Source organism: Pezoporus flaviventris, unplaced genomic scaffold (genome assembly GCF_033815535.1).
Source record: "Pezoporus flaviventris isolate CSIRO_AGI_PZ_B2104156 unplaced genomic scaffold, CSIRO_AGI_Pfla_v1 ptg000044l, whole genome shotgun sequence".
NCBI lineage: Eukaryota > Metazoa > Chordata > Aves > Psittaciformes > Psittacidae > Pezoporus > Pezoporus flaviventris.
Genome location: NW_026892592.1, coordinates 305,032 through 449,210, shown reverse-complemented (window position 1 = coordinate 449,210; position 144,179 = coordinate 305,032). Strand labels below are relative to the sequence as shown.

At 47.1% G+C, this 144,179-nt stretch overlaps 1 long non-coding RNA gene across 1 annotated transcript; it reads right to left on the bottom strand.

The window, feature by feature from the left end:
• Positions 1-47,003: 47,003 nt before the first annotated feature.
• Positions 47,004-140,691, bottom strand: LOC133276342 (uncharacterized). Its single transcript, XR_009745831.1, has 2 exons — positions 140,648-140,691; positions 47,004-47,301 (listed from the first exon to the last, which is right to left on the bottom strand). It is a non-coding gene; the product is annotated as an uncharacterized LOC133276342 (long non-coding RNA).
• Positions 140,692-144,179: the final 3,488 nt, after the last annotated feature.

The window sequence follows — 144,179 nt, the reverse complement described above, 5'->3', positions numbered from 1 at the left end:
ACTAGCACAGTAATCTTTTGTCCCAAGGTGAATTTGCGAGCCTCTTCAATATTCATGACGACTGCTGCCACAGCCCTTAGGCATCTGGGCCATCCTTTACTCGCTTCATCCAGCTGCTTTGAAAAATACACCACTGCCCTTCTGTATGGTCCTAGTTTCTGAGCAAGGACCCCCAAGGCTATTCCTTGTTTTTCATGGGAATATAGCCAAAACGGTTTAGTCACATCCGGAAGTCCCAGAGCTGGAGCGCTCATAAATTCTATCTTTAAATTTCTAAAAGTCTCCTCTGCTTTATCAGTCCAGTCCAAAGAGGGAGGGTTTCCCTTCAATAGTTCGTATAGTGGTCTTAGCAGAACACCATAATCATGGATCCAAAGTCTGCACCATCCTGTCCTTCCCAGGAATGTCCAGAGCTCCTTGACGGTCGATGATCGTGGAGTCTGGCAAATAGCTTCTTTTCTGGCAGTTCCAAGTTCTCTCTGTCCTCCTGTTATTTCATATCCTAGGTAGAAAACTCAGGTTTGGATTAATCGGGCCTTTTGTCTGGATACCTGATAACCATTCAGTCCCAGAAATTCAATAATCCCACCTTTCACTGGACACAGTCTTGCTTTGTTTCTGTAGCATTTAACAGGTCATCCACATATTGTAACAGAGTCCCCGTCTGAGCAGGTGGCTTTCATAATTCTAAGTCTCGTGCTAACTGATTTCCAAAAATCGCTGAACTGTTTTTAAACCCCTGCGGTAATACTGTCCAAGTTAATTGAGTTTTTCTTCCTGCGTCAGGGTTTTCTCATTCGAAAGCAAATAATTTTGGCTTTCTTTGGCCAATGGTAAGCAAAAGAAAGTGTTCTTTAAATCCAGGACGGCAAACCATTTCTGATTATTATTCAATTTGGTCAATAAATCATACGAATTAGCTACTACTGGACAAATATCCTCTGCAATTTTGTTGATTACCCTGAGATTGTAAACCAATCTGCAACTTTTCCCACCATAGTTCTTTACTGTCCAGATACAAGTATTATATTCCAATTCACATTCAATTAATAATCTATATTTTAAAATTTATCAATTTTTTTTTCATTCCCTTTGATCTTCTAATTTTAAGGGATATTGTTTTATTCCAATTGGTCAGTCCCCCCTTTTTTTATTTCCACTTTAACAGGCAAAGCATTTTTTTGCCTTACCTGGAACTTCAGATGCCCCTACTCCCACATATACCTGATTAAGGTTTTCTTCTATTTCAGGGAGGTCCTTCTTTTTGCTTTTCTGTTGAATTACAGATAAACTCGAAACTGCAATTAATTGACTGTTTTTAACTCTAAATTCACATCTGCTCACCCTGCTGTGCAGGGGCTGCAGATGCCTGCCTCTGCAATAGCACTTCTGGTTTAACCCCTTACGTAACTCTGAATGTGAATGTGCCACTTGTTTCCTGTGACAGCAATCTCTTCCTCCTTATCAATATCAAATAGGACGGATACAGAGGCTGCTTCTCTCGGAGTACCTGTAGAGTACGAATTCTCGGCCTCTGCTCAAACACCTGAAGAGCCAGGAGGGAAAGCTGGTTCTTGGCATCTTCAGCACACAGTGAGGTTTGTAACATTGCCAGCTGCATTGCTGCTGCTCCTCTCTTTCCCCCCTAAAAGTCTATTGGAATCCAACCTCTCCAGTGGTCACTCCCGGCAGAGCAGCAGCAGAGTGAGTAGAGCATGAACATTTGGCCTCTGCTCCTCGAGCTGAAGACCCATGAGGCAAAGCTGGTGCTTGGTATCTTCAACACCCAGTGAGCTTTGCAATGGTGCCTCCCGCATTGCAGTCGCTCCATGTTTTCCCACCTAAAAGTCTATTTGAATCCAACCTCTCCGGTTGTCACTCTCAAATGAGCAGCAGCAGAGTTAGTAGACCACGAACATATGGCCTCTAGTCCCAGAGGCGAAGAACCAGGCCAGAAAGTTGATGCTGGGCATCTTCATCAAACAGTGAGCTTTGCAACGGTGCCACTCTCATTGCTGTCGCTCCTTGCTTTCACAACTAAAAGTCTATTTGACTGCAAAGTCTCTGGAGCCGGCTCTCGGTTGCCTAGCCGCAGAGTGAGTAGAGTACAAATTTTCGCTGTCTGCTCACACACCTGAAGAGCCAGGAGGGAAAGCTGGTTCTTGGTATCTGCAGCACACACTGAGCTTTTCAATGGTGCCACCCGCATTGCTGTCTCTCCTCGCTTTCCCACATAAAAGTCTATTTGAATCCAACCTCTCTGGTGGTCACTCTCAGCTGAGTAGCAGAAGATTTAGCAGAGCACAAATGATTGCCCTCTGCTCCCACAGCAAAAGGTCCAGGATAGAAAGCTGGTGCTGGGCTTCTTCAGCTCACAGTGAGCTTTGCAACAGTGAGGCCCGCATTGCTGTCGCTCCTCGCTTTCACAACTAAAAGTCCCTTTGAATCCAGCCTCTCAGGAGCCCGCTTTTGGTTGCCAAGCAAGAGTTAGTAGAGCACAAACGTTTGGCTTCTAGTCCCACAGCGGTAGAACCCGTCCAGAAAGCTGGAGCTGGGCATTTTTAGAACACAGTGAGCTTTGTAAAGGTAATGTTTTGGGTTAGGGTTAGGGTTAGGGTTTAGGGGTTAGGTTTGGGTTGGGGTTAGGGTAAGGAGTTATGCTTAGGGTTAGGGGTTATGGTTAGGGTTAGGGGTTACGGTGAGGGTTAGGGTAAGGAGTTAGGCTTAGGGTTAGGGTTAGGGGATAGGGTTAGGCTTAGGGTTTGGGTTAGTGTTATGGGTTAGGGTTAGGGCTAATTTTAAGGTTAGGGTTTAGGGTTAGGACTTAGTTTAGGGTTAGGGGTAAGGGTTAGGGTTAGAGCGGGTTAGGGTAACGGGTTAGTGATAGGGTAAGGGTTAGTATGAGAGTTACGGTTAGTGGTTAGGATTTGGGATTGGGCTATAGCTAGGTTTTAGGTCTTAGGGTTAGTGTTAGGGTTGGGGTAAGAGTTAGGGTTAGGGCTAGGGCTGGTTTTGGGGTTAGGGTTTAGGGTTAGGGTTTATGCTAGGGTTAAATGGAAGGGTTAGCGTTAGAGCGAGTTAGGGTTAGGGTTTAGGGGTAGGGTAAGGGTTAGTTTGAGAGTTACGGTCAGGAGTTAGGATTTGGCTTTGGGTTACAGCTAGGGTTTAGGTTTGGTTTTTACGGTTAGGGGTTAGAGTTATGGTTCGTTTTAGAGAAGGGTTAGGAGTAGGTTTAGGACTTAGGGTAGGGGATAGGGTATATGTTCTGAGTAATGGTTGTCGTTAGGGATAGAGGGGACATTAGGATTGGTGGTTAGGTTTAGGATTGGATTGGAGTTAGAGAGTTAGGTGCTAATGTTAGGGTTTAGGGTTAGGGTTGGGGTTGGGGCTAGGGTTAGTGTTAAGGTTAGGGTTAGGTATTAAGGTTAGCGTTAGGGTTATGGTTAGTGGATGGTTAGGGTTAGGGTCAGGGTTGAGAACCTATCTGAGTCATTAGAATTCTCTAGATCATGCTTCATTTTGCTCACTTTGTTTTGTATACAGTGTTTTCCTATCTATATATGTACAGTATTACACTCACGTTTTTACAGTTACAGGGGGAGATACGGCTTAGGGTTATTGTTGAGGATTTATCTGGGTCGTTAGAATGCTCTTGAACATGCTTCATTTTGCACTCTTTGTTACATTTACAGTGTTTTCATTTATATGTATATAGTATTACACTCAGTGTGTCAAAGTTACAGTGAAAGATATGTGTTGGGGTTGGGGTTAGGGTTACGGTTATTGTTAGTGTTGAGAACCTATCTGGGTCGTTAGAATGCTCTTGAGCATGCTTCATTTTGCTCACATTTTTCTGTTAACTGTGTTTTCCTATATGTAGATATATATAGTATTACATGCACTTTGTTACAATTACAGTGGGAGAAATGGGTTAGGGTTAGGGATGTTAGAATGCGCTTGAACATGCTTCATTATGCTGCCTTCTGTACGTTTACTGTGCTTTCCTACATATATATGGATTGTATTACACTGACTTTGTTACACTAACATTGGGAGAAATCTGTTGGCTTAGGGTTATGATTAGTGTTGAGAACCTATCTGGGTCGTTAGAATGCTCTTGAACATGCTTCACTTTGCTCAATTTGTTACATTTACTGTGTTTTCCTATGTGTATATATAGTATTACACTCACTTTACTGTGTTTACTGTGTTTTCCGATATATATATATAGTATTGCACTGAATTTGTTACAGTTACTGTTGGAGAAATGGGTTAGGGTTAGGGTTGAGAACCTCTGTGGGTCGTTAGAATGATCTTGAACATGCTTCATTTTGCTCACTTTGTTCCGTTTTTTGTGTCTTCCTATATATATATAAAGCAGTGCCTAAGTTTTTTGCAGTTAGAGTGGAAGAAATGGGTTAGGGTTAGAGTTGAGCACCTATCTGTGCCGTTAGAATGCTCTTGAACATGCTTTATTTTGCTCACTTTGTTACGTTTACTGTGTTTTCCTATATATATATATATATATATGTAGTTTTACACTCACTTGGATACAGTTACAGTGGGAGAAATGGGATAGGTTAAGGGTTAGGGTTAGGGTTAGGGTTAGGGTTAGGGTTAGGGTTAGGGTTGAGAATTTAGTTGGGTCCTTAGAACGCTCTTGAACATGCTTCATTTTGCTCACTTTGTTACATTGACTCTATTTTCCTTCATATATATATAGTATTGCACTAACTTTGTTACAGTTATTGTGGGAGAAATGGATTAGGGCTACAGTTAGGGTTGTGAACCTATCTAGGTCATCAGAATGCCCTTGAACACACTTTATTTACTGACTTTGTTACGTTTACTGTGTTTTCCTATTTAGAGTTATGGAATCATAGAATAGTTAGTGTTGGGAAGGAACTTATGATCATCTAGTTCCAGGATTACACTCAATTTGTTACAGTTAGAGTGGGAGAAATGGGTTACGGTTAGGTTTAGGGTTCGGGTTCGGGTTTGAGTTTGGGTTAGGGTTGATAACCTATCTGGGTCGTTAGAATGCACTAGAACATGCGTCATTTTACTCACTTTGTTATATTTATTTGTTTACCTATATATATATATAGTATTACACTCACTTTGTTACAGGTACCGTTGGAGAAATGTGTTACGGTTAGGGTTAGGGTTTGGTTTGAAAACTTACCTGGGTCATTAGAATGCTCTTGAATATGCTTTATTTTGCTCACTTTGTTACATTTACTGTGTTTTCCCATATATATATAGTATTCACAGTATCACAGTATCACAGTATGCTAGAGATTGGAAGGGACCTCGAAAGATCATCTAGTCCAATCCCCCTGCCGGAGCAGGAACACCTAAATAATGTTACGCAGGAATGTGTCCAGGCGGGTTTTGAATGTCTCCAGGGAAGGAGACTCCACAACCTCCCTGGGCAGCCTGTTCCAGTGTTCCGTCACCCTCACTGAGAAGAAGTTTCTTCTCAAGTTTAAGTGGAACCTCTTGTGTTCCAGTTTGTACCCATTACCCCTTGTCCTATCATTACACTCACTTTGTTACAGTTACAGGGGAAAAATGGGTTAGGGTAAGGCTTAGGGTTGAGAACCTCTGTGGGTCATCAGAATGCTCTTGAACATGCTTTATTTTGCTCACTTTGTTACGTTTTCTGTGTTTTCCTATATATATCTATATATATATTATTACACTCACTTTGTTTCAGTTACAGGGGGAGAAATGAGTTAGGGTTAGGGTTAGGGTTCGGGTTACGGTTAGGGTTGAGAACCTCTGTGGGTTATTAGAATGCTCTTGAACATGCTTTAGTTTGCTCACTTTGTTACGTTTACTGTGTTTTCCTATCTATATATATAGTATTACACTTGCTTTGCTACAGTTACAGGGGTAGAAATGGGTTACGATTAGGGTGAGGGTTAGGGTTAGGGTTCGGTTTGAGAACCTCATTGGGTCATTAGAAAGCTCTTGAACAAGCTTTATTTTGCTCAATTTTTTACGTTTACTGTGTTTGCCTATATATATATATATATATATATAGTATTACACTCACTTTGTGACAGGTACAGTTGGAGAAATGTGTTGCGGTTAGTGTTAGGGTTAGGGTAAGGGTTGAGAACCTCTATCGGTTATTAGAATGCTCTTGAAGATGCTTTATTTTGCTCACTTCGTTACTTTTACTGTGTTTTCCTAAATATATATATATAGTGTTACACTCACTTTGTTACAGTTACAGGCGGAGAAATGGGTTAGGGTTAGGGTGAGGGTTAGGTTTAGGGTTAAGAACCTCTGTAGGTGATTAGAATGCTTTTGAACATGCTTTATTTTGCTCACTTTGTTACGTTTACTGTCTTTTCCTATATATGTATATATGTAGTACTGCACTCTCTTTGTTACAGTTACAGGGGGAGAAATAGGTAAGGGTTAGGGTTAGGGTTTGGGTTGCGAACCTTTGTGCGTCACTCGAATGCTCTTGAACATGCTTACTTTGCTCACATTGTTGGGCTTACTGTGTTTTCCTATATATACATATATATGTATTATTACACTCACTTTGTTACAGTTACAGGGGGAGAAATGGGTTAGGGTTAGGGCTAGGGTTAGGGTTAGGGTTAGGGTTAGGGTTAGGGTTAGTGTTGAGAACCTCTGTTGGTCATTAGAATTCTCTTGAACATGCTTTTTTTTGTTCCCTTTGTTACGTATACTCTGTTTTCCTATATATATATTTATATATAAAATTACACTCACTTTGTTACAGTTACAGGGGGAGAAACAGGTTGGGGTTGAGAACCTCTGTGGGTCATTAGAATGCTCATGATCATACTTTATTTTGCTCACTTCGTAACGTTTATTGTGTTTTCCTACATATATATATATATATGTAGTATTGAACTCACCTTTTTACAGTTACAGTGGGAGAAATGGGTTAGGGTTAGGGTTAGGGTTAGGGTTAGGGTTAGGGTTAGGGTTAGGGTTAAGGTTAGGGTTAGGGTTGAGAGCCTCTGTGGGTCATTAGAATGCTCGTGAACATGCTTTATTTTGCTCACTTTGTTACGTTTATTGTGTTTTCCTACATATATATATACATATGTAGTATTGAACTCACTTTGTTACAGTTACAGGGGGAGGAAAGGGTTAGAATTAAGGTTAGGGCTATGGTTAGGGTTGAGAACCTCTGTGGGTCATTAGAATGCTCTAGAACACGCTTTATTTTGCTAACTTGTTACCTTTACTTTGTTTTCCTGTAAATACATATATATATGGTATTACACTCACTTTGTTACATTTACAGGGGGAGAAATGGGTTAGGGTTAGGGTTAGGGTTAGGGTTAGGGTTAGGGTTGAGAACCTCTGTGCGTCATTAGAATGCTCTTGAACATGCTTTATTTTGCCCAATTTGTTACGTTTATTGTGTTTTCCTATATATATATAGTATTACACTCACTTTGCTACAGTTGCAGGGGGAGAAATGGGTTAGGGTTAGGGTTAGCGTCGTGAATCTCTGTGGGTCTTTACAATGCTCTAGAATATGCTTTATTTTGCTCACTTTGCTACTTTTACTTTGTTTTCCTATATATATATATATAGTATTACACTCGCATTGTTACAGATACAGGGGGAGAAATATGTTAGGGTTTTGAGTTGAGAACCTTTTTGCATCACTCGAATGCTCTTGAACATGCTTTATTTTGCTCACTTTTTTATCTTTACTGTGTTTTCCTATATATATATATATATAGATATAGTATTACACTCACTTTGTTACATTTACAGGGGGAGAAATGGGTTAGGGTTAGGGTTAGGGTTAGGGTTAGGGTTAGGGTTGAGAACTTCTGTGGGTCTTTAGAATGCTCTTGAACATCCTTTATTTTGCTCAATTTGTTACGTTTATTGTGTTTTCCTATATATATATAGTATTACACTCACTTTGTTCTAGTTACGGGGTGAGAAATGGGTTAGGGTCAGCGTTAGGCTTAGGGTTAGGGTTGATAACTTATGTGGGTCATTAGAATGCTCTTGAACATGCTTTATTTTGCTCACTTTATTACGTTTACTGTGTTTTCCTCTATATATATTGCATTACCCTCGGTTTGTTGCAGTTACAGGAGGATAAATGGGTTAGGGTTAGGGTTAGGGTTGAGAACCTCTTTGGGTCATTAGAATGCTCTTGAACATACTTTATTTTGCTCACTTTGTTACGTTTACTGTGTTTTCATATATATATAGTATTATAGTCACTTTGTTACATTTTCTGTGGGAGAAATGGGTTAGGGTTCAGTTTAGGGTTCGGGTTAGGGTTAGGGTTGTGCTTAGGGTTAGGGGTTAGGGTTAGGATTAGGGTTCGGGTTAGGGTTAGGATTGTGGTTAGGGTTAGGGGTTAGGGTTAGTGTTGATGTTGGGGTTGGGGTTAGGGTTAGGGTTAGGGTTAGGGTTGAGAACCTCTGTGGGTCATTAGAATGCTCTTGAACATTCTTTATTTTGCTCACTTTGTTATGTTTACTGTGTTTTACTATATGTATATATATTGTGTTACATTCTGTTACAGTTACCGGAAGAGAAATGGGTTAGGGTTAGCGTTATGTTTAGGGTTTGTGTTAGGGTTGGTGTTGGGGTTAGGGTTAGGGTTGAGAACCTCTGTGGGTCATTAGATTGCTCTTGAAAATGCTTTTTTTTGCTCATTTTGTTACATTTACTGTGTTTTCCTCAATGTATATATATACTATTAATCTCTGTTACAGTTACTGGGGCAGAAATGGGTAGGGTTAGGTTTAGGGTTAGGGTTAGGATTGGGGTTTGGGTTAGGGTTGTGAACCTCTGCGGGTCATTAGAATGCTCTTGAGAATGCTTTATTTTGCTCTCTTTGTTACATTTGCTGTGTTTTCCTATATGTATATATATACTATTAAACTTTTTTACAGTTACAGTGGGAGAAATGCAGCACTGCAACAGCTACCACAAAGGAAAAACATGACTGTTACTGCTGAACCCAGGACATTATCCACCCCTTATTCCGTGCCATTCACGTCGCTCTCAGATCCCACATTTTCAATACACCATCGCTCTCCCACATATATGCATCCATATACATACAGACCAAGAGGAAAAGATCATTTTCTTAGTCCATGAACCAATCCCTATAATGATGCCGAGTCCATTCGGTCCATGATGTTCAAAGTTCATTCTCTGTTGGGATGATGGCTGGAGGGAAGTCAGGGTCAGTCACTGGTGACCTGAAGACATCTAGTTGATGGGCTATAAAAGCATTACACAGCAGGCAACAGCATACAATTGAGTTCACTGGCTGTTTTCCCCTGAAATCAAATCCCCTTGAGGTATACATCGGACTTCCCCATCTTCCCGCATTACCCACCAAGTATATCCAGGTCCCTGAGCAGAAGCAATCCCACGAGTGGGTTTGCCTTTACCTGAAGCAGGAATAATCCAGACTGTCTTCCCCAGCAAATTCTTCATATGCACCACGGGAACTTTGTCCCCCTCTACAATATGTAAAAGTTCTGACTGGGCTGGGCCAGCCCTGTTGGCAGATCCTCTGGTGTTGACCAACCAGGTGGCCTTTGGTAAGTGTGTATCCCAATGCTTGAAAGTTCCCCCACCCATTGCTCTCAGTGTAGTTTTTAACAGCCCATTGTACCATTCGATTTTCCCAGAGGCTGGTGCATGGTAGGGGATGTGATATACCCACTCAATGCCATGCTCTTTGGCCCAAATATCTATAAGGTTATTCCGAAAATGAGTCCCATTGTCCGACTCAATTCTCTCTGGGGTGCCGTGTCGCCACAAAATCTGCTTCTCAAGGCCCAGGATAGTGTTCCGGGCAGTGGCATGGGGCACAGCGTATGTTTCCAGCCACCCGGTGGTTGCTTCCACCATGGTAAGCACATGGCGCTTGCCTTGGCGGGTTGGTGGCAGTGTGATATAGTCAATCTGCCAGGCCTCCCCATATTTATACTTCAACCATCGTCCTCCATACCAAAGAGGCTTTAACCGCTTGGCTTGTTTAATTGCAGCACATGTTTCACACTCATGAATAACCTGGGCAATAGTGTCCATTGTTAAGTCCACCCCTCGGTCACGGGCCCATCTATATGTTGCATCTCTGCCCTGATGGCCTGAAGTGCCATGGGCTCACCGGGCCAAAAATAATTCACCTTTATGCTGCCAATCTAAGTCCATCTGAGCCACTTCAATCTTAGCCGCTTCATCCACTTATTGGTTGTCCTGGTGTTCCTCAGTGGCCCGACCCTTGGGTACATGGGCATCTACATGACGTACCTTCACCACCAGGTTCTGCACCCTGGCAGCAATATCTTTCCACAGTGCAGCAGCCCAGATGGGTTTACCTCTGCGTTGCTAGTTGCTCTGCTTCCATTGCTTCAACCACCCCCACAGGGCATTTGCCACCATCCATGAGTCAGTATAGAGGTAAAGTACTGGCCACTTTTCTCGTTCAGCAATGTCCAGGGCCAGCTGGATGGCTTTCACCTCAGCAAACTGACTCGATTCACCCTCTCCTTCAGCAGTTTCTGCAACTTGTCGTCCAGGACTCCATACAGCTGCCTTCCATCTCCGATGCTTTCCCACAATACGGCAAGGGCCATCAGAAAACCAGGCATCCTGCTTTTCACTTTCTGACAGTTTATTATATGGTGGGGCCTCTTCAGCGCGCATCACCTCCTCCTTTGGTGACATTCCAAAATCTTTGCCCCCTGGCCAGTCCATGATGACTTCTAGAATGCCTGGACGACTGAGATTTCCTATTCGAGTTCGTTGTGTAATTAGTGCAGCCCATTTACTCCATGTAGCATCAGTTGCATGATGCGTAGAGGAGACCCTGCCTTTGAACATCCAGCCCAGCACGGGCAACCAGGGTGCCAGGAGGAGCTGTGCTTCAGTGCCAGTCACTTCCGAAGCAGCTCGAACCCCTTCATAGGCTGCCAGTATCTCTTTCTCAGTTGGGGTATAGCTGGCCTCAGATCCTTTATATCCCCGACTCCAAAAGCCGAGGGGTCGACCTCGAGTCTCCCCTGGAGCTTTCTGCCAGAGGCTCCAGGTAGGACCATTCTCCACGGCTGCAGAGTACAGTACATTTTTTACATCTGGCACGGTCCAGACTGGCCCAAGGGCTACTGCATGAACTATCTCGTGTTTAATTTGCTCAAAAGCTTGTTGTTGCTCAGGGCCCCATTTAAATTCATTCTTCTTCTGGGTCACATGTTAGAGAGGGCTTACAATCGAACTGTAATTTGGGATGTGCATTCTCCAGAACCCCACAGCACCCAAGAAAGCTTGCGTTTCTTTCTTATTAGTTGGTGGAGACATTGCTGTTATCTTGTTGATCACATCTGTGGGGATCTGTCTACGTCCATCTTGCCATTTTATTCCCAAAAATTGAATCTCCTGTGCAGGTCCCTTGACCTTACTCCGTTTTATGGCAAAACCGGCTTTCCGCAGGATTTGGATTATTTTCCTCCCTTTCTCAAAGACTTCTTCCGCTGCATCGCCCCACACAATAATGTCATCAATGGATTGCAGGTGTTCTGGAGCTTGCCCCTGTTCCAGTGCAGTCTGGATCAGTCCATGGCAAATGGCAGGGCTGTGTTTCCACCCCTGGGGCAGTCGGTTCCAAGTAAACTGGACACCTCTCCAAGTAAAAGCAAACTGTGGCCTGCACTCTGCTGCCAAAGGAATTGAGAAAAATGCATTGGCAAAATCAGTCGTGGCATACCACTTGGCTGCCTTTGACTCTATTTCATACTGAAGTTCTAGCATGTCCGGTACGGCAGCCCTCAATGGTGGTGTGACTTCATTCAGGCCACGATAGTCTACTGTTAGTCTCCATTCTCCATTAGACTTTCGCACTGGCCATATGGGGCTATTAAAGGGTGAGCGGGTCCTGCTGATCACCCCCTGACTCTCCAGTCTACGGATCAGCTGATGGATGGGAATCAGGGAGTCTCGGTTGGTGCGATATTGCCGCCGTTGCACTGTTGTGGTCGCAATTGGCACTTGTTGTTCTTCAACTTTCAGCAACCCCACAGCAGAGGGATCTTCTGAGAGACCAGGCAAGGTGGACAGCTGCTCAATTTCCTCAGTCTCCAAAGCAGCAATACCAAAAGCCCATCGGCACCCTTTTGGGTCTTTGAAGTACCGTCTCTTGAGGTAGTCTATGCCGAGGATGCATGGAGCCTCTGGACCAGTCACAATAGGGTGCTTTCGTCATTCCCTCCCAGTCAGGCTGATTTCAGCCTCCAGCACAGTCAACTCTTGGGATCCTCCTGTTACTCCAGAAATATAGATGGGTTCTACCCCTTGACAGCTTGATGTCATCTGGGTACACTGTGCACCGGTATCTACTAGAGCCTTATACTTCTGTGGGACTGATGTGCCAGGCAATCTGATAAACACAGTCCACCTGGCTGGAGGCAGGGCCCCTCTAATGGTCATCACAGCATTGGACACTTAAGTCGTGGTGAAAGGGATTATTCTTCATTATCACAGGAGCTGGAGTAAAATCAGCTCTTCCATTCCATCTGGGAAACTGCTAACCAGAGACTGAAGCTGTAGCTCTCATGGGATGATGAGTCTTGGCCCTTGCTCCCCTCTTCAGTTCACTCACCCCTTCCTCCAAAGCTGAAGTAGGTTTTCCATCCCACTTTGTCATGTCTTCTCCGTGATCCCGCAGTTAAAACCATAGGGTACCCCGTGGCGTATACCTCCTGTATCTCCTCTCTCGAACAATAGGACGCCTTTTGTTAATAGCTGGGACGTGTGTTGGTACACGTGAGGAGCTGGATAAATCAGATTGATCGTCCCTCAATTGTTCGAGGTCCTGGGACAGTTTTTTCACTGCTGAGATGATGGAAGGGGTGAGATTGTCTTCGAACTCTCGGAGTTTATGAACCATTTCATCCACTGTTAGTGGTACTATGTCATTCCAGGTTACTGTTGCCAATGAATGGGCATATGATGACGGTGCATTCCGTGTAAGTTTTCGTCACATGGGTCGTGTACATTCAACTTCATCTGGATCTATAGGGGTATCCCCGTTATTCGGCTTGATGTGATAGATCATCTCTACGATGGCCGATTCCCTCAGAGACTGGATGCCTTTGTCTATAGTAGTCCACTTGGCCGAACGACTCGTAACATCGTCCTTGTACGGAAACCTTTCTTTCACAGCTGCCAAGAGCCGCCTCCAAAGGCTGAGGGACTTTTTCTCTCTTGCAATTGCTTTGTCAATTCCCCCTTCTCTAGCAAGTGATCCCAGCTGCTTGGCTTCTGTACCTTCTAGTTCGTGACCATCGGCCCCATTGTCCCAGCATCGGAGTAACCAGGTGATGATGTGCTCCCCTGGTTGACGGGTAAAATCTTTTCGCATATTCCGCAGCTCGGTTGAGGTCCGAGGTCGAGAAGTTACCTCTTCTTCTTCTTCTTCGCCATGTGATGATGACTCCTGATCAGATTCTGGACCGGGAGGTGAATTCATTGGTTCTTCATCTCGCTTCACCCTTTTTGCCTCCTTTTTGCTTGTTCTCTTGCGTACAGGGGCAACTGATATTGGTACGAATTGGTCCTCTGGTTTGGCTGCAGTGATTATCACTGTGGTTTGAGTAGCAACTGTACTTGTTGCTGGGGGTGGTGCAGCTGCTGTACTTGGAGCTGGGGTAACCGCGCTGTCTGTTGCAGTTGAAGTTTGAGCAGCTGCTGTACTTGCCGCTGGGGTAGCTGTGCTGTTCATTGCAGCCAAAGTTTGCGTAGCGACTGTTGCTTTGCCCTCAGATCCGCCGACATTCTTTTCCTTTTGAAGGTGCTTGATAGTGTTGAACAAGGCCCTGTAAGCATAGGCCATGCCCCAGCACGTTGCCATGATTTGTCCATCTCTGGTATGGCCAGAATGACCACACACCTCATTTAAGTGTTTTACTAATTCTTCTGGATTTTGCAGTTGTTTGGTAGTGAAATTCCAAAGTACTGGAGGGGCCCACTGACCTAGATACTTGCCCATACTATCCCACACACCCTGCCACTCATGGCTGTCCAGCCTCAGGGAAAATCTCTGGGTCCTCCTGCATTGCCGTTTGACCCCAGACAAGACCCAAACCTGACTCTGCTTAACTCTTGAAATCAGTCGTGGGCAAAACACACTCTGCATGCGTGTTAGCATGGTGATTCCCATCACCATCAGCAAACAAGTCACAACAGCATTAAAATGCCATTCAAAAACTTCAAAACTCTCGAATGTAAATGGTCTGGGGGGAACACTGGGAGGGTAAAAGGATGTCTCCTTCACAGGTTGAGCACCTGAGAAGGAGAAAAAAGATGTGTAATTGCTAAGCACACCCATCATATACCTCCCAAAGTATAAAGGTGGTGACCACACTGGGAACATAAGCCAGATCAGTTTCATGATCAATGATTCTATTGTATTACAAGTCATTACCATAAAGTACAATGGGACAAAAACCTTAGCCCAAGCCCCACACTTGAAAAACACTAATACAGCAAATACCGGATGGAAGTAAGATATGATATACTGAAACTGTGAGATCAAGAGGAAAAACCTTGAGAGCCACTAAATCAGCATTGTGACGAATGACTATTAATCCAGTTAGATCTGTCGTTATCTCAACCCCTCATGCCTCACGTTGGGCGCCAAAAAGAACTGTCGTGGCTTAAACCCATTCAGGCAACGTGCTCACTCAATCCCAGTGAGTGGTGCCGAGCTGACAACAATCCAGGACCGCCCCCCCCCCCCCCCAACGGGGCTCTCCCCTTCCCTGCTCCCGGAGGAACGGGGAGGAGGATCGAAAGAGTGCAACTCCCACGGGTTGAGACAAGAACAGTCCAGCAACCAATGTACAGCACAAATCACCACCGCTACTATCAACTACAACAATGACAAGGGAAAATAACAAGGGAAGAGAATATGATACCACTGGCCAAGAAACGAGTCCCACCCGGAAGCCCGTGTCCTTCCCGGTAACTCCCAGTTACCCCCCACCCCTGGCATGACATGCTGTGGTATGGAATACCTCCCTGGCTAGGCCGGGTCAGGCGCCCCATCTCTGCTTCCTCACAGCTTCCTCTCCTCCCTGGCATAGCATGAGCCTCACAAAGTCCTTGGTCAGGGTAAACATCACTTAAGAACAACTGAAAACATCGGCTTCACCAACACTGTTCCGGGGCTGGAAGTCAAAACACAGCACTGCACCAGCTACCACAAAGGAAAAACATGACTGCTACTGCTGAATCCAGGACACCTATGCATATATATATAGTATTACACTCACTTTGTTACTGTTACAGGGGGAGAAATGGGTTAGGGTTAGGGTTAGGGTTAGGGTTAGGGTTAGGGTTAGGGTTAGTGTTGCAAACCTCTGTGGGCCATTAGAATGCTCTTGAACATGCTTTATTTTGCTCACTTTGTTATGTTTACTGTGTTTGCCTATATAAATATATCATATTACACTCACTTTGTTCCAGTTATAGGGTGAGAAATGTTTTAGGGTTATGGTTAGGGTTAGGGTTAGGGTTGAGAAGCTCTGTGGGTCATTAGAATGCTCTTGAACAGGATTTGTTTTGCTCACTTTGTTACGTTTACTGTGTTTTCCTATATATATACCTATGTAGTATTACACTCACTTTGTTACAGTTACAGGGGGAGAAATGGGTTAGGGCTAGGTTTAGGGGTTAGGGGTTAGGGTTAGGGGTTAGGGTTAGGGGTTAGGGTTAGGGTTACAGTTAGGGTTAGGGGTTAGTGTTAGGGGTTAGGGTTAGGGTTTGGGTTAGGGTTTAGGGTTAGGGTTAGGGTTAGGGGTTAGGTTTAGGGTTAGGGGTTAGGGTTAGGGTTAGGGTTAGGGGTTAGGGTTAGGGTTAGGGTTAGGGTAGGGTTAGGGTTAGTGTTATGGGTTAGGGTTAGGGTTAGGGTTAGGGTTAGGGTTAGGGTTGAGAACGTCTGTGGGTCATTAGAATGGCCTTGAACATGCTTTTTTTTGCTCACTTTGTTACGTTTTCTGTGTTTTCCTATATATATCTATATATATAATATTACACTCACTTTGTTACAGTTACAGAAGGAGAAATGTGTTAGGGTTAGGGTTAGGGTTAGGGTTAGGGTTGAGAACCTGTGTGCGTCATTACAATGGTCTTGAACATGCTTTGTTTTGCTCACTTTGTTACGTTTATTGTGTTTTCCAATTATATATATATATCGTATTACACTCACTTTGTTACAGTTACAGGGGGAGAAATGGGTTAGGGTTAGGTCTAGGGTTAGGGTTATGGCTAGGCTTAGGGTTAGGGTTAGGGTCGAGAACCTCTGTGGGTCATTAGAATGCTCTTGAACATGCTTTATTTTGCTCTCTTTGTTACATTTACTGTGCTTTCCTATATATATATATAGTATTGCACTAACTTAGTATTACACTAACTTCTATATTTATATATATGTTGTATTACACTCACGTTTTTACAGTTACAGTGGGGGAAATGGGTTAGGGTTAGGGTTAGGGTTAGGCTTGAGTACCTCTGTGGGTCATTAGAATGCTCTTGAACGTGTTGCAGTATGGCTCTAAGACCAGGTCCATGGAGCCCTGGAGGCCTGTGCGAGCAAGGCAGGGGGTGGCCCCCAGATTTAACCGGAAACCGGGCATTGGAGGAGAATGTGGAAGAAGCTGTGTGGGTCTAACCAATACTGTTGTGTGTAGGAGGAGTGGCTGAATACCACTCCTATAAAGGTGAACTGCATCACAAATAAAGTAGAAGTTTGCTTATCACCCATATTGGGTTGGCGTGTCTTCTTCTCCTCGCCGCTTACAAATGGGTCTTGAACAGGGACGCGGACTACAGGGCCCCGGTTACTGGGGACCCGGAATACAGGGACCCGACTAGCGGGGACCTGGAATACAGGGCCCCGGTTGGCAGGGACCCGGATTACAGGGCCACGGTTGACGGGGACCCGGAATGGCGAGTGAGCGGCGCCGGCGGCAGCGGCCGGGGAGCGCGGGCAATGCTGGTGCTTGGTCTAACCGAAAGGAGTCCGCCGCTGGGGCGAATCAGACAGTGCTGCGTCGGGAGGCCGATCCGGAGACCGAGGTTACAAGCGAAGACGATCCGGAAATGGACCGAGAGGTAGCCCTGGACTTATTACAGTTCTTTTTATAAAAGTGGGGTGTCCTGGGTTCAGCAGTAGCAGTCATGTTTTTTTCCTTTGTGTTAACTGGTGCAGTGCTGTGTTTTGACTTCTAGTTTTGAGAACAGCGTTGGTGAAGCCGATGTTGTCGGTTGTTGCTAAGTGATGTTTACCCTGACCAAGGACTCTGTGAGGCTCATGCTCTGCCAGGGAAGAGGGGAGGCTGTGAGGAAGCAGAGGCGGGGCGCCTGACCCGGGCTAGCCGGGGAGGTATTCCATACCACAGCACGTCATGCCCGGGGTGGGGGGTAACTGGGAGTTACCCGGAAGGACAGGAGCTTCCGGGTGGAACTCGTTTTCTTGGCCGGTGGTATCGTATTCTCTTCCATTGTTATTTTCCCTTATCATTGTTTTAGCTGATAGTAGCGGTGGTGATTTGTTGCTGGACTGTTCTTGTCTCAACCCGTAGGAGTTGCACTCTCTCGATCCTCCTCCCCGTTCCTCCGGGAGCGGGGAAGGGAAGAGCCCCGGTGCAGGGAGGGGGGGGGAGACGAACACGGACCTCGATTGTTGTCAGCTCGGCACCACTCACTGGGAGTGAGTGAACAAGTTACCTGACTGGGTTTAAACCACGACAGTTCTTTTTTGGCGCCCAACGTGGGGCACGAGGGGTTGAGATAAGAACAGATCTGACTGGATTGATAGTCATTCGTCACAATGCTGATTTATTGGCTCTCAAGGTTTTTCCTCTTGATCTCACAGTTTCAGTATACCATATCTTACTTCCATCCGGTATTGGCTGTATTAGTGTTTTTCAATTGTGGGGCTTGGGCTAAGGTTTTTGTCCCATTGTACTTTATGGTAATGACTTGTAATACAATAGAATCATTGATCATGAAACTGATCTGGCTTATGTTCCCAGTGTGGTCACCACCTTTATACTTTGGGAGGTATATGATGGAGGTGCTTAGCAATTACACATCTTTTTTCTCCTTCTCAGGTGCTCAACCTGTGAAGGAGACATCCTTTTACCCTCCTAGTCGTCCCCCCAGACCATTTACATTTGAGAGTTTTGAATTTTTTAAATGGCCTTTTAATGCTCTTGAGACTTGTTTGCTGATGGTGATGGGAATCACCATGCTAACACGCATACAGTGTGTGTTTTGCCCACTACTGATTTCAAGAGTTAAGCAGATTCAGGTTTGGGTCTTGTCTGGGGTCAAACGACGATGTAGGAGGACCGAGAGATTTTCCATGAGGCTGGACAGCCATGAGTGGCAGGGTGTGTGGGATAGTATGGGCAAGTATCTAGGTCAGTGGGCCCCTCCAGTATTTTGGAATTTCACTACCGAACAACTGCAAAATCCAGAAGAATTAGTAAAACACTTAAATGAGGTGTGTGGTCATTCTGGCCATACCAGAGATGGACAAATCACGGCAACGTGCTGGGGCTTGGCCTATGCTTACAGGGCCTTGTTCAACACTATCCAGCACCTTCAAAAGGAAAAGAATGTCGGCGGATTTGAGGGCAAAGTGACAGTCGCTACTCAAACTTTGGCTGCAATGAACTGCGCAGCTACCCCAGTGGCAAGTACAGCAGCTGCTCAAACTTCAACTGCAACAGACAGCGCGGTTACCCCAGCTCCAAGCACGGTAGCTACACCACCCCCAGCAACAAGTACAGTCGCTACTCAAACCACAGTGATAATCACTGCAGCCAAACCAGAGGACCAATTCGTACCAATATCAGTTGCCCCTGTACGCAAGAGAACAAGCAAAAAGGAGGCAAAAAGGGTGAAGCGAGATGAAGAACCAATGAATTCACCACCCGGTCCAGAATCTGATCAGGAGTCATCCTCACATGACGAAGAAGAAGAAGAAGAGGTAACTTCTCGACCTCGGACCTCAACCGAGCTGCGGAATATGCGAAAAGATTTTACCCGTCAACCAGGGGAGCACATCATCACCTGGTTACTCCGATGCTGGGACAATGGGGCCGATGGTCACGAACTAGAAGGTACAGAAGCCAAGCAGCTGGGATCACTTGCTAGAGAAGGGGGAATTGACAAAGGAATCGTAAGAGAGAAAACCTCCCTCAGCCTTTGGAGGCGGCTCTTGGCAGCTGTGAAAGAAAGGTTTCCGTACAAGGACGATGTTACGAGTCGTTCGGCCAAGTGGACTACTATAGACAAAGGCATCCAGTCTCTGAGGGAATCGGCCATCGTAGAGATGATCTATCACATCAAGCCGAATAACGGGGATACACCTATAGATCCAGATGAAGTTGAATGTACACGACCCATGTGGCGAAAACTTACACGGAATGCACCGTCATCATATGCCCATTCATCGGCAACAGTGACCTGGAATGACATAGTACCACTAGCAGTGGATGAAATGGTTCATAAACTCCGAGAGTTCGAAGACAATCTCACTCCTTCCATCATCTCAGCTGTGAAAAAACTGTCCCAGGACCTCGACAAATTGAGGGACGATGTATCTGATTTATCCAGCTCCTCACGTGTACCAACACGCGTCTCAGCTATTAACAAAAGACGTCCTATTGTTCAAGAGAGGAGATACAGAAGGTATACGCCACGGGGTACCCTATGGTTTTACCTGCTGGATCACGGAGAAGACATGACAAAGTGGGATGGAAAACCTACTTCAGCTTTGGAGGAACGGGTGAGTGAACTGAAGAGGGGAGCAAGGGCCAAGACTGATCGTCCCATGAGAGCTACGGCTTCAGTCTCTGGTGAGCAGTTTCCCAGATGGAGTGGAAGAGCTGATTTTACTCCAGCTCCTCTGATAACGAAGAATAATCCCTTTCAACACGACTTAAGTGTCCAATGCTGTGACGACCATTAGAGGGGCCCTGCCTCCAGCCAGGTGGAGGTAGGGGACAATCGGATTTACTGGACTGTGTGGATCAGATGGCCTGGCACATCAGTCCCACAGAAGTATAAGGCTCTAGTAGATACCGGTGCACAGTGTACCCTGATGCCATCAAGCTGTCAAGGGGTGGAACCCATCTATATTTCTGGAGTGACAGGAGGATCCCAAGAGTTGACTGTGCTGGAGGCTGAAATCAGCCTGACTGGGAGGGAGTGGCAAAAGCACCCTATTGTGACTGGTCCAGAGGCTCCATGCATCCTCGGCATAGACTACCTCAAGAGAGGGTACTTCAAAGACCCAAAAGGGTACCGGTGGGCTTTTGGTATTGCTGCTTTGGAGACTGAGGAAATTGAGCAGCTGTCCACCTTGCCTGGTCTCTCAGAAGATCCCTCTGCTGTGGGGTTGCTGAAAGTTGAAGAACAACAAGTGCCAATTGCGACCACAACAGTGCAACGGCGGCAATACCGCACCAACCGAGACTCCCTGATTCCCATCCATCAGCTGATCCGTAGACTGGAGAGTCAGGGGGTGATCAGCAGGACCCGCTCACCCTTCAATAGCCCCATATGGCCAGTGCGAAAGTCTAATGGAGAATGGAGACTAACAGTAGACTATCGTGGCCTGAATGAAGTCACACCACCATTGAGTGCTGCCGTACCGGACATGCTAGAACTTCAGTATGAACTAGAGTCAAAAGCAGCCAAGTGGTATGCCACGATTGATATTGCCAATGCATTTTTCTCCATTCCTTTGGCAGCAGAGTGCAGGCCACAGTTTGCTTTTACTTGGAGAGGTGTCCAGTTCACTTGGAACCGACTGCCCCAGGGGTGGAAACACAGCCCTACCATTTGCCATGGACTGATCCAGACTGCACTGGAACAAGGGCAAGCTCCAGAACACCTGCAATACATTGATGACATTATTGTGTGGGGCGATACAGCGGAAGAAGTCTTTGAGAAAGGGAGGAAAATAATCCAAATCCTGCTGAAAGCCGGTTTTGCCATAAAACGGAGTAAGGTCAAGGGACCTGCACAGGAGATTCAATTTTGGGGAATAAAATGGCAAGATGGACGTAGACAGATCCCCACAGATGTGATCAACAAGATAACAGCAATGTCTCCACCAACTAATAAGAAAGAAACGCAAGCTTTCTTGGGTGCAGTGGGGTTCTGGAGAATGCACATCCCAAATTACAGTTCGATTGTAAGCCCTCTCTATCATGTGACCCGGAAGAAGAATGATTTTAAATGGGGCCCTGAGCAGCAACAAGCCTTTGAGCAAATTAAACGCGAGATAGTTCATGCAGTAGCCCTTGGACCTGTCCGGACCGGGCCAGATGTAAAAAATGTGCTGTACACTGCAGCTGGGGAGAACGGTCCTACCTGGAGCCTCTGGCAGAAAGCTCCAGGGGAGACTCGAGGTCGACCCCTCGGCTTTTGGAGTCGGGGATACAAAGGATCTGAGGCCAGCTATACCCCGACTGAGAAAGAGATACTGGCAGCCTATGAAGGGGTTCGAGCTGCTTCGGAAGTGATTGGCACTGAAGCACAGCTCCTCCTGGCACCCCGGCTGCCCGTGCTGGGCTGGATGTTCAAAGGCAGGGTCTCCTCTACACATCATGCAACTGATGCTACATGGAGTAAATGGGCTGCACTAATTACACAACGAACTCGAATAGGAAATCCCAGTCGTCCAGGCATTCTAGAAGTCATCATGGACTCGGCAGCATTATAGGGATTGGACCATGCACTAAGAAAATGATTTTTTTTCCTCTTGGTCTGTATGTATATGGATGTATATATGTGGGAGAGCGATGGTGTATTGAAAATGTGGGATCTGAGCACGACGTGAATGGTATGGAATAAGGGGTGGATAATGTCCTGGGTTCAGCAGTAGCAGTCATGTTTTTTCCTTTGTGTTAACTGGTGCAGTGCTGTGTTTTGACTTCTAGTTTTGAGAACAGCGTTGGTGAAGCCGATGTTGTCGGTTGTTGCTAAGTGATGTTTACCCTGACCAAGGACTCTGTGAGGCTCATGCTCTGCCAGGGAAGAGGGGAGGCTGTGAGGAAGCAGAGGCGGGGCGCCTGACCCGGGCTAGCTGGGGAGGTATTCCATACCACAGCACGTCATGCCCGGGGTGGGGGGTAACTGGGAGTTACCCGGAAGGACAGGAGCTTCCGGGTGGAACTCGTTTTCTTGGCCGGTGGTATCGTATTCTCTTCCCTTGTTATTTTCCCTTATCATTGTTTTAGCTGATAGTAGCGGTGGTGATTTGTTGCTGGACTGTTCTTGTCTCAACCCGTAGGAGTTGCACTCTCTCGATCCTCCTCCCCGTTCCTCCGGGAGCGGGGAAGGGGAGAGCCCCGGTGCAGGGAGGGGGGGGGAGACGAACACGGACCTCGATTGTTGTCAGCTCGGCACCACTCACTGGGAGTGAGTGAACAAGTTACCTGACTGGGTTTAAACCACGACATGGGGAATTAAGCCTGAAACTCTAAAGCAGCTAGCGGGTCTAGTGGCTCTAGGGGAGGCTACGGGATTTTTTGCAGATCCTAATACAATATTTGAGGAGAGTGAGTGGAGAAAGTTTGGTGATGAGTTATTTGACTCTTTACTTGATGATGATAAAACGGCAAGGAAATTTTGTAAACCTTGGAGAGAAGTAATAAACTGCATAAAAAAATACAAGGCGGAAAAGAAAATTGCCGCTGTAGCAACAGAGAAACTAGGAACAGACGTCCCCGGTCGGTTAAGGCCGGGGGAAGATTATAACTCGTTTCCCCCAATTTGCATGGTGCTCCCTGTGCTCCGAGCGCAGGGTTTTTCCCCCTCCCTTTCTCCCCCTCCCTCCTCATCAGAAGGTGCAGCGGAGGATGCTCAACTCCCTGCCCCCCCACCCCCCCAGTCGAGCTCTGAAAAGCAGAGGGATTCCGACCACAGGGACTTTGAAAAGGACAGAGAGAGTGTGTTAGAAGGCATACGCATGATAAATGTCGAGGAATCCAAAAGAAAGAGGGTGGTGCCTCGGTGCCAGATCTACTGGGGCGCCATTTTGAAACACGCAGTAGAAAATAAAGACTACGCCCTAACGAGAGATCTGGAAGACCTGCGAGCCTTCCCAGTCTGGTACGAACCAGATGGACTGGGAGGAACACAGGGAACCCATTATGCCCTAGACTGGAAATTTTTAACTCAGTTCCGAAGTACGGTGAACAAATCAGGATTGCACGGTGAGCCCACTAAACAGATGTTAAGTTATATTTGGAGCGGTACAGTTCTATGCCCTGAAGACATTAAGGGAATAATTAGAATGATCATGACACAGGCCAGCAGCTATTGTGGCAGGGGCATTGGCAACAGCTCTGTGACAGATCATCAAACCTGCCCAGAGGCCAAAACGACCCGTTGTTTGGTGTTACAACACAATTGATGGGAACTGGGCGATTTGCTAGCACAGACATTCAAGTGCAAATGGGACCAGAAGTCTGTCTGGAATCCATGTGTACTGCCCAGGAAGCCATGCAGAGAGTGCGCACGGCACCCCCCACCGCCTCGTACATGTCCATTAAACAGGGAAAAGATGAAACATTTGCTGATTTCGTGGATAGACTAACCACAGCCATCGCCTTAGCAGATACTCCGGATTATATGAGGGGTCCGCTGCTGCGCCAGTGTGTCATGGAAAATAGCAACGCTTATACAAAGGGCATTTTAGTCACCCTACCCACAGATGCCACCATAGAACTTATGTTAGAACGCATGAGCAGGGTGCCAGTAGGAGCTCAGGCACTACTTGTAGAAACTGTTAGAGAAATGGGAAAAGAGATAGCTCAGGCACAGAGGGAGGCAGCGCAGGCTCAGGTACAGGCTTTTGCAGCGCTGGGTCCTCTCCGGTCCAACAACGTAGTGCCGGCACAACCAAGAAGTGAAGGCAAGCCGCAGATTCGTTGCTACAGATGTGACGGAAGACACTTGAAACGAAACTGCAGAAGGGCTGTTTGGTGTTCTAATTGTCACCGAAATAGCCATAGCACAGAAGCCTGCAGCTGTTCGGGAAACGGACAGATGAGCGCGAATGGCCGCCACGCGCAGATAACAATTGCGGCCCCTGCTCAGGCCGCCACCCAGTGGTCAGCGCCAAGTGCGACACCGTCGGCTGCCGCCCAGTGGCCAGCACCAAGCGCGACACCAGCAGCCGGGAGCTGCTGCCCGCAGCCGACCTGCAGCCCGCCACTAGAGGGAGCCTCGGCCTGGACCTGGCAACCGCAGTAGATGCGACCCTCATTGATCAACGGCCGTGTAAGATCCCCACAGCAGTCCGGGGACCACTAATGATCAATGGACAGGCCCATGGAGCATTGCTGCTTGGGCGACCCTCCAGTGGACTGAAGGGTCTGTTCATATTACCTGGACTGATCGATGCAGACTTTACTGGAGAAATTTGCATTGTAGCTCAAACATCATTTCCCCCGATTCATATCCCTGTAGGGAGCAAGATTGCCCAGCTAGTCCCCTTGCCGCAATTAACTGCTGCAATGCAAGATACTGGTTCCTCGGCCAAGCGTGGGTCCCAAGGATTTGGCTCCACGGGAGACCCTGTAATACTAACTGTCCCGAAGACTACCAGACCCGTAGTGGACTCCACATGGTCTCGAGGGAAAGAGCGTCTAAATTTACCGGCATTACTGGACACTGGAGCAGATATCACCATAATAAACACTGACAAGTGGCCACACTGGTGGCCGTGCCACCCCACCATGGGCGGAGTTGAAGGCGTTGGTGGCACTGCTTCTGTGCAACACAGCTCTGATTTAATACAGGTGGCCGTTGAAGGTCAGGTTGCTTCTATCTATGCAACCATTATGCCGCTGCCCACTGGGGTGAATGCCCTAATCGTCCGAGATGTGCTAGACCAGCTGGGACTGGTGCTGACTAACCGGGACTTTCCCGATCCAGCTCACATGGACTACTAACACTCCGGTGTGGGTCGAGCAGTGGCCGCTGAAAAAGGAAAGTCTGGAGCAAGCGCAGCTTTTAGTACAGGAACAATTACAACAGGGACACCTACGACCTTCCATGAGCCCCTGGAATACGCCAATTTTTGTTATAAAAAAGAAATCAGGGAAATATAGACTGCTACAGGACTTGAGAGCTGTGAATGAACAGATACAAGCGATGGGTGCCTTGCAGCCAGGTTTGCCCAACCCTGCTATGCTCCCAGAGGGTTGGCACCTGCTGGTTATTGATCTTAAAGACTGTTTTTTCACATTTTAAGCTGCATCCACTAGATACTGCATGATTCACTTTTACCTTGCCAATGCCAAATAAAGCAGCACCTTTTCGCCATTTTGAATGGACTGTACTGCCACAGGGCATGAAAAATAGCCCTGCCCTGTGTCAGCTATTTGTGGCCAATGCGCTCCAGCCCCTTCACCGGACATGGCCGGGAACATTAATTTATCATTATATGGACGATATTCTATTTGCCCAAAATCAGCCCTTCACCACGGACCAAGAGACACTACTGGAGCAGCAACTGAGCAAACAAGGACACGTTATAGCGGCTGAAAAAATTCAGCACGGCCCTGCTTGGAAATATTTAAGTTGGCATATTACAGAAGGCCAGGTGCGACCGCAGAAACTGCAACTTCACATACAAATTTTGACCCTACATGACGCACAGCGCTTACTTGGAGATATACAATGGCTGCGTCCTGTCGTGGGCATTTCAAACGATGATATTGACACTTTGAGACCCCTGTTGCAGGGCACCGACCCAGCACGACCGGTGCGACCCACGTCGGAACAGCGGCTAACCATCCAGCGCATCAGCACACAAATCGTACAGAGATGGGTTGACCGTAGAGACCCAGACCTTCCCGTAGACCTTACAATACTACAAGGCCCTAAGCAACTCTTGGGTGCACTGACACAGTGCAAAAAGAAAAGGGGGGAGGAGGTGAAGATATTGGAGTGGCTTTTTACTGCTGTCCAGCCCAAAACTACTATTCAACAGAAAATAGAAAATTTAGCAGAAGTGGTCCAAAAGGGCCGAATGAGGGTGTTGCAATTAACGGCCCAGGAACCCGGAACTATTTACCTGCCAATAAAACGGCAGGATCTTGAGTGGTATCTCCAGCACTCACAGGCATTACAAGTCAGCCTGCTGTCTCAGGCTGTGGAGCTTAAGGTAGAGCAACTGCAATCCACTACTTTGCGCTGGATCAGCCAGCAAGAATGTATCAAGATACCAAAAAGGAGTGAGCGCCCGCTGGCCAATGCAGTAACGGTTTTACAGACGCTGGAAAGAAGTCTCGGCGCGCTGCCGCAACTTGGATGCAGGGTGAGACATTTACCAGCATAAATTCTAATCCTTTAGATTACAGGAACGTCAGCGTGTGGTTCAGGTAAGCTTCTCGCAATACTTCCCGCTCTACAGATCATCCCTTGAGGCCACTCAGCGGAATGTTTGGATCTGTGGCGATCCAGCCAGGCCTAGCAATCCCTCAAAAAGGAAAAGGGGACTTTGTTACTGGAAGACTGACCCTGCCGACCCTTAACACTTCAGTGACAGCACCGTTCAAGGTGCTTAAAATGCTTTATATTTAGCCTCACTGTTAACTGTAGTTCTTATGTACGTTTTGCTCACCTGACACTATTATAACAGTTTCTTTCCTCGTGCCAGGTACGGCGCTGGCCGGGGCCTTGGCACAGCTAAACAGACTGGGTTGCTGAGTTGCTAAGCAGACAATTTCTGATTTGTTGTTTAAATGTTGACTCTCTAAGACATGCAACACTGCAGAACCTTTTGTTGTTGGAACAGGGACATGGATGTGAAGAGTTTGATGGAATGTGTTGTATGAGTCTCTCTGATTATGCTAATTCGATGCATGCACAGCTGAGAACCCTGGCTCAGCTTACCCAGCAATAGTAAATGAGCAATATCCTAGGAATAACTAGATGGTTGTCTTCACGGGGCATTACAGGTTGAGTTAAACACTGTTGTTTGAAGTACTGCACTTATGTAAAATTCTTAGGTTAATCATCGTAGCTATTAGACTTGTTTATAGTTGTGTGATAAAACAGGTGAACAGAATAACCCACAATGCCTTGCTCGCACAAAGAAAAAGGGGGGAATTGTTGTAGAATGGCTCTAAGAGCAGGACCATAGAGCCCTGGAGGCCTGTGCGAGCAAGGCAGGGGGTGGCCCCCACAGGTAACCGGAAACCAGACATGGGAGGAGAATGTGGAGGAAGCTGTGTGGGGCTAACCAATACTGTTGTGCCTAGGAGGATTGGCTGAATACCACTCCTACATAAGTGAACTGCGTCACAAATAAAGTAGAAGTTTGCTTACCACCCATATTGGGTTGGCCTGTCTGCTTCTCCTCGCCGCTTACATGAACATGCTTTCTTTTGCTCACTTTGTTACGTTTACTGTGTTTTCCTATCAATATATATATATTTTTACACTCACATTGTTACAATTACAGGGGGAGAAATGGGTTAGAGTTCGAGTTAGGGTTAGGGTTGAGAACCTCTGTGGGTCATTAGAATGCTCTTGAACATGCTTTATTTTGCTCACTTTGTTACATTTACTTTTTTTTCCTATATATATATATATATAGTATTACACTCGCTTTGTTACAGTTAAAGGGGGAGAAATGGGTTAGGGTTAAAGTTAGGGTTAGCGTTAGGGTTATGGTTAGGGTTAGCGTTAGGGTTGAGAACCTCTGTGGATCATTAGAATGTTTTTGAACATGCTTTATTTTGCTCACTTTGTTACGTTTACTGTGTTTTCCTATATATCTATATATATAGTATTTCACTCACTTTGTTACATTTACAGGGGGAGAAATGGGTTAGGGTAAGGGTTAGGGTTAGGGTTGAGAAACTCTGAGGGTCATTAGAATGCTCTTGCACATGCTTTATTTTGCTCAATTTGTTACATTTACTGTGTTTTCATATATATATATTACTGCACTCACTTTGTTACATTTACAGGGGGAGAAATAGGTAAGAGTTAGGGTTAGGCTTAGGGTTAGGGTTAGGGTTGAGAACTTCTGTGGGTCATTAAAATGCTCTTGAACATTCTTTGTTTTGCTCACTTTGTTACATTTACTGTGTTTTCCTCTCTCTATATATATATATATAGTATCACACTCACGATGTTACCGTTACAGGGGGAGAAATGGGTTAGGGTTAAAGTTAGGGTTAGTGTTAGGGTTATGGTTAGAGCTGTGAACCTTTGTAAGTCATTAGAATGCTCTTGAACATGCTTTATTTTACTCACTTTGTTACATTTACTGTCTTTTCCTATATATATATCGAGTACTACACTCACTTTGTTACATGCACAGGGAGAGAAGTGGGTAAGTGTTAGGGTTAGGGTTAGGGGTTATGATTAGGGTTAGGGGTTAGGATTAGGGTTACGGCTAGGGTTAGGGTTAGGGATAGGTTAGGGTTAGGGTTAGGGTTAGGGATAGGTTAGGGTTAGGGTTAGGGTTGAGAACCTCTGTGGGTCATTAGAATGCTCTTGAACATGCTTTATTTTGCTCACTTTGTTATATTTACTGTGTTTTCCTATATATCTATATATATAGTATTACCCTCACTTTGTTACAGTTACAGGGGGAGAAATGTGTTAGGGTGAGGGTTAGGGTTAGGTTTAGGGTTAGGGTTGAGAACCTCTGTGGGTCATTAGAATGCTCTTGAACATGCTTTATTTCTGAATTTGTTACGTTTTCTGTGTTTTCCTATATATATATATATATGTAGTATTACACTCACTTTGTTACAGTTACAGAGGGAGAAATGGGTTAGGGTTTGGGTTAGGGCTAGGGTTAGGGTTAGTGTTAGGGTTGAGAACCTCTGTGGGTCATTAGAATACTCTTGAAAATGTTTTATTTTGCTCACTTTGTTACGTTTACTGTGTTTGCCTATATATATATAATATTACACTCACTTTGTTCCAGTTATAGGGTGATAAATGGGTTAGGGTTATGGTTAGGGTTAGGGTTAGGGTTGAGAACCTCTGTGGGTCATTAGAATTCTCTTTAACCTTCTTTATTTTGCTCACTTTGTTACGTTTACTGTTTTTTCCTATATATATCTATATATATAATATTACACTCACTTTGTTACAGTTGCAGGGGGAGAAATGGGTTAGGGTTAGGTTTATGGTTAGGGTTAGAGTTGAGAACCTGTTTGTGTCATTTGAATGCTCTTGATTATGCTTTATTTTGCTCACTTTGTCACCGAGTTTATGAGAACTGTGGACTGTTGGCAAGCTTTCAAGGTCAAGTTCCCACACCTGTGCTTAACCAATTATATGCTAGTTGCAAAGGGTCTTCAAGACATGTATCCAATCATAATATGCCAAATCACTGTAAGTGCGTGTAAGAAATAGTATTTAAGGGGTTAAGGCTTTGTAATAAACGGCTTTTGTCTGATCATATTGATCTCTGACTGAGGCCATGTATATTCTGCGGCAATTGGCGCCCGAACAGGGACCCCCCTATATTTTTCATATTGAAACTGAAGGAATTAAAGCGCGTGGCACCGAAGAAAGTGGAAAACGTGGAGCCTCAGGGACGTCGGCTGGGTTCGATCCGGCAGGACGAGGATCGGGAGGTAGTTGTCTCGGAACGGAGCCTAATGAGCCCGGAAGACACTGCGCAGTGGAAATAAGGTAACAGCCGACGGGGTCTGGAAGAGGGTTAGGTTGGGGAATCAATTAAGTAAAGAAAAAATGGTCATCCTTAAGCTCTTCCAGCATATCCTCTCAGTGAGAGGGATAGAATATGACAATAAACTGTTAAAAAGATTGTTGCTCTGGAGTAAAGGAAAAGAGCTGATCCAGGGGGTTAATGAAGCTTTTGATCTCGGGACTTGGAAAAAAATTGGGGCACGCCTGTGGGATCAAGTTACTTGTGGGTTTAAGGAGGCTGCCCCCTGGTTACTACAAAAAGGGACTCTAGCCGCAATGAAGGCTGAGAAACAGGCGGCAAAATCTGTTTTTACAGCTCCCTCTGACTCGCCTTCACAACAGCAGGGCTCGGCACCTACATTAGATTCAGCACCCGGTGCTACAGCCATGGTAGTGTCTTCTGTTTCGGGCATAAAACAATCTGGTCAAAAACCGGCGCGCAGTACAGTACGAGAGTTTGAGGACCCTGCGCCTTTCCCCCATCCTGTGTCGACAACGCCTTTACCGGCGGTAGCTCCAGCTGATACTCGGGAGCCGGTAGCGGCTACTGAGCAACCGAAACAAACTGATGTTAACCCTTTTCATGCTGCTACTGCCCCTAAACTTAATCTCCAAGAATTTTTGCCGGGGTGGGAATCTCCTGAGGAGGAGAGTGTAACTCCAAATAAATACCCACCTACACCACCGCTTGCATCGCTCGCACTGGAGCTGCAAAATGAGTGGAACTGGGGACAATGGACAAAATCCTTAGATAAGCAATTGCAGGACTTGCGGGACCGTCTGGACAAGTTGGGGGAGGAGAGGGAGCAAGCCCCAGAAAAACCGGAAAAACCGGAGAGCCCAGCTAAGATCAGTCTGTGTGATGTGCCGTTACCACCGACTCCTACATCTACTAAAGCTAATGTGTGCCATGAGATGGCGAGGCTGCATACAGGATACAATTATAGACGGTACTATTTTACCGATAGATGTTCCCGCTGCATTCCCTGTTATTATAAATCCTCAGGGACAGTCTGTCTGGACTCCTATGGACTGGAAAGCTATGAAAGAAATTAAGGCAGCAATTACTCAGTATGGGTTGTCTTCCTCATATACACAGCAAATGTTATCTGCTTTCTTTTCTAGTAATGTTCTAAATCCAAATGATTGTCTCAGTTTTTATTAACTCCTTCCCAGCTCCTGCATTTTAAAAGTGGGTTTGAGGAGCTTGCTGCAAGAGCTGCAGATGAGAATTCAGAGTGTAATCCTCAGCACCCTTTGCAGGGTGTCTCATCTGAAATGTTATTGGGAAAGGGGCAATTTAACCCTGGTGGAGTACAAGCTCGTATGAAAATTGAAGTTTTACAGCAAACACAGCAATTGGCTTTAGCTGCTCTGAAAGCTGTGCCGGAAGCGGGAAAACCTAATCCTTCATATACATCAGTAAAGCAGGGACCTACTGAGCCCTGTATGCAATTTATTGACAGATTGACAGAGGCTATCGAAAATAATATTGATGTGGCATCTAATGCTAAAGAATCGATGCTTATGTCTCTGGCTATGGAAAATGCTAACCCAGCTTGTAAGCGTATTTTGCAGGTTTTGCCAAAATCTGCTGGTCTTCAAGAAATGATGGATGCATGTTCTAAAGTGGGCACAGCAGAGGAAAAGGCTGGATACAAGGCTACTGCCTTCGCCGCTGCTGTTAAACCCCTTCTACAACAAGGTCAGGGTGATCGTGGGGGTACTAAAGGACAAACTATTATTGAACGAACACATCCAACTTTGAAACAACTGTTGGAAAAACAAAAAAACGGGGGAAGAAGGACTTACACCGGTAGCAAGGATACAGAAAGCTGTATATGTTATGAATTTTGTGCAATTGACAGGAGATTTTAATGACCCCCCCCTGCTACAATACATGGTCAGGCATTAGGTTCAGGTTATATGACTAAAAATCCGGGTATTTTGGCCCAGTACAAGGATTTGGAAACCAGCATTTGGAAAGGTCCTGTGATAGTAAAACTAACTGTTCAAGGTTATATGTGTATAATTACAGATTCCGGTCTGTGGTGGGTGCCGGCTCGATGGGTGAAACACTGGAAAGAGCCAGCACCACTCCAGGACAACCCCCCTTGTCAGTGATTGAATTAATTGAAATATCAGCTTAGGACTTCCGTTTTATGGATGTTTTTCAGTCCTTCTTATAGTGAAGAGAACAAACAATTTTATGTTAAAGTAAAAAAGAAACAAAACAAAACAAACAAACAAAAACAAAAACAAACAAACAAACAAAAACAACAACAAGAAAAAAACACCATCCACCACCCCCCACCCACCCACCTGAACCTACAGCGAGACAAACATGGGATACAGGGGTATTGTGTGCGTTTTCGGTGCTGGAAAGGTCTTTCATACGTTCTTATCAGGAGTATTGGGCATATTATGACTCATTTAATACAGTCTCCCTGTGATACTTATGAACTAGAAGTTGGTATAAGTATGTCCAGGTTTCTATCAACCTTTGGAGACCTTTGTAGATACTGCTGGCCACTTCTTCCAGCACAGGCTGGCCACCTGTGTCGGAATGAGTGTGCATTTTGGTCAGTATAAAAGCCCAAGCCTCATGCGCTGTGGGGGAGGCAGAGCCTCTGTGGGGACGCCCGCTAAGAATGAGCCTGCCACCTCATACTGCAATGATGCTTCTCGGAGCTGGTTTGCTGTTAGTCTCCACAGGGTCCTTGTGCCACGTTCCGTACATGGCACAGTAGTGGGAGTAATGATTGTCTGGATTTTGTGCTTCAAATATTGTAGTTGTGTGGAGTGTGCTTGTGGGATCCCACACGTGTGAGTGTGTGTTGAGGGCAATCGGTGTTTTGTGTATTGTTGGGTTCATGTAAAAGCTTTTAACGGGTAGCTCTTTAACATTTCGGGCATGAAAGAGTTAAGGTAAAAGTGCGGCTGCCGGCGGGTATTTATAGTTGCTGCTGAAGCAGGCAGGCGGATGTAGCGGCTGCCGAGCAGGCAGGCTTTTGCAGGGATAAAAGAAAAAAAAAGGAGAAAAGAGCAATGATGCAACAAACTTCTCAACAGTTAACAATGTGCAGTTTAACCTGTCTACTTCTGAAGAACTGATAACCTGGGGGAGGGGGTATATTTGTGTCCTCCTGCCTACAGGTCCATGGCGACTGCCTGCAAAGTTTGTGAAGCCTTGCCATGAGCTTGACAGACGAATGGAAAACCTGATGCCTCAGCTACAGCAGCTAACCGTGAATACCCCAAGCAGAATGAGATAGAGGAAGAGAAAAATGAATGGTTGCAAAACATCACTTGGGGACAACTGAAAAGTAACATCCTGAATATGTGTGCTTGTAAAGTAGCTAAAAGTAGCTTGTAAAGTGAGCAAAATAAACCATGTTCAAGAGCATTCTAATGACACACAGAGGTTCTCAACCCTAACTCTAACCCTAACCCTAACCTTAATCGTAACGCATTTCGCCCCCCGTAACTGTAACAAAGTGAGTGTAATACTATATATATAGATATATAGGAAAACACAGAAAACGTAACAAAGTGAGAAAAATAAAGCATGTGCAAGAGCATTCAAATGACCCACAGAAGTTCTCAACGGTAAGCCTAACCCTAACCCTAACATTAACCCTAACCCTAACTTTAACCCTGACCCATTTCTCCCCCTGTAACTGTAACCAAGTGCGTGCAATCCTATATATATATATAGGAAAACACAGCAAACGCAACAAAGAGAGCAAAGTAAAGCATGTTCAAGAGCATTCTAATGGCCCACAGAGGATTTCAACGCTGACCCTAACCCGAACCCTAACCCCTTTCTCCCCCTGTAACTGTAACTGAGTGTAAAAATATATATATATTTATAGGAAAACACAGAAAATGTAAAAAATTGAGCAAAATAAAGCATGTTCAAGAGCATTCTAATGACCCAGAGAGGTTCTCAACCCTAACCCTAACCGTAACCCTAAACCTAACCTAACCCTATCCCTAACCCATTTCTCCCCCTGTAACTGTAACAAAGTGAGTGTAATACTCTCTCTATATATATATAGGGAAACACATTAAACGTAACAAAGTAAGCAAAATAAAGCATGTTCAAGAGCATTCTAAATGACCCACCTAGGTTCTCAACCCTAACCCTAACCTTAACCCTAACCCTAACCTTAACTCTAACCCATTTCTCCCCGGCAACTGTAACAAAGTGAGTGTAATACCATATATATATATAGCAAAACACAGTAAACGTAAAAAAGTTAGCAAAATAAAGCATGTTCAAAGAGCATTCTATTGACCCACAGAGGTTTCACTTACCCTAACCCTAACCATAACCCTAAAATATTTCTCCCCCTGTAACTGTAACAAAGTGAGTGTAAAACCATATATATATAGGAAAACACAGAAAACGTAACAAAGCGAGCAAAATACAGCATGTTCAAGAGCATTCTAATGACCCACAGAGGTTCTCAACCCTAACCCTAACCCTAACCCTAACCCTAACTCATTTCTCCGCCTGTAACTTAACGAAGTGAGTGTAAAAATATATATATATTTATAGGAAACACAGTAATGTAACAAAGTGAGCAAAATCAAGCATGTTCAAGAGCATTCTAGAGACCCAGAGAGGCTCTCAACCCTAACCCTAACCCTAAACCATTTCTCCCCTCTAACTGTAACTGTGAGTGTAATATTATATATATATATAGGAAAACACAGTAAACTTATACAAAGTGAGCAAAATAAAGCATGTTCGAGAGCATTCTAATGACCCACAGAGGTTTCTCAACCCTAACCCTAACCCTCACCCTAACCCATTTCTCCCCCTGTGAGTGTAAAAAAGTGAGTGTAATACTATGCATATATATATGGGAAACATATATATGTGTGTATATATTATATGTTTATATGTATATGTGTGGCGTGTGCTTGTGGGATCCCATACGTGTGTGTGTGTGTTGAGGGCAATCGGTGTTTTGTGTATTGTTGGGTTCATGTAAAAGTTTTTAACGGGTAGCTCTTTAACATTTCGGGCATGAAAGGGTTAATGTAAAAGTGCGGCTGCCGGCAGGGATTTATAGTTGCTGCTGAAGCGGGCAGGCCGCTATAGCTGCTGCCCAGCAGGCAGGCTTTTGCAGGGGTAAAACAAATAAAAAAAAAAAGTAAACAAAGGGGGGGAACAGCAATGATGCTGCACATACGCAGTTTAACCTGTCTACTTCTCAAGAACTGATAACCTGGTGTCGTGGTTTAAACCCAGTCAGGTAACTTGTTCACTCACTCCCAGTGAGTGGTGCCGGGCTGACACAATCCGAGGTCCGTGTCCCGTCCCCCCCCCGCACCGGGGCTCTCCCCTTCCCCGCTCCCGGAGGAACGGGGAGGAGGATCGAGAGAGTGCAACTCCTACGGGTTGAGACAAGAACAGTCCAGCAACCAATGTACACAAATCACCACCGCTATTATCAACTACAACAATGATAAGGGAAAATAACAAGGGAAGAGAATGCGATACCACCGGCCAAGAAAACGAGTTCCACCCGCAAGCCCCTGTCTTTCCGGGTAACTCCCAGTTACCCCTCACCCCAGGCATGACGTGCTGTGGTATGGAATACCTCCCTGGCTAGCCCGGGTCAGGCGCCACGTCCCTGCTTCCTCACAGCTTCCCCTCCTCCTGGCAGAGCATGAGGCTCAGAAAGTCCTTGGTCAGGGTAAACATCACTTAGCAACAACCGAAAACATCGGCTTCACCAACACTGTTCTCAAGCTGGAAGTCAAAACACAGCACTGCAACAGCTACCACAAAGGAAAAAAACATGACTGCTACTGCTGAACCCAGGACATTATCCACCCCTTATTCCATACCATTCACGTCGTGCTCAGATCCCACATTTCAATACACCATCGCTCTCCCACATATATACATCTCATATACATACAGACCAAGAGGAAAAAATCATTTTCTTAGTGCATGGACCAATCCCTATAATGCTGCCGAGTCCATTCGGTCCATGATGTTCAAAGTTCATTCTCTGTTGGGATGATGGCTGGAGGGAAGTCAGGGGCCAGTCGCTGGTGACCTGGAGACATCTAGTTGATGGGCTATAAAAGTATTACACAGCAGGCAACAGCATACAATTAAGTTCACTGGCTGTTTTCCCCTAAAATCAAATCCCCTTGAGGTATACATCGGACTTCCCCATCTTCCCGCATTACCCACCAAGTATATCCAGAGTCCCTGAGCAAAAGCAATCCCACGAGTGGGTTTGCCTTTACCTGAAGCAGGAATAACCCAGACTGTCTTCCCCAGCAAATTCTTCATATGCACCACGGGAACTTTGTCCCCCTCTACAATATGTAAAAGTTCTGACTGGGCTGGGCCAGCCCTGTTGGCAGATCCTCTGGTGTTGACCAACCAGGTGGCCTTTGGTAAGTGTGTATCCCAATGCTTGAAAGTTCCCCCACCCATTGCTCTCAGTGTAGCTTTTAACAGCCCATTGTACCGTTCGATTTTCCCAGAGGCTGGTGCATGATACGGGATGTGATATACCCACTCAATGCCATGCTCTTTGGCCCAAATAATCTGTAAGGTTATTCTGGAAATGAGTCCCATTGTCTGACTCAATTCTCTCTGGGGTGCCGTGTCGCCACAAAATCTGCTTCTCAAGGCCCAGGATAGTGTTCCGGGCAGTGGCATGGGGCACAGCGTATGTTTCCAGCCACCCGGTGGTTGCTTCCACCATGGTAAGCACATGGCGCTTGCCTTGGCGGGTTGGTGGCAGTGTGATATAGTCAATATGCCAGGCCTCCCATTTATTTATACTTCAACCATCGTCCTCCATGCCAAAGAGGCTTTAACCGCTTGGCTTGTTTAATTGCAGCACATGTTTCACACTCATGAATAACCTGGGCAATAGTGTCCATTGTTAAGTCCACCCCTCGATCACGGGCCCACCTGTATGTTGCATCTCTGCCCTGATGGCCTGAAGTGTCATGGGCCTGAAGTGCATTCCGTGTAAGTTTTCGCCACATGGGTCGTGTACATTCAACTTCATCTGGATCTATAGGTGTATCCCCATTATTCAGCCTGATGTGATAGAGCATCTCTACGATGGCTGATTCCCTCAGAGACTGGATGCCTTTGTCTATAGTAGTCCACTTGGCCGAACGACTCGTAACATCGTCCTTGTACGGAAACCTTTCTTCACAGCTGCCAAGAGCCGCCTCCAAAGGCTGAGGGAGGTTTTCTCTCTTACGATTCCTTTGTCAATTCCCCCTTCTCTAGCAAGTGATCCAGCTGCTTGGCTTCTGTACCTTCTAGTTCGTGACCATCGGCCCCATTGTCCCAGCATCGGAGTAACCAGGTGGATGATGTGCCTCCCCTGGTTGACGGGTAAAATCTTTTTCGCACATTCCGCAGCTCGGTTGAAGGTCGAGGTTGAGAAGTTACCTCTTCTTCTTGTTCTTCATCATGTGATGATGACTCCTGATCAGATTCTGGACCGGGTGGTGAATACATTGGTTCTTCATCTCGCTTCACCCTTCTTGCCTCTTTTTTGCTTGTTCTCTTGCGTACAGGGGCAACCGATATTGGTGTGAATTGGTCCTCTGGTTTGGCTGCAGTGATTATCACTGTGGTTTGAGTAGCGACTGTACTTGTTGCTGGGGGTGGTGCAGCTGCTGTGCTTGGAGCTGGGGTAACCGCGCTGTCTGTTGCAGTTGAAGTTTGAGCAGATGCTGTACTTGCCGCTGGGTGCTGCGCAGTTCATTGAGGCCAAATTTTGAGTAGCGACTGTGCTTGTCGCTGGGTTGGCGCAGCTGCTGTGCTTGGAGCTGGAGTAACTGCGCTGTCTGTTGCAGTTGAAGTTTGAGCAGCGACTGTTGCTTTGCCCTCAGATCCGCTGACATTCTTTTCCTTTTGAAGGTGCTGGATAGTGTTGAACAAGGCCCTGTAAGCATAGGCCAAGCCCCAGCACGTTGCTGTGATTTGTCCATCTCTGGTATGGCCAGAATGACCACACACCTCATTTAAGTGTTTTTACTAATTCTTCTGGATTTTGCAGTTGTTCGGTAGTGAAATTCCAAAGTACTGGAGGGGCCCACTGACTTAGATACTTGCCCATACTATCCCACACACCCTGCCACTCATGGCTGTCCAGCCTCAGGAAAATCTCTCTGGTTCTCCTACATCGTCGTTTGACCCCAGACAAGACCCAAACCTGACTCTGCTTAACTCTTGAAATCTGTAGTGGGCAAACACACTCTGTATGCGTGTTAGCATGGTGATTCCCATCACCATCAGCAAACAAGTCACAACAGCATTAAAAGGCCATTCAAAAACTTCAAAACTCTCGAATGTAAATGGTCTGGGGGACGACTGGGAGGGTAAAAGGTATGTCTCCTTCACAGGTTGAGCACCTGAGAAGGAGAAAAAAGATGTGTAATTGCTAAGCACCTCCATCATATACCTCCCAAAGTATAAAGGTGGTGACCACACTGGGAACATAAGCCAGATCAGTTTCATGATCAAAGATTCTATTGTATTACAAGTCATTACCATAAAGTACAATGGGACAAAAACCTTAACCCAAGCCCCACACTTGAAAAACACTGTCCTGGGTTCAGCAGTAGCAGTCATGTTTCTCCTTCTTGGTAGCTGGTGCAGTGCAGTGTTTCGACTTTCGGCCTGGGAACAGAGCTGATAGCGATGTTTTGGTTTGGCCAAGGACTTTGTGAGCCTCATGCTCTGCCAGGGAGGAGGGAAGCAGGAGGAAGCAGAGACAGGACACCTGACCCAAACTGACCAAAGAGGTATTCCATACCACAGCACGTCATGCCCAGGATATAACTGGGAGTTAGCTGGAAGGGCTGGGAGACTGCAGGGTTGGAGGAGGTATCGGTCGGTGCTTGGTCGGGCTGAGGGGGGCTAGTTATCGGTCGGCTGGTTGCTGAGGTGTTGTATTCTCTTCCCTTGTTATTTCCTTAATCATTATTATAATTGGTGGTAGCAGTAGTGATTTGTGTTATACCTTAGTTACTAAACTGTTCTCATCTTCAACCCGTGGGAGTTGCATTCTTTTCGATTCTCCTCTTTGTCCCTCTGGGGAGCAGGGGAGGGCAAGAAAGGGGGGGAAGTGAGCGAACGAATTACCTGACTGGGTTTAAACCACAACAAACACTAATACAGCAAATACCGGATGGACGTAAGATACGATATACTGAAACTGTGAGATCAACAGGAACAACCTTGAGAGCCAATAAATCAGCACTGTGACGAATGACTATTAATCCAGTCAGATCTGTCGTTATCTCAACCCCTCGTGCCCCACGTTGGGCGCCAAAAATAACTGTCGTGGTGTAAACCCCAGTCAGGTAACTTGTTCACTCACTCCCAGTGAGTGGTGCCGAGCTGACAACAATCGAGGTCCGTGTCCGTCCCCCCCCCGCACCAGGGCTCTCCCCTTCCCCGCTCCCGGAGGAACGGGAGGAGGATCGAGAGAGCGCAACTTCTATGGGTTGAGACAAGTAACAGTCCAGCAACAAATCACCACAAATCACCACCGCTACTATCAGCTAAAACAATGATAAGGGAAAATAACAAGGGAAGAGAATACAATACCACCGGCCAAGAAACGAGTTCCACCCGCAAGCCCCTGTCCTTCCGGGTAACTCCCAGTTACCCCTCACCCCGGGCATGACGTGCTGTGGCATGGAATACCTCCCTGGCTAGCCCGGGTCAGGCGCCCCATCTCTGCTTCCTCACAGCTTCCCCTCCTCCCTGGCAGAGCATGAGCCTCACACAGTCCTTGGTCAGAGTAAACATCGCTTAGCAACAACTGAAAACATCGGCTTCACCAACACTGTCCTCCAGCTGGAAGTCAAAACACAGCACTGCAACAGCTACCACAAAGGAAAAAACATGACTGCTACTGCTGAACCCAGGACACCTGGACTGCCTACAAAGTTTGTCAAGCCGTGCCCTGAGCTGGACAGACGAATGGAAAAACCTGATGCCTCAGCTACAGGAGCTGACCGTGATTACCCCAAGCAGAATGAGATAGAGGAAGAGAAAAAACGAATAACTGCAAAACATCACTTGGGGACAACTGAAAAGTAACATCCTGAATACGTGTGCTTGTAAAGTAGCTATTATTAGAGTTTGTGATTTTGGGTATAAAACCACCTGTATTTACTAGCTAGTTGCTTATTAGCAATTAGAAATTACACCTTGTATTGTATAAATTTGTCACTTGTAAAAGAGATGTTAGAGTATGGAAATTTTCAGTAGCTGCTAGAAAATGCTAAGGCAAAAGCTAGAAGGATTTTAATACAAGGGTAGTGTTATAAAGCAGGTGATGGAACAAATTAAGAGTGTGGGAGAATGTAAGCGGCGAGGAGAAGCAGACAGGCCAACCCAATATGGGTGATAAGCAACTTCTACTTTATTTGTGACGCAGCTCACACATATATAGGAGTGGTATTCAGCCACTCCTCCTTGGCATAACAGTATTGGTTAGCCCCCACAGCTTCCTCCACATTCTCCTCCCAGGTCCGGTCTCCGGCCACCTGTGGGGGCCACCCCCTGCCTTGCTTGCACAGTCCTCAGGAACTCTACGGTTCTGCTCTTAGAGTCATTCTGCAACAATTCCCCCCTTTTTCTTTGTGCAAGCAAGGCATTATGGGTTATTCTGTTCACCTGTTTTATCACACAACTATAAACAAGTCTAATAGCTACGATGATTAATCTAACAATGATACATAAGTGCAATACTTCAAACAACAGTGTTTGACTCAACCTGTAATGCCCCGTGAAGACAACCATCTAGTTATTAGGATATTGCTCATTTACTACTGCTGGGTAAGCTGAGCCAGGGTTCTCAGCTGTGCGTGCATCGAATTAGCATAATCAGAGAGACTCATACAACACATTCCATCAAACTCTTCACATCCATGTCCCTGTTCCAACAACAAAAGGTTCTGCAGTGTTGCATGTCTTAGAGAGTCAACATTAAAAACAAATCAGAAATTGCCTTCGATGTAGAATTGTCTGCTTAGCAACTCAGCAACCCAGTCTGCTTAGTTGAGCCAAGGCCCCGGCTGAAGCACTGACAGTGATTTGGCATATTATGATTGGATACATGTTTTGAAGACACTTAGTGACTAACATATAATTGGTTAAACACAGGTGTGAGAACTCAACCTTGAAAGCTTGCCAACAGTCCACAGTTCTCATTAACTTGGTGAATTCCAGCCTCTTATCTTGCTTGCTTATGCTTCTTCAGGCCTCTCATGGCCTTGCTGTATCTTTCAGGACTATTCAAAGTTTATGTACCAATTATGCATTCCCCTGTGAGAACACTGTCTCCACATCTTCCCCCTTTTGTTTTATCCAGTAACAAGTCGCTACTACAGCAAGGCACACACAAATTTACATTAGCAGAGTAACTATTACAGGGTGCAGCAGCATGTTGAAGATGCTGATGGCAGTGAAGGACTAGCCAAAGAAATTTCTTACCAGTGGAATTCTCCCACCCTCTTAATTTGTTCCATCACCTGCTTTATAACACTACCATTGTATTAAAATTTTTCTAGCTTTTGCCTTAGCATTTTCTAGCAGCTACTGCAAATTTCCATACTCTAACATCTCTTTTACAAGTGACAAATCTATACAATACAAGGTGCAGTTTCTTATTAGCAACTAGCTAGTAAATACAGGTGGTTTTATACACAAAATCACAACCTCTAATAATAGCTATTTTACAAGCACACATATTCAGGATGTTACTTTTCAGTTGCCCCCAAGTGATGTTTTGTAGTTATTTGTGCTTTCTCTTCCTCTATCTCATTCTGCTTGGGGTAATCACGGTCAACTCCTGTAGCTGAGGCATCAGGTTTATCCATTCGTCTGTCCAGCTCATGGGAAGGCTTGACAAACTTTGCAGGCAGTCACCATGGACCTGTAGGCAGGAGGACACAAATATACCCCCTCCCCCAGGTTATCAGTTCTTCAGAAGTAGACAGGTTAAAGTTAAATGTAACATCATTACTCTCTCTCTCCCCCCCTCCTTTTTTTTTTTTTTTTGTCCCTGCAAAAGCCATCATTACTCCCACTACAGTCCCATGTACAGAACGTGGCAGAAGGACCCTGTGGAGACTAACAGCAAACCAGCTCTGAGAAGCATCATTGCAGTGCGAGGTGGCAGGCTCAACCTTAGCGGGCATCCCTGCAGAGGCTCTGCCTCCCCCACATCGTATGAGGCTTGGGCTTTTATACTGACCAAAATGCACACTCATTCCAACACAGGTGGCCAGCCTGTGCTGGAAGAAGTGGCCAGCAGTATCTACAGAGGTCGCCAAGGGTTGATAGAAACCTGGACATACTTATATTTACCAACTTCTAATACATGAGTATCACAGAGAAACTGTATGGGCTACCCCTGTCAATTGCAAGAAAAAATCATAACATATACAGCTTGAGTATAAGAGGATTTTAACGCATACGTGGTCACTGTTTGTCAGGCCTCCTTAACTATTTTGAGATCAAGAGCTTCCCACTCTTTAGCCCCCTGCTGTGTAGTAAACACAGGATATGCAAAGATGCCCATTGCAGAAAATTCCCCAGTAATGATCACATATTTGGTTACCCATTGTTACAACTGAGCGTCTCCAGGGCCAGCAAGTCTGAGCAGACCGACCCGGGAGACAAAGAGTCAGGGTCTGGAAGCAGAGGATATAAATCTGGCTCGCATTCAGGGGATTCGGGGGCTGATCCTGCGCCGAACTCGGGGTCTCCGTTGCTCGCAGCTGTGTCTTTCTTATCAGATGTATCTCGTTCGGTATGTAGCCATCTGCAGATCTGGCTCCTCCGTAATCGATCCGGCGCCGAGGCAACGCCCTCTTTCTTTCGGATTCCTCGGCATTTATCATACGTATCCCTTCTAATATACTTTCTCTGTCCTTTTCAAAGTCCCTACTTTCGGAACTGGGGTGGTGGGGGAGCAGGGGGTTACACCTCCTCCGCGGCACCTTCTGATGGAGGGGGAGAAAAGGAAGGGGGGGGGGTGCGGTGGGAAACCCTGTGCTCCCGCGAGCTGGGGGGGGGGAACGAGTTGTAATCTTCCCCCGGTTTCAAACGACCGGGGACGTCTGTTCCTAGTTTCTCCGTTGCTACCGCGGCAGTTTTCTTTTCTGCCTTGTATCTTTTTATACAGTTCATTACTTCCCTCCGTGGTTTACCGAGTTTCTTTGCCTTTTTATAATCATTAAGCACCGAGTCAAATAGTTCATCACCAAACTTTCGCCACTCACTCTCCTCAAATATTGTATTAGGATCTGCAAAAAAAATCTCTTAGCCTTCCCTAGCCACTAGACCTGCTAGCTGCTTTAGAGTCTCAGGCTCAATTCCCCGCTTTTATAAAAAGCACTGTAAAAAGTTCAGGGCTCAGTTCCCCGCTTTTATAAGAAGCACTGTAATAAGTCCAGGGCTACCTCTCGGTCCATTTTCATGGCCAGCCTTTTCCGGATCGTCTTCTTCTGGGTCGTCCTGTAACCTCGGTCTCCGGATCGGCCTCCCGACGCAGCAGTGTCTGGTTCGCCCCAGCGGCGGATTCTTTCGGTTAGTCCAAGCACCCGGGTCCGTCACGCCACCGCAGCAGCATTGCCCGCGCTTCCCGGCCGCTGCCGCCGGCGCCGCTCACTCGCCGTTCCGGGTCCCCGTCGACCGGGGCCCTGTATCCCGGGCCCCCGCTAGTCGGGGCCCTGTATCCCGGGTCCCCGTCGACCGGGGCCCTGTATCACGGGTCCCCGCTATTCGGAGCCCTGTATTCCGGGGCCCCGTTAAACCGGGGCCCTGTATCCCGGGTCCCCGCTATTCGGGGCCCTGTATTCCGGGTCCCCGTCGGCCGGGGCCCTGTATCCCGGGTCCCCGTCGGCCGGGGCCCTGTATCCCGGGTCCCCGCTAGTCGGGGCCCTGTATCCCGGGTCCCCGCTAGTCGGGGCCCTGTATCCCGGGTCCCCGCTAGTCGGGGCCCTGTATCCCGGGTCCCCAGCGACCAGGGCCCTGTAGTCCGCGTCCCTGTTCGGGCGCCATTTGTAAGCGGCGAGGAGAAGCAGACAGGCCAACCCAATATGGGTGATAAGCAACTTCTACTTTATTTGTGACGCAGTTCACACATATATAGGAGTGGTATTCAGCCACTCCTTCTTGGCATAACAGTATTGGTTAGCCCCCACAGCTTCCTCCACATTCTCCTCCCAGGTCCGGTCTCCGGCCACCTGTGGGGGCCACCTCCTGCTTTGCTTGCACAGTCCTCCAGAACTCTATGGTTCTGCTCTTAGAGTCATTCTGCAACACCCTACCACAGCACATCATGCCCAGTATGGAAACTGGGTCAGTTACCCAAAAGACCCAGATCGCTACTTGAGTCGGGCTGGGTATTGGTCTGCGGGTGGGTTTTTTCCCCTTCCTTGTTAGTTTTATATTCTCTCCCCTTGTTATTTCCATTATCATTATTAGTAGTAGTGGTAGTTTTGTAGTATACTTTAGTTATTGGACTGTTCTTATCCTATGGGTTTTATATTCCTTTCATTCTTCCCTCCCTATCCCTCCAGGAGCAGGGGGGAAGAAGCAAGATGGAGTGGTAAGAGAGCAGTTGTGTGGTTCTGAGCTACTGGCTGGGCTTACACAATGACACCAGGACATTTTTCTTATAAACTTTTTCTGAACAAAAAATGGTGGACTGGATTTTCTTTCTGTATTTGCCTTAAAGCATGAGGTGTTATAGGCTGGCTTCCTCAAAACCTTGAAGAATTCTGCTTAAAACCAGAATACTCTCCTAAAACATTCAGCCAATCTGTCTCTTATCCATCCCTGTAGATGCTGGGTTTGATGAGCTGATTTTGTGCAGGTTGCATCCACCAAGGAACTATTTTCCTTAGCTGCACCTTTCTGCTGGAAAACAGCAGTCCTCTTATATCAGAGCCACCAGTGCTGCATTTGCCGCACAGTTGGACTTTTGTGCTCCTCAGCTCTTGGCTCATTGCATTGCTTTGTGCTGCAGCTGGGCTGCTCCATGCTTCTGTTACATCCGACAACATTCCTGTCATACTTCCAAGGTCACCATATTGGCTGGCTTAATAGGGGGCCTGAATTAATAACCGAATGTTAAACCTATGTTATTCTTCTGATTATCTTCAATCTCTTTAGTTAACAATAAGTATTTGTCTAAAAGTGCAGCTGGTGTTTAATGTAAACTTATGTAAGAAAGACCATCAGATAAGGGGAACTGGTGGTCAAAGTTTCTACTTGCAACACCATACACCTGGTGAAGACCCAGCTGAGACTAGAACTATGGTTTGAACCGAAGCCAGGGGACTAGTAAGCATGCGTACAAGATGAAGGTGAAAAGTTCAAGAGTGAGGAAGACTCGTTTACTTCATCTCGAGACCCCTGCCCACGACCATCAGGAGGCACTGCGCAGGAGTGAAGGAAGCTTTAGCTCATTATAATATGAAGAGGGAAAAGGATATGAATATGTATAGATGTCTTGTGTAACCTATTGCATATGTAACACCATATAGAATAAATGTAGAGGGAAAACGACACTGGGGTGTGCATGCCTTTGGAGGAACTAATCCCCATGCGCCTCAGCTGAATAAAGCATACCTACTTTACAACTTTAATGAGTTGAGGAGTCTCTCCGCGTATCAGGCTCACTCAAGACCAAATGGGATTTCCAGGAGCAAAAACTGCAAGATGAATATTTATTTTTGCTTTATTTAATTTATTTATTATTCACACCCCATGTGTACGAACCCTCTGAAAATAGGCTTCCCTGATTCTGCACAGCCTGGCAGTGTTCAGCTGAGATATTACAGCTCCCTTCTGATCCTTCTGGGGAAAGTTAGAGGAGGTCCAGGGTCCTCATGGCTGCTTATGGTGTCCTCTTGTGGAAGAAACACCATAGTGTTGCTTTATAGGCTTGAAAGAATAGCTAAGGTGAAAACAGAAGATAAAGAGGAAGTTGGCAAATAGGCAGGGGGGTTCATCTGAAACTCAGTGTAATCAGAGTGATAAAAGGGCTAGAACAAGGCTTGATACTTGAAAGCAAGCTCCCCGGGGGGGGCGAAGGAGAGGAAGATGAGTTAGGTGACTCTACCATAAAAGGGAATGTGTAAGTAAGGGGAAGGGGTGCTTAAAGTAGAATAGTGGGAGATGCAACCAGGGGTGGACTGCCGCAGAAAATATGGACTCAGTCAGAGATCAATATGATCAGACAAAAGCCGTAAAAGCCGTTTATTACAAAGCCTTAACCCCTTAAATACTGTTTCTTACATGCACTTACAGTGATTTGGCATATTATGATTGGATACATGTCTTGAAGACCCTTAGTGACTAACATATAATCGGTTAAGCACAGGTGGGAGAACTTGACCTCAAAAGCTTGCCAACAGTCCACAGTTCTCATAACTCAGTGAATTCCAGCTTCTTCTTATCTTGCTTGTTTAGGCTTCCTCGGGCCTCTCATGGCTGTATTTTTCGGGATTATTCAGAGTTTCTGTACCAGTTATCCATTCTCCTGTGAGAACACTGCCTCCACATCTCCCCCTTTTTGTTTTATATATGTTTTGGATGACTCTACTTGATCAGGGGATTTGGGCTAGATCATATCTCCAATATATGCCAACTACAGGCTGCTGGGCCTGCCCCTTTTTTCTGCTGTATGGCTCTCTGATAACAGGGGAGGCCATCTTTCACATCAAGGTCTGGCATGGCATGTGTCCCCACCACTACATGCCTGCTGGGTTGCAGCCAACAGAGGAGCTAAAGGTTCTTCTTGGTGGCAAACACAGAGGCCAACCCAGTCTTGCCCTTGACTGTGGTAGCAGACATTTGGTCAGCCTCAGCCCTTGCACCTTGTTGTCAGTGCAGTTTCACCTGCTTCATCCAGTAACAAATCACTACTACAGCAAGGCACACACACCTTTACATTAGCAGAGCAACTATTACAGGGTGCAGCAGCATGTTGAAGATGCTGATGGCAGCAAGGGACTAGCCAAAGAAATTGCTTACCAGTGGAATTCTCCCACCCTCTTGATTTGTTCCATTACCTGCTTTATAACACTACCATTGTATTAGAATCTTTCTGCTTTTGCCTTAGAATTTTCTAGCAGCTACTGCAAATTTCCATACTCTAACATCTTTTTTACAAGTGACGAATCTATATAATACAAGGTGTAGCTTCTTATTAGCAACTGGCTAGTAAATACAGGTTGTTTTATACACAAAATCACAGCCTCTAATAATAGCTGCTTTACAAGCACACATATATTCAAGCTGTTACTTTTCAGTTGCCCCCAAGTGATGTTTTGCAATCATTCATTTTTTTCTTCCTCTATCTCATTCTGCTTGGGGTATTCACGGTCAGATCCTGTAGCTGAGGCATCAGGCTCCTCCTCTCGCCTGTCCAGCTCATGGCAAGGCTTGACAAACTTTGCAGGCAGTCGCCATGGACCTGTAGGCAGGAGGACACAAATATACTCCCTCCCCCAGGTTATCAATTCTTGAGAAGGAGACAGTCAAGGAGTTTGCTGCATCATTGCCTTTTTTTTTTTTTTTTTTTCTGATACAAAGTCGCTCACCCTACAAGTGCCGGCCAGCTCGGCAGCAGCTACAGCTGCCTGTCTGCTTCAGCAGCAACCATAAATACCAGCCGGCAACAGCACTTTTGCATTAACGCTTTCTTGCCCGAAATGTTAAACTGCTACTGGTTAAAAACTTTTACATGAATGCAACAACAAAAAATACACAGAACACCGTCTGCCCTTAACACACACACACACACGTATGGGATCCCACAAGCACACTCCACACAGCTACAATATTTGAAGCACGAAATCCAGACAATCATTATTCCCACTACAGTCCCACACACAGAATGTGGCACAAGGACCCTGTGGAGACTAACAACAAACTATCTCCGAGAAGCATCACTGCAGTGCGAGGTGGCAGGCTCAACCTTAGCGGGCATCCCCGCAGAGGCTCTGCCTCCCCCACATCGTATGAGGCTTGGGCTTTTATACTGACCAAAATGCACACTCATTCCGACACAGGTGGCCAGCCTATGTTGGAAGAAGTGGCCAGCAATATCTATAAATGTCTCCAAAGGTCGACAGAAACGTGGACATACTTATATTTACCAACTTCTATTACATATTATAGTTACCCGGGTAACTATAGACCGGTCAGCCTCACCTCCATCCCTGGGAAAGTGATGGAACACCTTATCCTTGGTACCATCTTAAGGCATATCAAGGATAAGAAGGTTATGAGGGGCAGTCAACATGGCTTCACCAGGGGGAAATCATGTTTGACCAATCTCTTAGCCTTTTATGAGGAAATAACACGGTGGATGGATGATGGCAGAGCGGTGGATGTGGTCTACCTTGACTTCAGCAAAGCATTTGACACAGTCTCCCACAGCATCCTCACGGCTAAAATGAGGAAGTGTGGACTGGATGATCAGGTAGTGCGGTGGACTGCAAACTGGCTGAAGGAGAGAAGCCAGAGAGTTGTAGTCTATGGGGCTGAGTCTAGTTGGAGGCCTGTAACTAGTGGAGTGCCTCAAGGGTCAGTACTGGGACCGGTATTATTTAATATATTCATCAATGATTTAGATGAGGGAATTGAGTGTACTATCAGCAAGTTTGCTGATGACACTAAGCTGGGAGGAGTGGCTGACACGCCAGAAGGCTGTGCTGCTATCCAGCGAGACCTGGACAGGCTGGAGAGTTGGGCAGGGAGTAACTTGATGAAATATAACAAGGGAAAGTGTAGAGTCCTGCATCTGGGCAGGAACAACCCCACGTTCCAGTATAGGTTGGGAAACGACCTGTTAGAGAGCAGTGTAGGGGAGAGGGACCTGGGGGTCCTAGTGGACGACAGGATGACCATGGGCCAACACTGTGCCCTTGTGGACAAGAAGGCCAATGGCATCCTGGGGTGTATTAGAAGGGCGGTGGTTAGTAGGTCGAGAGAGGTCCTCCTTCCCCTCTACTGTGCCCTGGTGAGACCGCATCTGGAATATTGTGTCCAGTTCTGGGCCCCTCAGTTCAAGAAGGACAAGGAGCTGCTGGAGAGAGTCCAGCGCAGGGCAACAAAGATGATTAAGGGAGTGGAGCATCTCCCTTATGAGGAAATACTGAAGGAGCTGGGTCTCTATAGTTTGGAGAAGAGGAGACTGAGGGGTGACCTTATAAGTGTCTATAAATATATAAAGGGGGAGTGTCACGAGGATGGAGCCAGGCTCTACTCAGTGGCAAACAATGATAGGACAAGGGGTAATGGGTACAAACTGGAACACAAGAGGTTCCACTTAAACTTGAGAAGAAACTTCTTCTCAGTGAGGGTGACGGAACACTGGAACAGGCTGCCCAGGGAGGTTGTGGAGTCTCCTTCCCTGGAGACATTCAAAACCTGCCTGGACGCATTCCTGTGTAACATTATCTTGGTGTTCCTGCTCCGGCAGGGGGATTGGACTAGATGATCTTTCGAGGTCCCTTCCAATCTCTAGCATACTGTGATACTGTGATACATGAGTAAGCTACCATGTCTTTCATAACTGCGTTGATAGCTCTGAGCTCATGTAGCAGTCTCCATTTTCCATTTTTCTTAGGAATGATAAATATTGGAGTATTTCACGGACTAGTGGATGGCACAATATGGCCTGCTTTTAGCTGTTCATTGATCAGTTGGTGAATATGGGACAGCTTTTCTTTTGTCAGCAGCCATTGATCGACCCATACGGGTGTTTCAGTAAGCCATTGCAATTTATAGGTTGGCCATCCCTCAATGGCTGCCACTAAAAATTTCTGTGGTCAGTTTCATTCCCATTTGACTGAGAACATTTCGTCCAAGCAATGCAATAGGAAAAGGCATAACATATGGACTAATTTGGGTATCACTTTCATCAGACATAAACACATCCACCAATTATTTACTGATTTGAGTTGATTGCATTCCCCCTATTCCAACAACTCCTGCTGAACATAGACAGCTTAATTGTTTGATTATCACAACCTCTTATAGAGACTTGGTCCTCAGGTTTGTGCTTTGCTATGTCTAAAGCAAATAAAATTTGTGGTATTCCCGTGGAATGCCAGGCCTGATTTCCTCTAATTTTTGGCCCCATCTGAGGGACTTTTGCCTCAAATGGAAGTAATTGAGCTCTTTTTGAATTTTCAGCATGCATTTGCACCATGATCCCAATATTGCCAGTATAGTCAGCATCAATTACACTGGGTAATACAAAGATTCCTTTCCTTGATGTTGATGATCGTCCCAGTAGCAAAGCACATAACCCATGACCAAGGGGCCCATTTAATTTAGATGGAATGCAATGAACAGAAGTATCAGTTATGGTAAAATCTATTGCGGTTGCCACATCCACTGCGGCACTCCCTGAAGTGGCGGAGGGGACGCAGTCCAGACACCCTGATTTTGTGTCGTTGCACGGGGTGGCATCGTGCTCACATTCAAGTTTCCCAGAGGGGTCCTATTCTTTTAAACTTTGAACAACATTCAATTGTCTTGTGGCCAAATTTGTCACATTTAATACATTTGTCTACAAAATCAGTAACACCACAGTGAGGGGGGCGGGTTGCTGAACTAGTTTTCTTTACAGTACACTGCTTTTTAAAATGTCCCATCCGTCCACAGTTATAACATCTCATACCTTTAGTACCCCCACAGTCACCCTGACCTTGTTGTAGAAGGGGTTTAACAGCAGCGGCGAAGGCAGTAGCCATGTATCCAGCCTTTTCCTCTGCTGTGCCCACTTTAGAACATGCATCCATCATTTCTTGAAGACCAGCAGATTTTGGCAAAACCTGCAAAATACACTTACAAGCTGGGTTAGCATTTTCCATAGCCAGAGACATAAGCATCGATTCTTTAGCATTAGATGCCAGATCAATATTCTTTTCAATAGCCTCTGTCAATCTGTCAATAAATCGCATATATGGCTCAGTAGGTCCCTGCTTTACTGATGTATATGAAGGATTAGGTTTTCCCGCTTCTGGCACAGCTTTCAGGGCAGCTAAAGCCAATTGCTGTGCTTGCTGTAAAACTTCAGTTTTCATACGAGCTTGTACTCCATCAGGGTTGTCCTGGGTTCAGCAGTAGCAGTCATGTTTTTCCTTTGTGTTAACTGGTGCAGTGCTGTGTTTTGACTTCTAGCTTGAGAACAGTGTTGGTGAAGCCGATGTTTTCGGTTGTTGCTAAGTGATGTTTACCCTGACCAAGGACTCTGTGAGGCTCATGCTCTGCCAGGGAGGAGGGGAAGCTGTGAGGAAGCAGAGACGGGGCGCCTGACCCGGGCTAGCCGGGGAGGTATTCCATACCACAGCACGTCATGGCCGGAGTGGGGGTAACTGGGAGTTACCGGGAAGGACACGGGCTTCCGGGTGGAACTCGCTTTTTTGGCCGGTGGCATCGTATGCTCTTCCCTTGTTATTTTCCCTTATCATTGTTTTAGCTGATAGTAGCGGTGGTGATTTGTTGCTGGACTGTTCTTGTCTCAACCCGTAGGAGTTGCACTCTCTCGATCCTCCTCCCTGTTCCTCCGGGAGCGGGGAAGGGGAGAGCCCCGGTGCGGGGTGGGGGGGGGAGACGGACACGGACCTCGATTGTTGTCAGCTCGGCACCACTCACTGGGAGTGAGTGAACAAGTTACCTGACTGGGTTTAAACCACGACAAGGGTGAAACTGTCTCTTTCCCAGTAACATTTCAGATGAAACACCGTGCAAAGGGTGATGAGGATTTCACTCTGAATTCTCATCTGCAACTCTTGCAGCAAGCTCCTCAAACCCGCTTTTAAAATGTAGGAGCTGTGAAGGAGTTAATAAAATTACAGCCACTCTGAGACAATCATTTAGAGTTAGAACAGTACTAGAAAAGTGTTGCAGAATGACTCTAAGAGCAGGACCATAGAGTTCTGGAGGACTGTGCAAGCAAGGCAGGGGGTGGCCCCCACAGGTGGCTGGAGACCGGACCTGGGAGGAGAATGTGGAGGAAGCTGTGGGGGCTAACCAATACTGTTATGCCAAGAAGGAGTGGCTGAATACCACTCCTATGTATGTGTGAACTGCGTCACAAATAAAGGAGAAGTTGCTTATCACCCATATTGGGTTGGCCTGTCTGCTTCTCCTCGCCGCTTACAAATGGCGCCCGAACAGGGACGCGGACTACAGGGCCCTGGTCGACGGGGACCCGGATTACAGGGCCCCGACTAGCGGGGACCCGGGATACAGGGCCCGACTAGCGGGGACCCGGGATACAGGGCCCCGGCCGACGGGGACCCGGAATACAGGGCCCCGGTTTAACGGGGACCCGGGATACAGGGCCCCGGTTTAACGGGGACCCGGGATACAGGGCCCCGGTTTAACGGGGACCCGGAATACAGGGCCCCGGTTTAACGGGGACCCGGAATACAGGGTCCCGGTTTAACGGGGACCCGGGATACAGGGCTCCGGTCGACGGGGACCCGGAACGGCGAGTGAGCGGCGCCGGCGGCAGCGGCCGGGAAGCGCGGGCAATGCTGCTGCGGTGGCGTGACGGACCCGGGTGCTTGGACTAACCGAAAGAATCCGCCGCTGGGGCGAACCAGACACTGCTGCGTCGGGAGGCCGATCCGGAGACCGAGGTTACAGGTCGACCCAGAAGAAGACGATCCGGAAAAGGCTGGCCATGAAAATGGACCGAGAGGTAGCCCTGGACTTATTACAGTGCTTCTTATAAAAGCGGGGAACTGAGCCCTGAACTTTTTACAGTGCTTTTTATAAAAGCGGGGAATTGAGCCTGAGACTCTAAAGCAGCTAGCAGGTCTAGTGGCTAGGGAAGGCTAAGAGATTTTTTTTGCAGATCCTAATACAATATTTGAGGAGAGTGAGTGGCGAAAGTTTGGTGATGAACTATTTGACTCGGTGCTTAATGATTATAAAAAGGCAAAGAAACTCGGTAAACCACGGAGGGAAGTAATGAACTGTATAAAAAGATACAAGGCAGAAAAGAAAACTGCCGCGGTAGCAACAGAGAAACTAGGAACAGACGTCCCCGGTCGGTTGAAACCGGGGGAAGATTACAACTCGTTCCCCCCCCCCCCAGCTCGCGGGAGCACAGGGTTTCCCACCGCACCCCCCCCCCCTTCCTTTTCTCCCCCTCCATCAGAAGGTGCCGCGGAGGAGGTGTAACCCCCTGCTCCCCCACCACCCCAGTTCCGAAAGTAGGGACTTTGAAAAGGACAGAGAAAGTATATTAGAAGGTATATGCATGATAAATTTCGAGAAATCCGAAAGAAAAAAGGCGGTGCCTCGGCGCCGGATCGATTGCGGCGCCACTGTGAAGCAGCAGTAGAAAATAGGGATCATGCGCGAGCGGGAGATTTAAAGGAACCGCGAGCCTCTCCAACCCACTACGCCCTAGAGTGAAAAAATTTTTAACTCAGTCACGGAGGAGCCAGATCTGCAGATGGCTACATACCGAACGAGATACATCTGATAAGAAAGACACAGCTGCGAGCAACGGAGACCCCGAGTTCGGCGCAGGATCAGCCCCCGAATCCCCTGAATCCGAGCCAGATTTGTATCCTCTGCTTCCAGACCCTGACTCTTGTCTCCCGGGTGGGTCTGCTCAGACTTACTGGCCCTGGAGACGCTCAGTTGTAACAATAGGTAACCAAATATGTGATCATTACTGGGGAATTTTCTGCAATGGGCATCTTTGCATATCCTGTGTTTACTACACAGCAGGGGGCTAAAGAGTGGGAAGCTCTTGATCTCAAAATAGTTAAGGAGGCTTGACAAACAGTGACCACGTATGCGTTAAAATCCTCTTATACTCAAGCTGTATATGTTATGATTTTTTCTTGCAATTGACAGGGGGAGCCCATACAGTTTCTCTGTGATACTCATGTACTAGAAGTTGGTAAATATAAGTATGTCCAGGTCTCTATCAACCCTTGGAGACCTCTGTAGATACTGCTGGCCACTTCTTCCAGCACAGGCTGGCCACCTGTGTCGGAATGAGTGTGCATTTTGGTCAGTATAAAAGCCCAAGCCTCATACGATGTGGGGGAGGCAGAGCCTCTGCGGGGACGCCCGCTAAGGTTGAGCCTGCCACCTCGCACTGCAATGATGCTTCTCGGAGCTGGTTTGCTGTTAGTCTCCACAGGGTCCTTGTGCCACGTTCTGTACGTGGAACTGTAGTGGGAATAATGATAGCTTTTGCAGGGACAAAAAAAAAAAAAAAAGAGGGGGGAGAGAGAGTAATGATGTTACATTTAACTTTAACCTGTCTACTTCTGAAGAACTGATAACCTGGGGGAGGGGGTATATTTGTGTCCTCCTGCCTACAGGTCCATGGTGACTGCCTGCAAAGTTTGTCAAGCCCTGCCATGAGCTGGACAGACGAATGGATAAACCTGATGCCTCAGCTACAGGAGCTGACTGTGAATACCCCAAGCAGAATGAGATAGAGGAAGAGAAAGAACAAATAACTGCAAAACATCACTTGGGGACAACTGAAAAGTAACATCCTGAATATGTGTGCTTGTAAAGTAGCTGTTATTAGACGTTGTGATTTTGTGTATAAAACCACCTGTATTTACTAGCTAGTTGCTAATAAGAAACTGCACCTTGTATTGTATAGATTTGTCACTTGTAAAAGAGATGTCAGAGTATGGAAATTTGCAGTAGCTGCTAGAAAATGCTAAGGCAAAAGCTAGAAAAATTTTAATACAATGGTAGTGTTATAAAGCAGGTGATGGAACAAATTAAGAGGGGGGGAGAATTCTACTGGTAAGAAATTTCTTTGGCTAGTCCTTCACTGCCATCAGCATCTTCAACATGCTGCTGCACCCTGTAATAGTTACTCTGCTAATGTGAATTTGTGTGTGCCTTGCTGTAGTAGCGACTTGTTACTGGATAAAACAAAAGGGGGGGAGATGTGGAGACAGTGTTCTCACAGGAGAATGCATAATTGGTACATAAACTTTGAATAGTCCTGAAAGATACAGCAAGGCCATGAGAGGCCTGAAGAAGCTTAAGCAAGCAAGATAAGAGGCTGGAATTCACCAAGTTAATGAGAACTGTGGACTGTTGGCAAGCTTTCAAGGTTGAGTTCTCACACCTGTGTTTAACCAATTATATGTTAGTCACTAAGTGTCTTCAAAACATGTATCCAATCATAATATGCCAAATCACTGTCAGTGCTTCAGCCGGACCTTGGCTCAACTAAGCAGAAAATTCTACATTGAAGGCATTTTCTGATTTATTTTAATGTTGACTCTGTAAGACATGCAACACTGCAGAACCTTTTGTTGTTGGAACAGGGACATGGATGTGAAGAGTTTGATGGAATGTGTTGTATGAGTCTCTCCGATTATGCTAATTCGATGCACGCACAGCTGAGAACCCTGGCTCAGCTTACCCAGCAGTAGTAAATGAGCAATATCCTAATAACTAGATGGTTGTCTTCACGGGGCATTACAGGTTGAGTCAAACACTGTTGTTTGAAGTATTGCACTTATGTATCATTGTTAGATTAATCATCGTAGCTATTAGACTTGTTTATAGTTGTGTGATAAAACAGGTGAACAGAATAACCCATAATGCCTTGCTTGCACAAAGAAAAAGGGGGGAATTGTTGCAGAATGACTCTAAGAGCAGAACCGTAGAGTTCCTGAGGACTGTGCAAGCAAGGCAGGGGGTGGCCCCCACAGGTGGCCGGAGACCGGACCTGGGAGGAGAATGTGGAGGAAGCTGTGGGGGCTAACCAATATTGTTATGCCAAGGAGGAGTGGCTGAATACCACTCCTATGTATGTGTGAACTGCGTCACAAATAAAGTAGAAGTTGCTTATCACCCATATTGGGTTGGCTTGTCTGCTTCTCCTCGCCGCTTACAGTAGGGAATATCCCTTTGGCTAGTTTGGGTCAGGTATCCTGTTTCTGCTTCCTCCCAGCTTCCCAACCCCTCCTCATTGGCAGAACATGAGACTGAAAAGTCCTTGATAGGTGTAAGCATTACTTATCAAAAAGTAAAACACTGGTGTGTTATCAGCACTGTTCCCAGGACGAAAGTCAAAACCACAGCACTGCACCAGCTACTAAGAAGGAGAAAAATGACTGCTACAGCTGAACCTAGGACTATATCTACAGCAGAAGAAATATGGACACAGAGATGAATATGATCAGACAAAAAGCCATTTACTGCAACGCCTTAACCCCTTGTGCTTGCAAATACAGTGATTTGGAATACCTTTCCACAGTGCAGCAGCCCAGATGGGTTTCCCTCTGCTTTGCCAGTTGCTCTGCTTCCATTCCTGCAACCACCCCCAAAGGGAATTTGCCACCATCCATGAGTCAGTATAAGTACTGGCCACTTTTCTTGTTCAGCAATGTTCAGGGCCAGCTGGATGGCTTTCACCACTGCAAACTGACTCATTTCACCCTCTCCTTCAGCAGTTTCTGCAACTTGTCGTCCAGGACTCCATACAGCTGCCTTCCATCTCCAATGCTTTCCCACAATACGGCAAGAGCCATCAGTAAACAAAGCATATTGCTTTTCACTTCCTGACAGTTTATTATATGGTGGGGCCTCTGCAGCACGCATCGCCTCCTCCTCTGGTGACATTCCAAAATCTTTGCCCTCTGGCCAGTCCACGATGACTTCCAGAATGCCTGGATGACTGGGATTTCCTATTCAAGCTCGTTGTGTAATTAGTGCAGCCCATTTACTCCATGTAGCATCGGTTTCATGATGTGGAGAGGAGACCTTGCCTTTGAACATCCAGCCCAGCACGGGCAGCCGGGGTGCCAGGAGGAGCTGTGCTTCAGTGCCAATCACTTCCAAAGCAGCTTGAACCCCTTCATCGGCTGCCAGTATCTCTTTCTCAGTTGGGGTATAGCTGGCCTCAGATCCTTTATATCCCCGACTCCAAAAGCCGAGGGGTCGACCTTGAGTCTCCCCTGGAGCTTTCTGCCAGAGGCTCCAGGTATGGCCGTTCTCCCCAGCTGCAGTGTACAGTACATTTTTTACATCTGGTCCGGTCCGGACTGGTCCAAGGGCTACTGCACGAAGTGTCTTGCGTTTAATTTGCTCAAAGGCTTGTTGCTGCTCAGGGCCCCATTTAAAATCATTCTTCTTCCGGGTCACATGATAGAGAGGGCTTACAATCGAACTGTAATTTGGGATGTGCATTCTCCAGAACCCCACAGCACCCAAGAAAGCTTGCGTTTCTTTCTTATTAGTTGGTGGAGACATTGCTGTTATCTTGTTGATCACATCTGTGGGGATCTGTCTGCGTCCATCTTGAAATTTTATTCCCCAAAATTGAATCTCCTGTGCAGGTCCCTTGACCTTACTCCGTTTTATGGCAAAACCGGCTCTCAGAAGGATTTGGATTATTTTCCTCCCTTACTCAAAGACTTCTTCCGCTGTATCGCCCCCCACAATAATGTCATCAATGTATTGCAGGTGTTCTGGAGCTTGCCCCTGTTCCAGTGCAGTCTGGATCAGTCCATGGCAAATGGTAGGGCTGTGTTTCCACCCCTGGGGCAGTCGGTTCCAAGTGAACTGGACACCCCTCCAAGTAAAAGCAAACTGTGGCCTGCACTCTGCTGCCAAAGGAATTGAAAAAATGCATTGGCAATATCAATCGTGGCATACCACTTGGCTGCCTTTGACTCTAGTTCATACTGAAGTTCTAGCATGTCCGGTACGGCAGCACTCAATGATGGTGTGACTTCACTCAGGCCATGATAGTGTACTGTTAGTCTCCACTCTCTGTTCGACTTTCGCAGTGGCCATATGGGGCTATTAAAGGGCGAGCGGGTCCTGATGATCACTCCCTGACTCTCCAGTCTACAGCTCAGCTGATGGATGGGAATCATTGAGTCATGGTTGGTGCGATATTGCCTCCGGTGCACTGTTGTGGTCGCAGTTGGCACTTGTTGTTCTTCAACTTTCAGCAACCCCACAACGGAAGGATCCTCTGAGAGACCAGGCATGGTGGACAGCTGCTCAATTTCTCTGTCTCCAAAGCAGCAATACCAAAAGCCCATCGGTACCCTTTTGGGTCTTTGAAGTACCCTCTCTTGAGGTAGTCTATGCTGAGGATGCATGGAGCCTCTGGACCAGTCACAATAAGATGCTTTTGCTATTCCCTCCCAGTCAGGCTGATTTCAGCCTCCAGCACAGTCAACTCTTGGGATCCTCCTGTCACTCCAGAAATATAGATGGGCTGCACTCCTTGAGAGCTTGACGGCATCAGGGTACACTGTGTAAGGGTATCTACTAGAGCCTTATATTTCTGTGGGACTGATGTGCCAGGCCATCTGATCCACACAGTCCAGTAAATCTGATTGTCCCCTACCTCCACCTGGCTGGAGGCAGGGCCCCTCTAATAGTCATCACAACACTGGACACTTAAGTCGTGTTGAAAGGGATTATTCTTCATTATCTCAGGAGCTGGAGTAAAATCAGCTCTTCCACTCCATCTGGGAAACTGCTCACTAGAGACTGAAGCTGTAGCTCTCATGGGATGATCAGTCTTGGCCCTTGCTCCCCTCTTTAATTCACACACCTGTTCCTCCAAAGCTGAAGTAGGTTTTCCATCCTGCTTTGTCATGTCTTCTCTGTGATCCCGCAGGTAAAACCATAGGGTAGCCCATGGTGTATACCTCTTGTATCTCCTCTCTCGAACAATTGGACGCCTTTTGTTAATAGCCGAGACGTGTGCTGGTACACGTGAGGAGCTGGATAAATCAGATAGGTCGTCCCTCAATTGTTTGAGATCCTGGGACAGTTTTTCCACAGCTGAGATGATGGAAGGGGTGAGATTGTCTTCAAACTCTCGGAGCTTATGAATCATTTCATCCATTGTTAGTGGTACTATGTCATTCCAGGTTACTGTTGCCAATGAATGGGCATATGATGACAGTGCATTCCGTGTAAGTTTTCACCCCATGGGTCGTGTACATTCAACTTCATCTGGATCTACAGGTATATCCCCTGTATTCAGCCTGATGTGATAGATCATCTTTACGATGGCCGATTCCCTCAGAGACTGGATGCCTTTGTCTATAGTAGTCCACTTGGCCGAATGACTCATAACATCATCCTTGTATGGAAACCTTTCTTTCACAGCTGCCAAGAGACACCTCCAAAGACTGAGGGACTTTTTCTCTCTTGCAATTGCTTTGTCAATTCCCCCTTCTCTAGCAAGTGATCCCAGCTGCTTGGCTTCTGTACCTTCTAGTTCGTGACCACTGGTCCCATTGTCCCAGCATCAGAGCAACCAGGTCATGATGTACTCCCCTGGTTGACAGGTAAAATCTTTTTGCATATTCCGTAGCTCGGTTGAGGTCCGAGGTCAAGAAGTCACCTCTTCTTCTTCTTCTTTGTCATGTGATGATGACTCCTGATCACATGCTAGACCGGGTGTTGAATACATTGTTTCTTCATCTCGCTTCATCCTTCTTGCCTCTTGTTTGCTTGCTCTCTTGCGTACAGGGGCAACCGATATTGGTACGAATTAGTCCGCTGGTTTTGCTGCAGTGATTATCACTGTGGTTTGAGTAGTGACTGTACTTGTTGCTGGGGGTGGTGTAGCTGCTGTGCTTGGAGCTGGGGTAGCTGTGCTGTCTGTTGCAAAGTTTGAGTAGCTGCTGTGCTTGCCATTGGGGTAGCTGTTCATTGCAGCCAAAGTTTGAGTAGCTGCTGTACTTGGAGCTGGAGTAGCTGCCCTTCACTGTTGCTTTGCCCTCAGATCCAGCGACATTTTCTTCCTTTTGAAGGTGCTGGATAGTGTTGAACAAGGCCCTGTAAGCATAGGCCAAGCCGCAGCACGTTGCCATGATTTGTCCGTCTCTGGTATGGCCAGAATGACCACACACCTCATTTAAGTGTTTTACTAATTCTTCTGGATTTTGCAGGTGTTCGGTGGTGAAATTCCAAAGTACTGGAGGGGCCCTCTGACCTAGATACTTGCCCATACTATCCCACACACCCTGCCACCCACGGCTGTCCAGCCTCAGGGAAAATCTCTTGGCCCTCCTACATCGTCATTTGACCCCAGACAAGACCCAAACCTGACTCTGCCTAACTCTTGAAGTCAGTCGTGGGCATAATACACTCTGTATGCGTGCCAACGCGGTGATCCCCATCACAATCAGCAAACAAGTCTCAACAGCATTAAAAGGCCATTCAAAAACTTCAAAACTCTCAAATGATGCTGTAAATAGTCGGGGGGGGGGGGGGGCTGGGAAGGTAAGGGAATGTCTCCTTCATAGGTTGACCACCGGAGGAGGGGAAAAAAGATGTGTAATTGCCAAATGCTTCTATTATATACCTCCCAAAGTATAGAGGTAGTGACCACACTGGGAACGCAAGCCAGATCAGTTTCATGAAACTGTGAGATCAAGAGGAACAACTTTGAGAGCCAATAAATCAGCATTGTGACGAGTGACTATTAATCCGGTCAGATCTGTCATTATCTCAACCCTTCAAGCCCCACATTGGGCGCCAAAAAGAACTGTCATGGTTTAAACCTAGCCAGACATCTCATTCACTCACTCCCCCCCCTTCCTCCCTCTTTCTTTCCTTCCCCCCCCCCCTCCTTCCCCGCTCCCAGAGGGATGGGGAGGAGAATAGAAAGAATGTAACTCCCATGGGTTGAGACAAGAACAGTTTAGCAAACAATGTACAACACAAATCACCACCGCTACCACCAATGGCAACAATGATAAGAGAAAATAACAAGGGAAGAGAATACGATACCACCCGCCGAGAAATGAGTCTGACCCAGTCGAACCTGCGTCCTTCCGAGTAATTGCCAGTTACCCTCCCCCCCCCCTCCCGGCATGATGTGCTGTGGTATGGAATACCCCTTTGGCTAGCTTGGGTCAGGTATACTCATGATTATGTACGTATGCCCAGTGACTATATAAGGGCGGCTTGGGTAGCAATACAGGGACACACGAGAGGAGGAGCTATCCCCCTTGTCTCCTGGCGCTGCAATAAAGAACACCTGCTTGTCAATTTGAAAAATTTGCTTGCAAGTTTGTTCTTGGAGTTTTCTCCAAATCAGCAGGGACACCTCACACTAAACCATGCCACCCAAGGCTCTGTCCAACCTGGCCTTGAACACCGACAGGGATGGAGCATTCCCCTCTACTCTGCCCTGGTGAGACCGCATCTGGAGTATTGTGTCCAGTTCTGGGCCCCTCAGTTCAAGAAGGACAGGGAGCTGCTGGAGAGAGTCCAGCGCAGGGCAACGAAGATGATTAGGGGAGTGGAACATCTCCCTTATGAGGAAAGACTGAGGGAGCTGGGTCTCTATAGTTTGGAGAAGAGGAGACTGAGGGGTGACCTTATAAGTGTCTATAAATATATAAAGGGGGAGTGTCACGAGGATGGAGCCAGGCTCTACTCAGTGGCAAACAATGATAGGACAAGGGGTAATGGGTACAAACTGGAACACAAGAGGTTCCACTTAAACTTGAGAAGAAACTTCTTCTCAGTGAGGGTGACGGAACACTGGAACAGGCTGCCCAGGGAGGTTGTGGAGTCTCCTTCCCTGGAGACATTCAAAACCCGCCTGGACGCATTCCTGTGTAACATTATCTAGGTGTTCCTGCTCCGGCAGGGAGATTGGACTAGATGATCTTTCGAGGTCCCTTCCAATCTCTAACATACTGTGATACTGTGATTCAAAACCTCCCTGGGAACCCATTCCAATGCCACACCACCCTTACAATAAAGAAGTTCCTCCTTATATCCAACGTAAACTTCCCCTGTTTAAGTTTGAACCCTTTACCCCTTGTCCTGTCACTACAGTCCCTAATGAATAGTCCCTCCCTAGCATCCCTATAGCCCCCCTTCAGATACTGGAAGGCTGCTATGAGGTCTCCAGGCAGCCTTCTCTTCTCCAGGCAGCCTTCTCTTCTCCAGGCTGAACAACCCCATCTTTATCAGCTTATCTATCTTCATACGGGAGGTGCTTCAGTCCCCTGATCATCCCTGTGGCCCTCCTCTGGGCTTGTTCCAACAGTTCAATGTCCTTTTTATTTTGAGGACACCAGAACTGCGCACTGATTTATGGAACAGAACTTCATAACTCACAAAGAGTTGTAAAGCAGGTACGTTTATTGCAGCGCTGGGTGTGAGAGGGATCGCTCCTCCTATCTTGCACACCAAGAGTTCAACAATCTGGATATTTATTATACACAGACATACATATTCATTAGGTTCCCGAGAGTTCGGTGGGGATATTATAATTTGTTTATGTACTTATTATCATAAGAGTCCTCCTTTTTGGCGCTTGTGCACTGCCCTCCGATGGTCGTGGGCAGGGGTCTTTTAGATGAAGTAAGCAGTCTTCCTCATGGTGCACTTTTCACCCTTGGCACAGTTTCCCAGCTGGCAACCTCAAGTCTTATGGAAACTAGTTGAAACAAATACCTGTCAGACATTCATCTTCTTGAGGGAAAAGGGTCTCTGATTTTAAACAATGTATTTTGGCTACCTATTCTATTCTGGGTTATAGTTTAAACTGGCAAGAACAAGAACTTACCTGTTCCCTATTCTAAGTTAAGACAATGTATAGTTTGAAAAAACCTCTTAACTCGTTCCTTAGTCCGTTACTATTCCTCGCATCAACACAATACTCCAAGGGAGGACTCACAAGAGCAGAGTAGAGGGACAGGATCACCTCCTTCGATCTGCTGTTCATGCACCTTTTGAAGCAGCATTCTTCTTCCTTGTCATGTGACAAACTGTTGTGGTTTAAACCCTAGCCAGACAGCTTGTTCACTCACTCCCAGTGAGTGTTGCCGGGCTGGAAGCAATCGATGCCCCCCCTCCCCCAGCGGCTCTCCCCTTCCCCGCTCCCAGAGGGATGGGCGGAGGATCGAAAGAGTGCAACTCCCACAGGTTGAGACAAGAACAGTCCAGCAAACAATGTACAACACAAATCACCACCGCTACCACCAATGACAACAATAAGAGAAAATAACAAGGGAAGAGAATACGATACCACCCGCCAAGAAACGAGCCCGACCCAGAAAACCCTGTGTCCTTCCGGGTAGCTCCCAGTTACCCCCCCACCCCGGCCATGACGTGTTGTGGTATGGAATACCTCTTTGGCTTGCTTGTGTCATGTGTGCTGTCTCTGCTTCCTCCCGGCTTCCCCTCCTCCCTGGCAGAGCATGAGCCTCACAAAGTCCTTGGTCAACATAAACATTACTTAGCAACAACTGAAAACATTGATATTATCAGCACTGTTCCCAGGCTTAAAGTCAAAACACAGCTCTGCACCAGCTACCAAGAAGGAGAAAAATTGACTGCCACTGCTAAACCCTGGACACAAACCAAATGTAATTTGGGATGTACATTCTCCAGAACCCCACAACACCCAAGAAAGTTTGTGTTTCTTTCTTGTTAGTTGGTGGAGACTGCTGTTTTTTGGTGATCATATCTGTGGTGATCTGGCGACATCCATCTTGCCATTTTATTCCCAAAACTTGAATCTTCTGTGCACGTCCCTTGACGTTACACCATTTTATGGCAAAACTGGCTTTTAGCAGGACTTGGATTATTTTCCTCCCTTTCTCAAAAACTTCTTCTGTTGTATTGCCCCACACACTCCTGGGACAGTCAGTTCCAAGTGTACTGGACACCCCTCCAAATAAAGTGAACTGTGGCCTTCACTCTGCTGCCAAAGGGATTGAGAAAAATGCATTAGCAATATCAGTTGTTGCATCTGTCCTGGGTTCAGCAGTAGCAGTCATGTTTTTCCTTTGCGGTAGCTGGTGCAGTGCTGTGTTTTGACTTCCAGCCTGGGAACAGTGTTGGTGAAGCTGATGTTTTCAGTTGTTGCTAAGTGAAGTTTACTCTGACCAAGGACTTTGTGAGGCTCATGCTCTGCCAGGGAGGAGGGGAAGCTGTGAGGAAGCAGAGATGGGGTGCCTGACCCGGGCTAGCCAGGGAGGTATTCCATACCACAGCACGTCATGCCCGGGGTGGGGGGGTAACTGGGAGTTACCCGGAAGGACACGGGCTTCCGGGTGGGACTCGTTTCTTGGCCGGTGGTATCGTATTCTCTTCCCTTGTTATTTTTTCTTATCACTGTTGTAGTTGGTAGTAGCAGTGGTGATTTGTGTTGTACATTGGTTGCTGGACTGTTCTTGTCTCAACCCGTAGGAGTTGCACTCTTTCGATCCTCCTCCCCGTTCCTCCGGGAGCGGGGGGGGCGGCCCTTGATTGTTGTCAGCCCGGCACCACTCACTGAGAGTGAGTGAACAAGTTGCCTGACTGGGTTTAAACCACGACAGCATCCCACTTGGCTGCTTTGACTCCAGTTCATACTGAAGTTCTAGCATGTCTGGTATGGCAGCACTCAATGCTTGTGTGACCTCATTCAGGCCACGATAATCTACTGTTAGTCTCCATTCTCCATTAGACTTTCGCACTGGCCATATGGGGCTATTAAAGGGCGAGCGGGTCCTACTGATCACTCCCTGACTCTCCAGTCTATGGATCAGCTGATGGATGGGGATCAGGGAGTCTCGGTTGGTGCGATATTGCCACTAGTGCACTGTTGTGGTCATGATTGGCACTTGTTCTTCTACCTTAAGCAACCCCACAACAGAAGGATCCTCTGGGAGACCAGGCAAGGTGGACAGCTGCTCAATTTCCTCTGTCTGCAAATCAGCAATGACAAAAGCCCATCGGTACCCTTTCAGGTCACTTCATCCAGTGTTGAGGGTGCTGCCTCACTTCAGGTCACTGATGCCAATGAGTGCGCATATGATGATGGTGCGCTCCATGTAAGTTTCCGCCACATGGGTGTTTTGCTGATAGACAGGGTATGCCACAAAGTGACCACACACTAGCTTTATAATATGCACAGTTTATTAAACAAGCACACTAAATCCAATAAGCACACTAAAAGCAAGCACACTGGAGGGGATTTAAGGCACGGACTCCGATTGCTGGTCAAAGACCTTTTTACTTTAGATTACATGGTTTATATATGTTTTTGATCATATCCACACGCTTAAAGCTACAATACAATTGGTTACTTGCTTCTGTCATGATCGAAAATTATAATTGATTAGTCTGCTTTTTCAACACCATCCTTTCGACCTTCTCCTCACTTCTCAGTTCCTTCTTCTTATTCTCATTTTCGTCCCCTTTTGTTCCACTTCTTTTGCTCCACTTTTCTTGCTTGAGGTTAATTCCCCACAGAGCTAAAATTACAGAATCTGGTTCAAAGTTAATTCTCTAAAGAATTAAGGTCACTCAGAATACTCTGACCAAGTTCAAACTCCTCCTACATCTCCCCCTTTTTGTTTTTCTAAAAACATCACTTGCTTTACCATTTTTTCTAACATTCACTGCAGGCAACTCAATAAACACCGAACAATCAGTAAAATATAAATAACAATGAATAGCATTATAAGACCTCCTTTGATCAATGAAACAAACCATGTCCCAAGTCCTAGAGAGTTAAGCCAATTTCCTAATCCAAAAAATCCATCATCTATCTGCAACTTTGTTACTCCTTTTTTCAGTTCCTGAATAGCGTTATGAATCGATTCCGAATGGTCTGACAAATTCATGCAGCACATAGCCTCAAAATCTTCACAGCCATGACCTTGTGCTAATAATAAGAAGTCTATGGCAGCCCTGTTTTACAAAGAGGCATGTTGGACAGAATCAGTGTCTGCCAATAAGTTGCTCAAGGCAATGGACATTTGATTTGTTTGTTTAGCTAGCCAGCAGCCTAATTTGTTTAATGTTCCTAATGCTTTTGCTGCTGCTACACCTAAAACAAAGAAGGAAGCTGCCACTATTTTTCCTGTATTCCAAAATTTGATGTCATGTTTACATTCTGATTTAAATGCATGTATACTTCGTTTTCCTCGACTATAGATACGCTGCTGTAAAATCATGGATCTCTTTAGAGTTAGCAAGGTTAATCTCCCTAGGCCACACGGGCCACCTTTGATATGTGAAGGGATTGCTGGCCATGCCTGATCCCCACAAATAAGAAACACTCCTAGAGGCAAAGTTCTAGGCTTATAGTGACCACTATATCTGCACCAAGCACTACTATTTCTATATGCTGCTAAGCTAGGATTAACACTTCACACTAAAGACTGATTGCTCCCTAAATAACTCAAAACCAAACAATAGTCCATTTTTATGGACCCAAACAAATCTAATTCTTGAGGCTCCAATGTGGCCTCAGGCAGGTATGAAGTCCACCCATCCCAATTCTCAACCTGGCCAGCCCCTGTCCTGATCCTATATGGGGCCTGGAGGGGTATTAGCCAGGTCTCCAATGGGATTCCCACAAGGCATGTTGAAAAGGGATTCCCTGGCGTGGCAGTTGCAAGGCACAGGCTATCTAGGTTTGTCACATTATCCAATGTGACCCACACACTCATTTTTGGCTGCTGCAGAGGGAGCCAAGACCATGGTTCTGACACTACTGCCGTGGTGATGCATGTTGCGCCAATCCACCAGGTGAGTCACCTTCCACCATTGGCTTCACCCATTTCGCAGGGACCCAGCATGGGCCTGAATCTGTAATGACACAAGCATATCCTCGTCCCCAAGTTAGTAATGGTACTGGACCTTCCCAATTTCCTTCCCAAGTTTTTACCATAACCTTGATTTGATCTTTATATTCAAGCATCCCAGTTGACATGGTTTGCATGTGTTTTACAATGGGAGGAATTACACTATCACCTGGTAAGTGCAAAAAATTCATGACATATTGGACCTTTGCTAATCTATTTGCTGGCTGTTCTCCTGACTCCCCCTTTTTTTGTTTTTGCAAATATGTTTTGATAGTTTGATGGGTGTGCTCGAAAATGGCTTGTCCTGTGGGTGGGTGGGGAATACCAGTGAAATGTTGGACTCCCTAATTTTGGAAAAATTTTTCAGTCGATTGTGAAACATATGCTGGACCATTGTCCATTTTTATTTGTCGTGGGACTCCTAAAGTAGCAAAGGCATGGCGAAAAAGAGTTTGCACATGCCTAGAAGTTTCCCCTCCCAAAGTGGTCATACAAACTGACAGAGAAAAGGTGCCCACAGAAACATGAACATATTTTAGTTCGCCAAATTCAGAGATATGTGTGACATCTGTTTGCCATATTTGAAGTGATTGAATACCTCTGGGGTTAACTGACAATGTAGGACCCTTAGTGAGTTGTTGACAATCAGGACAGGCTTGTATGATAGCTTTTGCATCTGCCATTGACAAGTGAAACTGCTGCTTTATGACCTTTGTTAATTGGTGAAAAAAATCATGAGAAATGTGAGCTTGTTGCCACATGTTAGGCACAGGTGACACATGGACAGGCTGAGTTAAATGGTCCACTCTAGAATTTCCTTCTGCACAGAATCCTGGCAAGTATGTATAAACACGACGGTGACATATATAGTACACTTCTGTTCTTTGTTTTAACAACAACCATAACTGTTTCATACTGTTAAACAAGGTTTCAACTGCAACATGTTTCAGATAAGACCTTTCTAATCGTTGCACAACTCCTACTACATATGCTGAGTCTGAAATTATATTGATTGGACAAGTGTTCCATCATTTAAACACCTCAATCACTGCTTTCAGTTCTACAGTTTGCTGTGATCCCTCAGAAAAAAACTATATGTGATTGGTCAATTGCTGAGGTGAGTAGCTCGAGAGAGGATGCCTTCAACACCGGAGCGGGGGGGAGATCAGCGTCCAGGAGCCTCAACTCAGAGCAACAAGAGCCACTAAGGGAGCCTCAAGTCCTCGACAGGACCTGCCCAGGAGCCGGCAGCTCAGCTGACGCGAGCAGCTGACTCACACGGGGCGGAGCCTGAAGCAGCGGCACCAGCCCTGACTGGTTAAAAACCTGCCCCAGGGAGCGCGGCGAGGCAGTTTGCACGGGCAGGCAAGTGGGATGGTGAGTACTCGTCGTATGATCAGGGCCCGGTCCGGGAGCTCTGCCCTGGCTGCCCTGGCGGTGGCCAGCGTAGGCACCCAGACAGAGCCGATGAGAGGGGAGGCTGCAGTGCAGAGCTCAGGGTGTGGAGACTGTCTGCACTGGTCTTGTGAGGGGAGGGTGCACAATGGGCAGGGCTGCACTCGGGGCTCCCTGGTGGAGGTCCTCCTGCAGCAGGTGGCTGAGCTGCGGGATGCTGTCAATAGGCTGCGAGATGTCAGGGAAGCTGAGAGTAAGCAGGAATGCTTGCTCCTGGCCCAAACTGTGCAGGGGCCTCGAGCTTCCCCTCTAGCTCATGAAGGAAAGAAGGAGGCCGTTAACCTGGGAAGCTGGGAATTAGTGACAAAAAAAAAACAACAAAAAAAAAAAGGAAAAGGACAACCAAAAGCAACGGGCTTCCCCCTAAATCCCCTGTCCCCACGCAGAACGGCTCTGCTGTCCTGCAGGGGGCTAATGAGGAAAGGCACTCGAGGCAGAAACAGCCGGCCGATGCCTTGGTAAAGAAGATCTCTACTGGTGCTGCTAGGAAAAAGCAGTAAGTCGTACTAATAGGGGACTCTACACTGAAAGGGACAGAAGCCGTCTGCTGTCCAGACCCCATCTCAAGGGAGGTGTGTCGCATACCGGGGACATGGATCAGGGATGTGGCAGAGAGGCTGCCTGCTCTAGTAAGTCCCACGGACTATTACCCACTTCTAGTGATACATGTGGGTGCTAGGGATATAGATAGTAGTAGCCTGGGGAACTTAAAGAAGGACTACAGAGCCCTGGGGGAGATGGTTAGGGGATCTGGAGCTCAGGTGGTCTTTTCATCAATTCTCCAAGGTACAGGGGAGGACCTAAAAAAAGCTAGGAGGATTAGCCAGGTTAATAACTGGATAAAAGGGTGGTGTCATAGTCAGGCGTTTGGGTGTCTTGAACATGAGACCCAAGCTTGTAGGCCAGGTCTAGCGGGGGCTGGTGGAGCTGCTCTGATGATAAAGAAGGGAAAGAGCAGTTTTGGTAGGAGGCTTGCCAGACTGGTCAAGGAGGCTTTAAACTAGATGTGTTGGGGGAGGGGGGCATGATTCCATTCCAACACACCCAGTCAGTTGCCAGAACCTATAATAAATGCTTGGAGCAATGTAGAGGTATCCCAGCTGCTCCAGCCAATGAGCTGGCTTCATTTGGAGCTCAGCTCAGATGCCTCTATACAAACGCCCGTAGCATGGGGAACAAACAAGAGGAATTAGAGATGTGTGCACATCTAGGGGGGTATGATATAATAGGCATCACAGAAACATGGTGGGATGGCTCCTATGACTGGAGTGCTGGAATGTAAGGTTACAGGCTTTTTAGAAAAGACAGGCCCGGCAGGTGGGGAGGGGGATTTGCCCTTTATGTTAGGGATAGGCTGGAGAGTATGGAACTCTGTCTGGGGACAGGTGAGCAGTCCACAGAGTGTTCGTGGGTCAGGGTTAAAGGGAATATAGCTATGGGAGACATTACTGTGGGGATCTGTTACAGACTGCCTGATCAAGGAGAACCTGAGGATGAAGCACTCCATAGACAGATAGGAAAAGCCTCACGCTCACAGGCCCTTGTTCTCATTGGTGACTTCAACCACCCTGACATCTGTTGGAAGGACGGTACGGCCCGGCACAAGCAATCCAGGAGGTTCCTTGATTGTGTAGAAGACAACTTCCTTCTGCAAGTAATAGAGAAGCCAACAATGAGAGGTGCCGTGCTTGACCTTGTGCTCACCAACAGGGAAGGGCTCGTTGGAAATGTGATGCTCCAGGGCAGCCTTGGATGCAGTGATCATGAGATGCTCGAATTTGAGATCCTCAGGAAAGTGAGAAGAGCGTGCAGCAAGCTCACTGCCCTGGACATCAAAAGAGTAGACTTTGGCCTCTTCAGGAACCTGCTTCGGAAAGTTCCATGGGATACAGTCCTAGAGGGCAGAGGGGCCCAAGACTGTTGGTTGATGTTCAAGGATCACCTGCTGCAAGCTCAGGAGTGTTGCATCCCAACCAGAAGGAAGTGCAGCAGGAGGGCCAGGAGACCTCCTTGGATGGATAAGGAGCTGCTGAGGAAAATTCAAATGAAAAAAGTGGCTTATAATAAGTGGAAGCAAGGACAGGTGTCATGGGAAGAATACAGGGATGTTGCCCGAGAAGCTAGGGACCAGGTTAGGAAAGCTAAGGCTCAGTTAGAATTAAACTTAGCTAGAGTTATTAAAGATAACAGGAAGGGATTCTACAGGTATGAAGCAAATAAAAAAAAGACTAGGGACAACATAGGCCCACTCAAGAAGATCTTGGGAGAACTGGCTACACAGGATTTGGAGAAGGCTGAGGTTCTGAATGACTTCTTTGCCTCAGTCTTCACTGGCAAAGGCTCTGACCACACCACCCAAGTCTTGGAAGGCAGATGCAGGGACTGTGAGAATGAAGACCTTGGGCCCACTGTAGGAGAGGAACTGGTTCAAGACCATCTTAAAAATCTGAATGTGCACAAGTCCATGGGTCCTGATGAAATCCATCTGCGGGTCCTGAAGGAGCTGGTGAATGAAGTTGCTCAGCCACTGGCTATCATATTTGAGAAATTGTGGCAGTCAGGTGAAGTTCCCGATGACTGGAAAAAGGGAAATATAGCCCCCATTTTCAAGAATGGGAAAATGGATGACCCAGGGAATTACAGACCAGTCAGTCTCACCTCTGTGCCTGGCAAAATCTTGGAGCAGATTCTCCTGGAAGGCATGCTAAGGCACATGAAAATCAACAAGGTGCTTGGTGACAGCCAGCATGGCTTCACTAAGGGGAAATCCTGCCTGACCAATTTGGTGGCCTTCTGTGATGGGGCTACAGAACTGATGGACAGGGGTAGAGCAGTTGATGTCATCTACCCGGACTTGTGTAAAGCGTTCGACACTGTCCCACACGACATCCATGTCTTGAAATTGGAGTGACATCAATTTGATGGATGGACCACTCAGTGGATCAAGAACTGTCTGGATGGCCGCACACAAAGAGTTGTGGTCAGTGGCTCAATGTTCAGCTGGAGACCAGTAACGAGTGGCGTCCCTCAGGGATCGGTGTTGGGACCGGTCTTGTTTAACATCTTCCTTGCTGACATTCACAGTGGGATTGAGTGCGCCCTCTGCAAGTTTGCCGATGACACCAAGCTGTGTGGTTCGGTTGATACGCTGGAGGGAAGGAATGCCATCCAGTGGGACTTGACACACTTTGTGAGGTGGGCTGATGCCAACCTCATGAAGTTTAACCATGACAAGTGCAAGGTCCTACACCTGGGTCGGAGCAATCCCAGGCACAGATACAGGTTGGGCAAAGAAGAGATTCAGAGCAGCCCTGTGGAGAAGGACTTGGGGGTGTTGGTTGATGAGAAAATAAACATGATCTGGCTTCAGTGTGCGCTTGCAGCCCAGAAAGCCAACCGTATCCTGGGCTGCATCAAAAGGAGCGTGGCCAGCAGGTCGAAGGAGGTCATCCTGCCCCTGTACTCTGCTCTTGTGAGACCTCACCTGGAGTATTGTGTGCAGTTCTGGTGTCCTCAACATAAAAAGGTCATGGAACTGTTGGAACAAGTCCAGAGAAGGGCCACAAGTACTATCAGGGGACTGGAGCACCTCCGTTATGAAGACAGGCTGAGGAAGTTGGGGCTGTTGAGCCTGGAGAAGAGAAGCCTGCGTGGAGACCTCATAGCAGCCTTCCAATATCTGAAGGGGGCCTTTAGGGATGCTGGAGAGGGACTCTTCATTAGGGACTGTAGTGACAGGACAAGGGGTAATGGGTTAAAACTTAAACAGGGGAAGTTTAGGTTGAATATAAGAAGGAAATTCTTTCCTGTTAGTGTGGTGAGGCACTGGAATAGGTTTCCCAGGGAGGTTGTGAATGCTCCATCCCTGGCAGTGTTCAAGGCCAGGTTGGATGAAGCCTTGTGTGAGATGTTTTACTGTGAGGTGTCCCTGCCCATGGCAGGGTGCTTGGAACTCAATGATCTTAAGGTCCTTTCCAACCCTGACTATTCTATCATTTCCACTGGCCCTGTTCTTGCCAGGTAATAGCTGCATTGCCTGGTTTTCCACTCCCGTCTATAAAGACTGTGATACCATTTGCAGGTCTGAGACTACACTTGGGTTTTTCCTCTATACATTCCTGCTGAATATAAGTCAATATTTGATGGCTAGGATGATGGACCTTGATTTTTCCATCAAATCCTGCTAGAGCTGTCTGCAGTGCTAAACTATTCTGCATACATCATTGCAAATATTGTTCTGTCATGGGAATAATTATGGTTTGTGGTTCTTTACCAGATAGGTCTATGATACGATCCTTTCATAATTAACTAAGCAAACGTTTCAGGTCTGGTTACAATGGTTTTTGATTGTTGATGTGACAAAAATTGCCACTTGAGAATTTTGAGTTTCTCCTTATCAGATTCAACCCATTGCATGATTAATCCTACTGGCTGGAAATCATTATTGACAATCAAAAACTCAATAGGAACTCTATTCACCACAGTGCCTGTTTCTCACTTAATGCTGTTTCTACCATTGCTATTGCTTGTTTTGCTGCTGGTGTTAATTGTCTGGGTGCATTTAAGTCTGTGTCACCCTTCAACAATTCAAACAATGGTTCTAAAGTTTTGTTGTCAATTCCCAATAATGTTCGAATCCAATTGATATTTCCTAACAAGACTTGCACATTGTTAAGTGTATGGATATTGGTCTTGATGGTTAATTTCTGAGGCTCAATGGTATGATCTAAGATTTTCCAACCCGAATATTTCCATGGTGCAGTATCCTGAACCTTTTCAGGGGCAATTTGCAATTTATGTTGTTGCAACACTGAACACAATTCTTGTTTAACAGGTTCTAGGTTATTTTCCCCAGCCACTAGTATATCACCCATAGAATGATACACTAATAAATGGGGGTGCCTCTCCCGACATGGATGCAATGCTACATCAACATAACCTTGACATACTGTTTGTGAATTTTTCATGCCTTGTGGCAATACCATCCATTGATACCTCTGCATGGGTCCTTGTTTGTTTGTTACAGGGACCAAAAAGGCAAATTTCTCACTGTCTCTAGGATCAATGCGTACTGTGAAAACACAGTCCTTTAAATCAATAACTAAAATGTTCCAATCTCGATAAATCATCCTGGGTGAAGGTAACCCTGGCCATAGAGGTCCCATATCTTCCATCACCTCATTTATCCGACACAGATCATGTAACAGTCTCAACTTCCCCAATTTCTTGGGGATGTCAAATACTGGGGTGTTCCATGGACCTGTTGATGGCTGAATGTGTTCGGCTTGTAGCTGCTCTTGGATGAGCTGTCACAGAATGGCAACCTTTTCTGTGGTTAATGGCCACTGATCTACCCAAAATGGTTTTTCAGTTTCCCATTTCAGTTTGAGTACTGGTTGCCCATCAGTGGCCCATCCTAAAAATTTTTTGACGACAGGGTACATCCCATTTGTCCTAGCAAGTCCCTTCCCAACAGATTCATGGGAATTAAAGTCACGTATGGTCTGGTGAAACCCTGAGATTCATCTGATGTTTGAAAGGTCACTAAATGAGCATTTTGCTTAGCTGTGGTATTTCCTCCTATGCCTACTAAAGCTTCCTGGGGATTAATTTATGGTCAGTCTTGGGGCCAATTTTTCTCAGCAATTACTGTCACATCTGGTCCAGTGTCTACTAGCATATCAAGCTGTACTGATTGATTTCCCCAGCTCATCGTTATTCTAATCTGTGGTTTTGTTTGCTGAATCTCTAATGTCCACATAATATTTGTTTCTTGTCCTGTGGAGCCAAAACCTCCAGTTCCCCTTTTCTTTGACCCAGTTCTGGGTGCCTGATTTAAAAATGAATAAGTTGTGCTATACATGTGTTCTTAGGGGTATGTACTGGAGGGCTTGGAGTCCATACTGTTGCCTTAATCTGTCCCATATAGTCCACATCAATTACGCCAGGCAGCACAAAGATGCCCTGTAGCGTTACACTAGAACTCCCTAATAATAGGGCACTAAGGCAGTGGCCTAAAGGCCCATGTGCATGTGGACAGTAGGGGATATTAATGTGACTTCTTCAGTCATCACTACATCCACTCCAGCATGTCGTAGTTTAAACCCAGTCAGGTAATTTGTTCGCTCACTTCCTCCCCTTTCTTGCCCTCCCCCTGCTCTCGGAGGGACGGAGAGGAGAATCAAAAGAATGCAACTCCCACGGGTTGAGATAAGAACAGTTTAGTAACTAAGGTATAACACAAATCACTACTGCTACCACCAATGATAATAATGATAAAGGAAATAACAAGGGAACAGAATACAACACCTCACCACCCGCTGACCGATAACTCGCCCCCCAAGCCCGACCAAGCTCCGACTGATACCTCCTCCAACCCTGCAGTCTCTCAGCCCTTCCGGCTAACTCCCAGTTACATCCTGGGCATGACGTGCTGTGGTATGGAATACCTCTTTGGTCAGTTTGGGTCAGGTGTCCTGTCTCTGCTTCCTCCCGGCTTCCCCTCCTCCCTGGCAGAGCATGAGGCTCACAAAGTCCTTGGCCAAACCAAAACATCCTTGTTATCAGTTCTGTTCCCGAGCTGAAAGTCAAAACACTGCACTACACTAGCTACCAAGGAGGAGAAAAATGACTGCTACTGCTGAATCCAGGACACAGCACTTCCACAAGTTTTTGTGGTGAGTTGGTCCAAGCACCCTGAAGGTTGTTGTTTAATGACGGGGGCCTACTCGCCACATTCAGGGGCATTTGTGTCATGGCGTGGCCCTGCCCCGCACTGCGCTTCCAGTTTCCCGAACCCTGGGTTTGCCCTCCTGATCATATTTGGACCGACACTGGTTGGCATAATGACGATGCTTTTGACATTGGGGACACAATCCTGGGACCCGGTCTGATTGGCCCTTGGATTTGGCTGCTTTGACTTTTGGGCACTGGAAGCTAAGGTGACCTAGTTTGCCACAAGCATAACATCTTTTATTTGCGGTTCCTAGGGGTTGAATGGCTGTAACAAACCCGCCGGCTAGCATTGTCTGTTGCTGCTCTAAAGAGCCTACATGTTCCGCAGCCTCTACCATCTCTATTAATGATGCAGATTTTGGCAGGGACAGCAAAACCTTTCTACAGTCCACATTTGTGTTCTCAATAGCCAATTTTAGTAACAAAGACTCTTTTGCTTCTGGATGATCGAACTGCCTATCCACGGCTTCTCGCAAGCGATCTATAAATTGCATATAGGGCTCATCCTTCCCCTGTCTTATCACAGTGAAAGACATTGGTTTCCTTCCCATTTCCAGAATAGTTGCTGTCATGGTTTAAACCCAGTCAGGTAATTTGTTCGCTCACTTCCTCCCCTTTCTTGCCCTCCCCCTGCTCCCAGAGGGACAGAGAGGAGAATCAAAAAGAACGCAACTCCCACAGGTTGAGATAAGAACAGTTTAGTAACTAAGGTATAACACAAATCACTGATGCTACCACCAATGATAATAATGATAAAGGAAATAACAAGGGAAGAGAATACATCACCTCACCACCAGCCAACCGATAACTCGCCCCCCCCAGCCCGACCATGGACCAACCGATACCTCCTCCAACCCTGCAGTCTCCCAGCCCTTCCGGCTAACTCCCAGTTACATCCTGGGCATGATGTGCTGTGGTGTGGAATACCTCTTTAGTCAGTTTGGGTCAGGTGTCCTGTCTCTGCTTCCTCCTGGCTTCCCCTCCTCCCTGGCAGAGCATGAGGCTCACAAAGTCCTTGGCCAAACCAAAACATCTCTATCAGTTCTGTTCCCAGGCCGAAAGTCAAAACACAGCACTGCACCAGCTACCAAGAAGGAGAAAAATGACTGCTACTGCTGAACCCAGGACAGTTGCAAATGCTCTCAACTCCAAGCGTGCTGAGTCTCTTAAAATGGCTGGCACCAATCCAGCCTGAGACTCAGGAGTAGCAAATGCACCTGCTCCCATTAGATGATCTACCCCTACTTCCAGGCGTGGATGGCCCGGTTGCCGATTTAAGGTCTCTAAAGCCTGCACCTCACAAAGCTCCACCTATCTGTCCTTCCACAACAACTTTTGGGTTGGTGTTAAAATCAATGCGGCTAATTGATGACAATCAAATGGGGTCACAAGCTGTCCATCCAAAACATTTTCCAATAATGTTTGGGTAAATGGTGATTGTAGCCCATTTTACATCACAGCTTTTCGAACCTCCTTTACCAGTTCCCAACTGAAAGCCTGATGGGTCCCGGGCTGATTGAGCTGGACCACCACTGGAAATCATAGAAAAACAGAATCATAGACTAGTTAGGGTTGGAAAGGACCTCAAGATCATCAAGTTCCAAGCAGCCTGCCATGGGCAGGGACACCTCACACTACAGCCTGCCACCCAAGGCTTCGTCCAACCTGGTCTTAAACACTGCCAGGGATGGAGCATTCACAACCTCCCTGGGAAACCTATTCCAGTGCCTCACCACACTAACAGGAAAGAGTGTCCTCCATACATCCAATCTAAACTTCCCCTGTTTTAGTTTTAACCCATTACCCCTTGTTCTATCACTACAGTCCCTAATGAAGAGTCCCTCCCCAGCATTCCTATAGGCCCCCTTCAGATACTGGAAGGCTGCTATGAGGTCTCCACGCAGCCTTCTCTTCTCCAGGCTCAACAGCCCCAGCCTATCTTCATACGTGAGGGGCTCCAGTCCCCGATCATCTTCGTGGCCCTTCTCTGGACTTGTTCCAACCGTTCCATGACCTTTCTATGTTGAGGACACCAGAACTGTACACAGTACTCCAAATGAGGTCTCACAAGAGCAGAGTAGAGGGGCAGGATCACCTCCTTCGACCTGCTGGTCACACTACTTTTGATGCAGCCCAGGATACAGTTGGCTTTCTGGGCTGCAAGCGCACAGTGAAGCCAGCTCATGCTCATTTTCTCATCGACCAGCACCCCCAAGTCCTCCGCAAGGCTGTTCTGAATCTCTTCTTTCCCCAACCTGTAGCTGTGCCTGGGATTGCTCCAACCCAGGTGTAGGACCTTGCACTTGTCATGGTTAAACTTCATGAGGTTGGCATCAGCCCACCTCACAAGCATGTCGAGGTCCCTCTGGATGGCATTCCTTCCCCCCAGGGTATCAACCAAACCGGACAGCTTGGTGTCATCGGCAAACTTGCTGAGGGCGCACTCAATCCCACTGTGAATGTCAGCAAGGAAGATGTTAAACAAGACCTGTCCCAACACCGATCCCTGAGGGACACCACTTGTTACTGGTCTCCAGCTGGACATTGAGCCATTGACCAAACCTCTTTGTGTGCGGCCATCCAGACAGTTCTTTATCCACAGAGTGGTCCACCTATCAAATTGATGTCTCTCCAATTTAGAGATAAGGATGTCATGTGGGACAGTGTCGAATGCTTTACACAAGTCCAGGTAGATGACATCAACTGCTCTACCCCGTCCATCAGTTCTGTAGCCCCATCACAGAAGGCCACCAAATTGGTCAGGCAGGATTTTCCAGTAGAGAAGTCATGCTGGCTGTCACCAGGCACCTTATTGTTTTTCATATGCCTTGCCATGTCTTCCAGGAGAATCTGCTCCAAGATTTTGCCAGGCACAGAGGTGAGACTGACTGGTCTGTAATTCCCCGGGTCATCCATTTTCCCATTCTTGAAAATGGGGGTTATATTTCCCTTTTTCCAGTCATCAGGAACTTCACCTGACTGCCAGGATTTTTGAAATATTATGGCCAGTGGTTTAGCAACTTCATTCGCCAGCTCCTTCAGGACCCACAGGTGGATTTCATCAAGTCCCGTGGACTTGTGCACGTTCAGATTTTTAAGATGGTCTCGAACCAGTTCTTCTCCTACAGTGGGCCCAAGATCTTCATTCTCACGGTCCCTGCATCTGCCTTCCAAGACTTGGGTGGTGTGGTCAGAGCCTTTGCCAGTGAAGACTGAGGCAAAGAAGTCATTCAGAACCTCAGCCTTCTCCAAATCTGTGTAGCTAGTTCTCCTGAGAGCTTCCTGAGGGGGCCTATGTTGTCCCTAGTCATTTTTTTATTTGCTATGTACCTGTAGAATCCCTTCCTGTTATCCTTAATATCCCTAGCCAAGTTTAATTCTAACTGGGCCTTAGTTTTCTAGCCTGGTCCCTATCTTCCCAGACAATATCCCTGTACTCTTCCCAGGCTGCCTGTCCTTGCTTCCACTTTTTATAGGCCTCTTTTTTTCATTTGAATTTTCCTCAGCAGCTCCTTATCCATCCAAGGAGGTCTCCTGGCCCCCCCGATGCACTTCCTTCTAGTTGGGATGCAACACTCCTGAGTTTGTAGCAGGTGATCCTTGAATATCAACCAGGAGTCTTGGGCCCCCCTGCCCTCTAGGCTTATATCCTATGGAACCTTATTAAGCAGGTTTCTGAAGAGGCCAAAGTCTGCTCTCCTGAAGTGAGAGACGTTGATCTCCTCCCCCTCTCCGGTGTTGAAGGAGTCCTCTCTCGAGCTTCTCACCTCAGCAATTGACCCAAATGTCAAGGTAGGGGTTAATTGCAACTTTTCCCCTTCCTTGATTCCATCTAAATGCACTTCTCTCCAGCCTTCTCTTATTTTACTCCATCTTCCACTTTTTGCTCCCCACAGCTTGCAGCCATTATCATTCTGCCTGAACCCTTTTTATGTGAAACCGCAGGTCATGTATGTGGCAGCAATGTTTTCTTTTGTGAGACCACAGTCCCCTCCTCACCCGAGCTTTCTGACTCACTTTCCTCCTGCTCTGCTTCACTCTCATCCTTCTGAACTGCTGCTTCCTGTTTTGCTGACTCTCCATTGTGAGCGGATTCCTCATTCAGGTCTACAGTCACTAGTACTCCACTGACTTCCTCTGTCACAGTTTTTTCACGATGCATTTGTTTTAGCGTCTCATATACCAAACGCCATGTCGATAGTATACGTATGGCATTTGAGTCACCCCTTGTAGCATGGTCAAAGATCAGATTACCAGGTTTTTTCCAAATTTCACAGTCAAATACACATGGTGTTTCCACAGGCAAGTCTTTACTTTTTAACCATGCTAGCAGTAGTTCCAAATTGCTTCTTTCATATTTTACTCCTTGTCTCTTTAATATTTTTTCCATCATCCTAACTATCGTCCTTTCTTTGCTCGAGATATTCAAACCCATCCTCTCTCCCTCCTGTCTCTTGGCTGCTCACCTTAATTTTTCTCTGAGGTGTGCGAAGCTACCTGGGATTTCTGGTCTGCTTGGTCCAGCCGGCAAGACGATCCTTCAGTTGAGACAGTCTCCTCTGGAGTACGCAGCCCTCTTCTGCGAGTTGTGCCTTTCATTCTGCAATCACGTGGGGGTCACCATTTGAGGGGATATAAGGTACGGACTCCGATTGCTGGTCGAAAACCTTTTTACTTTAGATTACATGGTTTACATATGTTCTTGATCATATACATGCGCTTAAAGCTACAATACAATTGGTTACTTGCTGCTGTAAATGCTCATGATCTAAAATTATAATTGATTAGTGTACTTTTTCAACACCATCCTTTCGACTTTCTCCTCACTTCTCAGTTCCTTCTTCTAATTCTCATTTTCGTCCCCTTTTGTTCTGCTTCTTTTGCTCCACTTTTCCTGCTTGAGGTTAGTTCCCCACAGAGCTAAAATTACAGAGTCTGGTTCAAAGTTAATTCTCCAAAGAATTAAGGTCACTCAGAATACTCTGAACAAGTACAAACTCCTCTTCTCCTACACACACTAATGTGAATTAAGTAAATATCTCTCTCTATATACAGTGAATAGGTACAATAAGGCAAATTAGAGATACAGAATCATAGAATCATAGAATCATAGAATAGTTAGGGTTGGAAAGGACATTAAGATCATCTAGTTCCAAGCACCCTGCCATGGTCAGGGACACCTCACACTACATTCTGCCACCCAAGGCTTCATCCAACCTGGCCTTGAACACCGGCAGGGATGGAGTATTCACAACCTCCCTGGGCAACCCATTCCAGTGCATCAACACCCTTACAGTAAAGAAATTCTTCCTTATATCCAATCTAAACTTCCCCTGTTTAAGTTTGAACCCATTACCCCTTGTCCTGTCACTACAGTCTCTAATGAAGAGTCCTTCTCCAGCATCCCTAAAGGCCCCCTTCAGATACTGGAAGGCTGCTATGAGGTCTCCACCTAGCCTTCTCTTCTCCAGGCTCAACAGCCCAGACCAGCACCCCCAAGTCCTCCGCAAGGCTGTTCTGAATCTCTTCTTTCCCCAACCTGTAGCTGTGCCTGGGATTGCTCCAACCCAGGTGTAGGACCTTGCACTTGTCATGGTTAAACTTCATGAGGTTGGCATCAGCCCACCTCACAAGCATGTCAAGGTCCCTCTGGATGGCATTCCTTCCCCCCAGGGTATCAACCAAACCGGACAGCTTGGTGTCATCGGCAAACTTGCTGAGGGCGCACTCAATCACACAGTCCATGTCACCGTCAAAGATGTTGAACTGGACCAGTCCCAACACCGATCCCTGAGGGACACCACTCGTTACTGGTCTCCAGCTGGACATTGAGCCATTGACCACAACTCTTTGTGTGCAGCCAGACAGCCCATTCTTTATCCACCGAGTGGTCCACCTATCAAATTGATGTCTCTCCAATTTAGAGACAAGGATGTCGTGTGGGTCAGTGTCGAATGCTTTGTACAAGTCCGGGTAGATGACATCAACTGCTCTACCCCTGTCCATCAGTTCTGTAGCCCCATCACAGAAGGCCACCAAATTGATCAGGCAGGATTTTCCCGTAGAGAAGCCATGTTGGCTGTCACCAGGCACCTTATTGTTTTTCATATGCCTTGCCATGTCTTCCAGGAGAATCTGCTCCAAGATTTTGCCAGGCACAGAGGAGTGACTGACTGGTCTGTAATTCCCTGGGTCATCCATTTTCCCCTTCTTGAAAATGGGGGTTATATTTCCCTTTTTCCAGTTGTCAGGAGCTTCACCTGACTGCCATGAGTTTTCAAATGTGATGGACAGTGGTTTAGCAATTCATTCGCCAGCTCTTACAGGACCTGTGGATCGATTTCATCAGGGCCCATGGACTTGTATACATTCAGTCTTAAGATGGTCTCAAATCCTATCCTCTCCTACACTGGGCCTGCTGTCTTCATTCTCACAGTCCCTGCATCTGCCTTCCAAGACTTGGGTGGTGTGGTCAGCGCCTTTGCCAGTGAAGACCGAGGCAAAGAAGTCATTGAGAACCTCAGCCTTCTCTAAATCCAGGGTAGTCAGTTCTCCTGATAGGTTCCAGAGCGGGCCCACATTCTCCCTAGTCTGTCTATTATTTGCAATGTACCTATATAATCCCTTCCTGGTAACTTGCACATTCCTAGACAAGTTTAATTCTAACTGGGCCTTAGCTTTCTTAACCTTGACCCTAGCTTCCTGGACAACATCCCTGTGTTCTTCCCAGGCTGTCTGTCTTTGCTTCCACCTTTTTTCATTTGACTATTCCTCAGCAGCTCCTTATCCATCCAAGGAGCTCTCCTGGCTCCCCTGCTGCACTTCCTTCTAGTTGGGACACAACATTTCTGAGCTTGGAGCAGGTGATCCTTGAATATCAACCAAGAGTCTTTGGCCCCCCTGCCCTCTAGGCTTATATCCTATGGAACCTTACTAGGAAGGTTCCTGAAGAGGCCAAAGTCTGCTCTCCTGAAGTGCAGAGCAGTGAGCTTGCTGCACGCTCTTCTCACTGTCCTAAGGATCTCGAATTCGACCATCTCATGATTGCTACAACCAAGGCTGCCCTGGAGCGTCACATTTCCAACGAGCCCTTCCTTGTTGGTGAGCACGAGGTCAAGCATGGCACCTCTCCTTGTTGTCTCCTCTGTTACTTGCTGAAGGAAGTTGTCTTTCACACAATCAAGGAACCTCCTGGATTGCCTGTGCTGGGCTGTACCATCCCTCCAACATATGTCAGGGAGGTTGAGGTACAAGATATTATATTACGATCAAGATATCTTAATTCAGCTACAAGGCCATGTTGCTCAGATGTTGATTTTGACTGTGTTGAAAGCACAGGTGAGAAGGGAGGAAGCCCCACAGATAAATACTGCTTTATGGAACTGTGGATTTGGATCCAATGACCAACTGAATGGTGGAGCTAAAATCTGAGTTCAAACACCCAATGGGCCATCTGAGCCGGCTGAAATCATTTCCACTGGAAGAGACAATGCAGTATTAGTGATTAAGTCTGGACAAGAAAAATGGGAAAATGGCCCTGCGAATTAGTGTTATGTGAGAGCATAATATTATGATAGGTGGACCACTCCATGGATAAAGAACTGGATGGATGGCCACATGCAAAGAGTTGTGGTCAATGGCCCAGTGTCCAGCTGGAGACCAGTAACGAGTGGTGTCCCTCAGGGATCGGTGTTGGGACTGGTCCAGTTCAACATCTTTGTTGCTGACATTCACTGTGGGATTGAGTGCGCCCTCAGCAAGTTTGCCGATGACACCAAGCTGTCCGGTTTGGTTGATACCCTGGGGGGAAGGAATGCCATCCAGAGGGACCTCGACATGCTTGTGAGGTCGGCTGATGCCAGCCTCATGAAGTTTAACCATGCCAAGTGCAAGGTCCTACACCTGGGTCGGGGCAGTACAAGGCACAGCTACAGGTTGGGGAAAGAAGAGATTCAGAGCAGCCCAATGGAGAAGGACTTGGGGGTGTTGGTTGATGAGAAAATGAACATGAGCTGGCTTCAGTGTGCACTCGCAGCCCAGAAAGCCAACTGTATCCTGGGCTGCGTCAAAAGGAGCGTGACCTGTGAGGGTGGTGAGGCACTGGAATGGGTTTCCCAAGGAAGTTGTGAATGCTCCATCCCTGGCAGTGTCCAAGGCCAGGTTGGACAGAGACTTGGGGTGACATGGTTTAGTGTGAGGTGCCCCTGCCCATGGCAGGGGGGTTGGAACTAGATGATCTTAAGGTCCTTAACCATCTTAACTATTCTATGATTCTATGATCCTATGAATATATACCCCAATACCGGTATCCATGACACAAGTGTCTCGGATGTTCAATCTATGCATTTGTGAAGAATACCGATCTAATCCTGCAGAATCCGTAGTCGTTTGATAAGGTAGTAAATCTCCCTTATTTCCCTGTATGTGTGAATGTCGTGGTTTAAACCCAGTCAGGTAACTTGTTCACTCACTCCCAGTGAGTGGTGCCGAGCTGACAACAATCGAGGTCCGTGTCCCCCCCCCCCACCGGGGTTCTCCCCCACTCCCAGAGGAACGGGGAGGAGGATCGAAAAAAAGTGCAACTCCCACGGGTTGAGACAAGAACAGTCCAGCAACCAATGTACACAAATCACCACCGCAACTATCAACTACAACAATGATAAGGGAAAATAACAAGGGAAGAGAATACGATACCACCGGCCAAGAAACGAGTCCCACCCGGAAGCCCGGGTCCTTCCGGGTAACTCCCAGTCACCCCCCACCCCGGCCATGACGTGCTGTGGTATGGAATACCTCCCTGGCTAGCCCGGGTCAGGCGCCCCTTCTCTGCTTCCTCCTGGCTTCCCCTCCTCCCTGGCAGAGCATGAGCCTCACAAAATCCTTGGTCAGGGTAAACATCACTTAGCAACAACCGAAAACATCGACTTCACCAACACTGTTCTCAGGCTGGAAGTCAAAACACAGCACTGCACCAGATAGCACAAAGGAAAAAAAAAAACATGACTGCTACTGCTGAACCCAGGACATTATCCACCCCTTATTCCATACCATTCACGTCGTGCACAGATCCCACATTTTCAATACACCATCGCTCTCCCATATATATACATCCATATACATACAGACCAAGAGGAAAAGGTCATTTTCTTAGTGCATGGACCAATCCCTATAATGCTGCCGAGTCCATTTGGTCCATGATGTTCAAAGTTCATTCTCTGTTGGGATGATGGCTGGAGGGAAGTCAGGGCCAGTCGCTGGTGACCTGGAGACATCAAGTTGATGGGCTATAAAAGCATTACACAGCAGGCAGCAGCATACAGTTGAGTTCACTGGCTGTTTTCCCCTAAAATCAAATCCCCTTGAGGTATACATCGGACTTCCCCATCTTCCTGCATTACCCACCAAGTATATCCAGGTCCCTGAGCAAAAGCAATCCCACGAGTGGGTTTGCCTTTACCTGAAGCAGGAATTACCCAGACTGTCTTCCCCAGCAAATTCTTCATATGCACCACGGGAACTTTGTCCCCCTCTACAATATGTAAAAGTTCTGACTGGGCTGGGCCAGCCCTGTTGGTAGATCCTCTGGTGTTGACCAACCAGGTGGCCTTTGGTAAGTGTGTATCCCAATGCTTGAAAGTTCCCCCACCCATTGCTCTCAGTGTAGTTTTTAACAGCCCATTGTACCGTTCGATTTTCCCAGAGGCTGGTGCATGGTAGGGGATGTGATATACCCACTCAATGCCATGCTCTTTGGCCCAAATATCTATAAGGTTATTCCAGAAATGAGTCCCATTGTCTGACTCAATTCTCTCTGGGGTGACGTGTCGCCACAAAATCTGTTTCTCACGGCCCAGGATAGTGTTCCGGGCAGTGGCATGGGGCACAGCGTATGTTTCCAGCCACCCGGTGGTTGCTTCCACCATGGTAAGCACATGGCGCTTGCCTTGGCGGGTTGGTGGCAGTGTGATATAGTCAATCTGCCAGGCCTCCCCATATTTATACTTCAACCATCGTCCTCCATACCAAAGAGGCTTTAACCGCTTGGCTTGTGACTAGCCCCGGTCAGGCGCCCCGTCTCTGCTTCCTCCCGGCTTCCCCTCCTCCCTGGCAGAGCATGAGCCTCACAAAGTCCTTGGTCAGGGTAAACATCACTTAACAACAACTGAAAACATCGACTTCACCAACACTGTTCTCAGGCTGGAAGTCAAAACACAGCACTGCACCAGCTAGCACAAAGGAAAAAAAAAACATGACTGCTACTGCTGAACCCAGGACAGTGGGTCTCTGCTGCTCTCAATGGTTTTATTTGCAAATTAGGAGTAGTCATCCTCAGTAAAGGGGTTCCTCAAGCAAGCCATACATCCGTTTAATTAATCCAATGACTTGTGGATGATATGGTGTGTGAAATATCCATTCGATATTGTTCATGTCAGCAAATCGATATACCGGTTTTTAAAGTGTGAACCATTGTCACTCTGAATTTGCAAAGTAATGCCATAGTATAAAGTGATCAATTCTAGTGTTTTAATAGTACCATCCTGGGTTGCTCGTCTATATGGATGTGCTATTAAATATGCAGAGTATGTGTCCACAGCTGTACACACATATCAACAACCCTGATGGGCCGGCAGAGGACCTATATAATCCATTTGCCAGATTTGCCCTGGTAATTTTCCCTGATTCAATTGCCCTCGCACTATATACGGTACGGTCCTTTCCTGTGTATGTTGGCAGACGGGGCACTGGGCTATCACTGTTTTAATGATATCCAAATTTATAACAGTTCCACGGTCCTGGGCCCTCCTGTAAGTGGCTTTCTCTCCAAGATGACCACGTTTCTGGTGTGCCCATTTGGCCAGACCCATCTGTTGTTCGTGATGAGGGTGTTCCACCACAACTTGAAAGATTTTTGCTTGTCCATCTGCAACAGAATTATACCATCATTCTAGGGTGTCAGTCTCACAGTGAACATCTGCATGGAACATGGTGACTTGAGCTTGTTGGACGAATGCCCAAATATCTTGCCACAGTTCCTTCCCCCATACTTCTTTGGAATGAATTTTCCAGTCATGTGCGGCCCAAGTTGGGAGCCAGGTAGCTAAACCATTAGCAACTGACCATGAATCTGTAAAAATATGACATTGTCCTAGTTCTTCTTGTTTAATTGCCGCATATACAGCATATAATTCAGCATACTGGCCACTTTTACCTTCACCCGTAGTGACTTGGAACTTGTTCTGGGATGGGTTATAGGCTGCGGCTTTCCAAAAACATTTCCCACTAATATATTTAGCTAACCCATCAGTAAACCAGGCATGCTTCCTCTCTTCTTCTGTTAATTGGTCTAGGGGTTTTCCCCATTTTACTGGTGATTCTTGGTTGGTATCCAGGTGATCTACATTTGCTGGTTCACTTGCAGGGGCTTTGGCAACTTTCTCATGAATCACTGCCGCTCCCCCAACCCCTACTTTGGCTCTATCTTGGATATACCATTTCCATTTAATTATGCTGGCTTCCCGAGTATGACCTATCCTGTGCGTCTTGGGTGAACTGTTTACCCACTGCATTATTGGAATTTCAGGCCTTAGTGCTACATCATGTCCAACGGTCATTTGTTCCGTTTCCACTAAGGCCCAGTAACATGCCAATAGCTGCTTCTCGCATGGGGTACACCTTTGCCCAGCTTCAGGTAATTTTTGGTTCCAAAATCCTAAGGGCACTTTCTTCCTACCCTGCTTCTTCCAAAGACTCCAATTGGCATAATTATCATTTACAGAGACATTCAATTCCACTTCTCCGGCTTGTACTGGCCAGAGGTCCAGAGCCTGCTGAATTGCTTGTTTAGCTGTTTCGAATGCTTCCTGCGGCTCATTTCCCCACTCAAATTCATATTTCTTTCACGTTAATTTATATAATGGGGCAAGTATTTGCCCCAACTGAGGGATGCACTGTCACCAAAAGCCAAACAAACCTATAAATTGCTGAACTTGCACTTTACTTCATGGGGTAACAAAATCTAAAGTCTTCTGCTTAGCTCTGGGCAATATTCTCCATGACCACAATGGCACTGAATTCCTAAAAATTTTAGAGTTTGGGCAGGTTCTTGAATTTTGTCTGGCTTAATTTCACAGCCTTTATTTTTCATATGCTGCAACGCTAATTCTAATTGTTCTTGTACTTCTTGCTCAGTTTCACCCTGAATCATTATGGCATCAACATAATGTTCCATTTGTACTTTCTTTGGCACTTTTTCCAAGTGTTCTGCCACAATTTGGTGGCAGAGGATGGGACTATGGAGCCACCCTTGGGATAAGCAGGTAAATGTCTACTGCCTACCTTGCCAAATAAAAGCGAACTGATCCCAATGTTCCTCTGCAGTGGTTATTGTAAAGAAAGCATTAGCTATATCAATTTCTGCATACCAAGTTCCAGGGTGCCATTGTATTTTTTCAATTAAAGTAACTGTGTCTGATACTGCATCTGTGAGTTCCAGGGTGTACTTTTTAAGCTCCCTTTAGTCCACTGCCATTTGCCATGTCCCATCACTCATCTTAACAGGCCATATAGGATTATTAAAGGCAGTAGATGTTGGTTTTAACACTCCCATATCTAATAAATCTTTAATAGTCTCTGAAATCTCTTCATGTCCTCCTGGTATATTGCTTCATTGTTATTACCTTGTGTCCTGGGTTCAGCAGTAGCAGTCATTTTTTCCCCTTAGTAGCTGGTGCAGTGCTGTGTTTCTGACATTCGGCCTGGGAACAGAGCTGATAATGCTCAAATGTTTGGTCTGGCCAAGGACTTTCCTGAGCCTCATGCTCTGCCAGGGAGGACGGGAAGTCGGGAGGAAGCAGAGACAGGACACCTGACCCAAACTGACCAAAGAAGCGTTCCATACCACAGCATGTCATGCCCAGGATGCAATGGAGAGTTACCCGGAAGGGCTAGGGACTGTGGGGTTGGACAAGGTATCGGTCGGTGCTTGGTCGGGCTGGGGGGGTGATTTATCAGTCAGCTGGTGGTGAGGTGTTGTATTCTCTTCCCTTGTTATTTCCTTTATCATTATTATCATTGGTGGTAGCAGCAGTGATTTGTGTTATGCCTTACACAGTATCACAGCATCACAGTATGTTAGAGATTGGAAGGGACCTCGAAAGATCATCTAGTCCAATCCCCCTGCCGGAGCAGGAACACCTAGATAATGTTACACAGGAATGCGTCCAGGCGGGTTTTGAATGTCTCCAGGGAAGGAGACTCCACAACCTCCCTGGGCAGCCTGTTCCAGTGTTCCGTCACCCTCACTGAGAAGAAGTTTCTTCTCAAGTTTAAGTGGAACCTCTTGTGTTCCAGTTTGTACCCATTACCCCTTGTCCTATCATTGTTTGCCACTGAGTAGAGCCTGGCTCCATCCTCGTGACACTCCCCCTTTATATATTTATAGACACTTATAAGGTCACCCCTCAGTCTCCTCTTCTCCAAACTATAGAGACCCAGCTCCCTCAGTCTTTCCTCATAAGGGAGATGCTCCACTCCCTTAATCATCTTCGTTGCCCTGCGCTGGACTCTCTCCAGCAGCTCCCTGTCCTTCTTGAACTGAGGGGCCCAGAACTGGACACAATACTCCAGATGCGGTCTCACCAGGGCAGAGTAGAGGGGAAGGAGGACCTCTCTCGACCTACTAACCACCGCCCTTCTAATACACCCCAGGATGCCATTGGCCTTCTTAGCCACAGGGCACAGTGTTGGCTCATGGTCATCCTGTCGTCCACTAGGACCCCCCAGGTCCCTCTCCCCTACACTGCTCTCTAACAGGTCGTTCCCCAACCTATACTGGAACCTGGGGTTGTTCCTGCCCAGATGCAGGACTCTACACTTTCCCTTGTTATATTTCATCAAGTTACTCCCTGCCCAACTCTCCAGCCTGTCCAGGTCTCGCTGGATAGCAGCACAGCCTTCTGGCGTGTCAGCCACTCCTCCCAGCTTAGTGTCATCAGCAAACTTGCTGATAGTACACTCAATTCCCTCATCTAAATCATTGATGAATATATTAAATAATACCGGTCCCAGTACTGACCCTTGAGGCACTCCACTAGTTACAGGCCTCCAACTAGACTCAGCCCCATAGACTACAACTCTCTGGCTTCTCTCCTTCAGCCAGTTCGCAGTCCACCGCACTACCTGATCATCCAGTCCACACTTCCTCATTTTAGCCGTGAGGATGCTGTGGGAGACTGTGTCAAATGCTTTGCTGAAGTCAAGGTAGACCACATCCACCGCTCTGCCATCATCCATCCACCGTGTTATTTCCTCATAAAAGGCTAAGAGATTGGTCAAACATGATTTCCCCCTGGTGAAGCCATGTTGACTGCCCCTCATAACCTTCTTATCCTTGATATGCCTTAAGATGGTACCAAGGATAATGTGTTCCATCACTTTCCCAGGGATGGAGGTGAGGCTGACCGGTCTATAGTTACCCGGGTCCTCCTTCTTGCCCTTTTTGAAGACTGGAGTGACATTCGCTTTCCTCCAGTCCTCAGGCACCTCTCCCGTTTCCCAAGACTTGGTAAAGATGATGGAGAGTGGTCTAGCAATGACTTCCGCCAGTTCCCTCAGCACCCGCGGGTGCATCCCATCTGGACCCATGGATTTATGGATGTCCAGATTGCTCAACTGATCTCTAACCCATTCCTCATCGACTAAGGCAAACCGCTCCGTCGACCTGACTTCATCTAAGGTCTCAGGGGTACAGGGCTCTTCAGGACTGCCTGCAGCAGAGTACACAGAGACAAAGAAGGCATTCAGTAACTCTGCCATCTCTGTATCTTCTGTCACCAGGGCACCCATCCCGTTCATCAGTGGGCCTACATTGCCTCTGGTGTTAGTTTTGTCTGCCATGTATTTGAAAAAGCTCTTTTTGCTGTCCTTGACCCTTCTTGCCAGGTTTAATTCTAAGGATGCCTTAGTCCTCCTAGCTGCCTTCCTACATCCTCTAGCAGCAGCCTTATATTCCTCCCAAGTGGCCAGCCCCTCCTTCCATGACCTGTAAACTCTCCTCTTCCACTTGAGCATACCCAGCAATTCCCTATTTAGCCACGCAGGTCTCTTGGCCCTCTTCCTTGACTTCCTACTTGTCGGGATGCTCCGATCTTGAGCACGGAAAAAGCAGTCCTTGAATGTCAACCAACTATCTTGGGCCCCTTTACCTTCAAGCAGCCTTGCCCATGGGATTTCCCCTAGCAATTGCTTGAAAAGGCCAAAGTTTGCCCTGCTAAAGTCCAGGGTTGCAATTCTACTTGGTATTCTACTAGTCCTACCACACAAGATCCTGAACTCCACCATCTCGTGGTCGCTGCAACCAAGGCAGCCCTCAACCCTTACTGCTTCGACCAGATCCTCCTTGTTAGTGAGGATGAGATCCAGCAGCGCTCCTCTCCTGGTCGGCTCATCCACCATTTGCAGGAGGAAGTTATCATCCATACACTGGAGGAACCTCCTGGACTGTGGCTGGGTTGCCGAGCGGTCCTTCCAGCAAACATCAGGGAAGTTAAAATCCCCCACGACGACCACAGCCTGTGACTGTGAGGCCGCTCTCAGCTGCCTGTAGAAGGCCTCGTCAACTTCCTCACCCTGATCTGGTGGTCTGTAACAGACACCCACAACAGTATCACTCCTGCCAGCCTGCCCCTTAATTCTCACCCACAGACTCTCAACTCGCTCGTCATCTGTCCCTGGACAGAACTCGGTGCATTGTAGTTCCTCCCGCACATAAAGAACAACCCCACCACCCCTCCTGGCTGGCCTGTCTTTCCTGAAAAGGACATAGCCCTCCATGACTATATTCCAGTCATGTGAGCTGTCCCACCACATCTCTGTAATTGCCACCAGATCATAGTCTCCTGACTTAACACAGGTTTCCAACTCCTCCTGCTTATTTCCCATGCTGCGCGCATTGGTGTACAGACATTTCAGGGAGCGAGCTGAGCACACCGATTTCACCCTAGGATTATAGGAGGCCTCCCAGTCTTCATTAATTCTGGAGCGCTGCCCCACTGGGGCAAGCCCAGCTACAACCCCATCCCCCTTCGAATCTAGTTTAAAGCTCTCCAAATGAGCCCTGCTAATTCGTGCCCCAGCATCCTTTTGTCTCTGTGAGACAAACCTTTCTCACTTGTCATTGTCCAGACTGGTGCCCTATAAAACCAGCCGTTATCAAAGAATCCAAAGCCCTGCCTGTAGCACCAGTCTCGAAGCCAATTGTTCATGAACTGAATCTTCCCATTCCTTCCCACATCATCAGTGGAAGATGGAAGGAGAGAGGAGAAGATCACTTGAGCCCCAAACTCTTTCACCATCCGCCCCAAGGCCCTGTAGTCTTTCTTCATCCCCCTCAGATTGCGGGAAGCAGCTTCCTCCCCACCTGTCTGGAAGACCAGCAGCGGGTAGTAGTCTGTCGGGTGCACCAGGTTGGGGAGCTCCCTGGTGATATCCCTGATCCGGGCTCCAGGCAGACTACACACTTCCCTATGATGAGGGTCAACTCTGCATATCGGGCCCTCTGTTCCTCTCAGAAGGGAATCCCCTACTACAATGACCCTTCTTTCTTTCTTACCAGAGGCAGTCTTGAGGTGCAAAGTCAACCCCCTTTTCCTATGTGGCCTTGTGGGCTGGCCTTGCCCCACATTCTCACCTACCTCTCCTTCAAGATCCAGGGCCTCAAACCTATTACGGAGGGACACCTGGGGAAGCAGGGCAGGAAGGGGGGAGGGTTTCCCACTACATCGAACTGGAACTCGCTTCCAACCCTCGTCGTCTTTTTGGTCCCCTACCTCTGTGCAACAGCTACAGGGCAGGGGCTGCCTTGGGCCATCCCCCTCTGTGTGAGAAGGCAGGGGGTCCTTCCCCTTTTGGGGGGTATCTCCCTGGAACCGTTTTGACTGGCCCGCCAGGGAGTTACTCCACCAGTCGATCTCCCTTTCACACTCCCTGATGGTCCTCAGTGTCTCAACCTCCTCCTTAAGTCTTGCCACCAGGCTAAGCAGATCTTCTACCTGCTCACACCTCACGCAGGTGGAATGCTGTCCTCCCTCCCCCGGCAGCAGCAGGCTCTGGCACTCCCTGCACCCAGAGACCTGAACAGCCACGGTCTGGGACGGGGTCTCTGTCTGAGTTGCTGTAGTCACCTTACTGCAAGCTCTCTTTCTGGAGGCAACCATATTGGTGCGCAGTCTGGGACACCAGCAACACGACCTGCTTGTTCCTCCCTGTGCCCGGTGGGCAGCGACCTGTCACTGCCCTGTCAAAGGCTTTTTCAAGGCAAGCAGCAGGGGAGTGGTCGCCGTCACCGTGGGAACGCCCCCCGCCACGTCAGCCTCTCTCTCGCAAGGGCTGCTGGGGCTTCGGGGACTGGGAGATGTCGGGAATCGCGATGTCTCTGCGCTATCCCCTCTGATTTTCCTAATCTCCGTTGACCCTCGCGTCGCTGAAGCGTGCCGGCTGTGGCTCTAGCTAGGCTAGCTCCGATCAGCAGCCTTAGTTACTAAACTGTTCTTATCTCAACCCGTGGGAGTTGTATTCTTTTGATTCTCCTCTCTGTCCCTCTGGGAGTAGGGGGAGGGCAAGAAGGGGGGGAGTGCGTGAATGAGCTGTCTGTCTGAGTTTAAACCATGACACCTTGGTAGCAGATGGGATTTGTATCAGGGGCATTTTAACTTTCCCAACTAGAACTGGCTGAGCCGATAAATATGTCCTGGTTCTGAACTGATACTTGTCATCAGGTAACTATAAAGTCAATCCTTTTAAAATGTCAATTCCAATTATATATTCGGGGATAGGAACAATCAGCACTGAGTAAGTTTGTTTTGGCAGAGTGCCAATTTTCATCTCAACTTTTGTCTATACTGCTTCAATTTGTTTGCCACCTAATCCTGTAATCAAAACCTTTTGCCCTTTACCGTTTTTAGGATTACCATAAATTAGAGAGGCCTCTGCTCCAATATCAGTGAGGGCCTTAACCATTTGACAAGATCTATTTTTCCAATAAATTTGAAGCTCTGCATGAGGACGATGATCTGTCCTCGCCCATCCTTGTGCTGGAGCTTGGCCCTCACCTCATATATTTATGCAACCCATGTTGCTTGGACAATCTCCACATTTCATTGTTGGAAATCCCGTCAATCTTATCTCGGGCCATCCCATCTTCCAGCAAGGCAGCAAGCATCTCTTCGAGAGAGTCAATTCTCATTCATCTTGCCTCTCGTGTTTTGTTTGGGGCCCCATTCCCCCAAATATTCTAACTGCTGGATTTCCCTATGATTTCTCCTATGGGGCTACCAGTTTCAGTTATCAATAAAGTCATCATAATGCCTTTATATGATGGTGCTGGAGTCCTAATAATCCTGTTCTGAATTGGAACTGATAGTGGAGCCTGCAGCATGGCATCTGCATCTCTGAAAAAAACCAGCAGTTTTCATCCCTTCCTCCTTAACGTGCTGTCCTGGGTTCAGCAGTAGCAGTCATGTTTTTTTTTTTTTTCCTTTGTGCTAGCTGGTGCAGTGCTGTGTTTTGACTTCCAGCCTGAGAACAGTGTTGGTGAAGTCGATGTTTTCAGTTGTTGCTAAGTGATGTTTGCCCTGACCAAGGACTTTGTGAGGCTCATGCTCTGCCAGGGAGGAGGGGAAGCCGGGAGGAAGCAGAGATGGGGCGCCTGACTCGGGCTAGCCAGGGAGGTATTCCATACCACAGCACGTCATGCCCGGGGTGGGGGGTGACTGGGAGTTACCTGGAAGGACACGGGCTTCCGGGTGGAACTCGCTTTCTTGGCCGGTGGTATCGTATTCTCTTCCCTTGTTATTTTCCCTTATCATTGTTTTAGCTGATAGTAGCGGTGGTGATTTGTTGCTGGACTGTTCTTGTCTCAACCCGTAGGAGTTGCACTCTCTCGATCCTCCTCCCCGTTCCTCTGGGAGCGGGGAAGGGGAGAGTCCTGGTGCAGGGGGGGGGAGACGGACACGGACCTATTGTTGTCAGCTCGGCACCACTCACTGGGAGTGAGTGAACAAGTTACCTGACTGGGTTTAAACCACGACAGTTCTTTTTGGTGCCCAACGTGGGGCACGAGGGGTTGAGATAAGAACAGATCTGACTGGATTGATAGTCACTCGTCACAATGCTGATTTATTGGCTCTCAAGGTTTTTCCTCTTGATCTCACAGTTTCAGTATAGCATATCTTACGTCCATCCGGTATTTGCTGTATTAGTGTTTTTCAAGCGTGGGGCTTGGGCTAAGGTTTTTATCCCATTGTACTTTATGGTAATGACTTGTAATACAATAGAATCATTGATCATGAAACTGATCTGGCTTATGTTCCCAGTGTGGTCACCACCTTTATACTTTGGGAGGTATATGATGGAGGTGCTTAGCAATTACACATCTTTTTTCTCCTCCTCAGGTGCTCAACCTGTGAAGGAGACATCCTTTTACCCTCCTAGTCGTACCCCCAGACCATTTACATTTGAGAGTTTTGAATTTTTTGAATGGCCTTTTAATGCTGTTGAGACTTGTTTGCTGATGGTGATGGGAATCACCATGCTAACACGCATACAGAGTGTGTTTTGCCCACTACTGATTTCAAGAGTTAAGCAGAGTCAGGTTTGGGTCTTGTCTGGGGTCAAACGACGATGTAGGAGGACCGAGAGATTTTCCCTGAGGCTGGACAGCCATGAGTGGCAGGGTGTGTGGGATAGTATGGGCAAGTATCTAGGTCAGTGGGCCCCTCCAGTACTTTGGAATTTCACTACCGAACAACTGCAAAATCCAGAAGAATTAGTAAAACACTTAAATGAGGTGTGTGGTCATTCTGGCCATACCAGAGATGGACAAATCACGGCAACGTGCTGGGGCTTGGCCTATGCTTACAGGGCCTTGTTCAACACTATCCAGCACCTTCAAAAGGAAAAGAATGTCGGCGGATCTGAGGGCAAAGCGACAGTCGCTACTCAAACTTTGGCTGCGATGAACTGCGCAGCTACCCCAGCGGCAAGTACAGCAGCTGCTCAAACTTCAACTGCAACAGACAGCGCGGTTACCCCAGCTCCAAGCACAGTAGCTACACCACCCCCAGCAACAAGTACAGTCTCTACTCAAACCACAGTGATAATCACTGCAGCCAAACCAGAGGACCAATTCGTACCAATATCAGTTGCCCCTGTACGCAAGAGAACAAGCAAAAAGGAGGCAAAAAGGGTGAAGCGAGATGAAGAACCAATGAATTCACCACCCGGTCCAGAATCTGATCAGGAGTCATCATCACATGATGAAGAAGAAGAAGAGGTAACTTCTCGACCTCGGACCTCAACCGAGCTGCGGAATATGCGAAAAGATTTTACCCGTCAACCAGGGGAGCACATCATCACCTGGTTACTCCGATGCTGGGACAATGGGGCCGATGGTCACGAACTAGAAGGTACAGAAGCCAAGCAGCTGGGATCACTTGCTAGAGAAGGGGGAATTGACAAAGCAATTGCAAGAGAGAAAAAGTCCCTCAGCCTTTGGAGGAGGCTCTTGGCAGCTGTGAAAGAAAGGTTTCCGTACAAGGACGATGTTACGAGTCGTTCGGCCAAGTGGACTACTATAGACAAAGGCATCCAGTCTCTGAGGGAATCGGCCATCATAGAGATGATCTATCACATCAAGCCGAATAATGGGGATACACCTATAGATCCAGATGAAGTTGAATGTACACGACCCATGTGGCGAAAACTTACACGGAATGCACCGTCATCATATGCCCATTCCTTGGCAACAGTAACCTGGAATGACATAGTACCACTAACAGTGGATGAAATGGTTCATAAGCTCCGAGAGTTTGAAGACAATCTCACCCCTTCCATCATCTCAGATGTGAAAAAACTGTCCCAGGACCTCGAAAATTTGAGGGATGATGTATCTGATTTATCCAGCTCCTCACGTGTACCAACACACGTCTCAGCTATTAACAAAAGGCGTCCTATTGTTCGATAGAGGAGATACAACGGGGTACCCTATGGTTTTACCTGCTGGATCACGGAGAAGACATGACAAAGCGGGATGGAAAACCTACTTCAGCTTTGGAGGTGTCCTGGGTTCAGCAGTAGCAGTCATGTTTTTTCCTTTGTGTTAACTGGTGCAGTGCTGTGTTTTGACTTCTAGTTTTGAGAACAGCGTTGGTGAAGCCGATGTTTTCGGTTGTTGCTAAGTGATGTTTACCCTGACCAAGGACTTTGTGAGGCTCATGCTCTGCCAGGGAGGAGGGGAAGCTGTGAGGAAGTAGAGACGGGGCGCCTGACCCGGGCTAGCCGGGGAGGTATTCCATACCACAGCACGTCATGCCCGGGGTGGGGGGTAACTGGGAGTTGCCCGGAAGGACAGGGGCTTCCGGGTGGAACTCGTTTTCTTGGCCGGTGGTATCGTATTCTCTTCCCTTGTTATTTTCCCTTATCATTGTTTTAGCTGATAGTAGCGGTGGTGATTTGTTGCTGGACTGTTCTTGTCTCAACCCGTAGGAGTTGTACTCTCTCGATCCTCCTCCCCGTTCCTCCGGGAGCGGGGAAGGGGAGAGCCCCGGTGCAGGGAGGGGGGGGAGACGAACACGGACCTTGATTGTTGTCAGCTTGGCACCACTCACTGGGAGTGAGTGAACAAGTTACCTGACTGGGTTTAAACCACGACAGTTGTTTTTGGCGCCCAACGTGGGGCTCGAGGGGTTGAGATAAGAACAGATCTGACTGGATTGATAGTCACTCGTCACAATGCTGATTTATTGGCTCTCAAGGTTTTTCCTCTTGATCTCACAGTTTCAGTATACCATATCTTACGTCCATCCGGTATTGGCTGTATTAGTGTTTTTCAAGTGTGGGGCTTGGGCTAAGGTTTTTATCCCATTGTACTTTATGGTAATGACTTGTAATACAATAGAATCATTGATCATGAAACTGATCTGGTTTATGTTCCCAGTGTGGTCACCACCTTTATACTTTGGGAGGTATATGATGGAGGTGCTTAGCAATTACACATCTTTTTTCTCCTTCTCAGGTGCTCAACCTGTGAAGGAGACATCCTTTTACCCTCCTAGTCGTCCCCCCAGACCATTTACATTTGAGAGTTTTGAATTTTTTAAATGGCCTTTTAATGCTCTTGAGACTTGTTTGCTGATGGTGATGGGAATCACCATGCTAACACGCATACAGAGTGTGTTTTGCCCACTACTGATTTCAAGAGTTAAGCAGATTCAGGTTTGGGTCTTGTCTGGGGTCAAACGACGATGTAGGAGGACCGAGAGATTTTCCCAGAGGCTGGACAGCCATGAGTGGCAGGGTGTGTGGGATAGTATGGGCAAGTATCTAGGTCAGTGGGCCCCTCCAGTATTTTGGAATTTCACTACCGAACAACTGCAAAATCCAGAAGAATTAGTAAAACACTTAAATGAGGTGTGTGGTCATTCTGGCCATACCAGAGATGGACAAATCACGGCAACGTGCTGGGGCTTGGCCTATGCTTACAGGGCCTTGTTCAACACTATTCAGCACCTTCAAAAGGAAAAGAATGTCGGCGGATTTGAGGGCAAAGTGACAGTCGCTACTCAAACTTTGGCTGCAATGAACTGCGCAGCTACCCCAGTGGCAAGTACAGCAGCTGCTCAAACTTCAACTGCAACAGACAGCGCGGTTACCCCAGCTCCAAGCACGGTAGCTACACCACCCCCAGCAACAAGTACAGTCGCTACTCAAACCACAGTGATAATCACTGCAGCCAAACCAGAGGACCAATTCGTACCAATATCAGTTGCCCCTGTACGCAAGAGAACAAGCAAAAAGGAGGCAAAAAGGGTGAAGCGAGATGAAGAACCAATGAATTCACCACCCGGTCCAGAATCTGATCAGGAGTCATCCTCACATGACGAAGAAGAAGAAGAAGTAACTTCTCGACCTCGGACCTCAACCGAGCTGCGGAATATGCGAAAAGATTTTACCCGTCAACCAGGGGAGCACATCATCACCTGGTTACTCCGATGCTGGGACAATGGGGCCGATGGTCATGAACTAGAAGGTACAGAAGCCAAGCAGCTGGGATCACTTGCTAGAGAAGGGGGAATTGACAAAGCAATTGCAAGAGAGAAAAAGTCCCTCAGCCTTTGGAGGAGGCTCTTGGCAGCTGTGAAAGAAAGGTTTCCGTACAAGGACGATGTTGCGAGTCAATTTGCCGAGGTGAAAGCCATCCAGCTGGCCCTGGACATTGCTGAACGAGAAAAGTGGCCAGTACTTTATCTCTATACTGACTCATGGATGGTGGCAAATGCCCTGTGGGGGTGGTTGAAGCAATGGAAGCAGAGCAACTGGCAACGCAGAGGTAAACCCATCTGGGCTGCTGCACTGTGGAAAGATATTGCTGCCCGGGTGCAGAATCTGGTGGTGAAGGTACGTCATGTAGATGCCCATGTACCCAAGAGTCGGGCCACTGAGGAACACCAGAACAACCAACAAGTGGATAAAGCGGCTAAGATTGAAGTGGCTCAGATGGACTTAGATTGGCAACATAAAGGTGAATTATTTTTGGCCCGGTGGGCCCATGACACTTCAGGCCATCAGGGCAGAGATGCAACATATAGATGGGCCCGTGACCGAGGGGTGGACTTAACAATGGACACTATTGCCCAGGTTATTCATGAGTGTGAAACATGTGCTGCAATTAAACAAGCCAAGCGGTTAAAGCCTCTTTGGTATGGAGGACGATGGTTGAAGTATAAATATGGGGAGGCCTGGCAGATTGACTATATCACACTGCCACCAACCCGCCAAGGCAAGCGCCATGTGCTTACCATGGTGGAAGCAACCACCGGGTGGCTGGAAACATACGCTGTGCCCCATGCCACTGCCCGGAACACCATCCTGGGCCTTGAGAAACAGATTTTGTGGCGACACGGCACCCCAGAGAGAATTGAGTCAGACAATGGGACTCATTTCCGGAATAACCTTATAGATATTTGGGCCAAAGAGCATGGCATTGAGTGGGTATATCACATCCCCTACCATGCACCAGCCTCTGGGAAATTCGAACGGTACAATGGGCTGTTAAAAACTACACTGAGAGCGATGGGTGGGGGAACTTTCAAGCATTGGGATACACATTTACCAAAGGCCACCTGGTTGGTCAACACCAGAGGATCTGCCAACAGGGCTGGCCCAGCCCAGTCAGAACTTTTACATATTGTAGAGGGGGACAAAGTTCCCGTGGTGCATATGAAGAATTTGCTGGGGAAGACAGTCTGGGTTATTCCTGCTTCAGGTAAAGGCAAACCCACTCGTGGGATTGCTTTTGCTCAGGGACCTGGATATACTTGGTGGGTAATGCGGGAAGATGGGGAAGTCCGATGTATACCTCAAGGGGATTTGATATTAGGGGAAAACAGCCAGTGAACTCAATTGTATGCTGTTACCTGCTGTGTAATGCTTTTATAGCCCATCAACTAGATGTCTCCAGGTCACCAGCGACTGGCCCTGACTTCCCTCCAGCCATCATCCCAACAGAGAATGAACTTGGAACATCATGGACCGAATGGACTCGGCAGCATTATAGGGATTGGTCCATGCACTAAGAAAATGATTTTTTTTCCTCTTGGTCTGTATGTATATGGATGTATATATGTGGGAGAGCGATGGTGTATTGAAAATGTGGGATCTGAGCACGACGTGAATGGTATGGAATAAGGGGTGGATAATGTCCTGGGTTCAGCAGTAGCAGTCATGTTTTTTCCTTTGTGTTAACTGGTGCAGTGCTATGTTTTGACTTCTAGTTTTGAGAACAGCGTTGGTGAAGCCGATGTTTTCGGTTGTTGCTAAGTGATGTTTACCCTGACCAAGGACTTTGTGAGGCTCATGCTCTGCCAGGGAGGAGGGGAAGCTGTGAGGAAGTAGAGACGGGGCGCCTGACCCGGGCTAGCCGGGGAGGTATTCCATACCACAGCACGTCATGCCCGGGGTGGGGGGTAACTGGGAGTTGCCCGGAAGGACAGGGGCTTCCGGGTGGAACTCGTTTTCTTGGCCGGTGGTATCGTATTCTCTTCCCTTGTTATTTTCCCTTATCATTGTTTTAGCTGATAGTAGCGGTGGTCATTTGTTGCTGGACTGTTCTTGTCTCAACCCGTAGGAGTTGTACTCTCTCGATCCTCCTCCCCGTTCCTCCGGGAGCGGGGAAGGGGAGAGCCCCGGTGCAGGGAGGGGGGGGAGACGAACACGGACCTTGATTGTTGTCAGCTTGGCACCACTCACTGGGAGTGAGTGAACAAGTTACCTGACTGGGTTTAAACCACGACAGGAGTTACGGGTGAGTGAACTGAAGAGGGTAGCAAGGGCCAAGACTGATCGTCCCATGAGAGCTACAGCTTCAGTCTCTAGTGAGCAGTTTCCCAGATGGAGTGGAAGAGCTGATTTTACTCCAGCTCCTGTGATAACGAAGAATAATCCCTTTCAACACGACTTAAGTGTCCAATGCTGTGACGACCATTAGAGGGGCCCTGCCTCCAGCCAGGTGGAGGTAGGGGACAATCGGATTTACTGGACTGTGTGGATCAGATGGCCTGGCACATCAGTCCCACAGAAGTATAAGGCTCTAGTAGATACTGGTGCACAGTGTACCCTGATGCCACCAAGCTGTCAAGGGGTGGAACCAATCTATATTTCTGGAGTAACAGGAGGATCCCAAGAGTTGACTGTGCTGGAGGCTGAAATCAGCCTGACTGGGAGGGAGTGGCAAAAGCACCCTATTGTGACTGGTCCAGAGGCTCCATGCATTCTCAGCATAGACTACCTCAAAAGAGGGTACTTCAAAGACCCAAAAGGGTACCGGTGGGCTTTTGGTATTGCTGCTTTGGAGACTGAGGAAATTGAGCAGCTGTCCACCTTGCCTGGTCTCTCAGAAGATCCCTCTGCTGTGGGGTTGCTGAAAGTTGAAGAACAACAAGTGCCAATTGCGACCACAACAGTGCACCGGCGGCAATATCGCACCAACCGAGACTCCCTGATTCCCATCCATCAGTTGATCCGTAGACTGGAGAGTCAGGGGGTGATCAGCAGGACCCGCTCACCCTTCAATAGCCCCATATGGCCAGTGCAAAAGTCTAATGGAGAATGGAGACTAACAGTAGACTATCGTGGCCTGAATGAAGTCACACCACCATTGAGTGCTGCCGTACCGGACATGCTAGAACTTCAGTATGAACTAGAGTCAAAGGCAGCCAAGTGGTATGCCACGATTGATATTGCCAATGCAATTTTCTCCATTCCTTTGGCAGCAGAGTGCAGGCCACAGTTTGCTTTTACTTGGAGGGGTGTCCAGTTCATTTGGAACCGACTGCCCCAGGGGTGGAAACACAGCCCTACCATTTGCCATGGACTGATCCAGACTGCACTGGAACAGGGGCAAGCTCCAGAACACCTGCAATACATTGATGACATTATTGTGTAGGGCGATACAGCGGAAGAAGTTTTGAGAAATGGAGGAAAATAATCCAAATCCTGCTGAAAGCCGGTTTTGCCATAAAACGGAGTAAGGTCAAGGGACCTGCACAGGAGATTCAATTTTGGGGAATAAAATGGCAAGATGGACGTAGACAGATCCCCACAGATGTGGTCAACAAGATAACAGCAATGTCTCCACCAACTAATAATAAAGAAACGCAAGCTTACTTGGGTGCAGTGGGGTTCTGGTGAATGCACATCCCAAATTACAGTTCGATTGTAAGCCCTCTCTATCATGTGACCCGGAAGAAGAATGATTTTAAATGGGGCCCTGAGCAGCAACAAGCCTTTGAGCAAATTAAATGCGAGATAGTTCACGCAGTAGCCCTTGGACCCGTCCGGACCGGACCAGATGTAAAAAATGTACTGTACACTGCAGCTGGGGAGAACGGTCCTACCTGGAGCCTCTGGCAGAAAGCTCCAGGGGAGACTCGAGGTCAACCCCTCGGCTTTTGGAGTCGGGGATATAAAGGATCTGAGGCCAGCTATACCCCAACTGAGAAAGAGATACTGGCAGCCTATGAAGGGGTTCGAGCTGCTTTGGAAGTGATTGGCACTGAAGCACAGCTACTCCTGGCACCCCGGCTGCCCGTGCTGGGCTGGATGTTCAAAGGCAGGGTCTCCTCTACACATCATGAAACTGATGCTACATGGAGTAAATGGGCTGCACTAATTACACAACGAACTCGAATAGGAAATCCCAGTCGTCCAGGCATTCTAGAAGTCATCATGGACTGGCCAGAGGGCAAAGATTTCGGAATGTCACCAGAGGAGGAGGTGGTGCGCGCTGAAGAGGCCCCACCATATAATAAACTGTCAGAAAGTGAAAAGCAGTATGCCTTGTTTACTGATGGCTCTTGCCGTATTGTGGGAAAGCATCGGAGATGGAAGGCAGCTGTATGGAGTCCTGGACGACAAGTTGCAGAAACTGCTGAAGGAGAGGGTGAATCGAGTCAGTTTGCTGAGGTGAAAGCCATCCAGCTGGCCCTGGACATTGCTGAACGAGAAAAGTGGCCAGTTCTTTATCTCTATACTGACTCATGGATGGTGGCAAATGCCCTATGGGGGTGGTTGCAGGAATGGAAGCAGAGCAACTGGCAAAGCAGAGGTAAACCCATCTGGGCTGCTGCACTGTGGAAAGATATTGCTGCCAGGGTGCAGAACCTGGTGGTGAAGGTACGTCATGTAGATGCCCATGTACCCAAGAGTCGGGCCACTGAGGAACACCAGAACAACCAACAAGTGGATAAAGCGGCTAAGATTGAAGTGGCTCAGATGGACTTAGATTGGCAACATAAAGGTGAATTATTTTTGGCCCGGTGGGCCCATGACACTTCAGGCCATCAGGGCAGAGATGCAACCTATAGATGGGCCCGTGATCGAGGGGTGGACTTAACAATGGACACTATTGCCCGGGTTATTCATGAGTGTGAAACATGTGCTGCAATTAAACAAGCCAAGCGGTTAAAGCCTCTTTGGTATGGAGGACGATGGTTGAAGTATAAATATGGGGAGGCCTGGCAGATTGACTATATCACACTGCCACCAACCCGCCAAGGCGAGTGCCATGTGCTTACCATGGTGGAAGCACATACGCTGTGCCCCATGCCACTGCCCGGAACACCATCCTGGGCCTTGAGAAACAGATTTTGTGGCGACACGGCACCCCAAAGAGAATTGAGTCAGACAATGGGACTCATTTCCGGGATAACCTTATAGATATTTGGGCCAAAGAGCATGGCATTGAGTGGGTATATCACATCCCCTACCATGCACCAGCCTCTGGGAAAATCGAACGGTACAATGGGCTGTTAAAAACTACACTGAGAGCAATGGGTGGGGGAACTTTCAAGCATTGGGATACACACTTACCAAAGGCCACCTGGTTGGTCAACACCAGAGGATCTGCCAACAGGGCTGGCCCAGCCCAGTCAGAACTTTTACATATTGTAGAGGGGGACAAAGTTCCCGTGGTGCATATGAAGAATTTGCTGGGGAAGACAGTCTGGGTTATTCCTGCTTCAGGTAAAGGCAAACCCACTTGTGGGTTTGCTTTTGCTCAGGGACCTGGATATACTTGGTGGGTAATGCGGGAAGATGGGGAAGTCCGATGTATACCTCAAGGGGATTTGATTTTAGGGGAAAACAGCCAGTGAACTCAACTGTATGCTGCTGCCTGCTGTGTAATGCTTTTATAGCCCATCAACTTGATGTCTCCAGGTCACCAGCGACTGGCCCTGACTTCCCTCCAGCCATCATCCCAACAGAGAATGAACTTTGAACATCATGGACCAAATGGACTCGGCAGCATTATAGGGATTGGTCCATGCACTAAGAAAATGATTTTTTCCTCTTGGTCTGTATGTATATGGATGTATATATGTGGGAGAGTGATGGTGTATTGAAAATGTGGGATCTGAGCACGACGTGAATGGTATGGAATAAGGGGTGGATAATGTCCTGGGTTCAGCAGTAGCAGTCATGTTTTTCCTTTGTGTTAACTGGTGCAGTGCTGTGTTTTGACTTCTAGTTTGAGAACAGTGTTGGTGAAGCCGATGTTTTCGGTTGTTGCTAAGTGATGTCTTCCCTGACCAAGGACTCTGTGAGGCTCATGCTCTGCCAGGGAGGAGGGGAAGCTGTGAGGAAGCAGAGACGGGGCGCCTGACCCGGGCTAGCCGGGGAGGTATTCCATACCACAGCACGTCATGCCCGGGGTGGGGGGGGTAACTGGGAGTTACCCGGAAGGACAGGGGCTTCCGGGTGGAACTCGCTTTCTTGGCTGGTGGTATCGTATTCTCTTCCCTTGTTATTTTCCCTTATCATTGTTTTAGCTGATAGTAGCGGTGGTGATTTGTTGCTGGACTGTTCTTGTCTCAACCCGTAGGAGTTGCACTCTCTCGATCCTCCTCCCCGTTCCTCCGGGAGCGGGGAAGGGGAGAGCCCCGGTGCGGGGCGGGGGGGGACGGACACGGACCTCGATTGTTGTCAGCTCGGCACCACTCACTGGGAGTGAGTGAACAAGTTACCTGACTGGGTTTAAACGACGACATAAGGTCACCCCTCAGTCTCCTCCACACTATAGAGACCCAGCTCCTTCAGTCTTTCCTCATAAGGGAGATGCTCCACTCCCTTAATCATCTTAGTTGCCCTGCGCTGGACTATCTCCCGCAGGTCCCTGTCCTTCTTGAACTGAGGGGCCCAGAACTGGACACAGTATTCCAGATGCGGTCTCACCAGGGCAGAGTAGAGGGGAAGGAGGACCTCTCTCGACCTACTAACCACCCCCCTTCTAATACACCCCAGGATGCCATTGGCCTTCTTAGCCACAAGGGCACAGTGTTGGCTCATGGTCCTCCTGTCATCCACTAGGACCCCCAGGTCCCTCTCCCCTACACTGCTCTCTAACAGGTCGTTCCCCAACCTATACTGGAACCTGGGGTTGTTCCTGCCCAGATGCAGGACTCTACACTTTCCCTTGTTATATTTCATCAAGTTATTCCCTGCCCAACTCTCCAGCCTGTCCAGGTCTCGCTGGATAGCAGCACAGCCTTTTGGCGTGTCAGCCACTCCTCCCAGCTTAGTGTCATCAGCAAACCTGCTGATAGTACACTCAATTCCCTCATCTAAATTGTTGATTAATATATTAAATGAACCATGCAACTGGTCCCAGTACTGACCTTTGAGGCACTCCACTAGTTACAGGCTTCCAATTAGACTCTTCTCCATAGACTACAACTCTCTGGCTTCTCTCCTTCAGCCAGTTCACAGTCCATCTCACTACCTGATCATCCAGACCACATTTCCTCAATTTAGCTGTGAGGATGCTGTGGGAGACTTTGTCAAATGCTTTGCTGAAGTCAAGGTAGACCACATCCACCGCTCTGCCATCATCCATCCACCGTGTTATTTCCTCATAAAAGGCTAAGAGATTGGTCAAGCATGACTTCCGCTTGGTCCTCCTTCTGGCCCTTTCTGAAGACTGGAGTGACATTTGCTTTCCTCCAGTCCTCAGGCACCTCTCCTGTTTCCCAAGACTTGGTAAAGATGATGGGGAGTGGTCTAGCAATGACTTCCGCCAGTTCCCTCAGCACCCGCGGGTGCATCCCATCTGGACCCATGGATTTATGGATGTCCAGATTGCTCAACTGGTCTCTAACCCATTCCTCATCGACTAAGGCAAACCGCTCCGTTGACCTGACTTCATCTGAGGTCTCAGGGGTACAGGGCTCTTCAGGACTGCCTCCGGCAGAGTAGACAGAGACAAAGAAGGCATTCAGTAACTCTGCCATCTCTGTATCTTCTGTCACCAGGGCACCCATCCCGTTCATCAGTGGGCCTACATTGCCTCTGGTGTTAGTTTTTTCTGCCATGTGTTTGAAAAAGCGCTTTCTGCTGTCTTTGACCCCTCTCGACAGATTTAATTCTAAGGAGGCCTTAGTCATCCTAGCTGCCTTCCTACCTACTCTAGCAGCAGCCTTATATTCCTCCCAAGTGGCCAGCCCCTCCTTGCACTGATACTGATGTTCTCTTTCAGCAGTGTTCCCAGCTGCATCTTCACCTGGAGACTGGTTTCACCCTTTCACACCAAGTCCTGTATGTACCTGTCGTGGTTTAAACCCAGTCAGGTAACTTGTTCACTCACTCCCAGTGAGTGGTGCTGAGCTGACAACAATCAAGGTCCGTGTCCGTCTCCCCCCCCCCCCGCACCGGGGCTCTCCCCTTCCCCGCTCCCGGAGGAACGGGGAGGAGGATCGAGAGAGTGCAACTCCTACGGGTTGAGACAAGAACAGTCCAGCAACAAATCACCACCGCTACTATCAGCTAAAACAATGATAAGGGAAAATAACAAGGGAAGAGAATACGATACCACCGGCCAAGAAAACGAGTTCCACCCGGAAGCTCCTGTCCTTCCGGGTAACTCCCCGTTACACCCCACCCCGGGCATGACGTGCTGTGGTATGGAATACCTCCCTGGCTAGCCCGGGTCAGGCGCCCCGTCTCTGCTTCCTCACAGCTTCCCCTCCTCCCTGGCAGAGCATGAGGCTCAGAAAGTCCTTGGTCAGACTAAAACATCAGTGTTATCAGCTCTGTTCATTTTCTTAGTGCATGGACCAATCCCTATAATGCTGCCGAGTCCATTCGGTCCATGATGTTCCAAGTTCATTCTCTGTTGGGATGATGGCTGGAGGGAAGTCAGGGCCAGTCGCTGGTGACCTGGAGACATCTAGTTGATGGGCTATAAAAGCATTACACAGCAGGCAACAGCATACAATTGAGTTCACTGGCTGTTTTCCCCTAAAATCAAATCCCCTTGAGGTATACATCGGACTTCCCCATCTTCCCGCATTACCCACCAAGTATATCCAGGTCCCTGAGCAAAAGCAATCCCACGAGTGGGTTTGCCTTTACCTGAAGCAGGAATAACCCAGACTGTCTTCCCCAGCAAATTCTTCATATGCACCACGGGAACTTTGTCCCCCTCTACAATATGTAAAAGTTCTGACTGGGCTGGGCCAGCCCTGTTGGCAGATCCTCTGGTGTTGACCAACCAGGTGGCCTTTGGTAAATGTGTATCCCAATGCTTGAAAGTTCCCCCACCCATCGCTCTCAGTGTAGTTTTTAACAGCCCATTGTACCGTTCGAATTTCCCAGAGGCTGGTGCATGGTAGGGGATGTGATATACCCACTCAATGCCATGCTCTTTGGCCCAAATATCTATAAGGTTATTCCGGAAATGAGTCCCATTGTCTGACTCAATTCTCTCTGGGGTGCCATGTCGCCACAAAATCTGTTTCTCAAGGCCCAGGATAGTGTTCCGGGCAGTGGCATGGGGCACAGCGTATGTTTCCAGCCACCCGGTGGTTGCTTCCACCATGGTAAGCACATGGCGCTTGCCTTGGCGGGTTGGTGGCAGTGTGATATAGTCAATCTGCCAGGCCTCCCCATATTTATACTTCAACCATCGTCCTCCATACCAAAGAGGCTTTAACCGCTTGGCTTGTTTAATTGCAGCACATGTTTCACACTCATGAATAACCCGGGCAATAGTGTCCATTGTTAAGTCCACCTCTCGGTCACGGGCCCATCTATATGTTGCATCTCTGCCCTGATGGCCTGAAGTGTCATGGGCCCACCGGGCCAAAAATAATTCACCTTTATGTTGCCAATCTAAGTCCATCTGAGCCACTTCAATCTTAGCCGCTTTATCCACTTGTTGGTTGTTCTGGTGTTCCTCAGTGGCCCGACTCTTGGGTACATGGGCATATGATGACGGTGCATTCCGTGTAAGTTTTCGCCACATGGGTCGTGTACATTCAACTTCATCTGGATCTATAGGTGTATCCCCGTTATTCGGCTTGATGTGATAGATCATCTCTACGATGGCCGATTCCCTCAGAGACTGGATGCCTTTGTCTATAGTAGTCCACTTGGCCGAACGACTCGTAACATCGTCCTTGTACGGAAACCTTTCTTTCACAGCTGCCAAGAGCCTCCTCCAAAGGCTGAGGGACTTTTTCACTCTTGCAATTGCTTTGTCAATTCCCCCTTCTCTAGCAAGTGATCCCAGCTGCTTGGCTTCTGTACCTTCTAGTTCGTGACCATCGGCCCCATTGTCCCAGCATCGGAGTAACCAGGTGATGATGTGCTCCCCTGGTTGACGGGTAAAATCTTTTCGCATATTCCGCAGCTGGGTTGAGGTCTGAGGTCAAGAAGTTACCTCTTCTTCTTCTTCTTCGTCATGTGATGATGACTCCTGATCAGATTCTGGACCGGGTGGTGAATTCATTGGTTCTTCATCTCGCTTCACCCTTTTTGCCTCCTTTTTGCTTGTTCTCTTGCGTACAGGGGCAACTGATATTGGTACGAATTGGTCCTCTGGTTTGGCTGCAGTGATTATCACTGTGGTTTGAGCAGCGACTGTACTTGTTGCTGGGGGTGGTGTAGCTACTGTGCTTGGAGCTGGGGTAACCGCGCTGTCTGTTGCAGTTGAAGTTTGAGCAGCTGCTGTACTTGCCACTGGGGTAGCTGCGCAGTTCATTGCAGCCAAAGTTTGAGTAGCGACTGTCGCTTTGCCCTCAAATCTGCCGATATTCTTTTCCTTTTGAAGGTGCTGGATAGTGTTGAACAAGGCCCTGTAAGCATAGGCCAAGCCCCAGCACGTTGCCGTGATTTGTCCATCTCTGGTATGGCCAGAATGACCACACACCTCATTTAAGTGTTTTACTAATTCTTCTGGATTTTGCAGTTGTTTGGTAGTGAAATTCCAAAGTACTGGAGGGGCCCACTGACCTAGATACTTGCCCATACTATCCCACACACCCTGCCACTCATGGCTGTCCAGCCTCAGGGAAAATCTCTCGGTCCTCCTACATCGTCGTTTGACCCCAGACAAGACCCAAACCTGAATCTGCTTAACTCTTGAAATCAGTAGTGGGCAAAACACACTCTGTATGCGTGTTAGCATGGTGATTCCCATCACCATCAGCAAACAAGTCTCAACAGCATTAAAAGGCCATTCAAAAAATTCAAAACTCTCAAATGTAAATGGTCTGGGGGGACGACTAGGAGGGTAAAAGGATGTCTCCTTCACAGGTTGAGCACCTGAGAAGGAGAAAAAAGATGTGTAATTGCTAAGCACCTCCATCATATACCTCCCAAAGTATAAAGGTGGTGACCACACTGGGAACATAAACCAGATCAGTTTCATGATCAATGATTCTATTGTATTACAAGTCATTACCATAAAGTACAATGGGATAAAAACCTTAGCCCAAGCCCCACACTTGAAAAACACTAATACAGCCAATACCGGATGGACGTAAGATATGATATACTGAAACTGTGAGATCAAGAGGAAAAAGCTTGAGAGCCAATATATCAGCATTGTGACGTGTGACTATCAATCCAGTCAGATCTGTTCTTATCTCAACCCCTCGTGCCCCACGTTGGGCACCAAAAAGAACTGTCGTGGTTTAAACCCAGTCAGGTAACTTGTTCACTCACTCCCAGTGAGTGGTGCCGAGCTGACAACAATCAAGGTCCGTGTCCGTCTCCCCCCCCCCCCTGCACCGGGGCTCTCCCCTTCCCCGCTCCCGGAGGAACGGGGAGGAGGATCGAGAGAGTGCAACTCCTACGGGTTGAGACAAGAACAGTCCAGCAACAAATCACCACCGCTACTATCAGCTAAAACAATGATAAGGGAAAATAATAAGGGAAGAGAATACGATACCACCGGCCAAGAAAACGAGTTCCACCCGGAAGCTCCTGTCCTTCCGGGTAACTCCCCGTTACCCCCCACCCCGGGCATGACGTGCTGTGGTATGGAATACCTCCCCGGGTAGCCCGGGTCAGGCGCCCCGTCTCTGCTTCCTCACAGCTTCCCCTCCTCCCTGGCAGAGCATGAGCCTCACAGAGTCCTTGGTCAGGGTAAACATCACTTAGCAACAACCGACAACATCGGCTTCACCAACACTGTTCTCAAACTAGAAGTCAAAACACAGCACTGCACCAGTTAACACAAAGGAAAAAACATGACTGCTACTGCTGAACCCAGGACAGTACCTGATGCCTTATTCTAACCTTGCTTTAGTTAGTAGGATTTTCCAGCCAGAAATCATGCTCCATCATGTAGTTAGGGAACTGCTGAACATCAGATGCAATGGTGATATCTTCTAAGGTACATCCATAATGTCGTTTCTTGGTGTTGACCAAGGTTTGATTTGGATGTATCATTTGGATTTTCCCCATAGCAACCAAAGAAATCTTTTAAGGAAAAAAAGTCACTGCAATTTCCTCACAATTCTTGCTTGCTCCAAGCCCCACATTCTTGCTAGCTCTTCAAGAAAGCAGGAGATTTTTCAGGCTAAAAGGAAGGAAGGGTAACCTACAATCAGCAGGTCATCAGCCTCCAAACTTGAAGGAAACTTGTACCCAGCCAAGCTACATGCCAATAACTGTGCTCACTGTGGGTAGCTAAACTGGGATGTATTTTTTCAGGGTCTGGCATTTCTCTCACAACCATGACTAAGGTCCAACTTCCTTTCCTTCATATCTTCTCCCTTTGGCAACAACTCTGATATAGATTCATTAATAACACACACACCTGCTTCTGTGCGTGGACTTGGTCAAAACATGAGCTCGGTTTTGCCAGGTGTCTTGGGTTCAGCTGTAACAGCTATTTTTCTCCTTCTTAGTAGCTGGTGCAGTGCTGTGTTTTCGATTTAGTCTGAGAACAATGCTGATAACACCGATGTTTTAGTTGTTGCTAAGTAATGTTTACCCTGATCAAAGACATTTTAGTCTCATGCTCTGCCAGTGAGGAAGGGCACAGGAAGCCGGGAGGAAGCAGAGACAGAACCCCTGACCCGAACTAGCCAAAGGGGTATTCCAAACCACAGCACATCATGCCCAGTATATAAACTGGGGGGAGTCACCTGGAAGGCCCACATCGTTACTTGGGTTGGGCTGGGTATTGGTCAGCGGGTGGTGAGCAATTGTATTGTGAATTACTTGTGTTTATTGTTTTTTTCCCTTTCCCCTTTTAGTTTTATATTCTTTCCCCTTGTTATTTCCCTTACCATTATTATTAATGGTGGTAGTAGTACTTTTGTATTATACTTTAGTTATTGGACTGTTCTATTCCTCTGGGAGCAGGGGAGAATAAGGGGGGGGGGGTGTGTGAGCGAGCAGCTGCTCAGTGGTTCTGAGTTACTGGCTGGGCTTCAACCAGGACAGTTCTTTGTGGCACCTAACTTGGGTCACAAAGGGTTGAGATTCTGAAAGATCTGACCAGAATGTGTGTAACTAACTGTATTTGTAATAAGCATTCATTGTTTCTAATGAACAGTTACTCATCACATGCTGATTTATTTGCTCTTGGAGCTGTTAGGCTTGGTCTCAGAGTTTCATTATGTCACACCTTACTTGCAGCCACTATTGGCAGTTTTAACATTTATGGTCTTTGGGGCCTGGGCTGAGGTTCTTGTTTCACTGTGCTTCATGGTAAAGGCTTGTAATACTATTTATCATGTAACTGGGCTGGTATGCATACTCAGTGTGGCCATCGCCTCTATACTTTGGGAGGCATGTGATGGGAATTGTTAACAATTACACATCTTTTTCCCCCCTCGGAGGGTCAGCCTATGAAGGAGACATGCTTTCACACCCTTTGCTCCCCCACCAGGCTATCTACAGCAGCATGTGAGAATTTGAAAGGTTTTGAATATCCTTTGGATACCCTTGAAACCAGCCTGCTCCTTTTGCTGGGAATCTGAATGTTGCTGAATATGCTGCATTTGTTGTACCTACAGCCATACCACCCTGAGAATGCCCTATTTTGTCTGATCTTGAAAGCTAATCAGGGTCAGGCTCAGGTCTTGTCTAAGGTTAAATGACTATTTAAGAATACCACCAAGAGATCTTCCCTGAGGCTGGACAGTCATGACTGGAAGGGTGTGTGGGATTGTATGGGCAAGCACTTAAGCCAGTTGGCCCCTCCAGAGCTTTGGAACTTCACCCCTGAACAAGTGCGAAATCTGGAAAAATTAGCAGAGCACTTAGGCAAGGTGTGCTGCTGTCCTGGCAATACCAGAGAGGGACAACTTGATGCAACATGCTGGGGCTTGGCCTATGCCTACAGAGCTCTGCTCTGTAAGGAGCTGGAAAAAGATGTATATCTGGATCTGATGGCAAAGCAGTAGACAATGCAGCTGCTCCATCCCAAGCCACAAGCACATCAGCTACCCCAAACCCAGTGACAAGCACAGCAGCTACTTCAAGCCAATAACAGACACTGCAGACACTCCAACCCCAGTAGCAGGCACTGCAGCTGAACCAAAGGACCAATCTGTGTCAATATCAGTTGCCTCTATAAGAAAGGGGGAAAGCAAACAAGAGCCACGAAGAGCAACCCATGCAGTGAAGAAAGATGAAGATCCAATGCACGCACTAGAGGGGACGCCCTGAAGGAGAGGAATTACTACAGGAATCAGAGGAAGAGGAAGAAGAAGAGGTAACTTCTCCATCCTGGACCTCAAACAAACTGTGGAATATGTGAAAAGATTTCACCTGTATTCCAGGGGAGCACATTGTCACTTGGTTGCTCCGATGCTGAGACAATGGGGCCAACAGTCAAGAACCAGAAGGTAGGGAAGCGAAGCAGCTGGGATCACTTGCTAGGGAAGGGGGAACTGACAAAGTGATTGTGAAAGAGAAATGAGATCTCAGCGTCTGGAGGCTGCACTTGGCAGCTGTGAAGGAAAGGTTTTCCTACAAGAACAATGTTATGAGTCACTCAGCCAAATGGACCACGATAGAGAGAGGAATCCAGTCCATGAGGGAATCAGCTATTCTAGAGATGATCTATTGTAGGCCGGATGCCGGGAATGCACCCCTAGATCCCAATGAAGTTGAATGTACATAACCCATTGTAATGGATGGGAACATAGCTGGGAGTTGCTTCCCTCTCATGACTGAGAATCATAAGAGAGGATATTGTTTGCCACAGTGTACTTGGCAGAGTATATATGTTTGTGTTCATCGTGACTATTTGTCAAAAGAGGCAAGAAAACAGAGGTGTGCATCTGTTCTATGACCTTCATACTTAGCCGCACTGGCCATAGCTCTCAGAGTGGGCAACGGTGATATCATGAGAAACTGTGCAGTCCCACGAGCAAACAATTAGAGATCTGGCATAAAGCCTCTTGTTTTGATAAGGGTATAAAAGCAGGACTCTCCTGTGGCCATGAGAGAAGCCTCAACTATGGGTGGATGCACTGTGTAGGAATTTTCCCAGTTACCTGAGACTCATGGCATCAGCTGCAATGGGGCTTCCCAGCTGGAAGTGTGGGCCTGGATGATGATTCAGTGGTAACTGGTGATGCATACCTTCTTAATCTCTGTTCTTTCTGTGAAGTAGTGATCTAATGCACTGCTAACTTTCTTTGGTGCTTTACTTATATACCTGTATCTCTGATTTGCCTTATTGTACCTATTCACTATATAGAGAGATATTTACCTAATTCACATTAGTGTGCTTGCTTTCAGTGTGCTTATTGGCTTTAGTGTGCTTGTTTAATAAACTGTGCATATTATACAGCTAGTGTGTGGGTGTTTTGTGGCAGTTAGTGTAAGATGCCCTGTTAGTAAAAACTGACTGATTTTTATTTAATTTCTTTACTTGGGATCTTGAGGAGAAGACTTAAGTGGTGGTTTTCTGTTTCACAACAGTTTGATAACACCAAGTTTACAGTGGAGAGCATAGAGCCTGACATTCATGTGTATGAGCTTCATGAGAACAAGTGGAGGTGCAACAACCCCCATGTGTGAGTAAACTTCAGTTTATTTGTGTGTGGGTATAAGGAAAAATAGGTTTCCTGGTTAAGGGGAAAACTTTGATAGTAGCTGAGTGATGCTGTAAGGGTGGTGGGTGTATCTGACAGTGATTTTTAAAGCTGCTTTTTGCTGTAGTGACAGGAAACAGCTGTATTCTGAAGCCAAGCAGAATGACCACTGTGACCATGCTGCAGAGAATGTATTTCCAGAGTGGAGGAGGTGGTGGAGATTTTCCTGGTGATTACTATTTATTCCTGGTTATTTTACATCCTAGTGATTTTTGTGAAGATTGGACCAAAGCTCAGAGAATCACTGCCTCTCTGTTGGACAGCAAGTCCTACGAGACACTGACAGATTTTGATAATCACCTGGATGATATCCGGAACAACTGGACAAACCCAGAGATCAACAAAGCTGTTCTCCACCTGTGCTAGAGGGGTTTCTACTGGTTAACTTATAGGCGCTCCTACTCTGTACCGAAGAGAGAAAAATTCTGGGTTTGAATGTAAATAGAATAATATTCAGTACCTTGTGTGGAAACCTGACTACTTAAAAAGGCATGGCATGTCACATTGCAGAGTGATGTGTCCATAAGCTGTTGAATCTTTTTTGTGAGATTCCTTGAGGAACTGCAGTCAGTTCCTGCTGTCCTTGTGGACACTTTCCCAGTTGTAGTGAATGTTCCTATTCCTTTGAAATCAGAACTACTTCTTCTTCTCCCTACTGTTCATATTAGAGTTTTGACTAAGCTTTTCTAATCTTTAGAGATGTTACTTTTTAATGATTTACGTAAATACCTTTAAAAAATATTAATCTTGTCCTTCTTGTCCTCAGATGGGTAATTTTAAGGTCAAATATGTAAGGTTAACATTTGGAAATGTAATTCTGTTGGCACAGTAAAATGCAAACTGCTGAGGACAATGTACCATGCTCATGTGTTAACTGTTTTGCAGTGGTTTAGCATGACACAGCTACCAAGAATGTGTTAAAGCAGCATACCCAAACTATGCTATGGCGATTCCTGCTCTCTGTGGGCATACAGCCACAGTTACTGTTTGAATATGCTAAACTCAAGGTAAAACCAAATGTTTGCCTAATGATGTGTAAAAAGGACTGGAAGTGCACTAATGAGTTCTAAAACAGTTTGAGTATACAAAAGAAGAGTGAAATACCTTATTAATTTTATGCAGTCTTGTTGGGTTTTATAAACAAATCTTTTCAATTGGTTCATATGGTGTCCATTTAAGTAGGTATAAAACTTGTCCTTCCAAGTTGAAGGCAAGCGATCTAAATACATCAAATTGAGGAGCCTAGATACAGTCTAGTTCAGCTTCTTTCTAGTTAATGTTTGTTTTATAAGAAAAAGTTCAATTAAACTTTATATCAGACTAGCACAGTTCTTTTTAAGTCTTTTTTGCCTTACTCCTCATAGGTGTTTGTCAAATTGTACTAAACATAGCCTCAGCCTGCTTCTTTATATTTCCTTCTCTTCCTATCCAAAAGTACTCCCACAAGGAAGATCCAAATGATCTGCCTCTCTCTGAGTTCCTGTTTTTTTCCTTACTGTTCTGATTCTAAAACATGATGGGTGGGATTGTTAGAAAAGGGAGAAGTTTTGTAATAAATAATAATAATATAAAATAGTAGAAATGATTATGTTTGAGAAATTTATAAATCAATAATGGGGTTTTGTATATCAGAAAATGTTATAACTTTGCAGTTTTGTATCATGGCTGCTCTGTAACCAGTGTTGCAATAGTAGTCTTAGTAGCAAAAACCCTAATATAACCATATATGGTGAAAAGTGTATGGGTGGATTTAGAAAGGTATGTACTGGAGACTTTACCCAAGCAGAACCTATGCATAAGATAGCCAGAAGAGTATACCAGAGGCAGTCAAAGGAAGATAAGAAAATGCTAACGTCCACACAAGTGTTGGGATATGTCCAAAGAACAGAAAGGTGAAAAGGACAAGCTGAGTAAGACTTCTTACTTCATCCGAGGAAGACTCCATACTTCATAGGAACGACCACCAGAGGGGGCTGCGCAAGCGTAGAAGAGGCTGATGTCGTAATACTGATGTAGCAATCCTTGATGCATATGTATTAGTCAATGATGTAATCTGTGTTGAATATGTATTAGTTACGAAATTTTTAGTGTATAAAATGCGAACGTGATGTGACAAGGTGTCGTGGTTTAAACCCAGTCAGGTAACTCGTTCGCTCACTTCCCCCCCTTTCTTGCCCTCCCCCTGCTCCCGGAGGGACGGAGAGGAGAATCAAAAAGAATGCAACTCCCACGGGTTGAGATAAGAACAGTTTAGTAACTAAGGTATAACACAAATCACTACTGCTACCACCAATGATAATAATGATAAAGGAAATAACAAGGGAAGGGAATACAACACCTCACCACCAGCCGACCGATAACTTGCCCCCCTCAGCCCGACCAAGCACCGTCCCATACCTCCTCCAACCCTGCAGACTCCCAGCCCTTCCGGCTAACTCCCAGTTACATCCTGGGCATGACGTGCTGTGGTATGGAATACCTCTCTGGTCAGTTTGGGTCAGGTGTCCTGTCTCTGCTTCCTCCTGGCTTCCCCTCCTCCCTGGCAGAGCATGAGGATCACAAAGTCCTTGGCCAAACCAAAACATCTCTATCAGCTCTGTTCCCAGGCCGAAAGTCAAAACACAGCACTGCACCAGCTACCAAGAAGGAGAAAAATGACTGCTACTGCTGAACCCAGGACATTATCCACCCCTTATTCCATACCATTCACGTCATGCTCAGATCCCACATTTTCAATATACCATCACTCTTATCTAAGTGCATGGACCAGTAGCTATAAAGCTGCTGAGTCCATCTGGTCCATGATGTCAGGCTCCATCTCTTGTAACAGTCTTCCAGAGCAGGAGAGAATCTTTGCAGTGTTCACACTCGTGAATAACCTGGGCAATAGTGTCCATTGCTAAGTCCACCCCTCTATCATGAGTCCATCTCTGTGTTGCATCTCTGCTCTGATGGCCTGAAGTGCCATGGGCCCACCAGGATTAAAATAATTCACTGTCCCCTTAAGCAGTTTCTGCAGCTTGTTGTTGGGGACTCCATACAACTGCCTTCCATCTCCGATGTTTCCAAAGCACTGGAGGCGCCCAGTGGACTAGATACTTGCCCATACTGTCACACACACCCTGCCACTCATGACTGTCCAGCCTTGGGGAAAACCTCTTGGTCCCGCTATATTGTCGTCTAACCCCAGACAAGACCCAAACCTGACTCTGCTTAACTTTTGAGATCAGACAAAATGGTGGTGGGTAGAACACAGTCTGTATGTGTGCCAACATGCTGATCCCCATCACAATCAGCAGGCAGGTCCCAAGGATACCCAAAGGCCATTCAAAACCTTCAGAACTCTCAGTTGATGCTGCTGTACTTGTCACTGGGGCTGGTGTAGCTGCTGTGCTTGCCGGCTCTCCCACCACCAGCTTCTCTTTTCCTGAGTCCAGCTCTTCCTCCTCTGCCTTGCTGGGAAATGCTGCGTGGTCTCCTGCATCCTCCTGAGGCTCGGCGGGCGGCTTCCGGGAAATGCTCTCGGCCATCTCAGGGCTGGGCTCCTCCGCGGGGCTCGGCTCTTCCGCGGGGCTCGGCTCCTCCACCGCCTTATCCCGCTGCTCGGCAGCCGCTTCTTTCTGCTCCTCGACCGCCCCGACCTCCTCCACCCGCAGCCGTCCCCGCGCGGCCTCCGGCCCTGCTCCCGCCACCGCCTGGTCCCCGGGGCCGCTCTCCCGGGCCGGTTCAGCAGCCGCCGTCTCCCGGGGCCGCTCCCCCTCGGCTCCCTGCAGCCTCACAAAGATGGAGGCGAGGGCGAGGGCCAGGACGGTGAAGAGCAGCCGGACGGCCAGGTACAAGTCCACGGCCACGTCCGTCCCGCCCTGCTGATGGAGCCCGCCCCTATTACAAGTCATTGCCATAAAGCACAGTGAGACAAGAACCTTGGCCCAGGCCCCACACTTGATAAACACTAAAACAGCAAATACCGGCTCTAAGTAAGTTACAACATTCTGAAGCTGTGAGATCAACAAGAACAACTCTGAGAGCCAATAAATCAGCATTGTGATGACTGACTATTAATCCAGTCAGATCTGTTGTTATCTCAACCCTTCGAGCCCCACGTTGGGCGCCAAAAAGAACTGTCGTGGTTTAAACCCAGTCAGGTAACTCGTTCACTCACTTCCCCCCCCTTCTTGCCCTCCCCCTGCTCCCGGAGGGACGGAGAGGAGAATCAAAAAGAATGCAACTCCCACGGGTTGAGATAAGAACAGTTTAGTAACTAAGGTATAACACAAATCACTACTGCTACCACCAATGATAATAATGATAAAGGAAATAACAAGTGAAGAGAATACAACACCTCACCACCAGCCGACCGATAACTTGCCCCCCTCAGCCCGACCAAGCACCAACCGATACCTCCTCCAACCCTGCAGTCTCCCAGCCCTTCCGGCTAACTCCCAGTTACATCCTGGGCATGACGTGCTGTGGTATGGAATACCTCTTTGGTCAGTTTGGGTCAGGTGTCCTGTCTCTGCTTCCTCCTGGTTTCCCCTCCTCCCTGGCAGAGCATGAGGCTCACAAAGTCCTTGGCCAAACCAAAACATCGCTATCAGCTCTGTTCCCAGGCCGAAAGTCAAAACACAGCACTGCACCAGCTACCAAGAAGGAGAAAAATGACTGCTACTGCTGAACCCAGGACACAAGGGCGAAGCCAGATTTGGGCGCGTGCCCCTGGTTTCCCGGCACTGCAATAAAGCACCTCATATAACCATTCCGGTGGTTATGTGTCAGTTCTTATGCTAACAGGATTGTCAAAACCTCTTGGTCTACCTCTGCTTCTACTTAAATAAGCACAAGTTTTATTCTTGGTCAGAGGTAAGGGATAAGCAGTGAATGGAACCAGGGTGCTTCCAGCTGGGTCCTGCTGTGGTGTTCCCTGCAGTCCCTTCACAAAACCAGGAGGTGAGGTCTCAGGTTCAGCTCCCTGTCCAAGGAGGTAAAAGGGTTGAACATTTGGGTTTGGCTCCCTAAGGTGTGATAGGTGTTAACAAAAGGGAATGGCACTTAGTCAACAGCCTTTCCTAAGCATGAGTCATATATGCTTGTGGGAAGGGAAAATGTTTTCACCTGTTGAACGAAAACATGTATCTAGCTCACAAACAGTGAGTTAAACACATTCCAGTGGTGATTTCACTACACATCCATGGCTATATGAAAAGATACACTAGGAACAGGAATGCTCTGCAATGCGTGTTTGGAGTAGACTCTGCAGGCAGACAACTGTTGTCTTACTTTGTACAAACACCTCCTGAAATCTAACCTGTTGTTCCAGAAGCAAATGTTATCTTAGGGAGATGCAGTATATTAGTTAAGGGAGATCGGCAGTCACCGCTGCCATATAAATTGGTATGTCTCCTGTGCCACAGGAAATGTATTTCTTATTCTTTGTAACTCAATGCAATAATCAAGCTTTGATCATATATACGGTTTAAATCTTGCCATACTCACCCAAAATGTATATCATCAGTCTGTAACCTGATGGAAATGCCCCCTGTGACTAACATTGATACATAGGAGCAGCTTTTAGTGCTTTGACTTTCCTTTTTTTTATCTTCTGTTTGCTTTTCAATGAGGTCCTTTGAGTGTTTTGCCACCAGTAGATGGGCTTCTACTGGCTTTACGGAAAAAGGACAAGCTCTTTGATGATCATATCTTATCTCACCTGTCCTATTTGCACTGAAGGCAGGACAAAAGGCAGCAATTTCATAGAGCCAGGCAGCCCTCAGCCACCATGGCTCTTGCAAAAGAATGAAGAAGCTGCAGGCTTCTGTTCCCCTTTCCTGCTGATGTACCAAACCTACCTGCAGGAGCAAATGCTGGTTTCCTGGTCGGCCGATCAGTTGCATTCATAAGAGGAACTCAAGGTAACTCCCTTTAAACCTTCAGGGTGGGAAGAAATCTTGGGTGTGGAGAAAAGCTGTGGCCTTGACAAAAATATTATCAGGAATAGTGAATAAGCACAAGAAATTGCTTTACTCACAGAAAATGACTTCTGCAGACAATGTAGCAATATGACTACTAAGCATTGATGGATTTCTGCTTTCTGGTAGCCTGCAGCTTGTGAAAGCACAATAGAAAAATTGTAGGCAGCCTGGATATCTGTAACCCCCAAGTATCTAAGACAAAGGAGAAAGGGGGAGGGACCCCATGGACTGGATATGTATAAATTAAGTGTTGACGCTAAGAAAATTTGAGAACCCTGAACCAGGTGTGTCTGGTCAGGATCTCCCTTTATTTGAATAAGGCTTTAAACCTCACTCTGCCTCACGAGCTACTGTATTATTATCGAAACCAGGTTTTCCCAACATTGGGGAAGGCATCTGTGTCTCCAGAGGGCCCTCGTGATAGCTGGGAAGACAGCACTAGGAATGGGTGTCTTACTCTTTTTTTGTTTATTAGTAATTAATGACATGCAGGATTAATTATTCCCCCCCCCCCCAAGATTTGGAGATTTGGCATTTGCCTGCCCAGACAATTAACTCCCAGCTCTTTACCTCATCCATAGGACCTTAAGCACTTGGAAATGCAAAATGATTCCCATGTGGGATTCTTTTATTTAAGTTCTCAACCCTAATATTTCAAAATGGCAATAAACAGTCCCCACAAGTATCTGAAAATACCAGTTCAAAGTGCTTGGGTTTGAGTGGGAGGATGTACACTACTCTGCTGGACCCATGTGAGTGCTTGCTTTGAATCCTTTAGTCACAAGGGGAGAACAAAGAGCTTTGAGTGTTGCTTTAAGTATCCATTTGGTTTGAAATCGAGGATCAGAATGAACTGAGACCCAGCGAGACGCAAGTGACCCAGGACACTTCCAGCTGTGGCTAAAAACTTCATGTACCCATCCAGCTTGAGAAATGCAGAAGGAAGCAGAGAGGGGGCTGTAGGGGTTATTTCCATCAAGAAGTGAGACCACCCTAAAATTGTTTGGAGAATTGGCAGCTGGCTGGTACTAGATGCACAGTGGGAGTGGTCTCTGCTCCTTCTGGCTTGTGCAGCATCGTGAGTGGGAAGAGCAGATGGGATGGCAAGAGCCAAGAGGTGTCTGCTCAGCTGTTCTCAGGTGCGCTCACAAGCAAGGCACCTGTTACCAGGGAGTGCACTGGTACCATTTTCTCTCTGAGCTCATTGATGCATGCATATATGAGGATTTTAGTTTTTTTTTCCTGCATTCAGCATGTGAAGTGGTGTGCTGCTGGGTTTTTTCCCCTTTCCCCCTCCCATCTGCCAGTTGAGCTGCTCATGGGATGTTCCCTAGCCTATGTCAGCATGAAAACAAGCAAAGACCTAACATGTAACCTGCTCCAGCTCATTAGAGCTAATGTGGGTGCAGGAAGCAGATGAGCAGGATGGAGGAGCCACCACCTCTTCACCCAACAGAGCTGGAGTGGGGAGCAGACAGATATGTAGAGCCCAGCCCTGCAGCACAGTGCTGTGGAGACGTTCTCTGCAAGACAGCCCCCTGCCCCCAAGAATTCCTTACTGAAGTGGCAGAGACATGCCAAGGAGAGGTGATAGTGACAGATGCAGCAAGCAATCACAGGTCTCTGCTTCCTGGCTTGAGGCCTAATCGCTGCACTCCAGTGCTGCTGCTATTTGTAAAGCATCTGGAGATGCTCCTTGGTGGAGGGCATTGCCAATAGGAAGGAGCATGTGAATGCTAATGGAGGAGGCTGTTAATGGGGTGAACTTAAGGTTGACTGCAGCTTGGAAACTGGCCTCAAAGGGAAATGTGCTCAGAGTGCATTTGTTAGCTCTGCTTCTCCATTGTGTTTTAATTCAGCTCCTGGAGCGGAGCTCAGTTGCCTACCACGCGCAGTAGGAGCTGTAGCAAGCTGGGCTGGATCAGGCAGACCGGGCTGGGCAAGCTGCTTCTTTCCCATCCATCCCAGGCTCTGTTACTCCCAACTTGAGTTAAACATCTCCACACATCACACTCCTGCACTGCAAATTCCTCTTTTGCTTTACCCATCGCCCTGCAACCAGCCCTCCCGCAGCAGGCAGCAACTTCACTGAGCCAACGTATCCACTGAAGACTTGATTGATTTATTCTTTTTCTTCCTGTTGCTTTTAGATCACATTTTAACCCAGTCTCTTCATCCCAAAGTGCACCCTGGCTGTGTATTTTCCTTTGGGTTTTAGCCACACAGCAGATGCAGATTCAGCGAGAACGGAGGCAGGTTGCTGACAAGGGTTTCCTGTAACAGGAACAGTGAAAATGGTCCATGCTCCAGTGTGGTGATCCTGGCAGTCTGCTGAAGCCATGCTGAGGGAGGCATGGAATGCTGCTTTTACAAGCACTTGGTAGGTGGACTCCATGAGTGCTTCCAGGCAGCGCTGCACTGGCTGCAGCATGGCAGCACTTTAGCTGGATGTGAGCAGGACTGGTGAAAGGCATGTCCCAGTCTGCACAGCATCAGCCCACAGAGGCCAAGAGAAACAATGCAGCCCTTCCTAGAAATGCACTCTGGAGCTTAAAAGATGGACCTAATTGAAAAACTGTACTGAGGTCATACCAGGGTGTGAGAAATGCACTCACCTTTAGAAAAATTTAACTGGGGACAAAGTCAGTGGAGCAAAGGTTTATTTACAGCGCTGGGTGCATGCCTTCATATCCTGCATGCACACTTGTGAGTACAGAGTCAATGTTTCTTATAGTCAAGCGTTTTACATATTCATAGGACTTCCAGGAAGACAAAGCCCACCACCCAATGGCTGTTGCAATCTTCATTCTTTCTTCTGCGCGTATCCAGGAGGGTCTTTTAAGAGCTACTTGATAAGGGCCAGTAGCCTTCTTTGATATGAACTTTTGATCTACTTAACCCCGTGCATGTGCCTAAAGCCCTTATCATGTAACTTGTTCTGTTACTTCCAGATTAGATGTTGGTTCGATCAAGCATGACTGCCATATGACCTATGTTCAGCCATAAAAGTCCCTTGTTCCTGTTTGTTTCACAGTTTCAGGAACTTACATTCTTCTTGTCCACCTATGTGATTGTGCTTAAGCAGGATACAATGCAAAAACAAAGATAAAGCAAGCTCTTGCTGAAGCAAGCTATTTATGTTGTTAATCACAAAACACCCTTTTTCTCTTTTATCCATTAGTTTGCTGAAGCATTATATGTTTTTTTTTTAATTTTTTGAAGTCTCTCGAGCTTTTTTAATATTAGGCTAGCTTTTTTTGAGTTTGTTGTTGCGTCATTTTCATAAAATCATTATCTTTTGTACTCCAGATGCCATAGACATTTTCGAATTCATGGGTATAGCTGTTAACTGCGTTCCTTCCACAACACTAGAGATTAATCTTATAAAACAGGGTATTAAACATGGCAAAAAAACATTAGCCCAGCAAGAGCACATAACATAAAGAATCCTAACTTCTTCCACCAGGAAACTCCAAGCATACCATCCCACCAAATAGCATCTATCATTGATTTCCATTTTTGAACTGGCACATGGGCTATTTTGCAAATTCTAGTAGCTATGTTTAATACCGCTTCTCCAGTATCGTCTATATTAAGGCAGCAGTCAGAGATGTTAAATTTTCCACACAACCCTCCCTCCTCAGCGAGGAGATAATCTAAGGCTAACCTATTTTGGCAAACAGCTGCTCTAATCTGAGTCTGCTGATGGGCCAATAGTTCCAAACCATCTGCTGTCTGATTGGTAGTTAACTCGACCACAGCCTGTAGCCTTATAATAAGATTAAGCATATAGATTGTAGTGCAATAGCCCCAGCTTCCATCTTGTGCCCAAGTAGCCGGTCCATAAGTCTCAATGATTCATTGGGGAGTCCACTTGTCTTCTCCCCACCTTTAGGATCCACCCACAAAAGAGCGCTTTTCCTGTCTCAGGCTCTCATATAAAGGGACACCCAGCCTACCTCCATCCTCTGGGGGTAAAAGAAAGAATCCAGGCTGGATTAACCCCAAAGCACAACTTCCCTCCCAATCACCCAGAAGTTGAGGATATGTCGGTCTGCCACATATCCAAAGCAACCCATCTGGTGCTTTCCAGAACCCTTCTCTGATATTCCTTATATTTTCCCAAAATTTGGATATAGCCCTTACTCCAGAGAAGGGATTCATATTTTTTTAGTACACTTATATAACTGTAGATTTAGATTTAAATTACAACTCATTCCATATCTATTAGACTCATTGTATTTTGCCCAATATGACCTCGGGGGTCTTGGTATCCACTTTTGAAAAGCTGAGTTAGTGCTCAAGATCCTCTTACAAGGGGTATCACCCATTGGGCTCCAAAATCTCAGTCCTTCTTGCCTTTGGCATTCCATACCAATAATAATAGAGCTTAGAACCCATCCCCCTGGTTGTCTTACTCCACTGGTGGTAAGTGTGTGATTCCACCTGATCAAATCAAATGCACTTAGACCTGCACCTCTCCAGGGCCATTCTTCCATCATTAAAGGCCCTCCACAAATCCAGCAATTTGCTACATTCAGTTTCTTGGCTATTTTGGTTGCTAAATTTACAAACAGATTTTGGCCTACTGAGGGAAATCCTAGTTTTTCACTCATTGTTTTTCTTAAATCTATATATATGTTATTGGAAGGTTACAGGCTCTAATGGAAGGTTACAGGCTCTTTAGAAAAGACAGGCCCAGAAGGCAGGGAGGGGGATTTGCCATTTATGTTAGGGATAGTCTGGAGAGTATGGAATTCTGTCTGGGGACAGGTGAGCAGTCAACAGAGTTTGTGGGTCAGGGTTAAAGGGAGAACAGCTATGAAGGACATTAGTGTGGGGATCTGTTACAGACCACCCAATCAAGAGGAATCTGTAGATGAAGCACTCTGCAGACAGAAAAGAACAGCCTCACGCTCACAGGCGCTAGTTCTTATGGGAGACTTCAACCACCCTGATATCTGTTGGAGGGACGGTACAGCCTGGCACAAGCAATCCAGGAGGTTCCTCGATTGTGTGGAAGACACCTTCCTTCTGCAACTAACAGAGGAGCCAACAAGGAGAGGTGCCATGCTTGACCTCGTGCTCACCAACAGGGAAGGGCTGGTTGGAAATGTGATGCTCCAGGGCAGCCTTGGTTGCAGCGATCATGAGATGGTTGAATTCAAGATCCTCAGGACAGTGAGAAGAGCGTGCAACAAGCTCACTGCCCTGGACTTCAAGAGAGCAGACTTCGGCCTCTTCAGGAACCTGCTTAGTAAGGTTCCATGGGATATAGACCTAGAGGGCAGGGGGGCCCAGGACTGTTGCTTGATATTCACAGAATCATTGAATCATAGAATAGTTAGGGTTGGAAAGGACCTTAAGATCATCTAGTTCCAACTCCCAACCATACCATGCCACCCAAGGCTTTGTCCAACCTGGCAATGAACACCACCAGGGATGGAGCATTCACAACCTCCCTGGGCAACCTATTCCAGTACCTCACCACCCTCACAGTAAAGAATTTCTTCCTTACATCCAATCTAAACTTCCCCTGTTTAAGTTTGAACCCTAAGCCTGTCACTACAGTCCCTCATGAATAGTCCCTCCCCAGCATCCCTATAGGCCCCCTTCAGATACTGGAAGGCTGCTATGAGGTCTTCATGCAGCCTTCTCTTCTCCAGGCTGAGCAGCCCCAATTTTCTCAGTCTATCTTCATACGGAAGGTGCTCCAGTCCCCTGATCATCCTCGTGGCCCTCCTTTGGACTTGTTCCAGCAGTTCCATGTCCTTTCTATGTTGAGGACACCAGAACTATACACAATACTCCAGGTGAGGTCTCACAAGAGCAGAACAGGATCACCTCCTTCGACCTGCTGGTCACGCTCCTTTTGATGCAGCCCAGGATACGGTTGGCTTGCTGGGCTGCGAGTGCAGGCTGAAGCCGGCTCATGTTCATTTTATCATAAACCGACACCCCCAAGTCCTTCTCCACAGGGCTGCTCTGAATCTCTTCTTTGCCCAACCTGTAGCTGTGACTGGGATTGCTCCAACCCAGGTGCAGGACCTTGCATTTGTCATGGTTAAACTTCATAAGGCTGTCATCAGCCCACCTCTCAAGCATGTCAAGGTCCCTCTGTATGGCATTCGTTCCCTCCAGCGTATCAACTGAACCACACAGCTTGGTGTCATTGGCAAACCTCCTGAGGGCACACTCAATCCTACTATCCATGTCACCAACAAAGATGTTGAACAAGACTGGTCCCAACACCGATCCCTGAGGGACACCACTCATTACTGGTCTCCAGCTGGACATTGAGCCATTGACCACAACTCTTTGCCTGTGGCCATCCAGCCAGTTCTTTATCCACCCAGTGGTCCACCTATCATCAAATTGATGTCTCTCCAATTTAGAGACAAGGATGTCATGTGGGACAGTGTCGAAGGCCTTGCACAAGTCCAGGTAGATGACATCAACTGCTCTACCCCTGTCCATCAGTACTGTAGCCCCATCATAGAAGGACACCAAATTGGTCAGGCAGGATTTCCCCTTAGCGAAGCCATGCTGGCTGTCACCAAGCACCTTGTTGTTTTTCATGTGCCTTAGCATGCCTTCCAGGAGAATCTGCTCCAAGATGTTGCCAGGCACAGAGGTGAAACTGACTGGTCTGTAATTCCCCGGGTCATCCATTTTCCCCTTCTTGAAAATGGGGGTTATATTTCCCTTTTTCCAGTTGTCAGGAACTTTACTTAAGTGCCATGATTTTTCAAATATGATGGACAGGAGCTTAGCAACTTCATTTGCCAGCTTCTGGACCTGCAGATGGATTTCATCAGGTCCCATTGACTTGAATACATTTAGATTCTTAAGATGGTCTTGAACCAGATCCTCTTCTATTTTTCATAGAAAAAAAAGTAGAGTGCAGCTATAGAATATAATGAGAATTCTTGTATAAGATAAACTGTTGTAGTTGGAGTAGTTTTAGGTCCTTATGACCTTAGTACAAAAATAAGTGTAAGAAAAACAAGATAGAAAGACAGGACATGTAGATAAAGAGTGCCTGAAACTAGCAGGTGTCCAGGATGGTCTGCAACTAAACTAACTGATAAGCAGAAGGACAGGATGATTGCTATGTCTGCAGTGTTACCGAACCGATTGAGCTGGTATAAACATCTACTCTGCATGCTTCAAAGTCTGCCAGAAGTGATGAAGATTGTTGGAAGAAGTAAACGACCCTCAGAGACCACCACCACAATTCTGTACGCCTGCAGGGAACTTTCTGGAAAGTGATGTAATACATATGTAGCCTCATGAATATGTATGTATACCCAGGGACTGTATAAGGATGGCTTATGTAGCAATACAGGACACACATTAGGAGGAGCTATCCCCCGTGTCTCCCGGTGCTGCAATAAAGAATACCTGCTTGTCAGCTTGAAAACCTTGTTGGCAAGTTTGTTCCTGGAGTTTTCTTTGTATCAATTTGGCGGCTGGTGGGACCCTCTCTGCTCGACTGCAGGACCTGCTGAGGACAGGGCTCCCTAGGGCCCTCGGGAATTTTTCCTGGAGGGACCCCTTGACTCATTCGAATCACTGCGGGAGAAGACAAGGACCATCTTCATAAAAGGTATTCTTTTCTTTTGTATAGTCTGTAAGGTGCAGGGGGCATCTTGCATAACGACTAAACTGTTAATTGTGTTGGTTTGGTAAGTGTACGCAAGGTTTGGAAGCCTTCCATAAATTGGGATAGGAAAGGCGCATACCCGGCTGCTATTGTCCATTTGGTATGCACCCACAAGAAGCAGGTTAAATCTTGTGGTTTGGGACCTACAAGTTGCAGGGGGTGTCTTGTGGAAACGGTTTTGGATCTTATTGGTATTTGACTTTTTTTGTGCCTTGTTACAGTAATGATTTTGGTCTTGTGATTTTGGTCTTGGTGACAGGATGTTATAAATGTGCTATTAATTGCTGTTTGTTTGACTGCATTTTATTCTCTGTCTCAATTGTTGTAACTGTGTGGAGTGTCTCTGTGGGAACCCTAGTGTGTGTGTGTGTGAATGTAAGCTTGAAAATGGAAAATCAGCAGAGTGGAGAAATCTTGAAAAAGAGTCCTTTAGGATGTTTTTTGGCATATAGGAAAGAACTTGGAGGGTCTCCTGGGGGCTCAGTAAGTAACCAAACGTTTATTAAAATATTGTAACCAATAGTGGCCTTTGTATACTTTGGAGGATAAGGAAAAACGGCCTAAAAATGGAACTCTGAACTATAATACATTGTTACAATTAATGTTGTTTTTGAGGCCGCAAGGAAAATGGGATGAAGTAATGTATGCAGATATTTTTTTCACGCTTCAAAACCACCCAGAATGGCAGATAGAATGTGGAATTAATATAGCACCTTTGGATCCTTTAATTTTGGCTTTAGAAAAAGAAAGGAAGCAGGCTGGGAATAGATTGGAAAGATGTTGTTCAGGTTGTGATATTGGGGAATTATGTTTGAAACTTAGGAAATGAATTGAGGATAACGTGTCTGAAGATAGAATGGAGGATTATGTTTCCCCAAAGGTACCTGAACAGAGACCGCCTCCGATTCAGGAGGAATCCTGTGATTCAGATGAAAAGCTAGAACAAAATGTAAAGAAAATTCCCTCCACTCCTGTTGTCACCTGTGTCCATAGAAAAACTAAGACTGCCCTGCAAGCCCCTCCTAGGGAAGCAATGGGACCGGAGGGATGTAGCAGGATAAACATCTATCTCTTTAGGAGATTTAGATAATTGGAAGCAGATTGCAAAAAATTATCAAAATGACCCTATAGGGGTAGAAAAAAAGAAATTTGAGATACTGGTAAGAAGTCAGGATCCTGATTGGAAGGATATGGATGCAATATTGGATGCATTAACAGAGACAGAAAAACAGTTGGTTATAAAAACTGCATGTACTCAAGAAAATGCTCAGATTACTGCAGGGGAGATGGCTGGGAGGGGTGAAGATCATATTCCCTTTACAGCTCCATATTGGTATTATAATGATGCTGGAGATTATGCATCTCTGAAGAGTGATTTGGAGAAAACTCCAGGAACAAACTTGCCAACAGGGTTTCAAGTTGACAAGCAGGGGACAGGGACACGAGTTAGGCGACTATACCATAAAAGAGAAGGTGTAAGTAAGGGGAAGGGGCGCTTAAAGCAGAGTAATGGGAGATGCAACCAGGGGCAGACTTCACGCAGGTAATTTAGGCACTTCGGATAGGCTGTAAACCTTGGAGGACCTAGCCAATATGAAAACAAGGGAGGGACTTTGTGGTCAGGCATAGGGGAAAGAAAGGTGAAGCCTTGCAACCAGGGTGTGCCTACTTACTGGGACACCTGTTTTTGCAAAAACGTTAAATAAGTAGCTTCATCTCTGTTGCGTATAAGCCGTGAAATAGACAAATATAGGCTGAAATATAATCTATTATAAGTAAGTGTCGTGGTTTAAAACCAGCCACACAGCTCATTCACTCACTCCCCCCCCCTTCTTGCCCTCCCCCTACTCCCAGAGGGACGGAGAGGAGAATCAAAAGAATGCAACTCCCACAGGTTGAGATAAGAACAGTTTTGCAACTAAGGTATAACACAAATCACTACTGCTGCCACCAATAATAATAATGATAAAGAAAATAACAAGGGAAGAGAATACAACACCTCACCACCTGCTGGCCGATAAATCACCCCCCCAGCCTGACCAAGCACCGACCGATACCTCGTCCAACCCCACAGTCCCTAGTCCTTCCGGGTAACACTCAGTTGCATCGTGGGCATGACGTGCTGTGGTATGGAATACTTCTTTGGTCAGTTTGGGTCAGGTGTCCGGTCTCTGCTTCCTCACAGCTTTCCCTCCTCCCTGGCAGAGCATGAGGCTCAGAAAGTCCTTGGTCAGACTAAAACATCAGTGTTATCAGCTCTGTTCCCAGGCAGAAAGTCAAAACACAGCACTGCACCAGCTACTAAGAAGGGGAAAAAATGACTGCTACTGCTGAACACAGGACAGTAAGTAAATTAGTTCTGCTTAGCAATCATCCTTGTATAAGATAAATGACCATAGCTGACGTAGTTCTAGGAACTTGTAACCTTGTACAAAATTTATGGTAAGCAAAACAGAACTTGTAGATAAAGATTATCTGAAAATAGCAGATGTTCAGGATGAGTTTTTGTTGAGTTAACTGATAAGTAGAAGGACAGGGAGAAATCATTCAATTATGACAGTGGTGTTACTAAACTAATTAAGCTGGTGTAAGCATTTATCTACTGCTCATGCTTCAAAGGCTGCCAGGACGAAAGTTCAAGGAATGGCCAAGTGATGAAGATTGTTGGAAGAAGTAAACGAACCCCAAAGACAACTACCACATTTGTGTGTGCATGCGGGAGAAACTTTCTAGGAGAATGGTGGAATACATAAGTTACTTCATGAATATGCATGTGCATAATGAATATGTATGCTTAGTGACTATATAAGGATGGATTGCTCAGCACTTCGGAAGAGAAACGCTAGGGGGAGCTATCCCCCATTTCTCCAGGTGCTGCAATAAAGAATGCCTGCTTGTCAACTCCAACTTTGTTGGCAAGTTCCTGGAGATTACTCCGAATCAATTTGGCGACGCTGATGGGACCCACTCTGCTCGGCTGCGGGACCCGCTGAGAACAGGGCTCCCTAGGGCCTTCGGGAACTTTTCCCGAAAGGACCCCTTGACTCATTCGGATCACTGCAGGAGCCGACAAAGACCATCTTTACGAAAGGTATTCTTCTATATCGTCTGTAAGATGCAGGGGGCATCTTAAATAAAGACTAAATTGGTTTGGTAAACGTATGCAAGGTTTTGAAGCCTTCTTTAAATTGAGATAGGAAATCCTGTAGGCAAAGGCGTATACTCGGCTGCTAGCATCATTTTGGTATACACCTGCAAGACGCAGGGGGTGTCTTGTGGAAACGTTTTTTGATTTTACTGGTATTTGACTTATTTTGTGGCTTGTTATGGCAACGATTTTGGTATTGGTGACAGGATGTTGTATTATTAATTGTTGTTTGACTAAATTTAGTCTCTGTCTCAAGTACTGTAACTGTGTGGAGTGTCTCTGTGGGATCCCTAGTGTGTATGAATGCAAAATTAATAATAGGAAATCAACAGAGTGGAGAAATCTTGAAAAAGAGTCCTTTAAGGTGTAATTTGGCACATTGGAAAGAATTGGGAGGATGTCCTGGGGGCTCGGTAAACAAGAAAACTTTGATAAAATACTGTAATCAATGGTGGCCTTTGTTGTATACTTTGGAAGATCAGGAAAAATGGCCTAAAAGTGGAATTCTGAACTATAATACATTGTTACAATTGATGTTCTTAAGGCAACAAGGAAAATGGGATGAAGTGATGTATGCAGATGTATTTTTCACTTTAAGAAACCACCCAGAATGGCAGATGGAATGCGAAATTCATATAGTTCAACCAGATCCCTTAATTTTTACTTTGGAAAAGGACAGGGAAAAAAAGAAAGCTAAGCTGGAGAGGTGTTGTTCAGCCTGTGATACTGGGGGAAAGATGTTTAAAGTTAAAAAAACAGAGTAATCAGGAAGATAGGTTGGAGAATTATGTATCACAGGTACCTCTGAGAGAAACACCCTCTGCATCTATCTGATATTGATAAGGAGGAAGAGGTTGCTGTCAATGGCAACAAGTTGCAGATTCACATTCAGAGTTAAGAAAAGGTTAAAACAGAAGTGCTGTTGCAGAGGCAGGCATCTGTAGCCCCAGCAGAGGAGGGTGAGCAACTGTGAAAAGAACAAAAAGGGAAAAAAGAGTACTAGGACAAATGGACAAGTAAGAACAGACGAATCGACAGACTATAGTCCCAAGGAGATTAAGAACTTCTTGCATAAATACCAACAGAAATAAAGGAAGAAACGTGGAGAGCATATAGGAATCGGAAGCAGAGAAGAAAAAGCTGAGTCGTGCTCATAGCCATGGCTATGATGGCTGCTTTGGGACAAGTGGAAACTGGTGGAGGGATTAATGTGAGAGGACAAGGCAGAGGTAGAGGAGGAAAGTCAAGCAGAGGTGAAAGAGTGAATTCTTCTCCTATGGGACCGGATGAGTGTGCATACAGTAAGGAATTTGGGTGTTGGAAGTGAGACTGCCCTAAAAGGAATACCCACAAGGTGACTCAGTCAGAGACTTGGCCCAGTTAGAATTAAACTTGGCTAGGGATGTTAAGGATAACAGGAAGGGATTCCGTAGGTACGTAGCAAATAAAAAAAGACTAGGGTCAACGTAGGCCCTCTCCGGAAGCCATCAGGAGAACTGGCTACCCTGGATTTGGAGAAAGCTAAGGTTCTGAATGACTTTTTGCCTCAGTCTTCACTGGCAAAGACTCTGACCACACCACCCAAGTCTTGAAAGGCAGATGCAGGGACTGTGAGAATGAAAACCTTGGGCCAACTGTATAAGACGATCTGGTTTGAGACCATCTTAAAAACCTAAATGTACACAAGTCCATGGGAACTGATGAAATCCATCTGTGGGTCCTGAAAAAGCTGGCAAATGAAGTTGCTAAGGCACTGTCCATCATATTTGGAAAATCATGGCAGTCAGGTGAAGTTCCTGACAACTGGAAAAAGGGAAATATAACCCCCATTTTCAAGAATGGGAAAATGAATGACTCTGGGAACTACAGACCAGTCAGTCTCACCTCTGTGCCTGGCAAAATCTTGGAGCAGATTCTCCTGGAAGGCATGCTAAGGCACATGAAAAACAACAAGGTGCTTGCTGACAGCCAGAGTGGCTTCACTAAGGGGAAATCCTGCCTGACCAATTTGGTGTCCTTCTATGATGGGGCTACGGTACTGATGGACAGGGGTAGAGCAGTTGATGTCATCTACCTGGACTTGTGCAAGGCCTTCGACACTGTCCCACATGACATCCTTGTCTCTAAATTGGAGAGACATCAATTTGATGATAGGTGGACCACTGGGTGGATAAAGAACTGGCTGGATGGCCACAGGCAAAGAGTTGTGGTCAATGGCTCAATGTCCAGCTGGAGACCAGTAATGAGTGGTGTCCCTCAGGGACTGGTGTTGGGACCAGTCTTGTTCAACATCTTTGTTGGTGACATGGACAGTGGGATTGAGTGTGCTTTCAGCAAGTTTGCCGATGACATCAAGATGTGTGGTTCGGTTGATAAGCTGAAGGGAAGGAATGCCATACAGAGGGACCTTGATATGCTTGAGAGGTGGGCTGATGCCAGCCTCATGAAGTTTAACCATGCCAAGTGCAAGGTCCTACACCTGGGTCAGAGCAATCCCAGTCACAGCTACAGGTTGGGGAAAGAAGAGATTCGGAGCAGCCCTGTGGAGAAGGACTGGGTGTGTTGTTTGATGAGAAAATGAACATGAGCCAGCAGTGTGTGCTCGCAGCTCAGAAAGCCAACCATATCCTGGGCTGCCTGAAAAGGAGCATGACAAGCAGGTCGAAAGAGGTGATCCTGCCCCTCTATTCTGCTCTTGTGAGACCTCACCTGGAGTATTGTGTACAGTTCTGGTGTCCTCAACATAAAAAGGACATGGAACTCTTGGAGCAAGTCCAGAGGAGGGTCACGAGGATGATCAGGGGACTGGAGCACCTGTGAATGAATACAGGCTGAGAAAGTTGGGTCTGTTGAGCCTGGAGAAGAGAAGGCTGCGTGGAGACCTCATAGCAGCCTTCCAGTATCTGAAGGGGGCCTACAAGGATGCTGGGGAGGGACTCTTCATTAGGGACTGTAGTGACAGGACAAGGAGTAAAGGGTTCATGTTAAACAGGGGAAGTTTAGATTGGATATAAGAAATTCTTTACTGTGACGGTGGTGAGGAACTGGAATGGGTTGCCCAGGGAGGTTTTTAATGCTCCATCCCCGGCAGTGTTCAGGGGCAGGTTGGATGAAGCCTTGGGTGGCATGGTTTAGTGTGAGGTGTCCCTGCCCATGGCAGCGGTGTTGGAATTATATGATCTTAAGGTCCTTTCCAACCCTAAGTATTCTATGATTCTATGACTCCAGTGACTGAATTAGAACTAGACTGAGAGGGATTTGCGGAATGTCCCTTACCACATCCACTGGTTAAATTAAAGCTAGGGACTAGAGGAAATTAAGAGGAATTTTAGTGGATACAGAAGTATCCACATCGAAGGAGGTGATCCTGCCCCTCTATTCTGCTCTTGTGAGACCTCACCTGGAGTACTGTGTACAGTTCTGGTGTCCTCAACATAAAAAGGACATGGAACTGTTAGAAAAAGTCCAGAGGAGGGCCACGAGGATGATCAGGGGACTGGAGCACCTGTGAATGAATACAGGCTGAGAAAGCTGGGGCTGTTCAGCCTGGAGAAGAGAAGGCTGTGTGGAGACCTCATAGCAGCCTTCCAGTATCTGAAGGGGGCCTACAAGGATGCTGGGGAGGGACTCTTCATTAGGTACTCTAGTGATAGGACAAGGGTCAATGGGTTAAAACTTAAATAGGGGAAGTTTAGATTGGATATAAGGAGGAAGTTCTTTATTGTGAGGGTGGTGAGGCACTGGAATAGGTTGCCCAGAGAAGTTGTGAGTGCTCCATCCCTGGCAGTGTTCAGGGCCAGGTTGGACAGAGCCTTGGGTGGCATGGTTTAGTTGGAGGCATCCCTGCCCATGGCAGGGGGCTTGGAACTAAATGATCTTAAGTTCCTTTCCAACCCTAACTATTCTATGATTCTCATTAAAGAGCGGAACGATTCTAGTGAGAACCAGATTCTGCATCAGAGCTGAGAATTCCAGGGTAAATAAACTATCCCAGAAATTCCAGCAGCAGAAGTACCAGTCTGTATTAGTGTTGAGTCGCAGGGCTTTTTTCTTTATAGCAATCTGTTCTGCTTATGCCTCAGGACTGAGGAACTGCTAACAATACTTATGCTGTTGATATAACTTATGAATCCCTTGCAGCCTGTTTTGAGCCTCTATCCCCTCCTGTAGTGCCTCAGACAACATCCCCAAGGCCAATGAGATCCACACACTGGTGAAGGATACCTGGGACATCCAGATAGCCAAGCTGTGGCTGTCTGCAGACAGCTTCATCAGGCAGCAGGAGGCTCATGCCAAGGTGTGGTGGGGATGTGTGGTGAGAGCTTTGCCAGCTTGGTGCTGGGAGCATTCTAGATGCCATGTGATTGTGTGGGCTTGTGACTGATGAGAGCTGCTTGTGTAAGCGCTGTTTGGGGCATGTTTTTCCCTGGATTTTGGGTGTGTGGATATGTCATTTAGGAACAAAAAACATATGCTGAAACCTCACTTTATGATCTGGTTGCAGTTCCCTGTGCTCTTGTTTCTTGTGTGCTTCTGTTGACTGGGGGTGGCAGCTGGGCCAGCCCTTGGGGTGTTAATGAAGGGAAAGCATGGGCTGCGGTACTGCTTTCTGAGTTCCTTGTCTTCCACTGCAGCAGGGCTGTTTCCCCAGATTCTGTTATTTTCTCCTTTAGCTGGATAACCTAATCTTGATGGATGTCAACACAACCAGAGCTTTCCTTACTCAAGCCTTAGATCACATGTACAAGCTCCAGACTAACCTTCAGCCTGGTGAGAGTGCCCATTCCCAGGATTTCTGAGGTACTAGCCAGGCCAACCCTAAAACCTCCCAGGAGAGGGCAGTAGAAGGGAGCAGGCTCCAGTCCTCACTCTTGGCCCTTCATCTGGGCAGCATCCACCTTCCTGTGCACATCTCCTGTAGCCACCCAAGCCTCATCTCCCCTTGGCTGCGTGCAGCCCCTCCTCAGCAGCCTAAACCCTCCCAATTTAGGTTCCTCTTCCACATGCATGCAGGCAGACTTACAGCCAGCTGGGAATTGTTCCAGAGCTTCCAGTGGCACAGGAGCATCCCTGCATGGGAGCTCCTAGTTTCAGAGGTGGGCCTCTTGGGCTTAGAGATATACTTGGTGCAGGTGGTGGCTCATCAGCACTACTCTGATGCTGTCTAATGGGGCTGGGTGGATCTCTGTGGGTGTACTTCATAGAGGGAACTTCTGAGCACAGGCCACACGCTGTCTTGAAAGCAGTACACGTCTTGTCAGTGCTTCGCCATGAATTTTCTCAGCCTTGAAAAGGGGGAAGATGTTCAGACAATGAGAGGTGTCTGCTACTCTGCTGAGGAGATCAGCTGGGAAGCAAGCCCATCTGCTCTTTGGAGAAGGACAATGGTTTTCCTCCTCCATACCAGGTTGTCTCGTAATATCATGTCTTGACATTTTTGTCTTTTTAATCTGACACTGTATAAAAAAGAATAAAACCAATTTCAGCTGAGTGAATGGCATCAAATGAGTCCCTGTGTTCTGTGCATTGAGCATCCACGGGTTTAACAACGGCTGGAAAAACCCACAGCTCTCCTTTGGCTCCAGCCCCATTCCCCCTTCAGCAGACCAACAGGCAAAGGCAGGAGCCTCCCTGGTGTCGGGCTGTGTTGATGAGGGGGAAATGCTGGCTCCAACCCAAGGGTGGTGAGTGCTGCCCTTTCCAAGCATCTGGGCAGCTCCTGCCTAACATCTGTGCCCTGCCTGTGGCCAGAGCTGCCAGCAAAGGGCTCTGACAATGTGAGGATACTTGGAGCAGGGCTGCTTTCCTATGGTGGGGGAGAAAGAATCCGTTGCCATTGTTGCAGAAGAGTTTATTTTTTCTTTGTCTGTTTTCAGAAATTACAGCAATATATTTATAAATACCTAATTACTACATTCAACAAGTAATATATTACATTACAATTAAGTCAAACAAGTACACTTAGAACATGTTCAGGGTTGGGTTCTTTTCTCCTTTTTGGGAGTTTGTTTTCTTTCACAGCATCCAAACCGCCCCCAGTGGGCTCTGCCTTCCTTTCCCTCCTTGCAGCCATCCTGGGCTCTGGCACAGCTCCTTGAGCAGTTCTACACAGGGTGTGTACAAACACAACCACTCGCCATGGCCCCAGGAGGAGTAATTCTGAGAAATTGCTACAAAATATGTGAATTTGGGCTGTGGGGGGGAAGCCTCAGTACAGGAGCTGCTGTGAATACAGGAGCTGCTATGAAGTGAGGCTACATCCTGGCCTCTGCATGGTGGAGAGGGATAAATTGCCAATGATTTTCCATCCCTGGCGTCTTCCCTCTGCCACAGCACAGGGGAAGGGAAAAAGTGAGTCGAGCACCAAGAGTATTTTGCCATGTGAAAATTCATTGTGAAGCTCAGAATTGGCAGCAGCAAGGCCAGAGGCTGGCAATGCAATTGGGAATTTAAAAAAGATTAAACTAATTTCTGTCACAAGGGCATTTTGCCTTTTAATTTTGCACAGTTGTTTTTTTTTGTTTGTTTTGGTTTTTTGGTTTTTGGTTTGTTTTTTTTTTGTGAATCCAGTGGGGGGGTGTGTGTGTAGAGGGGGTTTAATGCTTTCTTTGTGAGTGCAGCAAGGGAATTTAAAGCAGAGGCCACTTTTTCCTGTAGCCATGAGCCTGCCTGTGGTGAATTAAAGAAGAATAATAAATAATTTTATTTTTTACAAAATAAAAAGCCTTTCTGGGCAGTTGGGGCACATGATGATTAGAAAGCAGCTGCAAATGGTGGTGCATGGTGCCAAGCCTCAACTTGCAACCCCAGCCTGGCGCTGCTGAGCACAAGGAGGTTGGTGGTGTCACCAGCCCCGTGCAAAGCTGTGGCCCCTGTGGACAAACCCCAGGTCCCCCTGCCCAAACAGCCTACTGATTGTTTTGATATTTTTGGGGGGATGAGAATAGCCTAGTGTAACCCCTTGTCCAACACCCCCCAGTACCCCCAGTCCTCTTGGCACAATTGATTTGTGTTACTAAATTGATAGATGGAGCTCACGCAAGGCTGAGAAGCCACCCAGTGCTGTGATACCCACAACTCCCCAGCTGGACCAGCAAAAGACCTGGAAACCACAGAAGAAGTGTAAAAACAACCCCAAAACAAGTGGGAGAAGGTGGTGGAAGGGACCAGCTCCAATTCCCAAGGGCCTTGCAGTGGGACATCACCTGCCCTGCTGTAAAAGGTGATTCATTGTTCCTGTTTTTTAAATTCTTTTAAAACACTTCAATAGCTGTTCTATCCTGACTAGCAGCAGTACAAATGCTAAAAGTGATTTAATCCTTTTGCCAAAACAGAAAGAAAATAAAAAGGGAGGAAGGAAAAGGAAGAAAAAAAAAAAAAAAAAAGCAGAAACAGATAAGAAAAAAAAAGCAAGGTTTTTATAACAATAATTAAAGTATATAAAAAAATATACAATTTTTCTTTAATATATATGCACAGAGTAGAAGGCTGAAGCAACTTTTTTCCTTGACTTGAATCACAAACCTAGGGGTGACTAGATCTGACAAGGTAACCCCACCTTGGTGCCCCTTCCCTGCCAAACAGGAACAAAAAGGTAACTTCAACCAGTTTAATGACTTTCTTGCTTTATAGTGAAGTGCATTTCCAGTGGGAAACCCCAGGGTCAGGGGGAGGGTCTGGGGAAATGGGGGCCCACCACATACCCGGCCCCACAGGGCTTCTCCAGCTTTAGTGTTGGCAGTGGAGTCTTGGAACTGTTATTTAAAAAAATAAAACAACAAAAAATGAGCACTATAAAGCGTGGGGTGGGTGAAAGGGGGAGGGGGGAATATTGAAGCACCCTGGCCCCCAGGAGGACAGCCCAAGCCGGGCTGGTGGTTGCGTGCAGAGGGCAAGGGATGGGATCTGCTTTCCATTGGGTGGGACCCTGTGCTCCTTTGCTTCATGCACGGCACGTTCTCCATTTATTATTCTTTTTTTCTTTTTTTTTTTTTGCTTTTTTTAGCTTCAAACTTCCCAGTTGTCCTGGGTTCAGCAGTAGCAGTCATGTTTTTTGTTTTTTTTTTCCTTTGTGCTAGCTGGTGCAGTGCTGTGTTTTGACTTCCAGCCTGAGAACAGTGTTGGTGAAGTCGATGTTTTCAGTTGATGCTAAGTGATGTTTACCCTGACCAAGGACTTTGTGAGGCTCATGCTCTGCCAGGGAGGAGGGGAAGCCGGAAGGAAGCAGAGATGGGGCGCCTGACTCGGGCTAGCCAGGGAGGTATTCCATACCACAGCACGTCATGGCCGGGGTGGGGGGTGACTGGGAGTTACCCGGAAGGACACGGGCTTCCGGGTGGAACTCGTTTTCTTGGCCGGTGGTATCGTATTCTCTTCCTTGTTATTTTCCCTTATCATTGTTGTAGTTGATAGTAGCGGTGGTGATTTGTGTACATTGGTTGCTGGACTGTTCTTGTCTCAACCCGTGGGAGTTGCACTCTTTCGATCCTCCTCCCCGTTCCTCCGGGAGTGGGGGAGAACCCCGGTGGGGAGGGGACACGGACCTCGATTGTTGTCAGCTCGGCACCACTCACTGGGAGTGAGTGAACAAGTTACCTGACTGGTTTTAAACCACGACACCAGTGAAAAATATTAACTATTCAAGGTAAAAAAATAGATTATTATTTCTAGAATATATATTTGGCCTAGTGTTAGCGGCGAGGAGAAGCAAGACACGCCAACCCAATATGGGTGATAAGCAAGCTTCTACTTTATTTGTGACGCAGTTCGCTTATATAGGCATGGTATTTAGCCACGCCTCCTAGTCACAACAGTATTGGTTAGTTCTACACAGCTTCCTTCACATTCTCCTCCCACATCCGGTTTCCGGTTACCTGTGAGGCCTACACCTTGCTTTGCTCACACAAGGCCTCTAAGGATCCATGGCCTTGCTCTTGGAGCCATTCTGCAACAATTCCCCCCTTTTTCTTTTCTGCGAGCAAAACATTGTGGGTTATTCTGTTCACTTGTTTCATCACACAACTATAAGAAAGTCTAACAGCTACAATGATTAAAATAACAATGATACATAAGCGCAGTCCTTCAAATAGCAGTGTTTTAAGTCAACCTGTAATACCCCATGAGGACAACCATTTAGCTATCCCTAGGTCATTGCTCACTTGCAATTGTTGGGTAAGCTGAGCCAGGGTTTTCAGCTGTGCGTTTATCAGATTAGAATGATCAGAAAGATTCATACAACACATTCCATCAACCTCTTCCCATCCATGTCCCTGTTCCAACAACAAAAGGTCTATAGCGGCCCTGTCCTGCAGTGTTGCATGTCTCACAGAATCAACATCAAACAACAAATCAGAAATTGCCTTCGATGTAGCCTTTGTCTGCTTAGCAAGCCAGCAGCCTAGCTTGTTTAACTGAGCCAAGGCCCCAGCCGAAGCACTTACAGTGATTTGGCATATTATGATTGGATACACTCCTTGAAGACCCTTAGTGACTAGCATATAATTGGTTAAACACAGGTGTGAGAACTCAACCTTGAAAGCTTGCCAACAGTCCACAGTTCTCATTAACTTGGTGAATTCCAGCCTCTTATCTTGCTTGCTTAAGCTTCTTTGGGCCTCTCATGGCCTTGCTGTATCTTTCAGGATTATTCAGAATTTATGTACCAATTATGCATTCTCCTGTGAGAACACTGTCTCCACATCTCCCCCCTTTTGTTTTATATCCAGTAACAAGTCGCTACTACAGCAAGGCACACACATATTTACATTAGCAGAGTAACTATTACAGGGTGCAGCAGCATGTTGAAGATGCTGATGGCAGTGAGGGACTAGCCAAAAAAATTTCTTACCAGTAGAATTCTCCCACCCTCTTAATTTGTTCCATCACCTGCTTTATAACACTACCATTGTATTAAAATCTTTCCAGCTTTTGCCTTAGCATTTTTCTAGCAGCTACTGCAGATTTCCATACTCTAACATCTCTTTTACAAGTGACAAATCTATACAATACAAGGTGCAGTTTCTTATTAGCAACTAGCTAGTAAATACAGGTGGTTTTATACACAAAATCACAACCTCTAATAATAGCTACTTTACAAGCACACATATTCAGGATGTTACTTTTCAGTTGCCCCCAAGTGATGTTTTGCAGTCATTTGTTTTTCTCTTCCTCTATCTCATTCTGCTTGGGTTATTCACGGTCAGCTCCTGTAGCTGAGGCATCAGGTTTTTCCATTCGTCTGTCCAGCTCATGGGAAGGCTTGACAAACTTTGCAGGCAGTCACCATGGACCTGTAGGCAGGAAGACACAAATATACCCCCTCCCGCAGGTTATCAGTTCTTGAGAAGTAGACAGGTTAAACTGCATATTTGCAGCATCATTACTCTCCCCCCCCCCCTTTTTTTTTTTATCCCTGCAAAAGCCGGCCTGCTGGGCAGCAGATATAGCGGCCTGCCTGCTTCAGCAGTAACCATAAATACCTGCCAACAGCCGCACTTTTACATTAACCCTTTTATGCCCGAAATGTTAAACAGCTACCCGTTAAAAGCTTTTACATGAACCCAACAATAAGAAAAATACACAGAACACCGTCTGCCCTCAGCGCACATGCACATACATATATGGGATGCCACAAGCACACGCCACACAACTACAGTATTTGAAGCACAAAATCCAGACAATCATTACTCCCACTACAGTTCCATGTACAGAACGTGGCACAAGGACCCTTTGGAGACTAATAGCAAACCAGCTCTGAGAAGCATCATTGCAGTGCAAGGTGGCAGGCTCAACCTTAGTGGGCGTCCCTGCAGAGGCTCTGTCTCCCCCACATCGTATGAGGCTTGGGCTTTTATACTGACCAAAATGCACACTCATTCCGACACAGGTGGCCAGCCTGTGCTGGAAGAAGTGGCCAGCAGTATCTACAAAGGTCTCCAAGGGTTGATAGAAACCTGGACATACTTATTTTTACCAACTTCTAGTACATGAGTGTCACAGAGAAACTGTATGGGCTCCCCCTGTCAATTGCAAGAAAAAATCATAACATATACAGCTTGAGTATAAGAGCATTTTAACCCATACGTGGTCACTGCTTGTCAGGCCTCCTTAACTATTTTGAGATCAAGAGCTTCCCACTCTTTAGCCCCCTGCTGTGTAGTAAACACAGGATATGCAGAGAGGCCCACTGCAGAAAATTCAGCAGTAATGATTGCATCTTTGATTAACCCATACCAAGGATTTGTGCCCCCCCCCGATACCCCTCCCACCCCCTCCCCCTGTTTGCCTTCTTTAAGGAAGGGGTTTTATGGAGGGTAAGGTGGAGGTGCCGATGGAGATGTGTCAATCCGAGTCTCGAGGGCTTCAAGCTTTTCCATCAATTGTTGCAGCTGAGCATCTCCAAGGCCAGTAAGTAGTTGCTGATGAGCTGAGCAGACCGACCCGGGAGACAAAGAGTCAGAGTCTGGAAGCAGAGGATATAAATCTGGCTTGGATTCAGTTGATTCGGGGTCTGATCCTGGGTTGAACTCAGGGTCTCCGTTGTTCACAGCTATGTCTTGTCAGATGTCTCTCGTTCGGCATGTGGCCATCTGCAGACCTGGCTCCTCCGTAACTGAGTTAAAAATTTCCACTCTAGGGCATAATGGGTTGGAAAGGCTCGCAGCTCCTTTAAATCTCCCGCTAGCGCATAATCTCTATTTTCTACTGCGTGCTTCAAAATGGCGCCCCAATCGATCCGGTGCTGAGGCACCACCCTCTTCCTTTCAGCTTCCTCGACATTCATCATGCTTATCCCTTCTAATATACTTTCTCTGTCCTTTTCAAAGTCCCTACTTTTGGAACTGGGGTGGTGGGGGAGCAGGGGGTTACACCTCCTCCGCTGCACCTTCTGATGAAGAAGGTGGGGGGGGGAAACCCTGTGCTCCAAGCACAGGGACCGCCCCGCAAGTTGGGGGAGATGAGTTGTAATCTTCCCCTGGCTTCAACCGACCGGGGACGTCTGTTCCTAGTTTCTCTGTTGCTACAGCGGCAATTTTCTTTTCTGCCTTTTATCTTTTTGTACAGTTTATTACTTCTCTCCGTGGTTTACCGAGTTTCCTTGCCGTTTTATCATCATTAAGCATTGAGTCAAATAGTTCATCACCAAACTTTCGCCACTCACTCTCCTCAAAAACTGTATTAGGATCTACAAAAAATCCCTTAGCCTTCCCTACAGCCACTAGACCTGCTAGCTGCTTTAGAGTCTCAGGCTTAATTCCCCGCTTTTATAAAAAGCACTGTAATCAATCAGGGGCTACCTCTCGGTCCATTTTCATGGCCGGCCTTTTCCGGATCGTCCTCTTCTGGATCGTCCCGTGACCTCGGTCTCCGGATCGTCCTCCTGATGCAGCAGTGTCTGGTTCGCCCCAGCGGTGGACTCCTTTCGGTCAGTTCAAGCGCCCGGGTCCCTCACGCCACCGCAGTAACATTGCCCGTGCTCCCCGGCCACTGCCGCCGGCGCCACTCAGTCGCCGTTCCAGGTCCCTATTACTCAGGGCCCTGTATTCCAGGTCCCCGTTAACTGGGGCCCTGTATTCCGGGTCCCCGGTAACCGGGGCCCTGTAGTCCTGGTCCCTGTTCAGGCGCCATTTGTTAGCGGTGAGGAGAAGCAAGACACGCCAACCCAATATGGGTGATAAGCAAGCTTCTCCTTTATTTGTGCCGCAGTTCGCTTATATAGGCGTGGTGTTTAGCCACGCCTCCTAGTCACAACAGTATTGGTTAGTTCTACAGAGCTTCCTTCACATTCTCCTCCCACATCCGGTTTCTGGTTACCTGTGAGGCCTACACCTTGCTTTGCTCACACAAGGCCTCTAAGGATCCATGGCCTTGCTCTTAGAGCCATTCTGCAACAGCCTAGTCCCCAAGGAGCATCATCTGGGATACCCCTTGAAATAGCCCCTAGACCACTGCATTGCAGGCAAGGCAAGGCACGGCACCTCCGCAGGTGATCCAGCTCCTTTTGCAGGTGCTCATGCTCCAAGACCATCTTCTGCTTCTGAGTCCTTAATTCCTGCAGGCAGCAGAGAGGGAGAAGAGAATCAGGGCAGGCAGCAGCCATCCACATGGATGGGATCACTCCTGGGGTGCTGGGCTCGTCTGGCTGTCCCATGGGGGATGCAGGGTGGTGGCACTGCAGGGGACAGGTGTGCTATGGGAGGAACTGGGTTCCCCAGCCCCACTCATCGCCATGCTGTGTGAAAGCTGCTCTGCCATCAGGCTCAGGCTGTAGTGCTGTGCCTCCAGCCTCTGGCACTGGGTCTGCAGCACTTGGCACTCCAGGTTTTGTTCTGCAAAGCCCAAAGGAAAAGGCATGAGTGCCACCTCCTCCAGCTCTGTGCATGGCCCAGGACCAGGGCACCACAGAGGCTACCTCCAGCATCCCAGAGCATCCCTGGTCCCCACACTGCCCGAGGGGCCCAGGACTCGCTGGGAGGGCACAGGGCAGTCATAAATACACAAATTTTTCATGCATACATCAATTTTCACCAGCACTTCTTGCTTTTGTGATGTTCCTGCAGTGCTGGGAGCCACTAGTGCTTCCCCAACCCATCCCAGCAGGAGCCAGATACACCTGCTCAGAGCATGGAGTGGTTTCACCTGGGGAAACTGAGGCACAAAGTGGGATTTACCCCCCCTCCCATCCCCTACCTTCTATATGTTCCTGGAAAGCTTCAAAAATTGCCTCAATTCCTTGCCACTTGGGCCTGGGGTACTCTTCCTTCTTTCCTCCTCCTCTTCCTCAGAGTCTGAGTTGTGGGGCAGCAGGGTCAGTTCCTGGTGGGGCAGTAGCCCCTCAGCTGTGTTGC